General features: G+C 35.9%; 1 pseudogene across 1 annotated transcript; it reads left to right on the top strand.

Moving 5' to 3' along the window:
* The first annotated feature begins 4979 nt into the window (after positions 1 to 4979).
* On the top strand, positions 4980 to 5435 carry LOC311632817 (large ribosomal subunit protein uL24-like; annotated as a pseudogene). Its single transcript has one exon. The product of its transcript is annotated as a large ribosomal subunit protein uL24-like (transcript).
* Positions 5436 to 144179: the final 138744 nt, after the last annotated feature.

Genomic DNA, 144179 nt, shown 5'->3' with positions numbered 1-144179 from the left:
TGGTAGGCAAGGTCACTCCTCTTTTCACCCTTAGCTTTTAGGCCCAGGTATTCTACCTGCTGTAGTACAATATATGTTTTAAGTCTTTGAGAATGTGTACTGAGTCTCAGGAAATGATGTCCCATCCCTGGATAAAGTCATTTCCAAATTGTCAGCTCAGCTAAACCATAATAAAGCCATTCCATTACCATATCAAGTGAGCAGCTTCTGGGAGGTGTGGTATCTAATAATGCACCCAGCTCATTTCGATTTCTTTAAAATGGGTTCCTTATAAGATATTGAAGAAAGAAATTGAGAAAGATATAGATAAATGGAAGTATCAATGTTCATGGATTGGAAGAATTAACATCATTAAAATGTCCATGTTACCCAAAGCAATTTATAGATTCAACACAATTCCAATTGCAATATCAATGGCATAGAACAAGTATTCCAAAATTTTATTTGGAATCATAAAAGGCCCTGAATAGTCTCAGAAATCTTGAGAAAGATCAAAGTTGGAGGGATCACAATACCTAATATCAAACTATACTACAAAGCTATTATAATCCAAACAGCCTGCTACTAGATAAGAACAGGCAATAGATCAGTGGAACAGAACAAAGCCCAGAAATCACCCCACACCTTTAAGGTCAATCAATACTTGGAAAAGGAGGCAAGAACATACAATGGAGTAAAGACAGTTTCTTCAATAAGCAGTGTTGAGAAAATTGGACAGGTACATGCAAAAAAAGTGAAAATAGACCAACTTACACCATACACAATAAAAAAAGGAAATCTTATTTTTTATGACAACATGGATGGACCTGGAGATTATCAAGCTAAATGAAATAAGAGAAAGAAAGAAAATACTACATGATCTCACTTATGTGCAAAATCTAATGAACAAAATAAACTGATGAACAAGACAAAAACAGAGGCATAGATACATGGAACAGTCACAGAGGATTGGGTAGAGGGGACTGAATGAAAGGTGAAGGGATTAGCCAAAATACATTCATACAAATTACATAGACACATAAAATAGCCTGGTGATAGCCAGAGGAAAAGGTGGCTGGGGGCTGGGTGGATTTGGGCAAAGAAGGGGGAAATGGAGACAGAAAGATACTTTGCCTGGGGTGATGGGCACATGCTGCAGTGGCAGATGATGTTTTATTGAGTTGTATACACACTTGAAATTTGTATGGTTTTGTGAGCCAATGTCACACCAGTAAGTTAAATTAAAAAAAAAGGGGGGGGGGGGGTTTCCTTGCTCTGATCTAATATAGTCACATGTTAAATAAAGACACTATAAACACTGAGAGTCTGAAGACAAAAAGAAAACTCATACTCAGAATATGAGTTATTCCCAATCAAGATAAATGGCCGATCTTTCCAGGGCAGAACATTTCTGATGTAATTAACTTGCCTACATGTAACTGATTGACTGCCCAAGGGAGGCATCCTGCTGGAACTTAGTGCTTATCTCTGTCACTGTCATTTGGACATTCAACAGATGTAGGCAGATTAGCACTGGTGATGAAAATCTACATTCTTGGGTCCACATATGGCCTTGATTTTCCCAGCCCTTTCAAACATCTGTGATATTGAATCAACCAATGCATTTCCTTACACAGCTATTCCACCTCAGTTCAACACCAGAAAAATGTCACTAGTTTCACCACTACAGCAAACCAAGAATTACATCCACTATCACTGTAATAATCCTCATGGACTGTAAGGTATGTAACCTAGCTCCAAAATCCCATTTCAGAGTCAAATTCCTTGGAATACTATTGACACCCACAGTCTTACGTGGGCTTCCCAGGAAACAAGTGATCTTTTCAAGAAGAATTTTTTTAGGTAGAGGGTTCTCAGAAACAAAACTTGTGGGAAGTGGAGGAAAACAAACTGAGCCAAGGGAATGAAATGTGATACTGCAGCAATAAAATTCTCTCTCAAGGAGAAATCGAACTCAGAGTACCCTTTAGAGTTTCTGTGATCAGGATAGGGTATCAAGCTTAGTTCCCATAGCTACCAGCCATTAGATTCTTATTACTCCTGGGAAGGGGCTTTGACTTGAGTGAGGCTGCTACCTTTGCTGAGAGCAGTTGCTAGAAAGGAATCCAATCCCGAGACATAAGCAGCTGATTCTCCCTGTTGCTGGGAAGTAAGATCTTTAATCGGGAATGGGAATGTGGGCAGCAAACAACAATATACACTGAGTGGCCAGATTATTATGATCTCTGAATGCATAATAATCTGGCCACTCAGTGTATATATATTAGAGACCCTGTGCATGAATTTGTGCATGGGTGAGGTCCAGCCATACTGGCCAGGGGAAGGGGACATGGGCAGTTGGCCAGCCTGCCTGCTGGTCCAACTCCTGGTTGAGAGAACAATTTGCAGGTTAGCCTTTTATTATATAGGATATACACTGAGTGGCCATATTATTATGATCTCTGAAGGCATAATCATCTGGCCACTCAGTGTATGTTACACCTCTAAGTCAGAGAAAAGAAGAAGAATTTTGGAGGTATGGGAATTTTGAAAATGTTTTTTTTATTTTGTCTAATTATTTAACTTTCCCCAATCACTTTGGTTAGATACATCTCTAATAGGGTTTGGCAAACATTTGTAAAGGACCAGATAGTAAATATTTTAGGCTTTCTTGGCCATATACATTTCCTATTGCATAGTTTTCTTTTTTTCTTATTTGTTACAACCATTGGAAATATCAGAACCACAATTTTCTTTTTAAATCCGGTTCAAGGCATTTTATGCAGGATGGCTGAAGACTGAAATTTCCTTAAGCTATTTTGCTCATAACTCTGACTTTGAAGGCTAATCAAATGATTCATGCAGGCTGCCATACAAACTGAATAACTGCTCAGTGTGCTAGGATTAACAGGTGACACAATATCCTGTGTCAGGGCATAGATCTTGGGCAGGAGATGAAGAGAATCTGCGCTTTGATGTTGCTGCTAAGAGGCTCAGATTTATTATGAAGCCCTCCTTGGATAGAAAGACCAATCGTGAATTTATCAAGAAGCCTGCAAGCATTCTGAAAGCGATTTCTCTGCATCTCAAACAAGAGTCTCATGCAGGTGTCAAAGTTAACCGAGACAAAATGTCAAAAATCTGAACATGAGGAATTTTTGTGTGCAAGTAGGTGATGTCATTAGCCTGAAAATGTGTCCTTCTACTTAAGATGTCCTTCCAACCAGATGATTTTTCTGACCTAGATTTTTCACCTTACTAGTACCATTTGCTTTCTATCTGTCTAAGTACTGGTTTGGCTTTCATTATATGTGCCAAAAAATAAATATGAAAACAATATTTCCTACCTTTTAGACATCATCAACAGAGTTACGAGAAACTTCTGCTTCTGCTGGTGAAAGGCTTTGATTAACACTTCTTGGGAAACAATTAGGACATCACACATGACAGCTAAATGTCCAAACAACACTGAACAGGCAAGATTCTTGCCAAGTAACTAGTTCTAGAATTTGGGTTGCAGGACTGAGCTAAGACTAGTTACTCCACCTGAGGCACCTAGAAAATGGGTAGGTTCCAGGAAAGTGCTGAGGATATGGCCAAGGAAACTGAGATTAGACTGCTGGTCAACTGCACTGATATTAATATGACAAATGTAAGGGCCAGAATGCATACAAAAGGAAAACACAACATAAAGAGAATTGGGAACAAAGCAAGGAAGGTCATAGGCAATCATTTTTAATGAACATAAATGGAACTGAGATCAGGAAATGGACTGAGCTGGCTTCAAGGTATCAGAAAGGAAGGGAAGCCCCCCCAAATATTATAAATGTTTTTCTTAGGATATACACTGACATATATAAAACAATGTGTACAATTTAAGGGCTATCAAATCACTAATCTTCTTAAAAGCAACTACTTCTTTGCCAGTCATATTCCTAATACTTCTACAGGGTCTTGTTATATTATACAGAAAGAGACAGGGGTAATATAACCATAGGATATCATGCTCTAGACATGTCTGATTGGTCCCATAGTACTTGACCCCAAACTAGGCAAACATTGTGTAACCAGCAACCATAAAAATTCTTTCTTAAGAAATACATTGTATATAATATATCTCAACTATACTCAGAGATTGGAAGGTTCTAGAGCTGAAAGGCTACCATGTATCTGGTACATTTAGAAAAGTAAAAGAAGTCCATTTTCACATAAAGAAAATGCAGAAGAGACTGGAGTTCTAGAAAAAGTGTGAGAAACAGGAAGGCTATCTGATTTAGTAACCGATAGTTTAACACAGTGGTCGGCAAACTGCAGCTCGCAAGCCACATGCGGCTCTTTGGTCCCTTGAGTGTGGCTCTTCCACAAAATGCCACTGGCTGGGCGAGTCTATTTTGAAGAAGTGGCATTAGAAAAAGTTTAAGTTTTAAAAATTTAGCTCTCAAAAGAAAATTCAATCATTGTACTGCTAGCATTTGGCTCTGTTGACTAATGAGTTTGCTGACCACTGGTTTAATAAATCTCTATGAGCAAAATACATATACCTTGTGACTTGAAGTCTCCATTTTACATCAAATGCATGGCCTCAGCCAAAATTAAGCTTTAATCTTTTGCACCCACAAAGGCATTTAGAGGGCATCATCATTATTGGAATTCTTATACATTATCTCCATATTTTCAGAAGGCCCTGAAAATATGGAGATAATGGAGATAGCTAAAAAGAATGATAACTCCAAAAAAAAAAAAAAAAAAAAAAGAGCAGAAGGTAGAGAAGATACTAATGATAAGCTTTGCCAACATTCAAATTAACATGGGAATTCTGCCTATATAATCTGAAATGCCTGTGCCTGTGAATATGCACATTGAATATTTAAATGTATAACATTTTATACATTCATCATGTGATTACAATAACTGCAGCTTTGGAATTTATTATTTTTTAATTTTTTGATTGAGTTTATTGGGGTAACATTGGTTAATAAAATTATATAGGGGTGGCCATCGAAGAAGCTCCAGCGGTCAAAATGAAGTTCAATTCCTTTGTGACTTCTGATCGGAGCAAGAACCATAAAAGGCATTTCAATACACTTTCCCACATTCACAGGAAGATTATGTCTTCTCTTCCCAAAGAGCTGGGACAGAAATACAATATTCAATCCATGCCCATCCGAAAGGACGATGAAACTCAGGCTGTTTGAGGACATTTGAAAGGGCAGCAAATTGGCAAAGTAGTCCAGGTTTACAGGAAGAAATGTGTCATTTACATTGAATGAGTGCAATGGGAGAAAGCTAATGGCACAACTGTTCATGTGTGCATTCACTCTAGTAAGGTGGTTATCACTAGAGGAATGCTAGGCAAAATCCACAAAAAGATCCTTGAACATAAAGCTAAATCTTACCAAGTAGGAAAGGAAAAGGGAAAATACAAAGAAGAACCAAATAAGAAGATGCAGGAATAAAGTAATATTATCTACAACTTTCATTAAAAACTTAACATGAAAAAAAGTGTATAGTTTTCAGATATACAATTCTATAATACATTGTCTGTATATTGTATTGTGTGTTCACAACCCCAAGTCAGTCTCCTTCCAATACCATAATTTTTTATAGGCTTAGAGTTAACTTCACTCATAGTTCATAATTATTCAAAATCATTTTAATATATGTGTTCCTTTTATCTTTATTTCTTCTTCAAATTAATAATGATTATTCTCTATTGTTACTCAAGGGGAAGAAAGCTAGAATACATATTTTTATGCAATAAAATGATTTTTAGCTGAGTTATCAGAAAAGTTAAATAGGTAAAGTTAAAAAAAATGAAAATTTCATTATTTTCATGATGAGAAGGAGAAAATTGGATAATTTCTCTAGGGGAAAAAAGTCCAAAGGGAAAATATGCTGTCTAAAGAAAAATCCTATCAAAGTTTATTGGCTATAGTATGAAAAATCTCAAATGAAAAAGAATAATTCTAGTTGAAAAGTAGGCATTTCCAAGTTTGTTATAAAGGCCCAAAGACTGCCATTTACTTATCTTGATACCTATAGTTATTCCTTTTTTTCTTCTCTTTCAGGCTTTGTACTATTTATATTTTTGGATAGCTTAGTCAGTGATAAGCATATTTTGGTGGTTAATTAAAAATACTAGGTCTTATAATTATACTAGAGGTTCAGTGCATGAAAGTTGTGTGTGTGTGTGTGTGTGTGTGTGTGTGTGTGTGTGTATGGGAGGGGTCCCCTCAGCCCAGTCTGCACCCTCTCAAATCTGGGAAATCCCTCTCATAATCCTGGACCACTGGCTCCTAATTGCTTACCTGCCTGCCTGCCTGATTGCCCTTAACTACACCTCCTGCCATCCTGATCGCCCCTCACTGCCTCTGTGTGCCAGTTTGATTGACCTAACTGCCACCTGTGCTGGCCTGGTTGCCCCCCAACTGCCCCTTCCCAGCTGACCTGGTTGTGCCTAACTATCCCCCACAACACCCAGCCTGGTCACTCCTTACTGCAACCCCTGCCGGCCTGGTTACCCCAAATTGCCTCCCCCCAGCCTATTGCCCCTCACTGCCTCCTCACCAGCCTAATTGCCCCAACTGTCCCCCTCCGCCTGGTCACCCCTAAGACCTCCCCGCTGCAGGACTGATTGTCTCTTACTGCCCCCCCTGATGGCCTGGTCACCCCCAGCTGCCCCCCTCTTCCAGCCTGGTCGGCCCTAATTGCCCCCCCCTGTCCTTGACCAGAATAGATCCTGGGACCCTTCAGTCCAGAGGCCTACAATCTATCTACTGAGCCAAACTGGTTAGGTCTATATTTTTCTTGACGATCTCTATTTTCTAATTGTTCACAGAAAATACAATATACTAAATTGTTATTTTTCACAAAATATAAGTTAAATTTTGATCAACCAGAAGAAATACCTCTTCCAAGTACCTGGTTTATCTTATAGTATTCCCAGCACCATTGAAAAATTGATTTTTCTTAAAGTTATTTCCCCCCAAAAATAAGCATGTTAAGTTTCTAAGTCAAAGATACTTACTTAAAAGGAATTTTCAAGATTTTTGTTGTTGTTGTTGTTTCTTTGTTTACTTTTTAAAGCAATCTAACAGTCTACTAGACCACAAACCGCCATCTGAGCAAATGATCATTTAGTTAATCACTGTAATAATTCTCAGCTCTGGGCCCAAATTGGCTTTTATTTTCACTCATTCATTTTTCCCTACTGCCAGTCGGTGATAAAACAACTTTAACAAGCAATAAGGAAAGTGATCTACTTTTTCTTTTGTGCATACCTACCTACATTTTTTTTTTCCCCTTCACACTCATCAGGAGTGTGCCTTACATTGCTGCTCTTTACATATCTATATACTTATCTAGTCCTTTTCAATGTATTGAAAGAACTTTAGGAATCCTGTTAACCACAGCTTCATTTTGTGTATGAGAACAGGGATCAGAGAGGCAGAATGCTCGTTAAGAGTCTACTGGCTAATGTCTTCCTCACAGGTTTATTACAATCACCAGTTCCTGGCAGCAGAAAAAAAAAAAAAAAGATCGTTTTGAAATCCACAGACACTAGGAAAGGAAGTGAAATGCTCAGGACTTTTCAAGATGATGCTGGCAATGTCACCTCTGCATGGTGTCCTTGCAGTTGTGAGGGCAGAGATACTCCAATGACTCAGCAAGCAGCTGGACATCTCCTGGAGTGTGATGCGCTTTGGCATTAAGCTATAGCTCTAACTATGGTATCCCCAGACAATTAGCGCTTTGCAGTTGAATGAATGCTTCCAAATCCATTCACTCATCCATCCATGTCCATTGAGTCCCCCTCTGTGGGAGGTAAAGCATGAGGCCCCATAGAACTGTCAGAGGGTGAACCAGACAGAAAGGTTCCTGCTGGCATGGAGTTTATATTCTGATTGCAGAGAAACAGCAGCAAAAAAAAACTAGGAAACAAATGCAATAGGTAATTAGGCTATACGATTAGTACTACGAAGATAATGGGGATTGTAAGTGTTAATCAAAGGGCAAAGGAGGGCCTCTCTGAGGAAGGAAGATTTAGGCAGAGGACTTTTGCAGGAAAGGTTAAAATAAAGCTAATATATTTTTCCAAAAATAGTTTTAAAAATTGCCATCCGTAAATACATTTCAAACTGAAAGCTCAAGGAGTCAGGTTTATTGTCATGCTCATTTTGTTTTCTACTGAAGAAATGCTTGTTGAAATTTACCAACTAATTTTCAACAGTCCCTGTGACTCAAGTAGCTTTTCATCTCCAATTGATGCATACAGAGAATTATCATAAAGATGGAATTGTTTGGTAAAGAGTAAACATGTTTTCTCTTTGAAATCTTTTCCCAAGAAGTTTCACCAGAAAAACAATTATTTTAAGAGTGTTGTGAATACTAACATTCAGATGATAAAAAAGTATCTGCTACTTCTGTGGTTCTATGTTACCCACGAAAAATGAATGTCCCCATTACCCCACTCAAAATAAAAATTTAAAAAATGGAGTAGAAAGATAATTCATTTTATTAAGAGTCTCAAGAAAATGACTTTAGTTCCCTCAAGGCTACTGTTTATCTCCTGAAAAATTGAATAAGTGAAATTTTCAAATATGACATTTATAAATTTATCAGTAATTCTCAATCTGTCACCCATTTTGACCACTTAAAAAACCCTGTAGTTAGTCCACTAAAACAAATACTAAATAGCATTAATAAGTGTTATTCACAAGAAGAATGTACAATTGTATTTAAACTCTAATCCCAATAACATTTACAGAACCTCAGCCTAAAGCACAATCCTATTTACAGCTGATAAAGCAGAATTTTACAGTAAATTATATTGATGGTTTCATCTGGAGGCTCACTGACTAACTTACTAATGAATGGCATCTCTGTTTCTAATCATCTGTTTGCTAACTGAAATGCTTGCCTTACCTCCTGAACCCCAAACTCTATCAATAGGCACAACTTCATTTAGCATTTTCCTTGCTACTATTATTAATTAGAGAAGCTACCATTTCTTAGGGGAATAACTAGTAAGCAGTAGGCATTCTTCACTCAAAATGTAATGTGGTAATAAATCCTTTAGGATGAAAACAATTAGTAAGAGTGTAACTTCCCCCCAAAGTGGTAACCTAAATAAATTTTCAACAAAAAGAGTATATCTCTCTGTTTCCACTGGCAAGACATTGGAATAAAATAAAACTCTTAGTTTATTTATCTATATTTTTTAAATCTAAGGATAAATTCAGCCGGGACCGGGTTGGCTCAATGGATAGAGCGTCGGCTTGGGGACTGAGGGGTCCCGGGTTCGATTCTGGTCAAGGGCATATACCTTGGTTGTGGGCAGATCCCCAGTAGGGGGTGTGCAAGAGGCAGCTGATCAATGACTCTCTTTCATCGATGTTTCTAACTCTCTATCTCTCTCTCTTCCTCTCTGTACAAAATCAATAAAATATATTTTTTAAAAAAGGATAAATTTAGAGAAGCAAAAAGATAAAACCCCAGATGGCCTAGATGCTAAGTAGAACATTCCACTAGGATTTGGATTATGCCTTTTCATCTTGCCTTCATCAAAAATATCAGAGGATCCTCCAGTGAGGAGCAGGCCATTAAAAACTTTGATGCATGGCCTCCATTAAAATGGGATTAGTGTCTATTTGAGAAAAATTCATAGAATTGTAGGAGTGGAGCAGATGGCAAGGAAGAGAAGCAATCCAATATTTAATTTCATGCAACTATGAAGATGACATCAGAAAACATGCATAGAGATGACACGGAATAACTTTCCCAGGATATGAACCTCATGACCACAGTTACTCTATCATATAAAGGAATCTTTGATGCAGAAACTTGAGATTTCAGCTTTTGGCTGATAATGGGCCTTCAAAGTATCAGCATGAAATAAACATGGAAGGTCACACAACTGAATACTGCAGGGGATGTTGAAGAGGTTTATTTTCATATATGTGCAGCTGGAAAAAAAAAACACATTAGAAAATACTTTTAGGGACAAAGAAGGTAGCCTATGAGAGGAGCAACAAAAATGTGATGAAATAAATGATTGACAAATGCACTTTCTCAATAGATTTTCTAAGTTAGTATAAGAAATAGAAAAACAGTTCCAGAGACAGCACCTTAACCATTATTCAGTGAATATGTGTGGCCTGCTGTTAAAAAGAAACAAAGGGCCCAAAATGGGATCGCCAAGACTCTCTTCAGCAAACCAAGACCTAACACCTAACCTGATTCCATTTTCAGCTTCTCCCAGGAAGGCCATTTTAACTGCCCAATCAGGACTGTCCTGGTCAGCATCAGTGAGGTAATCTGCCTAACAGGTCTTATTAAATCCTCCCAAATGATGACCTTTCCAGAAATAACCAATTTATTTCATTTATGAATTCCTTGTCCCAGCCCCTCTATGCCTTTAAAAACATTTTCTTTTAGGAAAAAAAATAGGTTGTTTTCTGAAATATGGAAATAAAAATGCTCAGAGTTGGAAAACTTAACTATATTATGACAGTAAGGTTCCTGACTGAGCTCTCCCATGGGAAAAGAAAAAGCTCAGAATTTCCCCCAAGGGAAAGCACTGGACTTGCAACAATTTATGGACTTGAGAACTTTATTATCCAGTGTAGGAATTAGTAAGGCTCTGGCTTCTGTCTGCCTCCCTTATCTCCTCCTGTTTTGAAAAAAATTGAGATGTGCTGCTATGAATTGTTTGGATTACTGGACAACAGTCTCAGTTGATGGATTTTTTTTTATGATTAAGTTAAAGAGCTATGGGCATGGTCTCTTTTCAAATATACTTTCTTTCTAAAAGCTAATTAAATGAGAACAACTCTGCAGTTTTCTTCCTTCTGGAAATCCTCAATTCTTTTACCTCAGAGTAGTCAAGTGTGGTCTCAACTATTAGATTATTAGGTTTGAGAAATCCAGGGAAATACTAAGAATAATGTTCCAACTGGAGGAAATGAGCAAACAATGTGGAATATTTAGTATAAATTAGTTTACAGGTTATTTTATTGGAGTAAGTAATTAATAGATATAAGTAATTTCAGAGAGGAAATTGGTATTAAGAAATACTTTGAATCCTACTGGAACAGAAAATTTCAATTATGGCCATAAATTTATTCTAGGGTGATGCCAAATACAAATGTAAAGAAGTTATTACAAGAAAAAGTGGTATTCCCAAACATGGCCCCCAATTAATTCAACACTAAAGTGTCAGGGATTTAGAGGGGAAAAGAAGGAAAATGGAGGTTTTATGTAAAATAAGAATAGTAAGAGAAAGACAGAGCTCTCAGGAAAATGTAATGATTGGCAGAGCCACTATAGCAAACTTTATAATTTTTCAAAATTACAGTTTTATTTGCCACTTATGAAAAGGGGACAACTTGTATTAAACATGGATTCCTCCCCTTGAGAATATGAGAGTGATTTTTTTTTGCAACTAAACTTGTGATGAGGGATTAATACCATGTGAGTTCACAGGTCCTATGCTTTGGAAAACTGGCATAGATTGAACCAAACCTTGACAAAACTGTTCCTCGTTGTTTGTTCTACCTTATTTCCCTCTATATTTCATTTTCCTCCCAGATAAACCTCTGTTCTGAGCTATGGTTCACAGCAATAATGTTGCCCAAGATTAAATGTTTGTCATGTTATGAGATGAATGCTTTTGTTGGAGAAACACTACTCTGTTAGGAAACTGGTACTGAGATGGGTGGTTTTGGGAGCAAGAGTAATTGGTGCTACGAGTCTTATGTCCCCTATTCATCCTCTGGGGAAAAACAAGACAGAAGAGATGTTAGAATTGAGTGAATCCAATTTGAAAGGTGTTTGATGGTGCTAAAGGAACTTTAACTCATGGGATGACAGCTCAGGCTACAGCTAGTAAAGAATCAGAAATCTAACCAGCCGCTGATGTCTAGAATCATGTCAACTAAGAGTAAATGGAGAAAGGGTGCTGGTTTTGTGCTTATTTTGAGATATTAACTTCCCATTCTAACAAAAGGATAAAAGATTCTTTACATTATAACTTAAATTTCTGTGAGGAAATACTTATTGCCTTAAAAATAGTCATATTGTGCAAATGTGGGTATATTTATCATGTCATGAATTATGTATCATAAAATGTTTATTTAGAATACATAAATTATATATCATGATATGGCTATTAAGAATGGGGGCTCCGTGGTTCTCAAAACTGCTTGGTACTGGCACAAGAACAGACATAGACTAATGGAACAGAACAGAGAACTCAGAAATCGACCCAAGCCATTATGCTCAGTTAATATTTGACAAAGAAAGGAGGCAAAAACATACAATGGAGTCGAAACAGTCTCTTTAATAAATGGTGTTGGAGATTTGGACAGATACATGCAAAAAAAAAAAAAAAGAAACTAGATCATCAACTTACACCATACATATAAACAAACTCAAAATAGCTAAAGGACTTGATTGTAAGATGGGAAACCATAAAAATCCTATAAGACTCCAAAGGCAGCAAAATAGCAGACATGTCGCAGCAATATCTTTATAGACACAGCTCTTAGAGCAATGGAGACTAAGGAGAGAAAAAAAACAAATGGACTACATTAAAATTAAAAGCTTCTGCACAGCAAAGGAAACCATCAGCAAAACAATAAGAAAGCCCACCATAGGAGAACATGTGTGCGGATGATATTTCTGATAAGGGCTTAATCTCCAAAATTTACAGAAAACTCATACAACTTAACAAGAGGAAGATAACAACCCAATAAAAATGCGCAAAGGATCTAAATAGACACTTTTTGAAAGAGAACATACAGAAGGCCGAGAGACATATAAAAACATGCTCAAAGTCACTAATCATCTGAGGGATGCAAATCAAAAGAACAATGAGATACCATCTCACACCTGTCAGAATGGCTATCATCAACAAATCAACAAATGACAAGTGCTGGTGAGGATGTGCAGAAAAAGGAACCTTCATCCACTGATGATGGGAATGCAGACTGGTGCAACCACTGTGGAAGACAGTATGGAGTTCCCTCAAAAAGTTAAAAATAAAACTCCCATTTGACCCAGTGATCCCACTCCTAGGACTATATCCAAAGAAAGCAGAAACACCAATCAACAAGGATATATGCACCCCTATGTACATAGCAGCACAATTTACAATAGCTAAGATTTGGAAACAGCCTAAGTACCCATCAGCATATGAGTGGATTAGAAAACTGTGGTACATCTACACAATGGAATACTCTGCCAGTATAAAAAAGAAGGAACTTTTAACATTTACAACAACATGGATGGAACAGGAGAACATTATGCTAAGCAAAATAAGCTAGTCGGAGAAAGATAAATACCATATGATCTCACTCATATATGGGATATAATGATCAACATAATTTGATGAACAAGAATAGATTGATCTAGAGATAAATGGTAGAGGATAGGGGTTAGAGAGCAACCAAATGATTTGTATGCATCCATATTAGCATAACCAATGGACACAGACACTGGGAGGTGGAGGCTTGCTCAGGGTGTGAATGACTGGGGGAGAGAGTCAATTGGGGGAAAAAGAGACATATCTAAAACTTCAGACAAAAAAAATTTAAAACAGATGAAGAAAAATTAAAAAAAGGAAAAAGAAAAAAGAATGGGGCCTCGAAAAAAGGGACAGATCTAGGTAGAAATCATGGATTCAACATTTTTTTATCAGCTTACTGACAGCTGAAACATTCTGTCTTAATTTTCCTATTTTAATATTGGAATAATTAAACCACACCCCCCACAATGTATGATGATTAATTATTGGTCAACTTGGGTAGGCCATGGTACCCAGATATTTATTTTAGATCTTTCTATAAAGGCATTTTTAGATGAGATTATCATTTAAAACAGTAGACTTTGGACAAAACAAATTACTTCATAATGTGTGTGGGCCTTATTAAATCAACTGAAGGCCTAAATAGAAAAAGACTGACCTCCCAGGAAGATTAGGGAATTCTTCCAGAAGACCACCTTAGAACTCAGCTGCAACTCTTCCTTAGGTCTCCAGTCCACCACTTTACCTTGCAGATTTTGGACTTGCCACCCGTAAGATCCTGTGAACCAATTCCTTAAAAGAAAACTCTCAATCTCTCTCTCTCTCTCTCTCTCTCTCTCTCTCTCTCTCTCTCTCTCTCTCTCTCTCTCTCTCCCTCTTTCCCTCCCTCTCCCTCTCTCCCTTTTCCTCAATCAGTTTCTCTGGAGAATCCTGACTAATAAACAGTATTACCGTTAGTATTCACAAAATAATGCACGAAAAGTGGCTAGCATGTAGTAAGAAAACAAGAAGTGCTATCTACTGTTTTCATTCTGATAAATATTTAGACTTTACTATTTACTGCTACAAGTATCACAGTATAATTTGGCAAGATGGTTTGGAGATAGGATTAGGGAGTAAAGAAACTTAAGAATTGACTCAGTTCTTACCCTGTGCCACATTCTGTACTGAGCACTATCATTCAGATTATGAATTAGTGTCCTATCAAAACCCTAATGCAGACACTTATTTTACAGAGAAGAAAGCTGAGGTCCCAAAATTATGAAATAAAATAAATAAAATTATAAGAAACATGAACCCTAGTTTCAGATAAATTCGAAGAACATATTTTTCTTGTGATTTACTGGAGACAGAAGAGAAAGTGATCTATTCATCATTTGTCATCAATTTTTCTAGTTCCTAGTCTAAAGTGGCCTGACCCCCATAGCTCAAGAAAGATAAACAATTAATGCAATTACCTGCATAATAAGCGGGGCATTCATATAGCATTTGGGCATTCCATTGGCATTTTTATTTCAAAGTAGGAAATTAATGTATTGGTAAACCAGATAAAGACTGTTCACACTTATCAGGAAGAACCATGCAGGCAATATGCAAATACCTCAACTTTTTAAAAAATCAAATGTAGCATTCCAGTTAATCTTTGAAAGCACCTTTCAGTTATCAGAGGACTGTGAAGGTTCTTAGTAAAGCAAAACTCTTTATCCAATTAATTATTATGAAATCCCCACATTATCTTATCTACTTATGAGTAGTCACCAAAAATCAAAAACAGTAGAAATCTGATTTTTAGAAAAGTAAGGTTTGATTTTCAATTTATATATATATATATATGTTACATAATTATATATAAGTAGATTACATAGTACTTCATTACCCAATGACTGCTGGGTGCTGAGCATGTGATGATTTTATGTTTTCAGTTAAGTTTCACCAGCAAGCATAGAGCTGATCTCATTCCAATTAAAATAGGGCAGTCCTTCAATCAGCATATTTTGTGATTCCTGTGCCACCCAGTGAGCATTTAAGTGACAATCTCTTTCCAATGAGAATAGGAGGAATCCAGAATCTTATCTCTTGCGAGTATAAGAAACCAGTTTGGCTCAGTGGGTAGAGCGTCGGCCTGCGGACTGAGGGGTCCCAGGTTCGATTCTGGTCAAGGGCATGTACATTGGTTGAGGACACATCCCCCGTGGGGTGTGTACAGGAGGCAGCTGGTTGGTGTTTCTCTCTCATCGATGTTTCTAGCTCTCTGTCCCTCTCCCTTCCTCTCTGTAAAAAAAATCAATAAAATATATTTTAAAATAAATAAAGAAATAAAATCATACAATGCAAAATGTAAAATATATATGTGGGTAAATATACATGTTCCAAAACTCTATCTCTGAGCTGAACCTCAAGGGAATATTTTGGCTTCATGGAATACTTACGACATTTTGCCCTGAAGGGGAATTGCATGTTCAATAAACCTCTGTACTAAAAAGTCTAGTTTGGTAAACATAAGGGTTTTTAAATTATTTTGTTCTGATTTCTCATAACTTTCAAATGCTAGAAAATCAATCAGAGATGCAAGATCTGAGACATGTATCCTGCCCAAGTATATTATCCAAAACTTAAAGGATCTGGCTGCCCTAAACACATGTTGATCTGCCTTGGGTGAAAACATCACCCATACATCTTATTCTTATTTTTAATGTAATGCTAAAATGTAAATCATTCATTAGGAACTAGATGGAGGTCATGGTAAAGATCAGAAATTAAAAAAAAAAGGCTGATTATTCTAAGTGAACTAAGCGAGTTAGAGAAAGACAAATATCACATTATCTCATTTATATGTGGAATCTCAAAGTAAACTGAGAAACATGATAGGTCTAGGGTGGGAGAAATTGGGAGAGATTAACCAAAGAATTTATATGCATATATGTATAGCCCAAGGACATAGACAACAGTGTGGTGAAGGCCTGGGGTTGGGTGAGGGCTGAGTGAAATAGGGAAGTGAAGGGGAAATAGAGGATATCTATAATGATGTCAACAATAAAAAAAATAAACTTTAAAAAAGGCTGTTTTTCAAATGATGTGTTTTTGAGATTGATTACCCAGATGAACAACCAGAGAATACCAAATGTGGCACATAAGTGATTCTGGTTAGTGGTTTTCTGAGATTTATTACTGGAGATTTTTATAGAGAAAGGTTCTAGTGAAATTTAATGAAAAAGCAGAGGACAAGTAGCTAATTCAGAGCTAATAGAGAAAAGTTTTCCTGAAAAATGGAAAAATTTGCTCTTTCTGGGGTATTTTTCAATAGTCGAGGCCAGCAAGTTCTAGCAGGCTATGAAATGACAATGCATCTAATTATAGTTATGTTTAATTGGAGAGCTTTTGTGCTTCCCATCACCAAATGACAAGTTCAATTTAATTTTTTAATTGAACTGACTAATTGCTGAACACAATTGTCTTCAATTGACAGGTAATTCAACCTATGCCTACATAATACTAAAGTAACAGATCAACCCAGAAGAAGAAGAAAAAATAACAAGCTGATTAGGTTCACACAAAATTAGCTAATTAATAGAACTTTCCATCTTTTCACCATTTCTGTGTTAGAGATAAACAGCTTCAGCTCAGCAGCCATTCTGTCAAAACCAAAACCTGTGCACTGAGACCACCTGACCCCATACTCCATCACTAAGTTTTAGCCTTTCCAGTCTTGCTTTTGGGGAATTGATATTATTACATTTGGCTCCTCCATACTAAGCAGTGAGCTGGGCCAGCCCAAGGCAAAATAACTAAAGTCTACCTTGGGGATCATCCAAATACTCTAATCAAAGATGTTTGGCTTCTTGAAATACCTACCATCCTCTTAGTCTCTGTTGATTTTCTGGATAACTTGTGAATGTCTCTGCCACACCATACTCAGGCCAGTCTCTCCCAAGAGCGCTTAACTTCCTAATCAGCTTTGATCCTTGTACCTTCCTGATGGATTTTGATAATGCAGCAAACTACTGGATGATTATTAAGCTAAAGGCTCTTAATGAATTATATTCCATGTAACTATTGCAAAGTTGAGGAGATTTTGGCACAGAATAGTGGGTAAGGTGACTCTTAGATCTCTTCTTAATGGGAAAAGGGCAAAGGATTTGGAAACCCTGTACACTCTTAGTGCTCCTGAAATGGCAGGCTGAAAGGTGTTTGCACATGAGGTTGATCCTGAAGACCTTGCTTGCTTTATTCTTAAGAGTTACAACTGTCACCCCAGGATAGAGTTCTGCAACTTTTCAAATGTAAGAGGCTTGTGGCTATTCCTCCCACTTTCAGGAATTCTGACTCACTGTTGAAGGCTAGATCCAGGAGCTTTTGTTTCTTGGAAGTCAGACAGATAAGTAGGCCATACAGACAATGTTTAATGCATATGACTATATCTAGTCATTAGATTATTATCCAGAACCTCAAAAAATGGAAGAAGTCAGTCACTAAAGAACACATATTATAGGATTCCATTTATATGAAATGTCTAAAATAAGAAAATCTATACAGATGAACCGATTAGTGGGTTTTAGGGATGGATTGGGAGCAGAGAAGGGAAATAGGGTGGTGATAGTTAAATGGTACAGAATTTATTTTTGAGGTGATGGAAATACATCTTAAAATTGATGTTGGTGATGTTTGAACATATATGTGAATATATTAAAAACAACTGATTGGTACACATTAAATGGGTAGATTTTATGGTATGTTAGCTATATCTCAATAAAATGGTTAAATACAATTATTATGATATGCAGTAAGACACCTATTCACAAGTGTAACAGAATATTACATCACTCCATGTCACTCTTTTGGGGGCCTGAAAACATAAAAAGTTACAGTAGCAAAAATGTTGTTGGGATTTTAAATCCAGATTTTATTTTTCTTCTAACACTCACCATCAGTAACGGGGTGATGAAAACTCTACTCTGCTACTGACATAAAGTGACAGTCCTCAAAAAAACATCTGGGTCAAGCCATCAATAATGTGAAAGCAAGTTCCTTGTGGATGGTGGAGTCAATATCATTTTTATGACAATATGCTGTCTGGGTTTTATGTGTGTGGATGATTATTCAATTAAGAGAGCACATTATTTCTGTCAGAGCAAAGTTGCTCCCCGTGCCACCCACCAAATCTTAACAAGAGCACTCTGTCATCCACTGCTCTAAGCCAGCACACACAATAAATCTATCAGCCTTGAGAAGGAAGTGAGTAGTGTCGCTCAGGCAGAATTAAGTTTTTAGTATCTATAGCCATGGTCCAGCCAATAATGATTGAAGCAATTAAGAAACAATGAGAAAATGTACAATCCTCTAAATATATTTTTAAAAAGTTTTAATAAATGTTTTTGAATGAATAAATAACAAATAAATGAGGGGTTCTTTGACTAAATAATTACTAAAATTAAAGAGAAGGACACATAAAACCTTTTGTTTGGAAATTATTACTCATTCAAATTAGGTGGGGTCATTCCAGGATAATTTTGGGCGTACTACTAATAATTCCTGATTTTAATACTATTGAAATGGATAGTATACATGAATAACTGTTAAATACACAAGTGCCAAAACTTTTATGTATATATTTATTGAGATTTAAGGTTGTGCCATAAGCAGTACATCTTTAGGCACTAAACCTGAACATGTTTTAACTACTTTGTCAACACTAAGTTTCCCTTTTACTAAGCTTAGATTCTATATCCTTATTTTTCTTGGAAGGAAACTTAATCAAATCTTCCATTTTCTAGATAAGAAAATGAAGGCCAGAGACATGAACTTACTTGCTCAGTGTCTCACAGCCTGGAAGGGATAATGCTGGAACCAGATCTGGAAACTTCACTTAGAGATAGAGTCCAGTTGAGATCCTCAAGCATCACTGAGAGTTGATCTGGCTTCCAAGCACATTATATTGTTCAGCTTGGGCTGCCTAGCAAAACTCCACAGTCTGTGTGGCCTAAACAACAGATATTTATTTCTCACATTTCTGAAGGCTGGAAAATCCAAGGTCAAGATGTTAACTGATTTGGTTCCTGGTGAGAACTCTCTTCTCGAATTACAGACTGCTGCCTTTCACTATATTCTCTCATGGGAAAGTGGAGGGAGAGAGAGAGAAGAAAAAGATGGATAGAAAGGATCTTTCTCTCTGTCCTTATAAGACCACCAATTCTATTAAACTGGGACTCCATTATTATGATTTCATTTAACCTTAATTCCCTCCTAAAAGCTCTAACTTCAAATACAATCATATTACAGGTTAGGACTCTAATGTATGAATTTGAGAGAACATAATTCAGTCCATAAAATATAGCAAAGTCAAACATCATGATTCAAGGAAACGTGACAATGGTCAGACTGCCATGTTGCCTATGATTCTTTCAGGCCTGATAAGCAAACAATAGTTCTTCCTTTTCTACCCATCCTCAAGTGTCAACAATTCACTCATCTAAAAAGTCCTTCCTGTACCATTAAGTGAGCAGGTTGTGATGCTCCAGTTGGTGGGTGGAGAAGTGTCTTCTCTGCAGAGCCAGTTGCACAATCCAATCTGGCTTCATGTGCAACAAGGCACATTCTGCATCGTGATTTCTACCTGTCTGCTAGCTCTTTAGGGCTAGGTCTCTTAACTCTCACATGCTTTGCTTTCTTTGTGTATGTTTTCCTGCCTTTCCATTACATCCTTTTGTAATACCCATGTACACACATACACACACACAAACACATTCTATCCTATAGAAAAAGAAAAACATTTTCAAGCATTTTGTGGTGATTTAAGAAACAAACATTATTGTCTCATTATGTATTCTGTCCTTTTCTTTAAAAAGTACATATATTTTATTGACTTCTGAGCAGAAGGAATAGGGAGAGAGAGGTAGAAACATCAATGATGAGAGAGAATCATTGATTAGTTGCTTCCTGCATGCCCCACAATGGGGATCAGGCCCACAATCTGGATATATGCCCTGACCTCCTGGTTCATAGGTTGATGCTCAACCACTGAGCCATGCCAAGTGGGCTATTCTGTTCTTTTTAGTAGAGGATGAGAAAATGCAGACGCACCATCAAAACAGTTTCTGCAGCCACGGTGATGTGCTCTCTTCCATTCCTATTCTCACTGAAAGGCAGGGCTATTGGAAAGAGTAAATATTCTGACACAGAGAAAATCAACTGACCTGCATGCACATTATCTGGGACTGGTGAAGGTTAGTACACAGTCCTAGACAGTTTTAAAGTCTGTGTAATTTCTCTTCTTAAAATGTTCATTTACTCACAATTTAATGTGACAGTAATATTCTTAGTCTTGTGTTTTCATGTACAGGTTACCAACCATTCCTATGTAGTCATTAATATAAGTCTTATAGGAAAGTTTAAATATATGTAGGTATGAGAGAGAAATTTACAAAATCCAATTTTTCCTCAAATATTCTCTTATTCAAGGTTTCTTCTAATTTGCATCATTTTAATTAATCTTAATAAGTGACATGAGACAGTGGCTCTGAGTTTTGTATCTGTGTTATCTGTTGACCATCTATAAAATGCTTTGGAAACATGAGGTATATTAAATGTGGTTCTTCCACATTTCTTATGACTGGGGATTATTTTATGTTCTTCACTCTTACCTAATATTGTAAAATAGTTTTTATGCTAAAAGATAATACCAAAAAAAACACATATATATGTGTACTTATGATACATATGTAAATATGAATGATATCTATTTAGCATCATGAAAAATGTGATCTTGCCATGTTTCCATATACCTTCTACTTAAACTATTGATATTTTTAGCAAAGCATATTTCAAGCAAGGAATTTTTTCATGTGCATGTGGAAATATTCATTTTACATATGGGTGAGGGGCAGAAAACACAATAACTGTAAAATAAAATGCATTGTCCCCTGCAAGAATATTGATTTGACACATAGATGGGACATCACTTCTGTAGTTTACTACCAGGCATCTCTGGTTATTCCCCCTGGGCTCAACTTTCTACTATAATTTCAAACATTTGAAAGTCATATTCTTTCATCATGTTTCAAAATTATTCTTTTCTTGCATCAAAAATTGATTTTTCTGAGTGTTTTCCATTTCAACAAAAGTAATGTATTGCTAGATGCCTTTATGAGACCACAGGAAATATGCTTACCTCTTCAATATCCTTTTAATAAAAATAGACTGGAATCCACCAGGAATATTTAGTCACATCAGGAGGGAGAGAATTTGACTAATTTGTTATATTCTTATGAAAGTGTTGAGAAGGAGAATTTTCTAAATAAGTTCTGATCTTTGTCAAATCTCTCTCCCTAGGGAGAATGCAAATATTTGATTGCAGTGACAAAGAAAATGTATTTTCTATTTACATTTCCTCTGCATGATTTGTATAGAAAAGTGTATAGGGTAAAGGAAAAACTCATATTCTATGAGTCCTAGAAATTTGATTGTGACCAATGAAACAGTGTCAAGTGCAAAAGGACTCTACTTTATTATCACTAATGATCTTCCATTCTTTTTTTTTTTATATGTATTTTATTGATTTTTTTTTTACAGAGAGGAAGGGAGAGAGATAGATAGTTAGAAACATCAATGAGAGAGAGTCATTGATCAGCTGTCCCTTGCATGCCCCCTACTGGGGATGTGCCCCACAACCAATGTACATGCCCTAGACAGGAATCGAACCTGGGGCCTTTCAGTCCACAGACCGATGCTCTATCCACTGAGCCAAACCGGTTTTGGCATGATCTTCCATTCTATCCTTGATATAGAATGCATTTAAAGCAACAGTTAAAGAATTGAGAAACCTTTGCTTTCTTTAATTACAAAGTATTTTTAAAATTACTTATTTCAGATGGACCGTAGATGTGACCTTTCTGTCCATTGATTCCATCATTATACAGATGAAGAAAAAAGACCCAGGGAGGGTGTGTCAGTCAGGGTTCCACCTGAGACAGGACTAGTGAGATATGCATATTAAGGGGTTGAATTGTGTCCCCCCAAAAAGATAATGATTTCCTAACTCCTAGCACCTGTAAATGAGACTTTATTTGGAGGGCCTTTGTAGATGTAATTAATTTAAGAACCTGGAAATGATATTATCCTGGAAATGGTATTATCCCACGTGGTCACAAGGGTAAACAAGCAATATTCTATACAGGGTAGTATTAAATGAATTTTAACTTCTAATATTTCCAAATTGTGATGGGTTTATCAGGATTTAACCCCATTATAAGTCAAGGAACATCCATAAATCTTTGTCCACATATCAGTAGTAAATTATCTGGTTCTTGTTAATGTAAGAGTAATTTAATTCCATTTGAGATTTGTATCAAGCAGGGTTCTGCTTCAAGGTGAGCCCAAGAGCAAGAACACAGTATGCCCATAGAAGCTCTGTGCTACACTGGGTTTTGATCATAATGACCTTAACTAATCTTTGTCCCACTTGATAAACTTCAGACTAGTGTTCCCTGGCTATTGTCCCATGATCTGCCTTTTCTTAGGGCTTTTACTTTAGAAAAAGTGCCATTGTAAATTTGTTTTCTGCTCCTTTTCAGATATTGGTCTTCTCCCAATCTCCTTCCAGTTTTAAAACCCAGAAATGTCTTCCTCAAGGACTTAGGAGCCATCCTTTTGATATATGGGAGGGTAAAAACTTTTAGAAGCACCAATTAGCAAACATAAATGGTGCAACTACATTGAATAACCTCCTCTCTCCCCAATATTCTCCAGTACTTTTTACTTGCTCACCACATGATTAGAAACTTTCCCAACTTTTGTTTCAGTGGAGTCAAATTTAATAATTCTCTCCCACTGCGATAGTCTTGAAAAAAGTCTCCCTTGCTTGTTCAACTCTGTCCTGTGCAATTTTTCTTTGACAGTCAACATAAATCAGAGTTCCCGACCATGTGCAGAGGCATGGAGGATGCAATATATGAGTCAGAAATAGATTTGCTAAAATATTTATACCCTTGCACTCAGGACAACTAGATGGAGCCAACGTACCAAGAGCCCTACACCAGGATTCTCTGAGTACAAAGTACCTCTTTCATTTACCTATATTCAATTACATCCATATCATTCTTTATGCAAGTTCTTCCAAGAAAGAGATGGGATATCATTGACATGGATGTGAAAAAAGCATCAAATTCCTTATGTACTATATATTTATAAAATGTTTATTATGCATAAATATTGCATTCCAATTTAAAGGAATTTTTAAAAGCAGGGGAGGAGGAGTAAAACTAAAGTGCTCATAAGTAACTTGAAATATAACACCAAGTAGTAAAAATACCAAATAGGAAACTTGAAAGAACATATGAGTAAGTTACATGACAATACAAATAAAGATTTTTTTTTTCAAACCTGAATAAATGGAATTGGTGGATGTTAATAGGACGTCAGATTAAGAAGAGGCAATACTATATGGATAGAGGGAGGGTCAGATTTAGTAAAGAAGAAAAGCTGGGTGAGTAGAGGGCATTATTGTTCTTGGAAAGCTTTATAAATAAGGTGTGTTCTCCAAATATGATCTAATGTTGTGGGGTGAAAAAACAGACCAACCAACTTTTATTTGGGCCTGAGGGATAAGCAGGACAGGCTACTGAATGCTTCTGTGGTGACTCAAAAGATGGGCTGTGGGGTCTTTAAAGGACTTTCTCATCCATGAAGGGCTGGTCCTACCTGTAGAAGTGTGTGCCTGGCATGTGATCCTTTTTGATTTTCCCATCCCCGAAAGCTTTCTGTGAAATCATTTCTCCCTGCTCCGCTCTGTGGTCTGCAGGCTGAGCTCTTCTAAACATTTCCTGTGTCTCAGCTTGTGAGAAATTGGGGTTAACCTGTTATTTCCAAACTTCTGACCATTGTTATTCATCTCCTGGCTTGGATTCTGAAGACCCCAATGACAATTTCTAGATGATAAATGAAATCTGCCACTTCCCCTCACCTTTAGGCCATTCATCACAATTCCAGTTATGTGTGGGCTGAATACTTCTTCTGGACCCTTATTCCACAATCAAGCTGATTTCTTTGAATCCGGAGGCTTCACAAAAGACCCAGAAGTACAGGACCTGAGAGATAGCTTGCACATCCTGCCCTTCTGGTTTATTCATTCAGCAATTGAGCCCCTCATGTGAGCTAGTGAAACTTGGGGTTCCAGGGTACAGATCCTTCTTGTGGGTCCTTGTCTGACAAAGATGAAGAATAAATTCATGGCCTCATAGATTTCTTTAGTAAGAATGTAGAAGTTTACCGGAAGCATATGCAAACTCCATCTGAGCAGGGGTGTCCCCAAAGGGACCCCCTGGAGAGAGGCCCCCAAATGGAGGAAGATTGCTCTCTCTCTAATGGGGAAAAATCTAAATCCAAAAATCTAAAGTCTGAAATCTGTCTCATGACCCTTTATCTCCAGTTTATATATGCTGTAATTCTTTGACTGATCCTGAGCCTTTCTAATTGCTCTCTTTCCTTAATTTGGGGCCCCTGTGCTTTCCTCATTGGTCATTCTGCTATGTAGTATCAGTTTCAAAGCCCACGTGGTGCCCCTCTTCTGCTCTCCCCACTTATCTTGCAATAATCCTCTATTCTCTGTGAAAATATGTTTCCTGCTTCCTAATATCCTGTGACTTGTCTTTATCCTCTGTGAGAGTAGGTTTTCCTCCCCCGTTTATCCTGTGGCATTTCTCTATCCTCTCTAAGATAAGCATTTTGGTGTCTTAGCATCTCCAAGCCCCCATGTACAATATGTATTCTTCCCCCATGGACCCTCTTTGTTCCATAAACCTGTCTCTTTTGTCTGTAAAATTCCTTCACTAGGAACAGAGCCTGGGGTAAAGGTATGAAAATGTTTGCTTTCCTAGAGTAGAAAATCAATTGGGGATTCCAAAAACACACAAGGAGAAGCATAAGCTGCTGTGGAAAGAAGAAGGTGGCCAAACATGGTCTGAAGGACAGAAAGGCTCCTCAGAAGAAGTTACATGTCAGCAGTTGAGGTTTGAAGGATGAGCAGGAATTAGCCAGGTGACTATCTCCTTACCTCCAAGTTTCTAGTCCCTGCATTTGCCAGGTTCCAAACACGCCCACTAACATGGGAGAGGGTATAGAATAGGAAAATGCACAATGCTTAAAGGAATTAAAGTCAAGGAGTATTTAGTCTCCGCTTGGCTAAACTTGAGATCCAGAGGCTTATCATATAGCCTGTTGTTCTATATGTACTTCCTCTCTTTTAGCTGGGTTTCCTCTGTGTTGACTTCATTATCATTCCGATTTCCCCTTTCTGTGCTATTTAATGTGAAGTAGGTCTAGACACATTCTCATTGTTGAGCAATTATGAAGGAAGAGAGTCATTTTTTCCAAAAGGTTTTATAAAAGATCCAGGAATCTGAACCATTATTCTTACTTTGAGTTTGTAACCATCCATAAAGCTATCACTCTGGCCAGAGGGACAGAATGCTCTCATTGATCTAGCCAGGGTCATGTACTACTCCTAAAATGTCAAGATCAGAGTCAGTCTTACATAAAGAATTTATATTAAAAATAATATAATTAGAATAGCATTTTCTGAAGAATAGAAATTGTATGCTGAGCAATTAAAAAAAAACTATAGGATGCATTAGTTAGGATTATGTTAGAAAGTGGCAACAGAATAACTGAAAGTAACAGTGCTTTAAACAACACATGAATTTTATTTCTTACAGTCAAATCTCAGAGTTAGTCAGCCCTCAATTGATAAGCAAACTATAGTATAAGAAATCTAGGCTCATGTCTCTGTTGCTCCAAAATGGGTTTTATTTCTGAGTGTAACATGGGCCACGATAGTTGGTGGGTTACATTACATTCTAGCAGGTAGTCAGTTGTATGAATTTGTAGATGTTCACCTCTTTTAAGGATGTGTCTTGGAAGTTACACATACAACTTCCAGTTGCATCCCATTGGCCGTAACTGAGTCTCGTGGCCACATCTAACTGCAAAATAGGCTGAGGCAGTAGTCTTCATTCTGCCCAGCTAAAACTTGGGTTTGTATTTTTGGCAAAAAGTGAAGAATGGAATTTGGTGGCAATTCACCAAACACACAGAAATAAGTATAACTAAGGGCTATACAGGCACAATAAGGACATAATGAGTTTGGGTTTTGTGTTTCTGGAAAGCTATGACACTCTAAAATCAAACCAACTTCTTGATAACGCTGCCAAATTTGGGAAATGCTGATGCTTCTATACCCCGAGATTATGCTCAATAATAATAAAAGTGAAATTGTGGCAGTTAGATATTCAGGCACATCTTTAACATGTCCTTGAAGATCCATCAGAGGCAATCATCTGAGATTGTAATGATATAACTTCTTAGCCTTGAGATTTCATCATTTTAGATCTCCCAACCATGTAACAAATCGTAGCAAGCAGTTAACATGACAATTTAAGAATGAAATTAAGAAAACGATGCCCCCGTTTGATCATCAAGAAATGAAAGTTAAGAGACCAAGATGATTTCATGTAGGCGACAGGAGAAACAGAACAAAACCAAGGAAGTGGTCTTTGATGATTTAAGTCTAACACAGGGGCAGCATTTTTTTTTTTTTTCCTGTAAGAGCCAGGCTGTCCCTGAAGGCCTCCTCCGTCTCAGCTCTGTACTTCATTTCTCCCTTCAAGGTGTGGGTGCGTGGCTCAGAATCTATCTGGGCACAGAGAAAGGGACCAGAGGACCCAGGTGTAGACATAGACACACACGTCTCCAGTGGCAACACAACCTCCAGGGAAAGCACATGCTGGGAACACACTTCCTGCTGGGGGTTCTAGGTGGACTCCGCAAGTGGGTAGGTGATGGGGTCATCGGAATTATTAGGGCCATCGGGATCATTGGAGCATCGGAGAAAAGCAGCATCTTAGGGCCAAGGGATCACATCCTTATAACCCCAAGGACGAACCCCAGTGGTGCCCTTGGCAAAGTGGGCGGAGAAGGTCTCCCTTGGAAGGTGGACCCTGCATTCAACCGCACATTCCACCTGCAGGTACGGAAAGCATATACACACAGAGCCTGGGCCCTTGAGCAACTTTTCCAAAGGAGGGACAGGGGATGCTCCCAAAAGCCACAAGGCTCCTGGGAGATTTCCTAGCCTGCAACACAGGGCAGGACAAAAGTAGGTTTATAGTTGTTGCTCCTATGGAAAAAGATTGGATTAATAAACAATGATACAAGAATAATAAACTCTGTTTCGGGTACTCACAACTGTAAACCTGTTTTGTCCCATTCTGTAGTGCTCTCCCTCCTCCCCAAAGTAGCTCTAACTCCCTCTGCAGTCCCCACCATGGGCCAGGACTGTGAGCACCCTGCAGCTGTCTGGAGGGAGCACCTGCAGGGGGCTTGATCACTGTCTCCCTTCCAGGCAGAAGCCAGTGTGCAGCTGGAGCCGGCGGGGAACCAGGATTGGCCTCTGGAGGAGGCAAATACAGCTACTCCAGTGGACTGAGTGAGCTGTCCCTGGGCAAAGGGGCCATTCCCCTGGAGAGCTAGCCAGCAAAGGGGCAGGAAGGGAGGTCACGAACAGGACAAGGGCGACCCCAGTGCTGCCAGGGCATGTGGGGAACTGCAGCCTGGCCCTGGCTCACCAGGAGTGCCACCTTGGTTGAGTCTGTGGCTCACCTTAGCTCCCTCCCAGGGAGAAGCAAACCTTCTTTTCGTATCTTAAATTTATATTAATTTATAGAATTTATATTAATTTTAGGATTAATTTATCCTAAGGGAAAGTTATGAGGTCTATTATTGTTATTGCATTATAGGAGTGGAAGAAGAGGAGGTGGAAGGAGAAGGAGCAAAAAGGAGGTGAAAGTTTGTTATACAAAAAATGAAAATGTGAATGCTATAATAAAGAGGACAAAATATTTTCTTATTTATTTCATAACTAATGACTAGACTATTGTACTAACTTCAGAGTAAGTTGCAAACTGAAGGAATCTCTAAATAATGTGCTTTTACTCTTTAACATTTCTCATAATTATTTTAAATAAACTCAGATATGTAATAGCTTGATTGCAATGAATTGTCTTAGGAGATACATTTACATTTATTTTTACTTCATCACTATGACAAGTCATTTTAGTAATGTTCTATAAACTTCTTTTTATGTGACTTTAATTCCCTCAACATATCCACAAAACTGATACATTAGGATTTGACTCTTCTTAACTTATTCACTTAAGACTTAATTAGTTCAATGTTTGCCACTGTAGAAACTATCTCAGAGTTATTTTCATATTCTGCAGTTGCTCAATACGTTTTTCAAGAAAGGGAATTATTTCAAGCTGCTATTAATCTAATTTCTATAAATATAAATGCAGTTCAAGTAATGGTAGTAGAAATAATGGTGGAAACAAGAACAAAAGATTCCTTATGTCAAAGTCTAGATATCATGCCTTTCCCTCTTTTTCCTGCTCCATCCCAGTTCCCCATAGTGCATTGTATAGGTATAGGAATATGGCCTGAATTCTTTTATTTTAAAATTATTATTATTAATCCTTTCCCAATTATATATTTATTGATTTTAGAGAGAAAGAAAGAAAAGAAAGAAAGGGAGAAATATTAATATGAGAGATGTGAGAGAGAAACATTAATTAGGCGCCTGATCAGGAATCATTGAACTATAATGTGTGTGTGTGTGTGTGTGTGTGTGTGTGTGTGTATGTGTGTGTGTGTGAACACTCCAACTAATTGAGCCACCCAACCAGGGATGAATTATTTTAATTTTAAATATTTCTCTTATTCAGAGCCCAGTTGAAGTAACTTGAAGAAAAAAATTACCCAGTTATTTTAAATTATACACATCTACATCTGTGTCTTCTTAAATTCAATAATTTTAGTCTGAAGACAAGCAATTCAAGATGCAGAATAACTTCATGTATTTATTTATGCTTTCATTTACCTAACATTTGTTGAATACTAACCAATATTCATAAAATGAGGATACTTGTTTCATTAGGGATTCAGAAATGGATAATTCAATAATAGAGAGAGTTGATTCATAAATTTTTAAAGTCCAGTATGTTAATCCTGACAAAACATGAACTCAATAGCCAAATACCAACTCATAAATATCTACTATATAGCTAACAGTGTATTTAATATGAAAGATTAAAAAAATAAATTATCTATTTATGAATATCCCAACTTGGGATATTCTTGGTATGGAAACAATGAAAATTCAGAGAATAAAAATTATAAAAGGAATAATTTCAGGGTCTAAACTCTTTCTCCCTGGAGTTCAAGCCAAAACTTAGAGGCTTTTTAATTAATCCTCTGTGAAACATCAATATAGTAAGAGATCACAAAATGGAAAATTCAGTAAAAGAGTCAGCTCATGTGTTTTAAAGGTTAGATGGGTCTTTCCAGATTAGATTGTTATTTCTGATAAAATGCAAATTCAAAAAAGACTTAATGCTTTAAAACCTAGAAAGACCAGGAACTTGATCCTTAATACTGATTCAACTATAATACAATTCATAATTTAAAAAAGTTAAGGCTAGATGTCCCTGGATAAAATATATAAAGGTCATTCAGTGGTAGTCTGTATCTCTAAAACCTTTCAATATATGCCTGACAGAAGATTCAAAAGGCTTAGTTTTGAAATACATCTCTAGTGACTTTTCAATTTTGTTTTCATTCATCATAAAAAAGTTAAAAAAAACAAAATACATTTAGTAATTTTCAGAGCTATTGTATATTATTAACTATATTTTAGGTGAACAGTTATTTGTTGTTTCTTTTGATAAACATATAGATTTTCTCTTACATACACATACCATCTAAAGAGTTTTTAAAGTGGACCACTGGTTGCCTAAATGTGGGGTTTGTGTGTATTTCTACTAAAAATGAGAATTGAGGAAATAAAAATTAAAACCACAATGCAACCACTACAACCTCACCATTAAAATGTCTACAATGAAAAAGAAGAAAAAATAGCAAGTGTTGAAAGTCTCAGACATTGCTCATGAGAGTCTAAATTGTTACAACCAATTTGGAAAATTGTTTGTACTACTATAATCTAGCAATTCCATTTCTAGGTATATACAACAAAATGCATGTGTACTCACCAAAAGAAATACTCTAGAATATTTATAGCAATGCTTTTCATGATGAATCCAAACAGGAAAAAATCCAAATGTTTCAAAAGTCGAACAAATAAAGAAATTGTGGGATATTCATGACATGTATTACTATATTACAATGAGAATGAATACACATCTACATACAACATTGTGGGTGAATCTCACAAATGAAATTTTGAGCAAAATATGTGAGTTATAACAGTTTGTTTGTGATCTTATCTATAATAATAAAAGTGTAATATGCTTATTAGACCAGATGTCCTTTCAGACGAAGCCAGGGCTGCAAGGGAACCGGGTTCCAGGTGCTAGAGGGAAGCTGGTGCCAGCAGCCAGGGTAAGGAAGGTCTACTCTTGCACGAATTCCATGCCTCAGGCATCTAGTATAACATAAAGTTCAAAAACAAACAACAGTAGCTTATGGTATAGAATTTGTAGTTAGGATAGTAGTTATCCTTAGTGGGATCTGAAGGATATCTTAAAAGGCACTTGACATGTTAGTACCATCTGTATTCCTGATATGCGTGCAGGTTAAAATGCATTCATTAAATTTATGGGAATTTAGGAAGTGGTACTTATATGGCTAGTACCAAATTTTGTGTATTTTTCCTTTAGACATGTTTTGGGGAGAAAAACATAAGAATTAAACATTAGAAAGGAAATAGATCTGCATCTGTTATAATGTTTTGGTATCCTTTCAAATAACAAGAATTTTAAAATCATTTCAATTGACAAAACTTGTAAAGACATTAAATGTTAAAAGGGAATCTTTTGTCTAAACTTGTTCATTAACTACATTAATTGTTAATTTGTGGGCAGGAATCTGTTTTAATAACAATTAATGAATTTTCTAAATCAACCTATGAAAATAACCTTGACAATTTTCTGAATCTGTATAAACACATGGGATACTATGCATAACTATTCCAAAGCATGAGTCTGTAAAGGATTAGAGGCCATTTCATGGTAGAGGTCATGTAAATTAGACATAAATTATATGGTGGTATCAATCTACAACTTTATTCTCTGGCATGAAGTCACTAACTCAAGAATACCCAGATACATAACTCCAAAAACCTACCAAAAGTCATAACCAAATATCTTATTAAATTTTGCATACTGGTTTAAATAAACACTATTTTATCATCTTATTATTATTTCTGGGCTATTTTTAATCATAAACTCAATTTACCTTAAATTGATTGACGATATAGAAGTAAATATAGACCTATATTATCTTTCCCTTATCTTAATTATTTTACAATACACATTTTTAGAGAAATTAAGAGTTTAATATAAAGGTGTTTTTTTTTATTTTTTATATATTTTATTGATTTTTTACAGAGAGGTAAGGAGAGGAATAGATAGCTAGAAACATCAATGAGAGAAACATCGACCAGCTGCCTCCTACACACCCCCCACCTGGGATGTGCCCGCAACTAATGTACATGCCCTTGACCAGAATCAAACCTGGGACCTTTCAGTCCACAGACCGACGCTCTATCCACTGAGCCAAACCAGCTTCGGCAACAATAAATATTTTTTTTTAAAGCACCTTAACTTTAATGCAAAATGATGTGTCTTGGGGTAAAGAATGTGCATTTTCTTAAAAGTTGAACAGCATTATCATTGGATTATCAAAAGTACTATGAACATCCAGTGAATATAAACCCTTGGCTTACCTCCTAAGTTTATAAATGAAGGGAAATTTGTTCAAGGATACAGATTTATTAGCTTGTTTCCTAACCATTATGATTTTCTACTTAATGTCATTTCACATAGTATCAAGCTGATTCCTCTTCTGGAACACTTTTTCTATGTATGTGTCTAGTATTTTTACCTAAATAAAAAATAGAAGAAGGTGCCCATTGTAAAAGGTAATCAAATTAAAGAGATAAAATTATAGTAACTATAATGAGATTTCCTTGTGATGTGTTTCATTTAAAAGAAATACTTTTCAATTTCCCACAATAGTTAGACAGACTATAACCCAATGGCTCGAGATACATTCAGTCTCCAGATTATTGAATTTTTGCTTTAGTGCCATGGAATAGTTCTTTTATTATGAAATTTGAAAAGAATCTTCTGAGTGACATATAAAATTATTGTGACCTTACAAAAGAAGGTTTTTATTCTGTGGGTTTTATATATATACTTCTTGATGTAACAATCATCAGTAAGCAGCAGTCTGAAAGTGATCATTCAAATTGGGCTTTTCCAGGAGATTACATACAAGAAAGACAGAAATTTTATTTTTATGTAGAAAGAGACTTGAATCTTTATCACAGTATGATTATAAAGACAAGCAAAGAAAGCACAGACAGGTAAATGGCATAAAGAGATTGTGAAATAAAAGTTGTGAGGTGAGGGGATGACTGGTAAAATAAGATATATTTTACTTATTATAGTATATATATGTAAAATCTTACTTTCTCAAATTTGCTATAGCAGTTTTACATTAATTATGTGTATTTTTGTATTTTAATTATGAGTTAAATCAATTAAACAATCACACAATTAATGAAATAAACTTAAGTTTGATAGCAAAACACATTCTACCTTGGATTATATTTAATAGTTACCATATTTTCCGGCATATAAGATGACTTTGAAACGAAAAAAAGTCAACTGAAAATCGGGGGCAAAAGACCAACATTGCACAAAAATTACCTGCAGATCTTGACGGCAAAGTAAGTCTTTTCTTTGAAGTGGGGGGTAGTCTTATACAGCGAATATAGGCTTAACCCTATGTTTTAACTGTAAAGTTAGGGGGTCGTCTTATACTTCGGAAAATACGGTAAACAATTATTATCACCTGCACTTGACTTGTGTCATTTTTTATGTCTTCCTACATACCTTAAGACAGCTTTTTCTTGAATATAATAGTTGATCAACAAATAATTTTTGAATCAATTAAATTATTGACTGAAAAGCTATCAATATTTTCAATATTCACCTTTAAGATATTATTTCATTAAAATAAATATTTTTACCTCAACATTTTTATCTCACAAAGCAAAGTGAATTGTGAAATCAACAAATCTTATTGTTCTAGTCTTTTGCTTTAGGACTTTTTAAATATCGGATCTGATCATTTCATGCTCCTGCAATCAAGGTATATGCTCTCCGGCCCTTGTTTCAATGGTCAGACATACTAATAGATATACTAGACAGACTACTGGATGCTTCTTTTTGGAAATATACACATTAAGAACACTGCCTTTTTCCTGTAGACAAATATCACACCAGATGGATATTTCCTTTAGAGATAAAAGGAGAGAGAGGTCCAGAGAATTTGCCACCAAACGAATACAGGCATACTTGATGTATATTACCATACAAGTGATTACTTAAGTGATCTAATGCCTGTTCTAATGCCTACTCACTACTTTGTCATTTCACAAGTTGTTATTTGACCAACGCATATTTATGACTCTATCAAAACTGAGCAATCAACTCTGACAGCTTAATATTTTTTTTCTTCTATTAAATGCCAGAAATTCAGCAAGATATGCATTGCTTTCCTCATATAGCAATGACCTCTATGAACTCAAAATGAAGTCATCTTCCATTTTAATGACAACTGAGCTTTAGAAATCACAAACATTTGATATAAAATGTTGAACTCATGAGAGGAAACCAAAGACATGGGCTATAAAAATATCTGTGACAGAATAGTAAGTTTTAAAATGTAAATAATAGGTAGACACATTAGGATGATGATAATTCATCTCAAATATTCCACTAAAGTATCATTTGCAATCCTTCTGACAAGAAGGGTATAGCTAAGCCTTGTCATAAGTATCTTCAACAAAATACAACTCTAGGATTGTTAGTGATAGAGAAGACTTCTCAGAGAAATCATTTAGTTTGAAAATTATGTGTTAGAGATGTGGAAACATTTCATGATCATGATATCCTCTAAGAGAAGACATGTAGCAGATGACAAATGAATAGCGGGGGGAAAACTGAGTTTAAATTCCATGTGGTCACTTACATTGAGTCAATAGCAAAGTAATTTAAGTGCCATTGTTTGATTTCCTCAACAGATAAAGGATTAAAAATGCTTATCTTCTCTACTTAATAATATTGTTATAAACATCAAACTGAAAGAATATGTGTGAATGCTTTAAGGTGTTAGTAAGTGTATTGCATCATTTTTTTTCTTCTCTGACAATCAGTGACTGTATATGAACATTATTTCATGAGCTAGCAATATGTTTAATAATCTAAATAAAAACAAAAATTCTCTATAAAACAATCTACCTTATTACCCTTTGAATTGTCTAACAAACCAGTAATTTTTTTTTTTGCCAGCCACCTGTAATATAATTTGTCCACATCATTTTTTTCTAACCACTTGTAATTCATAGAAAGCTCTGCAGTGGCATTTGAAGCATTCTTCTTCATAACTGTCAATGAACTCATTGCCTATTGTAAGATCTGAATAAATTATTTGGAAAAAGTGTATAGTCTAAACTGAATGAATTTGTTGGACTAAAATATGTTCTTCCCCTTTTGTTTGAAAAGATAGGACAGCAAATGAATTATTTGGATTGAAATAAATTCAAATGCAATTAGGACAAGATCATAAACAAACACTACTTTCAATGCAGACAAAGTGAAAATCCGTGAGAAAACCTTGAGATGACACATGGCAATTTGAATCCTAGTGTTGGAGACAAATGGCTGACCATAAGAGGAGAGAGCCAGCTGCCACTGAACTTTCTAGGTGTGTTATTTTCTCGGTTTGTTATAGGAGAGAAGAGGGGCTCGTTTCGCTCGGTTGCTGTTGGGGTGGAGCTCTACTAAAGGCCCAGCTACACTACTCCTATGACTGGATAAAGTTAACGAGCACTTTGGAAAGTTGAGAATTTAATGGAAATAAAGCTTTCTATAATATCACATCCTCCTGTGCAAGTCTCAGAAAATTTCTTTTTCATGACATCACAAGAATTCTATCCCTAAGCAAACCCTCGCCCCCCAAAATTCACTAGCAACCAGGGGAGACAAGGACCTTTCTTATTCTGTCACACTTCTTTTCTGCAGTTGATTTCAAAGCATTGAGGTGGGAGAATATGCTTAGTATAATTCCAATATTCTTAAATTTATTAGAGTTAGTTTTGTATCCCAACATATGATCTATCTTTGAGAATGTTTCATGGCCACTAGAAAAGAAGGTGCAATCTGGTGTTCTGGGATGAAAGGCTCTGTAAATACCAATTATACCCTTTTGGTTTAATGTGTCCCTCTATGTTCATAGCAGCATTATTGATGGTGGCCAAGACATGGAAACAACCAAAGTGTCTTTTGATAGATGATTGGAATATTACTCGACCAATAAGAAAAGATGAGGCATTGCCATTTGTGACAACACGGATGAATCTTGAGATTATAATAGTTCTAATCACAATTAATATTTATACAAAAGTGTAATTTTGTTACGTACACAAAGATAATCATTGTACATTTGTTAAGTTAAAGAAATAGGGATCGAATAGTAATCATTGCCATTTGAAAAATATACACAATTATAAAGGTGTTAATATTACATATCCTATATAATAAAGAGGCACTATGCAAATGGGCATCACACCATAACACTTAACAACCCATCACCAGGAGGGCGGGCATCGAGCTATGAGCTATGGAGAGCTACAGTGGTGGTGGGCAGGGTGGCCAGAGACCTTAAAAAGATAATACTTTTACCCAAATAAGAATAATTTATGGGTTAAAGTTTTATATTGAGGGAACTACCTAGATCTCTTTCAGAATATGGTAAACACATTATGCAAGACCGAAAAAAAAAAATCAACAACAAAACAAAGCAGCACATTATTAACTGTAGGAAATAAACAGGGAATTCTTTGGTTAAGTCGGAACAGCTACCTTATGACATTATCTACAAGCTTATTGAAAACTTAGAAAACTTTGTTTTGACAAAATAAGATAACAATAATTAGACCGCTAAAGCTCTAAATCATTGAAATTTAAAATTGGTAGAAAATTATCAGTGTTCTGCATGATCTTACTCATATGTGGAATCTAATTAACAAAATAAATCGATGAACCCAGTAGACCCAGAGACATGGAAGCATGGACAGAGTGAGGAATCTTGGAGGCAAGGCAGGAGAGGGTGGAGGTGAGAGGAAATCAAACAAAGGCCTTGTATGCATATATGCATAATCCATGGACACAGATAATAGAGTGGCGAAGGCCTGGAGGTGGGGGGACAGGCTGGAGGGGGTTAATGGGGGGAAAAGGGGGATATATGTAATACTTTCAATAATAAAGGTTAAAAAGCAAAGGAAAAAGAAAATGATCAATGTTCTGGGTTTCACTGATATATCTTTTTCCCCCCTTAGTGCAGGGATGAGAGAGGTAGTGAGAATAAAAGTGCTATGAACAAACAGACAGACAAGTCATCTTTGCTGAAGGTTACCAATAATAGTGAGTTCTACTAAACAATTTAGGGAAAAAATACAAGAAGAGATCTTACTGTTATTAATATGCTCATATTTGGTGGGCTCGTGGAACCACACAGTTTTACTTCTCATGTGTATCAGATTTCACTTCCATGTTTATTGGCTGAATTGATTCTGACTTCCTAAGGCATAAGGTCGCTCGCTGAGGAGGAGTTGCAAAACCTAGATCTACTAACCTGCTGATATTAATTATCAACCTTAACTGGAAGACTTTTATCTATTTGGAGCAATAGAAGATTTCAGAGAGGCAAGACTACTTGTGTGGAGGTTAGGCTACACAGGATTGGGTCACCTATCTTTTTATTTTGATTCCCATCCTTGGCCCTTAGTGATTAAGTTTGTTTTCTATTTGTCTCAATGCACCTATGTTTCTCTCTCTTCTCTCTCTCTCTCGCTCGCGCTCTCTCTCTCTCTCTCTCTCTCTCTCTCTCTCTCTCTCTCTCTTTCTCTCTTCCACCACCCCCCCCCAATTAATTTCTTCTTTTATATAATATAGTGATAAGATGCTTCATCTTGGTCCTCATTTCAGCTTATTGCACATTATTTTTGTGGCCCAGATCAAATCACCCACCCTGTTTCCCCGAAAACAAGACAGTGTCTTATATTAATTTTTTCTCCCAAAGATGTGCTAGGTCTTATTTTCAGAGGATGTCTTATTTTCGGGGAAACACGGTAGCTTCTCTTGGCCTCAGCTTTCTGGTCAGTAAGATTAAATGTAGGCTTCTAAACATCTCCTTATATAATAGCTCCTCCCAGATCTAAAGTTGTATAATTCCAAGAACATTGCAGTTACAGAGTACTCAAGGATTGCATAGTTAGTCCCCCAGCCCACTGTGAATCATTATGTCTTTTTTAGGGCGTTGGGGAAAATTTAATCTTCAATAATCTTCTATCTTAGCCTCTGAAATAAGAGCAATTATAGTCAGACATTTGTAATCAATGAGCTTTCAAGCTTCGTTTGCTGCAAACTGAATCTCATTACTTTTTCTAATCAGCCAGATACTTTAATGTTACCTGCAAATCCAAAGAGAAATAATAAATAACTTGAAAAATGCTAGGTTAAAGTTAATTAATAAATCATTAAAGGAAATCCGATGAACCCGGAAACTAGAGTTATAAGATAATTTCTAGGGACTAGAGAATTCTTATTTAAAATGACTTTAAGTAATGTATGTTTGCCTAAGAGAATAAAACGTGACAAGACTTTTGCACTTTGGTTTTCTGTACCAAATTACATAATATGTGGCATTTATAAAGTGTCTGCAATTTTTATGCAATTTCTATACCTTTTTTTTTAAAAAAAAATTCCTTGCTGTCAACCCAAACAAGGTGAATAATCATAATAGCATATTTTTGAGCTCTTGAAACATGCTGTTTTCTTGTTTATTTCATCTAATCCTTGCACATCTCTTTAAAAGGACACTTGAGGAAAATGACACTTAGAAATATTGTCACTTGTTTAGGACAGTTCAGCAAGTAGGAAGTGGTGCCAAGGGGCTCACCACACATCGTCACTTGTTAGCAACAACACTGAACTGCCTGGATGTTGACATAATTGGAACTGAAGTGGATGCTGACAGAATTTGCAAATTGTCAGTGCTGTACAATGTTATACAAATACTTAAGTTATGGGCCCAAAGAGATCTCAAGTAAACACAGATCTTTCCTGTTTTGGTACTCAAGCTAAACTTCATACGTCTGATTCTAAGCACTGTGTAATTTCTGATGCAATGTGTTTTGTCTTCATCATAACTCAAAGTATGGCAGAAAATAGAGACGTCTACTGCAAGCTTTCCTAACAGACTTCTGCTTCACTGACTTGCTAACCCAATACCCATCATTATTTCTGGAAAACATTCTTTCAACAAGCTGAAAACTTGCCACTGAAAGCTTTTCTCTAGAATTCTCACAATATGGATGCTCAACCATCCAAAACATGTCTAGCCCAGTTTTTGTCACAAGCTGGGGCTTCTACTGAACTCCTAGTGAATAAATCCACACAAATTCAGACTTAGTAAAAGAATCTATTTCAATTACAAAGTCTTTCTTTCTATCCCAGCAGGACCTCTAGTAGAATTGGCTGTTACAAGGTAAAAAAGGGCTTTGGAAGCGAATCTGTAATGAATGTGAGGATAGCACTGTGCTGCTCACAACTGCCCGAGAGCTCACACTTTGCTTTCCAGACGTGGCTATTTACACCTTGCCCATTTTCAGAAGTCATATTTCAATTCTATGAGAATTGGGTTCTTGGTTATTTTTTAGTTCACTGCTTTATCTCCAGCACTCCAAACATGGTCTACCATATAGGAGGTGTGCAATAAATATTTGCTAAATGAATTAATAAATGAGCAAACAAATTCCAAAACATCTTCACTAAATTCATGCAATTTTCTGGGATATAAAAGTAGGTATAATTTCCAAAATAAGAGGCAGATTTCTTGAATTCTAAAGGGGGCTCTGTTACAGGTCCTCATAGGTAAGACTTAAGCATGATATCATATCCCCAAAACAAATAATAAATAAGATGGCAGATACTTTAAGCATATACTACATAGCTTCTCACGCCATTAACATTTTAGCTGTGAAAGTATATACACATGTGTATGTAATCTTACCTAATAATAGACAAACATGTAAATTGACCGTACCTCCACTATGCCCACAGCCAATCAGAGTGAGTATGCAAATTAACCCAACAAAGATTAACCACCACCTTTGTTGGGTTAATTTGCATATATAGACATCCAGTGGCCTGGGTCCTAGGAACATCCTCAGCACCCAGGTCACTCTGAGGTAGGCCCTGAATGGGTCCTGAGCAGCCTGAGAAGGGTCTGAGCCAGGGGTCCCCTGGGCAGGGCCAAGCCTGCAATTGGAGCCAAGGGAGCCCTTGCCCAAGCATAAAGCCTTAGCCAGAGGTTTTAGGCATGGGCAGGGGCAAAGCCAGTGATCAGAGAGAGCTGTCCAGGCCTAAAGCCTTAAGCATAGGCATTAGGCCTGAGCAGGGATGGTGCCTGCGATCGGTGTAAACTATAGAGGAAACAAACACCTTTTCTGACTGCTCATTGGCTAAGCTCCCTGTATGCCACTGTTAATATTTTTAGTAACCTGGGTATAAGAATCCAAAAAGATGATATAGAGTTTTTCTAACACATTCCTGGAGGAAAACACTAAGGTCTACTGATGGAGGGCTAAGAAATGTCATATCCTGCCCTTGCCGGTTTGGCTCAGTGGGTAATGCCTCGGCCTGCTGACCGTGGGGTCTGGGTTCAATTCTGATCAAGGGCATGTACCTAGGTTGCAGGCTCCACCCTGGATGGGGCCCAGATCAGGGCTCATACATGAGGCAACCAATCAAAGTGTTCCTCTTACTTTGATGTTTCTCTCTGTCTTTCCCTTTCTCTTCCACATTCTCTAAAAATCAATGGAAAACATATCCTCAGGTGAGGATAAAAAAAATAATAAAGAAATGTCATATTCTATGAAAATGCCTAAAGAAAGTTGTCATTTTTTTTCATGGTGAAAGGACTGGAATCCATGTTGATGAAAACACCTTGGTGGCTGCGGTGACTGGCAGTGGCAGCAGCAGTGGGATGATGGGGCTGGTGCCTTCCCCTGATCAGCCCGGTCGCCTCTCACAAAGGGAGGTCAGACATCCCCTGTAGGACATCCCCTGAGGGCTCCCAGTATGTGAGAGGAGGCAGGCTGGGCTGATGGACTCTCCCCAATGTGCACAAATTTCGTGTACCAGGCCCCTAGTATAATACATTCAGTTATAAATATCATGTAAAAACTGTTCATCTTAGTAAATCCCTACAGTTTCAAATGAACATTTTGGATGACTAGTTCATTATTAAGAAAATGGAAGGAATAATGAGTCTTGCTGATTGCTAGTTAATTTCCTATGATCTCAGGAGGAACTCAGACACTTTTCCCTTTTATAATATATGAGCAGATGCTATTTTCTGATTTGTTTTATACTAACCTATAGAAAAGAGATTTCAATTTGGCCAATAATATTGAAAGACAGTTATAGAATAAAAGTATTTATTTTTCATTATCCCTTGTCTTACTGCTTTTATGTGTACAATACTCATCTGCATTATGCAGATAAAATGGGGGAGGAATGGAGAAATTGTGACTTGGAGTTTTTAATTTTTTTTATTTTGCATGATTGTGTGTTTGTTATTTATTTACTTGGTCCAAGCTGGAAAGGGGCACATATTATTTCCACTCACATTTAGTTGCCTATAAATCAGTCACATGGGAACATGTAATATCAAAGAATGCTGAGAAATGCAGTCTTTCAAGTAATCTGAGATGGAATAGAAAATGAGGTTTGATAAATAATCTCTGTCACAGAATGAAATACAAAGGCTTACAAAAAATTAGGTGTTTTCCCACACATTTGGTTCTGTGAGCTTTATATTTTCTTGATAATATACTTCTGATTGTCATTCTTTTCTTTTCCATCAATCCTCCCTTCCTTCAAACTGGATTATAGGCCCATCTCTCAAGTGGTGATGAAGGAAGATGGGTTGTCCATAGGAAGATAGTTTCATTTACCTGAGTAAAAGGGGGAGGCATTTTGGAAAAGCACAAAGCAACCTATTTTCATTACAAGAACATCTAGTGTACTTCAACTGCCAAAGTAAAGGAGATGTCTCAGGAAATACCTGGCAATAGATAAGGAAAGTTAATGGCTGTCAAATTGTGGAAGATTTTAAGAATAAATGTTTACTTTTATCTCCTAAATAATCAATGCAATTTCTTTGAATGAGCAGTGATTTTTCTGAAGGCTGTATATTAGGAGGAATAACCTAGTAGTGGAAAGTGGAAGCAGAATAGATTGCAATAAGCAACAAGTAATAGCAAGGAGCTTAATTTTGGGACCACTACCAAAGTATAAGGGTGAAGTGACAAATTCTTAACCATATGTATTCATATGGAAAAAATACAGTTTATGATTATTACAATAGTTTTATTAACTCAAAAGACTATCACAATGCAATTTTAAAACTACTTTTGCTCATCCCTGTAGATACTTAATCAGAACTAAAGTGAACAGTGAACTTGCAGTTAAAGGGTAAACATTTTTGAAAATTCTTCCTCTCTATATTTCCTAAGAGTGAATATTCTATTTCAAAACTAAACAACTGTGTGCTTACATAAAAGCATTGTATTTTCATTTGTGGTTCACTGAATTGCTCTGGGCTGTTTCTCCTACATCCAGTTTTTCTTCATATAAGAGATTTACACTCCTACTTTTTTATATCAAGATTTTTTACTTGAATCCTTAAGCTTTATGCTAGACTTGCAATAAAGTAGACTGAAAAACCTGGCTATTTGAATGATATCAAAAAGAATTTAAGGCTTAAATGGCATATAGTCAAACCTTCATCTCTTGTGTTATGAGCCTTGTCATTTTGAGAAAAGAGAGATTTGAGATCCCTTTGACAAAAAAATAACACCAACTCCTCCCTTCTCTTAGGATTATTTAGGGTATCATATGGATATTACATGGGCACGTATTTTCAAGGCTTACATATGAGGGTTTTAAAAAATTTTATCTTTGCCGAAACCAGTGTGGCTCAGTGGATAGAACGTTAGCCTGCGGACTGAAGGGTCCCAGGTTCAATTCCAGTCAAGGGCATGTACCTTGGTTGCGGGCACATCCCAGTAGGAGGCATGCAAGAGGCAGCTGATCGATGATTCTCTCATCAATGTTTCTAACTCTCTATCCCTCTCCCTTCCTCACTGTAAAAAATCAATAAACTATATATTTTTTAAATTATCTTTATTATTGAATCTAATGAACAAAATAAACTAATATGAGGTATTTTTATTGAATTCTTCCATTTTATGCTGTGATTTACTCCATTATAACACATGTAAATGTGCTAGTGTGTTGATGGCTAAGATGGAAAGACTGGTTCTAGATTTCAGTCTTTGTGATAAGTAACTTATCCCAATAGTAACCAAACACATTGTAATCTCTCTTTTCTACCCATGACACATAGGTTAAGACATTGCATATCCTTAGCTTTCAAATAACAGGAATGGAATGGGTGCAGGAATTTGACAGGAATTCATTTGAGCTAAAAAGGGTGTGAAGAGCTATCAATCAGTTGCATATAAAATATAATCACTGAATTTATAACTGTCCATATTTTAGACAGTTATATCTGTAACGCATTTGTCAACACTCCGAGTGGACGATGGCTACACGCACTGCTTCCTTTTACTGAGCAGTAATTTGGACAGTAATAGGCAGGCTGATTTGTGGCCTCTACTTCTCTGGTAGTACAATATGCTTGAGTGCATTCTCAAGTGGAAATCACAAATTACTTGGAAAGGGCAGCACAAAACTAGCTACAGATTTCAATAACAGCAGTCCATTTGACATTTAGAGTAACTGAGGATGTTGATGGCTTATCTGTATTCTTTCTCATTATTTTAAATGTTAAAGAAGTAAACAGAATAAAATTCCAACCACTAAAATTCCCTGTTTGACTGAAGATGATTATTTATATTTTCATTTTTCCCCCAGGGATTATTTAAATACATGCTTAAATTAAATTGATATGCAAGGAAATACACAAAGTTTAACACTTAAGAAAATGGAGTAAGTAGATGTACCAATAAAGATATACATATGTTTGTGGTACATTCTCAATGAATCACACTGGCACAGAAAACCACATCTTCATTAATGGAATTTAAAAACTCTTGAAAATGTGCATTCTGTAGCAGGCCCGCTCTCCCTTGAATGCTCCTTTGCTCTCCTTACTTACCTACTCCCATCCCCCAGGTGTCCCCAGCCCCCATGTCAGGCTTTACTACTTCCTGGCCTGTGCATATTGTTCTATCTACCTGGCTACATGGCACTGATATTTATCAACATTGTGCCTTGTTTTGGTTATCCCAACCCTTTTCTCTTGCAGTAGTTGGTTGGTTGCGAGATCTACAATCTGGTAAGATCAGCTTTGATTGATGTCTTTGTCCACTTGGAAAATGTGTCCCAGTAAGCAAGTTTTGAAAAAACAATCCCATTACCTCAGGGTCACAAAACCAAGGATTGACTATTAGTAGATGCTGTCACTAATCCAGTACAAAATAGAAGATAATCAACTAACCATATAATTAAATAAGTGCTTCATGGGTTTCTGGGTGACAGTCACTTGCTAAAGGCTCTTTCTGTCTTCCTCCCTGCTCCCTAGAACAGAGAAGAGGTTTGAGCACAAGAAGACAGCCTATCACTACATATCATGTGTCACACTTGCATTGCTGTGCTTATTATATTTGCAAGCCTATGAAAATTCATGTTTACTACTGATGCAAAACTATAGGCTGCAAACTATCCACCAAAGGAAGGTTGCATCAAGGTCATACCATGCCATGCCATTGAGATAGATGAGAAATTACAAAGCATATAAATGTTATAAATAAGGTTGATCTATTGAATTATATCACAGACAGCCAATATTAATATGCCAATATCTGCAACTTAGAGGGAATAGTAGCAGTGGTAGGGACAAAAATATAAGTAAGTCAAGAACTGATTTTTAGTCCCTACTTTTATTAACCAGATAAAATTAAATTCCTTATCATTCTAGCAATATGGTATTTTATATCTATACATATATGTATGTCAGTAGGTAAGTAGATACAGATAGGTAAATATAAAAATGTAGATTATATATTAACAGAGAAAAGGAGTGAGTACTGTGCGTGCACACATGTGTACATGTGTGTGCGTGAGTGTGTGAGTGCGTGCAATAAAAAGTTGGAATAATAATTCTTACAATCTGAAAAAAATCTTTTTTTGTGGGGGAGGAAATTAAAAGTAAATATCCTCATTAGAGATGACTGGTGACAAATCCAGAATCTCTCAAAGGTCTAGATATTCTAAGATATAAAATAAAACCTTCTAATGATAACCCTACCTTTTCGATGCGCAGTGATTTCTAATGTGATTAGCATGGGGCTCAGCCCTTCTTTTCTCACGAGGGGCTTTGTTCTCTGAGGTGGGATTGAAGGATGTAAAAGTAGAGGGATGACAGAAGGGAAATAAATAGCAACTCCAACCCTGAAAACAAAGAGGTTGAGGATGGATCTTCACAGCCCCTTGTTCTTCTGGTGCGGTTTCTCCAGAATAGTCCCATGACCACCAACTAATTGGAAAGCTCTTGAAATATTAGCCATGCTTCTGGAAATTCCAGTGAATCACAGTATCCAGAATTATGCCCATTGATATTTAAGGGTCACTAGATGATCATCAGCAATTTGTGCCATTTGCAATATGTCCCACAGCAGAATTTAATCTTACAACTTCATTCCCCAAGCCTTGGGCCAATTAGCTATAAATGCAGATCATCCATCATTTCCTTAATTTTAAAAATAATGAAAACTTCTATCTTACACTATTGGGATTATGATGTCACTTATCACATTATGTCACAGTTGTATTTTAGTTATTTGAAGAAGTATAAGTGCAGGAATCACTCAATAGTTTGATATCTGGTACCTACACAGGTATATAGGATGCCTTCCCCAAAAAATGTATATACACACTTTAGATAATTATAAAGGAAGTATTTATTAAGATAAATTTCATTTTCAAAATTAAGCTATTGGCTCTTACAGTGTGTATACATTTTTGGAACATATATGTATTTACATATATTTGTAAAAATTGTATATATAAATAAAATTTATTTATATTGTAAACTTAAGATTAGTATATTACACTATGTTTTATACATAAAAAGCAAACATTTTAAAATGTTTTTTAAGGCATAACATTTTGGCAGGAGGAATGTGGTGATAAAATAATAAATAATGGTGCAGAAGAAAGAAAATTAGAAATAGGATTAGGGATGTGTGATATCTAATTTTTTAGAAGTCTTTGATCTTCATAAAGCCCCAATCATTTCTCTTCACCTTGTTTTCAATACTTGAAACAAATGAACTCTAAATTCCTTTGAGCCCTACCTCTCATACTATTCACTATAAAACCAAGTGCAAATCGAGTAATTATCAAGTCAACTCTATTAATAGTCAGTGTAGACCCAATTGCATTTCAGCCAAAAATTTAGAAGTTCTAAATTACTCTTGTTTTTAATGTGTTGCAAGATTTTATAATTGCATTAATGAATAAGATGCTTTTTTTAGACTGCAGCCTATACTTATGCATAAAATAAACTAGTTTGTGTTCTTTCAAAATCTAGAATTACATATTGAATAATTCCTTAAAATTTCAATAATTGGAGATAACATGTCCTAGGATGCTTTGATTTCTACATCAGCCTTTCTTTGATTCTTAAAAAATAAAATTACATCACTGATTAAGAGAAGGTAGCTATTCTTTTTTTATATCCAAGGCAATGAGGGAGGCGGAGAAGAAAAAAACATCAGTAAAATTTACATTTTAGCTTGGCTGGTGTGGCTTGGTGTTTGAGCATCAACCCATGAACCAGGAGGTCATGGTTTGATTCCTGGTCAGGACACATGCCTGAATTTCAGGCTCTATTCCCAGTAGGATCATGCAGGTGGATTATTTATGTTCATTTTGCTAAATTGTATGACTTACCTATAAATTTTGGAGATTAGGCCCTTATCAGATATAACATTGGCAAATATGTTCTTCCATGCAGTGGGCTTTCTTATTGTTTTGTTGATGGTTTCTTTTGTGATGCAGAAACTTTTTATTTTGATGTAGTTCCATTTATTTATTTTTTTTTCTCCTTAGTTTTCTTTGTCCTAGGAGATGTGTTGGTAAAGATATTGCTACCAGATATGTCTGATATTTTGCTGCCTATGGATGCTTCTAAGGGACATTTTTTATTATGTCTTCTAGTATTTATAATACATATAAAATATTTAATATGTAATGCATATGCATACATTGAAAGGTTTAAGGATTTTGAATATTTTAAAAGATTTTTACATATATGTTTACAAACATACTAGAGGCCCGGTGTACAAATTCATGTTCATGCGTTGGTAGGGTCCCTCTTCCTGGCCAGAGATCCGGGCCAATTGCTCCTGTGTTGAGCATCTATCCCCTGGTGGTCAGTGCATCATCATAGCAACAGACAGACTGGTCAAGCAGTTGAGCGGTCATAATGGTCACTTAGGCTTTTATATATATAGATATATGTGAAAACAAATTACTATCTAAAATATCTTTATTTAGCTATCTATAATATATATATAAATCCATCTATCATCTATTCATTCTGCTTTTGTTTAGTATGCCATCAGAAGCAAAGTAATTCCTTCAAGTTTATTAAATCATGTCATAACATATTTTAAAAATATTGTACATATATTCTTAATATGTAACTTTACATGTTTTCAATATTTGTTCATTTTTTTCAACAACTCTTTCTTAGATGATTATTGACTACATAGCATTATTCTGGCTTTTGTGGTCAATAGATAAAACTATGACATATTTTATCTCTAGGTTGGCCCCTCTAGTTTTTCCACACACCCAATAATATTCCAGGTAATAGAAAGAATAAAGTAGTACAATTGTTTTCAAGGTAAGCATGTTTATATTTTATTTGCTGTCTTCAATTTATTTCTCCTGATTTTATATCTGAATCAATCAGATGGTTTTACACTGAAATATCATGCAGCTTATTAGTTTCATATTAAATATTATTTGACCTTGGCAATATATAGATATAAAAATATAGTAATATAAAAGAAGAATATAACCATGTGTTAGTAAATCATACATATATATAAATTTTCTGTAGTAAGATAGTGGAATGTATATATACTGCATTCTGTTAAATTTAACATGTGCCTTTATAATACTGGAAATGGAATGTCATGCTATGTGGACCATTTGTAATGGGAAATGTGTTTGTTTCTCCAGGAAATTTTCATTGGCAAGTATATTGATTTTTATATTCTTGATTGATTAAGCCTTCATTTTATAAATCTATAATAAGAGATTTCTATTAAGATATCATTTTCAAGTATATTCACATATATTAGCATGCTTTACACATTCCACAAGATAGAATAAGGATAGGGATGGGGGAATCGCCATCTCCTTAGGGAAGAGATCTTATTTTATTTTTGCAACAAAACCATATTTCAAACAAAATATTATGAGGAAGTCTTACAAAGCAAATAAAAGTGATAGATGTCTTTGATTGAAATAAAGTTGAGTGTCTGGGAGAACAATTGCTTTATACTACCTGATATTCCCAATTGGCTCTGAAGTAATTTCCATAATGTCCCAAGTACTCTATGGAAGGCATTGATGTCTTACTGTATTAAATTTTAAAGATGCTTTGGAAGGCACAGAACTCGCTCACAAACATCTTCTGTGAGGTATGTCTATACTGTTTGATTTAACACAAATGGTCACGGCTGACTGGGTCAAAATGGATATCTGACTCAAAGGGAAGCAAACAATAAGTTAAATTCATAAAGTTATTTAGCTTTAGGGCTAGTAACATGATTGGACTATTATAAGCAGAAGATACAAATGGAAAAAGAGGAGATAAATCAGAAATGAGAGAAAAATATAATGTTCGAATGTATGAGAAATGGAAAAGCTCTTTTCGTTTTTCCTAGCAGATTCCCTGTTCTCAGATTCAGTTGCATTTCTTGTTCTTCAATTTCAATGCCTCTCCATCCAAACAACAGAGGATATCTTTACATAAGTTAATTTGAGAGAATTTCTATTACTTGCCACCAAAGGTCTCAGTAGAGCTGAAACAAAAGAAATGTGCTCTAGCAAGGCCATTGCTTTGTTGCCAAATTTGAAAGAAAGAAAAAAAAAACTTAAATTATCAAGGATGTCCTTCTCTTGATATTCTTACAGATTTACTGAAGACACCTGTAGCGAAATAGTCCTGTGATTATGGTGTGGGGATCAAGCTCAGTATCAGAACCACTCAGGTAAAAGATTAAACCAAAGCTTAGAGTAGAATTTGAGGATATAGGAGCTTTCTATAAAACTCCAAAGCTGTGGGCATAGATAAGACTCAGCTCATCTGAGCACAAACTATGCTTCTTTTCCCCTGGATTAGGCTGTGGCATCACTGATACTGAGCGTGGATGGAGAACTAGGAGAATCTGATGGATTTCAATATTCAATTAAATGTTGAACCATAAGTCTCATTCTGTTAAAATATTCTGGAGTAATTCAAGCACTGAGTAAAAAGGGCACTGATTTAGCAAAATCTGTTTCTCCACCCTGTGAGAACTTGCCCTGCCCTGGACATAAATAACAGCAGCAATGCCTAACTCCATTACAGACTCTAGGAGCCTAGGAGAATACACAAGAGTTCTACATCTATTTCTATACCCTGGGTACTTCATTGTGATGAAAATATTTGTACCGCTATTTTATTAGCCCAGATGTGACTAGTTAAAATATATATGCTTAATGTCCAGCCTGAAACTGGTTTAGAATTCAGAGATTTTATGTTGCCTAAAGTATGAAGGAAATGTGATTTAAACTGCTTCTTCCTATCCCTATGCTTCCTACTTCCTATTCTCATTCTATAGAAGTAATGGGGAAATAAAGTGAATGCAATGAAATGAAAACATCTTTAATAGGGAAATTTTTTATATTTTTGTACTTTTGCTTGATGTGGTTTTGTATATATGGCACCTTCCTTTTCCATGCAGAGTTTCAAAAAAGATGTTTAGTAACCAGAAACTTTAACTCTAATCCTTGATTTGTCACTTCCTGGTGTGTGTGTGTGTGTGTGTGTGTGTGTGTGTGTATGTGTGTGTGTTTCCATTTTGCATAGAAAAAAGTTTAGGTTCAATTAATTATCTGCTAATAAAATCTAACATGATTACCTGATACATTTTTTATGAGAAGAATATGAATTATATTGATATATGAAAACTTTAACTCTATGCCTGGCATCTTATAAGTAAATATTGAAGTTAGCATATATATATATATATATATATATATATATATATATATATATATATATATATACAATATATATATAACTATTATAGAAAACTGCTAAAAATCTCTCTCTTGCATTCATAGTGCAATGAGAATCTGAAGATACCACAAGGATGCCAGAAGTATGTTTGGTGTGTAGAGTATAGAATAACCTTTACCAGACATAGGTGGCTTTTATGAATTCTTCCTTCTATTCTTTGATTTTGATTACATGGAAGACATTCAATTTTGTTAACTTCAAAAATCAGTTTGAAAAAATGTTGGCAACCATATTGCTAATGAGCTGAAGGGCTGATGGAGAAAAAAGAGGAACAGTATTTCAAATGATGCAGGGCCAGCATACTCACTTGGAACACTCTCTGGTGGCAACTGTTAAAAAAACAACAACAACAACAACAAAAAAGAATAGAAAACATTTGAAATGAGTATTTTTGTATAAACGTGTAATTCCACTGTTGTATAATAAAACATTCGGATAACTTTTCTTTGGCTCCTAGGATGTAAACTCAAAAACCCTTGGAACTTTTTCCTAAGTGGTAGGAGGATATTATTAATACATTAAAATAAAAGCTCGATGTAATATTATATAAGTGATAATATTTCACCAAATTGCACTAAAATATTAACAAAGGAGCTATTTGTTAAATATAATAACTTCAAAGAATCTTATAATTTTAATGATGATTAACATTGCTAAATTTTGTCTTGTTTTAACATAAAATAGATGGTTTAATGATAACAAATTTAACAAAAAATTGAGTTTAGGATAATAGTGATGATTTCAGCAGGATTATCCTGTTTGTGAGCAAATAGTAACCAAGATAGTTCTTTTTAAAGTGAGTTAGTCCTACTATTTTGTTGGTCAATGTGTATCATAGTAATTAAAGGTCACCCAAACAAGTGAATTTTAGTTTGATTCAACTTCAGGCCTTGTGCTTAAGTATGGGAGTATTAGGACTTGGAGGAGATGTCCTAACCAGTAAAACTGTAAAATAAGGCAGAAATGTAGCAGAGCTTGATTTAATTGGAAGTCATTGTCAACAGACTTTTCATGTATTACAAAAGCCTTAAGCCACCCAGGGAGAAAAAGGGGAACTGAGGAAGTTCAAATCAGGCTGAATTTTATGAGGCTGGGGGGGGGGGAGAGAGAGAGAGAGAGAGAGAGAGAGAGAGAGAGAGAGAGAGAGAGAGAGAGAGAGAGAGAGAGAGAGAGAGAGAGAGAGAGAGAGAGAGAGAGAGAGAGAGAGAATGAGAATCCTCAGGTGAGTTAAAAATGGCTTTGGTAGAAACTGAATATTGTGCAAAGATATTGTGGAAGGGCCCAAGTGCATGTATTTGTACAAATGTATGGTAACTTATTCTTAAAAGTTGTATATCTCTTATGGAGACTGTAAATGTCAAGAAGGTCTAAGTATTCCAGATGTTGCTCTAGACAGAGATTATAAGCATATATTAGAAGCCCATTAATGTCCTCAAGTTGAAAATCACTAGTAACACACCTATAAGTAACCAAAGTGGAGGTTATTAACTTATTGTAATGATGAAGAATATCCAATACAGGAAGACCCAAGGTGTATCAGTAAGAGGATGTTAGAAAGCATTTATTTTAGAATTAGGATTTATATTAAGTAATTTCTAGGGAGAGATCAAGTAAATAGGTCTTTGGTTTCAGTTGGATGGTATCGGGATGTGGAAGTAAGTGCATGATTGGCTTTTGAATAAATCTCATCTAAATTGTTGGTAAAATGAAACTGGGCTGAAGCTGCAACAGGTAAAGGAGCCATTAAAGAGAAATGTTTTCTCGTTCTTATGCTTTGGACAATGTTCTTGATTTTATGATTAGAGAGTGCTTCTATTTTCGACTTGATCCATCCTGGTCACTGAGTGGCCTTGTGTGAGTTGGTGTTCTGTGAAATTGTTTATATTCAACTAGTGCCCTGGTGCATGGATTCGTGCACATTGAAAGGAAATTAATTAGATGGTGGATGGTGGGACTGGATGGGCGAGATGGGCCAGACACATGCTGACGTCAATCTCCTGTGGTCCCTCCCTGGTCAGCTACATCTGGGGCGGCACTGGGGCTCAAAGGGCATCTGCAAAGTGAGTGAGGTCCCTCCAGAAGGTGGGGGTCCCTTTGCCTGGACTGCAGATATTTGGCCTAAAATGGCTCTCCAACATCCCTTGAGGGGTCTCAGATTGCAAGAGGGTGGTTCTCAAGTGAAGCACCCTGGAATCAGGCTCCCTCCTCTGTGGTTTTGGGTGTATCACCCAAGAACCGCAGCTGTCAAGTCACCAAGGCTCAGCAGGTCCTATGTTGAGCATCCGCCCCCTGGTGGTCAGTACACATCATAGCTACCATTTGGAGTGTCTGCACCTCCTGGTGGTCATTGCGTGTCATAGCTACCAGTAGAAAGGTAGAACAGTCGGACAGTCGCTTAGGCTTTTATATAAATAGATGGAATACCAAACACCCAGCTGTGAGGCCAGCTCCTAGAAATAACAAGGTGTATCTGATAGTGCCAAGGCATTGCAGGGTATCAAAACTGCTGCTCTGTTTCTCCAACTAAAGAAAGATAGCAAGAGTATAAAAAGACAACATGAATTTTAGGAATTGAATGAAGCTCACCATGAATCAAAGTATAGGAATGTTTGTGCTTGCTAGGTGTAATTGAAAGTCAAGAAGAGTAAGTTAATAGAAGAATCAGATACGTTCCTGGTTTTGAGATCAGAAAATATACTCTGCCACCAAAATGTTGAGATGGCAGTTCATGGACGAAGAAACGTGGGAAAACCTCACTTACTAGTTTGTTGTTTTTTACATTGCCAGGTTTATTCATAATATCTGACAGTTAATTTTATATCTATCTCCAATGTGCATCTCAGTACAGTACAGAATAATGCTGATGTCTGATAAATGAATTTTAATGTCAGATTCCCTAGGTTCAAATGATGACTTTCCAACATATTACCTTGCATAATCTATATCAAGTTTAATTTTATGCCTGTGTTATCCTATATAATAAAGAGGTAATATGCAAGTTGACCATAAAACCAACACACTAGATGGCCTCCCCCATGTGGTCAAAGATTCCCTAGGTTCAAATGATGACTTTCCAACATATTACCTTGCATAATCTATATCAAGTTTAATTTTATGCCTGTGTTATCCTATATAATAAAGAGGTAATATGCAAGTTGACCATAAAACCAACACACTAGATGGCCTCCCCCATGTGGTCAAAGATGGCCACCACAAGATGACTGGCAGGGAAAGGCAGTTGTAGGCAATCAGGCCTGCAGGGGAAGATAGTTGAGAGGAACCAGGACTGCAAGGGAGGGCACTTGGGGGTGATCAGGCCTGCAGGGGAGGGCAGTTAGAGGTGACAGGCTGGCAGGGGAGGGCAGTTAGAGGCAATCAGGCCAGCAGGGGAGCAGTTAGACATCAATCTGGCTGGCAGGGGAGTAGTTAGGGGGTGATCAGGCTGGCAGGCAGAAATGGTTAGGTGCAATCAGGCAGGCTGGCAGGTGAGTGATTGGGAGCCAGCAGTCCTATATTGTGAGAGGGCAGTTGGCATCTCTCAAGGGGTTCCAGATTGGAGAGGGTGCAAGCTGGGCTGAGGGATACCCCTTCCCCCATGCACAAATTTCATGCACTGGGCTTCTAGTACATTTATAATATGGTAAATTCAATACTAACTACTTCACAGGGTTGATTTCAGGAATAATATAGCATTAAAGGCACTTAAAATTAATGTTGGCTTATATTATTATTTCATTAATTACGTTCACATTTACTAATAAAATGCAGCTTCAATATCCATTTTCCCTAAATCTTCATAGGTAGAAAAGATAGTATTTAACTCAAATAGCTAGAATGAAAAGCAAAATAGAAAAGCTAACATAAGCCTTCAACAACATCCATATGACCATCACACCGTCAAGTTTCCCTACTATGGAACAAGACAATGAGGGCTGTGGCCTCTGTAGAAAGACAGCTAGGATTATAATAATCTTGGCTCTGCCTATCATGTCCAAATATAACAAACTAAAACAAAGCCTCGGCATCCCCAGAAGTGTCTGGGCAAATAAGCAGACAATCTGTAACAGTCAAGAAATTTGTTTGATTATCAAAACATCAAAAATGCTCGGTGATTTGGTGAAGGAGAAAGCAGTCTATTGTTTTGGCATGAACACGAATTGTAGGTAATATTTTGCCCATTGAAACACTAAATTAATAAAATGGTTTCCTAGACAAAGTTTTAAAAGAATTTCACAAATGAAATAAATATATCATGGTACATGTAAGAAAAAAAATTAAAGGAAATAAATATTTTTTGAGGATTATGGAAAACATACCAGTTATAGCCAAAACTGGATTTCAGGCTGAGCTGTATCCTTTAACAGGTGACTCATTCTGCATCTTTATTCAGGGACATATTTGAAACAGTCTATTTTCCTGATTGAATGGTCTCAGAGCCACTAAATTTCCAAGTTTATTGGCTTCATTTTTTCCCCCCTTCTTTGTCGAGGATATTGTAGAAAATGGTCTTAAATATATTCATACAAATCTTCCCCTTGCACAAATGTTCAGCATCTTTCTGGTTTCTATTCTGATCACAATACATTGTTCAAACCAAAGTAGGCCAATATATATGAATAAAATATATCAACATGTTTAGTTTCCTGTGTCTGCACAATTGTCAGAGCCTCATCTGACGTTTACAAAAAACTGAGCTTGTGAATTTCCTGCACTTCTGGCCCCGAGACCTTGCTTTTTCTCCAGTGTCTGTTGTTCAGGAAATAATAGGTATCCTTTCATTGCTGGACCCAGAAAACACAGACATCCTTTAAAAGGACAGCTATTAATGATGACTCTGCCAAAATTTGAAGGCATGTAAAACCATTCACCATCTCAACACTGTCAAACAAGTCCTCATTTCACTCAGAATTACCCAGATTTCTTACTAGGACATACAAAGCCCTAATGAGCTGACTCTTGGCCACTTTTCTGACCTCACCTAGTCATTCTCAGAGGTACGTCTCTCCACTCTAACCATGCCCCCTGCAGGCCATTTCTCGCACATTCCTTAGAGCCTTTCCTAATTTGCTATTTTCCCTTTGCTACAAGGTTTGGTTTCTTATTTTATTTAAATAATATCCCTTTCAGCGAGGCCTTCCTTGTTTGCCCTGTCTAAAGCAACCTCTATAACTGTCTCTACTTCCTGTGAATCATTCAAATTCTAGTTCAAAGAACTTAAATGCCAGAGTGTGAAACTCCGTATTCTTATTTTGTAAGGATGCTTGTGACAATGCTTTTTAACATAGCATGTGCTGGTAAATGTTTACCAACTGTCTTTTCTGAAACAAGGAATAAAAGTCCTAGGAGCATTTGTTGATTTCTGAGGTGCAAATGACTCCTAATTTTAAGCTACCAACATTATGCCTCTGAACTTGAAGTTGGGAAGAGATGCTAGCAATTGGTTGAAGATACAATATGAGTTACCTCCAGTACAAAAGAGAACCATAACATCAATGCTGCTTAAAATATTGGAGCAACTTATGACTTACAACTTTTATAGTGTCTCCAGTGTTCATTGCTGGGGCAAAGGGTAAACTATTGTCTCATTAAATTACTGAAGTGTCCTTTCCCTTCCTTCCTTCCTTCCTTCCTTCCTTCCTTCCTTCCTTCCTTCCTTCCTTCCTTCCTTCTTTCTTTCTCTTTCTTCCTTCCTTCCTTCCTTCCTTCCTTCCTTCCTTCCTTCCTCCTTCCTTTCTTCCTTCCTTCCTTCCTTCCTTCCTTCCTTCCTCCCTTCCTTCCTTCCTTCCTTCCTTCCTTCCTCCCTCCCTCCTTCTTTCTTTCTTTCTTTCTTTCTTTCTTTCTTTCTTTCTTTCTTTCTTTCTTTCTTTCTTTCTTTCTTTCTTTCTTTCTTTCTTTCTTTCTTTTAAATCCTCACCTGAGGATATTTTTCCATTGATTTTTAGAGAGAGTGGAAGAGAGAGGGAAATACAGAGAAATATTGGTGTGAGAGAAACACATCAATTGGTTGCCTCCTGCACACGCCCATGGCCAGGGAGAAGCTTATAACCCAGAAGCATGCCCTTGACCAGAACTAAACCTGGGACCCTTAGGTCTGAAGGCTGATGCTCTATCCACTGAACCAAACCAGCTAGGGCTGAAATGATCTTTTTCTACCATAAAATAACCTGGCCTATCTTGATTTGTACAAATATATTTTGAGAGTTAGGGCCTAAACCTGACTCAGATTTCTGGCAGTTAGGCAAATGCATTATTATAAAGTTCACAGGCCTTGTGATAAAAAATACACAGATGGCTCAGTAGAACAATTTCTGTGGATAGTACTAAAACCATTGGAAATTCTTCTGAATATCTTTAAAAGGTTAATATATAATGTGATACAAATAATAATTGTTATCCGTTATTTGTTGCTTTGTTCCAGAAACTGCTCTAAGCACTTTTACCTCTAGGTATATTTCATCTTATTTACCCCATAAATCACATAGAAATGTGCTGTTATTATCTCCAATTTATAGTTATTCATCAAGAAATTCAGGGTGATTAAGGATTTTTTCCACTGCAGATAGTTAGGAGTTGTGGAATTTCTTTCTTAAAAATATCTTTCTCTTTCTATAGAAAACAAAAAAATATACAACTTTTCTCTTTGTTCAAGGAAAGGTAACATAAAATCTGAATTATGTGTCTCCTTTCAAACAGGGATTCAGTATCATTTAATGAAAAAATAAAACAAATAACTAGGACTTCAAATATATCATTGTTCAGAATATATTTTAAAAAGCACTTCTCTCTGCTGATAAATTAATGACTATTTATGACTCGAGTCTTTAAACAATAAACCTACATGCTAAGTAATCAGAATAAATAAAAAGACAAACTAATTTGATTCTTCTAGATGTGGCCAATTTCTTCAGAATGTTTTTTTTTTTTTTTTTTAAGTACAAAACATAAAGACTTTGTTTATCATTAAACACCTACAAACACATATAAAATGTACCCTTTGAACTTTATACTTAAAAGAATTCCTTCAGTCACATAAAACCTGTTTGTAAAGAAGATAGTGTTATTTCACATGTTTTACTTAAAGTTGTAAATTACCAGGATAACTTTTTGTCTCATCTTTTTCTCCAAATTGCTATTAAAGGAAACAAAACAAAACATATTTTAGCTTCTCTTCAGGTATCTGCTCTGATTTATTATCTTCTTGTATAAAAACTTGAAAGCTTGATGGTATAAATTATTTAAAGAAATATAAAGAATCAAAAGTGCTTTTGACAGTTTTAAACATAAACATTGCCAAGTTTAAATGTAACAGTAAATAAGAGGAATTTAAGTATCAATTTCTGACTTGGAGCATATGATCTAAAACTAAGAATTACCATATGCTGCCATGCCATAAAATTTTCATAATCAGTTTGCTGTCTGGTGATATGGAAGCACATAGTGGTTTTATGCTGATGAAATCAAGAATAAAATTATGAAGTAAAATCTTCCTTGGATTAACTGCAATCACACATTATGTGAAAGCACCTTGGCATGCGGTATAGAGGTTTACTCTCAATCTTATCAGTTCTTGCTGCAAATGTCATGTTTCATAGAACTAATCCCAGGATATGGAAGAGAAGGGCCAGCACCAGACAGTATCATCTTGTCAAAATTTTAACTCCAATGCCATCAGGAAGGCTCCAAAGATTCCAGTTCCAAATGAATCGTTTGGCAGAAATTCCTTTGCAATCATCTGCAGTAAGCTGCTTTTACATGTGATTTAATGTTTCAGCTTCTGCTTACTCAAGGGCAAACATCAGTCTCTTAAATAGTAGCCTCAATTGTAATTTATTCGATGAAGAATTCAAGAAGAAACAAACAGCATTTTTCTTTTTGATGGCTTTTTGCTTTCAATTAAAAAAACAAAAACAAACATGTTGGTAAACCAGAAATGGGTAATAAAAGCGTTTAAAAGAACAACAAAAAGACACGATGATATCTTAATACTTAACACTAGATACATGTCAGAAAAATAAGCAGCTAAAATCAGTTAATGTTCACCTTGCATGACAAACACAAATAACTAGTTAAACATTCTCTATCTTGAGAATGGAATAGATCTCTAGCCAGACAAAGTGGAAAAATTATTTAAAAAAACTAGTTCCATCCTACTCAATGTATCCATTCTTTAAAGAGTAGGGGTTGAATCATCCTGGCCTGCATAGCTCAGAGGTTGAGCATGCGCCTATGACCCAGGAGGACATTGTTTGATTCCAGGTCAGGGCACAAGCCTGGGTTGCAGGCTTGATCCCCAGTATGGGGGCATGCAGATGCCAGCGGATCAATGATTCTCTCTGATCATTGATATTTCTCTCTCTCGCTTCCTCTCCCTTACTTTGGGAAATCAAATAGTTTTTTTCAGAAAAGGGGGAATTGCATTCTCTTGGACTCTATTGCATCAATATGATACATTTCTATAATGGCTTCAACATAATGACATTTTATACTTTAATCAAAGACCCTGTAATGTGTTGGCATCTTGCATTCAGCTTAAGACACCGAGAAAGCATAGAGCTTCCCTGCAGATGTGTTGTCCCCTTACCTATTCCAGAGATTTAAAAAAAAAAAAAAAAGGCACTCATAGCAATGTACCCTGCCTTACCAGCAATTGTTAATAAAATGTCAGGAAATCCATCTCTCTGCCCTCTAATTCAAATTAGCCCATCAAAATCTCAACTGATAAAAATTAATACTACCATGATGCTATCAAATTAGCTCTATCATGATCTTTCTCTTACCGAGGAAAGCTTGGAAGATTAATACAGCTTTTTGCTACTAAATGGTAGAGTCAGGTAACAAATTCATTAAACTTCATGTTTTGTATGACTTTTTGTACTACCTCATTCTCAGACCCTCAGTTTCCTGGTGTGGGAAACCAACTCTCCTACATGATGGCAAGGAAGTGGTGAGGCAGCTGGCACCGCAGGGATCAGGAGACATGAAGCAGTCAGCACTTCCCCAGGCATGGGGAAACCTCAGGCTGAAACAGAGAAATGGTCTCTGCCTAATTTCAAATTTTAAACTAGGAAATAATTGTTCCTGTTTTAAAACACCGAGTCTTAGTATCTGCATACAATAACTGATACCTGAAATATGAGATCAGAGATTTTGTTATAGGGCTTCGACTTTAAACAAATAATTGTCCCTGTTTTAAAACGCCGAGTCTTAGTATCTGCATACAATAACTGATACCTGAAATATGAGATCAGAGATTTTGTTATAGGGCTTCGACTTTAAACAACTATGAACAATTCTATTCAAGTAAAGGTCTAGAAAGGGAGAGTTAGAAGATGAGGTAGACACTAACTGAAATTAGACCGTTGGTTTGGGTGGACAAAAGTTGATGTTTGCAAGAAAATCTTAGAGCCATGGACTTCTAGCTGCTGAGGTAAAATCCTGAAGGGGGAAGTCGTAGAGAAGTTTGTTGGAAGTCATTCCCTCTCTGGAGTGATTGTTTCTGCATCAGTGAGGATTCTCAGTCATACAGCTGGTGTAGGCCTAGCAAGGCAAGCCTTCAGGATGTGGAAAGAAAGCTATTGCAAACTGGAACCTGCTGGGCTCACTGGCATAAGTCTTCCACTGTCTGAAGGCAACCATAATATTAATTGCTGCTAATTTCCTCTTTAAAATAACGTACAAATTCCTCGTTTGGGTAGCTTTTACTTGGAACTACTGAGAAATGGATTCTGAAATACATATTTATCAGCATAACAAAGTTGAAGTAGATCCAGCATTTGTAAAATGTATAGCACAGTGTGAGGCATAGCAAAACAATTGCACTTTTTTTTTTTCATTTAGGTAGGCCATCATTTATTTGTCCATATTAATAATTGTACTTAGTCTAGCCAGTGTTGCTCAGTGGTTGAGTGTCAACCTAAGAACCAGGAGGTCATGGTTCAATTCCTGGTCAGAGCACATGCTAGGAGTGTGGGCTTGATCCCAGTGGAGTGCGTCCAGGAGGCAACTAGTAAATGACTCTCTCTCATCTTTGATGTTTCTATCTCTCTTTCCCATGTCCTTCATCTATGAGATCAATAAAAAATACTTTTAAAAAAATTATATTTGATTTAGCATTCTTTGCTTAAGATTTAGGATTTTCTCCTAATCCCTTTAAGATCCTTACAAATAAAATTATAGATACAAAGAACTGAAGTCAAATGAGAAATTAAATGTTTGATATATAAAGAACTATAAAGTGCCTAATAAGTTTAAATGAGATTATTTGTTTTCTAGTGAAAATTGCATTGGAGATCATGGGTCACATTGTAAAGCCCAAACTGAACTATTTACTCTTTCATCCTAAATTGGGGCAAAACTTGCAGTACAAGCTAATTTGTCCTCTTGTTTGAAAGACATAGAGAAAGAGGAAGAGAGATAGGGAGATAGAAATAGAAATTAGAGCCGAAACTGGTTTGGCTTAGTGGTAGAGCGTCGTTCTGCAGACTGAAAGTTCCCAGGTTCGATTCTGGTCAGAGGCATGTACTGTACGTTGGTTGCGGGCACATCCCCGGTAGGGGGTGTGCAAGAGGCAGCTGGTTGATGTTTCTCTCTCATCGACGTTTCTAGCTCTCTATCTCTCTCCCTTCCTCTCTGTAAAAAATCAATAAAAATATATTTTTAAAAAAAGAAATAGAAATTAGAGAGAGAGCCGAAACCGGTTTGGCTCAGTGGTAGAGCATCGGTCTGTGGACTGAAAGGTTCCAGGTTCGATTCTGGTCAGGGGCATGTACATTGGTTGCAGGCACATCCCCAGTGGGGGGTGTGCAAGAGGCAGCTGGTCGATGTTTCTCTCTCATTGACGTTTCTAGCTCTCTATCACTCTCCTTTCCTCTCTGTAAAAAAATCAATAAAATATATTTTTTAAAAAACATTTAAAAAAAAGAAATTAGAGAGAGAAATAAAGACCTTCATCCATAGTAGGTCCTTCTCTGATGACAGAAACCAAAAGAGAGTCTGAAGCACCAGAAAAACAGAGCAAAGAGGAGTCAGAAACAAAGTTTTATAGCATCAAGGCATAACCCTGCATTAATACAAGATGCCCTCATAAGTGTAAATGTCTGAAAAAATCTGATTCATTCCAATACCTTGAGGAAAAAAATGGAAACTGAGTGTTGTTGGTTCACTGAAATTCTCTATACCCTATTCAGTTGGCACAGGAGTAATTTATCTTATAATGCATATATATATATATATATATATATATATATATATATATATATATATGGCCAGGTGACTGCCAGACCGGCCATACGATGCACACTGACCACCAGTGGCAGTTTGCAGGTGACCACTTCAAAATCAGAAAGGAGGGACCTGATTCCTTGCAGGGCCACATGATTCCACCTTCAGCCGTGGGTTATGTTCTGCTGGGGCACTGTCAGCCTTGAATCTGGTTAACTGCCAAACTGCGGTAATTTCCTTTCAATGTGCACAAGTTCGTGCACCAGACCACTAGTTTTTTATAATAGGGAATGTGGGTTCATTGCATATTTTCCCATTAACACATAATACTATCTAATAATGTTTATCCAAAGCAAAGGAGAGAAACATATATAAGACAGTCTTTGGAGGGCTTTTTTTTTCCCTCAATAATTAACTAGGAAAAAAACACTGAATTAAAACAATTCTCTCTAAGAATTGCTTTCACTGAATCCCACAAATTATTATGTTTATTTTCACTTCTATCTAGTTCAAAATATATTTTACTTTCTTTTGACATTTATTGTTTGTTCCATGTGTCATTTAGAAGTGTGTTGTTTAAAGTCTATGCATTTGGGGATTTTCCAATTAGCTTTCTGCTATTGATTACTAGTTTAATTCTATTGTATTCTGAAATAAGATAATGTGTGATTTATACTCTTTCAAGTTTGTTAAGGTATATTTTATGGCCCCAAATGTTGTATATCTTGGTAAATGTTGCATATGAGATTGAGAAGAATGTGTATTCTGCTGTTGTTGGATAGCAGTCTATAGATGACTATTATATCTAGTTGATTGATGGTGTTGTTGAATACAACTATGTCCTTACTGATTTTCTGTCTGCTGGATGTATCCATATCTGAGAGATGGGTGCTGAAATGTTCATTCAAGATAATGGATTCAGCTATTTTTTCTGCATTTCTATAAGTTTTCGCTTCATATAGTTTGACTCTCTGATGTTAGATGTATACTGGTGAGAACTGTTATCTCTTCTTGCATAATTGATCCATTTATTATGTAAATGTACTTCTTTATCCCATATAATTTTGGTTTGTAGTCTACTCTGTCTAAAAATTTATATGGTTACTCCTGATTTCTTTTGAGTAGTGTTAGTATGGTATCTTTTTTTTTGAGTAGTGTTAGTATGGTATCTTTTTCTCCATATGTTTACTTTTCATTTATATGTATCTTTACATTTAAAGTAGCTTTGTTGTTGTTTTTATTGACCAAGGATTTCTCCGTATTTCCAAGTTGCTTTTATGCCAGCCAAGTGGCATTAGGAAGGACTAGAGTCTGAGGTGGAAGGCACAGGCAAAATAAAATCTGGCTGTCTCTACTCAGCACTGGTAAAACCTATGTGAAAATAAGTTCCAGGGCATTGGCTGAAATTTGACAAAAAGTAGCCAATGAAGAGGCTTTTATTTATTTATTTATTTATTTTTGTCTACTGAAATTTACATTTACACCCTTTAATTATTCTCATTTCATAAAAATTTCCTTGCTGTCCCCTATTATACTTCTTCCTTCCTTATTCAGATTATTCTATTTTTAAAATTGTTTTGTTTCACTTTACCTATTATTGTAGTTGCTCTTGTGGGTATATCCATTCTCTTATTCCATTTCAATTCATCTTTTTTCTTGAAAAAAAAATTCCAGTTGATTAAGGGTCTCTTTTTAAGAGATGCATTTGCACAATAAAAAGTTATATTAGCATATTAGGAACTGTTTATTTGGAAAATGAAATGAAAGACACTCTTCCTTAAGGAACAAGTTTAAAACAAAATTAATATAGAGTATAATGTCTTCCTGTACAGATTAAAAAATAATTTGTAGTGCTCCTGGTTTTTGTTCCCTTTCCATTCATTGGAAGAAGTGTTTCTTATTTGGTTTCTTTTTTCTTTTTTGGTTATTATTAAAAGAAAGTTACTAAATACAGCTATAGTAGTTTAACTGGTATTACTTCGTTAGTAGAGTGATATGTTACTGATATTCTGAAATATTAACTATTCACATTAAATACTTTTTCTTAGAAATATCTCCATAGTATACTATTTAAAAAAATAATTTTTGATCAAGCTGGTACATATGTAAAAAGAATAATTACGTATCCTGCTCTGTGAAAGACCACATTGCATTGAAAGCATGAATACAGAATCAAAGATGAATTTGAAAATGAAAATGTTTTAAGTAGTTTAAATATGAAAGCAGTATCAATGAATATACATTTCCACATAGACCTTCCCTTGTTGCCTAAAGTAAAACAAAAAACAAACAACTTTTTTTCTTCTGGAGGCACAGCATCTTTTTAAAAATAATTTATAAATATATTTTTATTGATTTCAGAGATGAAGGATAGGGAGAGAGAGAGATCTATGATGAGAGAGAATCATGGATTGGCTGCCTCCTGCAAGTCCCCCACTGGGGATGGAGCCCATTACCCAGGCATGTGCTCCTGACCGGAATCAAACCAGCGACCTTTCAGTTCACAGGTCAGTGCTCTATCCACTGAGCAAAACCAGCTAGGGCATGGCATCTTATCTAAACTATTATGTTTTTTTCTGAACCCACTTCCCTCAATCATCTGATTTTATCTCTCATACTTTGAAGCATCCTTTAATCTATTACTATTTGCTTTGCTTTATGTTGTGTCTTTGACCAAATTCCAGGTAAACACATTAAGTAAATGCAGATGTAGAATAGTAAATCAATAAAGTATAATCATATTTCCTTTCTCTTTAAGGTTTGATCTCAGAAGAACAGAGTTCTAATGAAAAATCAGTAATTTGTTAAAGTAAAGATCATTAATAATTCCTAAAAGAATAACCTTCTTCTCTTCAATGTCATCAGCATTTGGCATTTCCTATACAAAATAAATATAAAACTTTCAGAAACACAGAAAAAAGAAAAAGTAGTTCAAGTTGCTCTGAAGAGGACCATAAACATGTTGTCAATGGACATGACACCTCTTGGCAGATAGGACATCTACATGCTTGAAAGAATGCAGGATATGAGAGGCTAGAACTTGAGATATGATTTGAAGAGCTGTTATGTCACCTTCTCAGTAATCTCACTTTACTATTATGGAACTCTTATCACTAACACTATATATATATCAAAGTGGCTTCAGGGTTCTGTTACTCCTTCCCCAGAGATCCTTATTATTGACACACTGTAGGAAATGAACATGCATTTTAAAATTAGAGAATACTACACAGCAAGAGAAACCATCATAAAAACAAAAGGGTAACTTACTCAGTGGGAGAAGATATTTGCAAATCTTATAGCTGATGAGAGGTTTATATCAAAATAACCAACAGCCTGCTTTAAAATGAGCAGAGAATCTAAATAGACAGTTTTTGAATAAAGACATACAGATGGCCACCAGGCTCATAAAAAATGTTCAACATCATTAATTATTAGGGAAATATAAATCCAAACCACAATGAAATATTACCTCACCTCTGTAAAATGTCTATTATCAAAATGACAAGAAATAAGAAGTAGTGTTAGGGAGGATTTGGAGGAAAAGGGAACCCTTATACAGTTAGAGGGAATGCAAATTGGTGCAGCCACTATACAAAACATTATAGAGTCTTCAAAAAAATTATGACTAGAATTACCAAATGAACCAGCTATTCCATTTCTGTGTATTTATCCAACAAATATTAAAACACTAATTTGAGCTGAGTTGGTGTGGCTCAATGGTGGAGCATCAAGAGGTCACTGATTAGATTCCCACTTAGGGCACATGTCTGGGTTGTGGGCTCAATCCCCAGTGGGGGGTGTATACAGGAGGTAGCCAATCGATGATGCTTCTCTCTCATTGATGTTTCTCTCTCTCTCTCTCTCTCTCTCTCTCTCTCTCTCTCTCTCTCTCTCTCTCTTTCTGGAAATCAATAAGAGCATAAAAAATAAATAAAACTAATTTGAAAAGATATATGCACCTCTATGATCATTGACCATACACAAGATATGGAAACAGCCTCAGAGTCCATCAAAAGATGAATGAGTAAAAGATAAGATGTAGTAGTAATATATTAACCCATAAAAAAGAATGAAATCTTGCCATTTGTGACAACATGAGGGTATGAAACCTGAGGGTATTTTAGTAAGATGGAAAAAGACAAATTACCATATTATTTCACTTATAAGTGGAATCTAAAGTAAAACAAACAACCAAATGAAAACAAATACACATATATAGAATAAAATGGTGGCTACCAGATTTGAAGAGGTTGAGCAAGGAAGGAAAGGGTGAATGCATCAATTGTATAGTGACTAGAGGCCCGGTGCAAAAAATCTGTGCTTGTCTTCCAGCCTGCACCCTCTCCAATATGGGACCCCTTGAGGGATGTCTGACTGCCAGTAGGGATTGGGCCTAAACCAGCAGTCAGACATCCCTCTCATAATCCAGGACCATTGGCTCCTAACCACTTCTGCCTGCCAGCCTGATCACTCCCTAACCACTACCCTGCCAGCCTGATTGATGCCTAACTGCTCCCCTGCTGGCCTGATGGCCCCCAATTGCCCTCCCCTGCCAGCTTAGTCACTCCCAACTGTCCTCTCCTGCCAGCCTGATGGCCCCCAGCTACCTTCCCCTGCTGGCCTGATCTTGCCCCTTACTTCCTCCCCTGTAGGCCCGGACATTCCCAATTGCCTTCCTCTGCCAGCCTGATCGTCCACAACTGTCCTCCCCTCCCTGCCATGTTGTGGTGGCCATCTTGTAGTAGCCATCTTGCAATGACATCACAGCAGCCATCTTGCAATAATGTCACATGATGCCACCTAGGCTTTTATTATATAAGATAAATGGCAACTAGACTTCCATTGGTGAACATTTTGTAGTGCACACTGCTATTGAATTACAGTGTTGTATACCTGGAACTTATATAATTTGTATACCAGTTTTACCTCAATAAAGAAATATGTAGGTTACTAGCCCTGGCTTATAAGCTAAGGAAACTATCAGTTGCTTTCAAAGACAGCCAGCTATTGCAGTCATCTAAGGGATATGGTTGTCTTGGCACTGTATAATTTATTTAAGTTCCAATTAAAGTTGTTGGCTGTAAGCTAAGGTCCCCAGGGCTCATGTGCTCATTAAATCTGTTTAATGTGCTTATTAAACTATACAAATCCCTCACCAGAACAAATAATGTAATTTACTTTCTTAGTTTGAACACTCAGGCACAAATATTTATTCATGGCCACTTTGGTTGTTTTCATAAGATAAGTTTTTATATTACATGTTAACCCTACAATCAGGGAACAGAGCCAATATTTTTCTTAGAATAAATTCTGTTTATTGAGTTTTTATCATCAGCATTTATCATAAATTCGGCAGGCATAACTTACTTGCAAATTATGCAAATAGAGTTATAATGTTGCATTTTGCATAGCAGCATACATAGAAAATGTGTGCAGCCATGTAGGAATGTGCTTCTATTTATATAATGGATGCACTATTGCAGTGTGATTGAAAAATGCACTGTGTATTACAATCCCAACGTCTTTACAAGGGCCCCGCAAAGTTACTTAGTCCAGGCTTCATTTCTTAAAACTTCCCATTCATCCAGCATGCTCCAGCCCATTGGTTTCCTGTTGTTCTCCAAATGCAATACTCCTCTAACATTAGTTGAGGTGGAGATGACCTTGACTACAGATTTCTGGACCTCAATTCCAGAGTTTCTGATTTAGTAAATTTGAGGCAGAGGCCCAGAATCTCCCTAACAGGTTCCCAGGCAATGGTGGTGGTGATGCTGCTAGTTCAAGGACCCCACTTTGAAAATGCCTGCCCAAATTAAAGTACCTGCTTTTCACTTCAGGCCTATTCAATTTCTATTCTCCCCCCCTGGAAAACTCTCCAAGCGCATTTCCTGGATACCATTCAGGTTTGTACCCAATTGCAACATCCTCAGAGAGGAATTTCCTGGCAAATGGCCTGTCCAAAGTAGCACTCTGGTGGCTTTATCCCTCTTTATTTCTATAGAACTTTTCTCTCCCTGTCTGTCTCTCTTCAACACACCTTCATATCACACATTATAAAAACATATAATATGTAATGTACTTATTAATAAGTGAATATAAAACTATTTTTGTTTACTCATTTATTTGATTATAAAAAACTTCAGCACAAGTATGTACTATCCTTGATAAAAAAAAGAAAAGAAAAGAAAAAAAAGGTACTTTTTAATTTACTGCTATGTTCTCAGCAAGTGGAATATACCTATTACATAGTAGACTAACAACAAATATTTGTTCAATGAAAAAAAGCAAAGCTGAAACACTTATGAGGACTAAAAGTTGAGGCTATATAAAAAATATATAAAAAGTAAAATAAATTGGACTTTACAAAGATGTGGAATAGTATCAGGGAAAAACATTACTAGATGTTTGAATAATAATTTCAGGATGTAAGCTCTGAAAGCACTTACCTATTATGTGAATATGGAAAAATCTCACTTTCTTCACCCATGCAAAGGAAATTACAATGACTACATGGTTATTATAATTAAGGAAGATAAAATCTTTAAAAAAAAACTGTCATTCCATAGGTGTACAGTACACATTTGCTGATTCTGGAAAGACAAATCTCCTTTGGCACAATCCTTTAAGTAACAGAGCTCAACATTTCTTTACATCTCAAAATAATCAGGTGTATCTACAAGGCTCTATTGGGACCAATGAAGTCAGAGAATCCACTAGCACAGAACTGAAAGCCTCTTCCTTCTAAACACTTTGTATTCTCTAACATACATGTCAGAAGGCTTTCACCTGTTTAACAGTCCATATATTATGGCATGGAAAACCAAAGGTTCTCTTTACTGAACATTCTTCCACTTCAAACTTATTCTCATTCCTCACACATCTAGGCTTTCTTTAAGAGAGTTATCCTTTTATATGATATATTTCATTGCCACTTCTATATTTCTTACCTATGGCTGAGTATTGGGAGGGAAGAGATAATACTGAAAGGAAATTTCTAGGTGAGACATACACTCTACTTTTTGTCTTTCTTGGAATTAAACCAAGGCTTGTTTTCTATTTCTTAGCTCTTAATATGAGTGGATATTCCATCATTATACCAAGACAAAGAAAATTTAGCAGTGGAGATTTGGGAACATTAGGGTGAAGAAGATATCATTTCTTCCTGCCAGAAGTTGTTTTCATTGAAAATGTCTCATTTTTAGCTTTAAGTTGATTTTTATTTATTGGGATATGACTTATTTCTTTCAAAATCAAACAGACTTCTGAAATAACTCTTAACTGATATGAGAATGCATCTTGGAACAAATACAGATAATCACTGTGTATATATGTGTAACACTGAGCAAGTCATTCAACTCCTCTCATCTCCATTTTCTCTTTCACAAAATTAAGATTTTTAAAAAAAGCATCTGTCTTGTATGTTGGTTTTGTTTTTTTTTGGTGAGGATTAAATGAAATAGATGGAGGACACATAAAGTTCTTGTGGCATGCATTCAATAAGAGCTATTAATGCTATCTCAGATAATGTCCTCCTTTATTTTAGTCATCTATAGAAAATATATGGCTCAAGTTCAATCCAATCCTCTTCAGTAGTTACATTCCATAGCTATCAATTAGTTTTACTTTTTTGTTAACCTAAATATAAAAAGCCAAAGTGACAGACAACAAGCATTTATTTGAGATCAAAGAAATGCAAATGGGAACACAGATTTCAGGCAGTAACTCAAATTATGTCCTAATTCCAGGGTGAAAAAAAATAGAGTTTTATGAGAAAAAGAAGGGAAATAATTACATAAATAAAGACATTTCCACTGGTGCTAGAAAGCTGGTTAGCTATACTTGCTGGTTACTAAGTCTAAAGAATGTCCATAATCACCTTTCCTTGTGGTCAGGGTATCTGCTTTTCTATTGGTTTAGCCCAACCCAGAATTTGTTTTGTTCAGTTTCAATGTCCCAAAGATGGAATGACCACTTTGGCTGCATTTCAGTGCCCCACACCTTCAAGTGGCTCCTGAAGGTCAGTAAAACTCATTGATGTCAACAAAATTGACTCAGTGTGTTCTCTTGCCTTTACAAATTTCTTTAACTTTATTTTAAAGTCCCTTCTTTCCTTCTCCATCATGTGCTGTGCTCTTACTAGCCTTTTAAAATAATTTCCTTCTCAAGAAATCATTTCCCAATTCATTCCCTCTGACCAAGGTCCTCCCAGCATTTAAACTGTGTATATTTACAATTTGATTGTAAACTAAATTCTTATGTCATTGAAAGAACAGATTTATTTATTTTATAATACTCCATGTTTCTAAGCAACTCTTACAGATGATAAGTGCATAGCAACACATGATGGGAACTTCTTGATTCTCATAAAAGATACTTTAGCATTACATGTATGAAAATTGTATTCACAATGTTTTAATTTTCTTTATTGATATAAAATTGCCTTTTGAAAATTATGTCCTTTTCATTAACATTTTTGATAGATTTTTTTCTAGTAATAGGGCCAGTAAGTCATTGAACTTTGAAAAGCACACAGAAATGTATATATTTCATGTTATAGTTAGTATTAAAAGCCACAAAGAAGCCTTTTGTCCAAAAAAGCTGGTGGTTTATAGATCAGAAATCTTATAGGTCTGAGATGAACTATGTTTTTTATAATTTTCATGTCTATTTTCTCTATCACTAATCAAATTATACTCTATATATAAATAGACATCATGCTAGAGATTAAAATAAATTAAACATGGCATAATGAATTGATTTTTATTGGATTTCATATGTACATCAGATTGCTATACAACATCATTTACATTTCATGATGCTGCTCAATAAATTGGCCCCTTGGTGAAACCAGAATGGATTTCCAGTTGATATCTGATTCCCCTAATATCTCATTCTCATTATTAACACAATTGCATGCCTGTAATCACACTTATTTCTAACACAGTCAATGTTGCATCAAAAATGTGTAGGAGAGCACTGGAGGATAAAGTACCTGCTCTCCAAAATAGAAAATAGTCTATATTTTACCTATCAGTTCCTCTCTAGAAAATAAGTTAAATGTTCTGAGATAAGGTCACCAGCTTTACCTTATTGATTTAATGAATATGAAATTACAGTGATGTTGGAGAGCTTTATTTACCTATCTCCTCCAATAAAAGTAGATAGACATCATTAATACTTGAAAGTAATATGTTACCATTGTAATTAGCCAGTTGTTAATAATCGGAAAGGAGCAAAGGGGAGGCCAGACTTCATAAGCATGACCATCTGGGCAGCTTCACCAGAAATCCACAATTTCACACTCCCTAGGAAACCACTAGTCCACTCCCCACACATCACTGGGGAAAGGGGTCCAACAAAAGAGGGATGGATGGATGCACAGTAAAGCTGGGGTGATATGGGGGAGATGCCTGTCAGTTAAACCTGGGAACAGAGATCACTGGCTAGAGGGAGCAGAGCCACTGCAAGCCCACAAAAATTTGGGGATACATAATCCCAAAACAAAGGCATTCTCACTCTCTCTTGGCTCTTGTGGCTCTCTTGTTCCTCTAGCTTTGCTCCTGCCCATGTTTCCTACATGACCATGTGACCCTGTGTAGCCCACATGCAACTGACTGGCAGACTGCAGCCGGGAACACAAACTAAGCTAGTCTGATGCTGGATTGGACTGTGCAACCATGGAGCGAAACCTCTGGGCAACCGCTTTAATTCTAGCTCTGTAGAAAGCAAAACGGGACCTTTTCCCATGCAAATAAATATCACTCATTCTTCTGTGTGAGTCTCAGAAAATTCATTTACGCATGACATTACAAGAAGCCCACTTCCACTGCCAGCTGGTGGGGAAATGGAGAGCGCCCTACTGAAAACCGCTGGGCATATTATCCAAAAGTTACAAGTTATATGGTATTTTACCCAATAAATATTTATCCAACATACATTGTTGTCAGTACTCTTCTTTACCTCAGTAACTCTAAGGAACTCAAGAGAAGTAATCTAATTCAGTCAAATAAAGCATCATAGGTGTCAATTTGCCTTCTAGATCTTTTATAATAATTTTATTTTTATATCCTTGCCCATAATTATTTGTATCTCACCCTTTTAAATTATTATTTTGCTGTTAATATACAGAATTTTTTAATATAAAGGCATTAGTGAAAAATTTGCAAATAAATTATACAGGTTGGTCTGTACTCATTTTTTCTCATTCAAAAGGATGTGAGACCATGCCAGGTTAGAATATAAACACTGTTACTTCTCAAAACCCTTACATTTCTTTTGAAAGTAATATGTTAATTTCCTAAATGTCCTCCAATTCCAGTGTTTAGATTAATATTTAATGCTAATGCCCAATTTGTGTTTTAAAAGTTTTATAGTGCTTGCACCCTTCTATGAGCTCTATTGGGAAATCATTCCTCCTTTACAACAATTCTATGATGCATGTGGTATTATTAGGTGAATACTAGAGATACAACATTTGAGTTCTGACTTGCCTAATATTAACCAGTCTTTATGTTGCCCAGTTTTGAGATCCAGCTCTTAAAAAACAGGCTTCACAGCCTAGATTTTCATCAAAAATCTTAAACTGGCCATGATTTATATGAGATGTGAGTTATATTCACTCTTAGCCTGTTTCTTTTCTGTCTGTGGCTGCATTAATGAGGTATTTTGCCAATAAAAATAATTTAAATAGGAAAATGTAAATGGATTATTTTGATTCCTAGCATTCAGGAGAATGTAACTCTGTGTGAATTCCTGATAAGTATTGGGGGGAGAGGGGGAATAGAGAAATACATAAACTTAAAAGCCTTCCTTCGTTACTCAATATCTTGTTTATAAATAACGTTCTGACCACAGATTGAGACATTTTTGTTTGACATTGTGAGCATGAAAGTATCATTGTCATTGCTTTCACCTTTCTCATTATTCTCATAAATGTAAGAAAAATAAATATCTATGAATTATTATTGACAAACTTTGTTTTTTAACCAAAGGAAACATCCTGTTACTTCCTCTACAAATCCTAGGCTCCAATTCATCATTTCTCAACAATAACCAGAGCCAAGACAAATTGCTGCTAGATGGTGCTGAATTATTTCTGGATGACAGAGGACAGAGCCCAGCCCCATTTCCACACTTCTGTTGCCATGGTTTTCAAATTAGATGCTTCCACGGTCAAACAGACTCTCACTGTTCTATTCATCACCATTTAACTACAAGAGGCACTGAGCACAACTATGATCTCTCTTGCTCATGATGGCAGACAGAATGAACATAAATGATTAGAAATCACCACCTGCTCAGTGCTTAATGCAGGAGGAAGAAAGCAGCTGTGCCATTTAGAATGGAAAACACATTAGCTTAAACTCAGCATGCCGCTTATACAACCAACTACAAAAATTTTGCAAGATAGAATATAAACACTGTTACTTCTCAAAACCCTTACATTTCCTTTGGGTTGTAGGATGAAATATTGGTGGACAGACAGTACCTGTTTTTATTTGGAAATTCTGTCTGAAGACCGCCAAGCACAGAGTGACTGTTGGGGCCTATGTGGAACTTCCTCCAGGTCTCTGTACTTGCTATTTGGAATATGAAAATAGAGTTCTTGAGAAAGCAACCAGTCACCTATAAAGGCATCAGAAGGAGCAAATATGGCTTACAGAGCCTTTTGTTGTAGCTACAGCTGTCCTCTTGTAAAGAGTGAGGGAAATGATTGTTTTCAGCAGGCTTTCACTGATGCCCAATTTCATAACTCAGAACTATTTTCATTTATCTCCACAATGACATAAGAGGGCTACAGGCCATGTGGGCTGACACCTTAATTTTTGTGCAATACAACTCACTGGAGTCATTGAACTCTGAGGGGACAGAGTAGTCACTAATAAACCAAAGCTGCTTCTTGCAACTCTTAGCATGCTGACCAGAGGATGAAAGATTCTCCTTTCTTTCAGTCACGTTATAATATTTTTCCGGGTTTCACCTGCAATTAGGCAAGTGATACATAATCTAATAAAGTTGCATCTAAATGAGTAGTTACAGATTTTATTTTAAAAAATGATCTTTAGTATTGCATTTTATGTATATGACATATAAGCCTCAACTACCTGTTTTTGGGCCTCATATTCATATGAAACCACATATGTACATACATTATAAATTTGGTGATTTTCTTCTGTTAATTTATTTCAAATAAATTTGGTTATTAGATCAACCAGAAGAACTTACAAAGGTAGAAGAAAATTTATTATTTTTCTTCCCCTATAGTTCCACTGTTCTATTGGTCTGTTTTTATGTGAGTACCAATTTTGATCATTATATCTTTCTAATATAGTGTGAAATCAGGAAACGTGATGCCTCCAACTTTGTTCTTCTTCAGTGAGATTGCTTTGGCAATGTGGACTTTTGTGGTTCCATACCAAATTTAGGATTGTTTTATTCCACATCTGTGAAAAACTATTGAAATTTTTGTAGCATTGCTATAGGTGGCTCTGGGTAGTAAGTTTGGGCATTTTAACAATATTAATAATTCTGATCTCAGATCTTGGCTCCTAATGCCATATCCCATTAAAAGAATTATTGTTTTTTGCTTTGTTTTGTTTTAGATATGTTTTTATTGATTTTTAGAGCAAGAGGAAGGGAAAAGGATAGAAAGATAGAAACATTGATGAGAAACATCATCAAATGGTTGCTTCCTGCATGCCCCCTACTGGAGACCAAGCTCATAACTCAGGCATGTGCCCTGACCAGGAATCGTACTGGTGACTCCTTGGTTCATGGGTTAATGCTTAACCACTGAGCCACAGACAAAAATAATGTTTTTTATGCCATAAATTTAAGAAATTGTAAAGAAAATGTGGGGACAGGAGAGAAGAAAACAGGAGTAAGCTGGAAGGTATCTTACCATCTAAGTCTGATTAAAAAAAAATTGAGCATCAAAATCCATAATAATATAATGAACTATAACCCATTAAGTAAAATTAGAAAGAAGAGAATGCTATTGCTTATAGTAAAACACCAACTTATAAAGGTAGAGAAAATAACAGGCTTAGAAAACACTATTTTAACATCATATTAATAACCGAATTAAGCAAAGAGCAACACTATAACTCTACAGTGGAGAAAAGTAGTGATCGTTATCTTAATTAATCAAAGTGCACATTCCTAATAATGAAACAAACCAACATCATGTGCCTCTTGTTATGATGCATTTGGAATTAATACTACTACTTTTGTAGTATTCCTATTAAAAATGTATTATCTAAGTTTCAAGAGGAGAAGTTACCTGACAAACTCACATTGAGACCATTTTACAAAGTAAATTTGAAAGACAATGATAGGCCAGGGAATTTTTCTAAATGAAAGAGATTAAGGGAACAAATAAATGCAATGTGTGATATTTACTTGAAACTTGAATAGAAAATAAAAATATTATTGGAATAATTGCTGAATTTGAATATAAATTATGGATTAGAGAATAGTCATGATGATGTACTTTTTATTTTGAAAATTGTCAATTTCTTATTTTGATAATAGTCAATGCATATTTTTCTTTTGACAATTGTACTGTGCTTTTTTATAGGAAAGTATTTTTCTTAGAAAATGTACCCTGAAATATTCACAGGTATTTTATGTAATTTTGAAATTACACAAATAAAAAGTTAAAAATATATCGTTTATTAAAAAAGAAATAATTAAAGGAATAGACTTTTTCAAATGCTATTCAATTATCCAAATATTAAAAATCAACATATGTACACTTAAATGATAAAATAAATATTGGGACATCAGAGGAATGGCAGCAGGAGAGACTTCTTTGTGCTCTCTCCTTAAAGTTTCAACAATTTGAACAGGTAAAATTCAGCAAGATTGGCACATTGAAACTATCAGGTAGGCCAGTGGGAACAAATAGGGGTGGCAAGAAGAAAGAAGAGCCTCGGCAAGCCAGAGACACAGCCCTGCATCCCAGAACTCACTGTGAAGCTCAGACAGAGAGGGGGAAATCAGGTTGTGACTGGCGCTTCCTTTAGCTGGGAGAAGCAGAGAGATTTAGAGAGCATTCCTTCAGGAGTGAGCAGTACTAGCTGCATCTGAGCCCAGTGACCTAGGCCAAGATAAAGCACAAAAGCGTAGCTACTGTGCTCTGGCAATCAGCATTCCAGACAGAGAAACAAAGCCATAGAGCTTGCACATCTGTCTTGAACCTACCAGAGCTGCCCCCCATCAGCTGCTGTTTTGGGTTACAGAGCACGTTACCTGCCAACCAGAGGACTGGCACGAAAGAAACACTTTTCCCCGAGTGAAGGGCACACTCTGTGATTAATCACTGCAGAGGTCTGCTGGATGCTTTTACTGAGACAGCAAAGCAACAAAGGATTCAGCCAGGTCCCTCTAGTTCCCAACCTCACTCCAACATCAAGGGCTGCGCTATCAGGGGTGACAGGCAGAACAACATTGGACTTCACAGATCTGGAGCCCCATCACCCACTGTGTTTCTGTGCAGAGTTGGCCTTGAGACCAAGGCGATCTGATTACAGGGGAGGTGCCCGCCTTCCCTGGGAGCACAGGCCACTTTCTATCGCTCAGCAGAGATTGGACAAGCCACAAAAGTCCAAGAAAAAAAAAAAGGTGATTAATTGCTTCCTACTGGAAAAGAATAGAAAGACTTCTTATCAATCTCCTATGGAAATGCCACTCATGCCACGATGCCTAGAGAAGGAACCCATCAAATACCAAGAATAACCAAGTTAATGAGGCAGTTCAGAAGAAAAAAAAATTCAGAAAGTAAACTTAAAGACATAGAAGTGTGTGATTTAAATGACGGAGAATTTAAGATTAAAGTTCTGAAATAACTCAACAAAATGCAAGAAACACAGATAAACAGTTTAATGAACCCAGAACCAAAGCTAATGAACAATATGAGTACTTTGCCAAAGAGACTGAAAGTTAGAAAAGAACCAAATAGAAATTCTGGAGATGAAGTACTCAATAAAAGAGATAAAAGTGAACTAATGAGCCTTGGCTGGGTCCCTCAGTCCATTAGAGTGCTGTCCCAATACACCAAGATTGCGGACTTGATCCCTGGTCAGGGCAAATACCAGAAGCAACCAATGAATGTATAAATAAGTGGAACAACAAATTGATCTGTCTCTCTCTCTCTCTCTCTCTCTCTCTCTCTCTCTCTCTCTCTCTCTCTCTTTCTGTCTCTCTCCTTCTTCTCTCCCTTCCTTGCTTCCCCTTTCTCTAATCTCTAAGATAAATAAATAAATATATTTTTTAAAATAGCCCGGCTGATGTGGCTCAAGGGTTTGAGCATTGACCCAGGGACCAAAAGGTCACCAGTTCAAATCCGAATCAAGGTACATACCTAGGTTGTGGGCTCGATCCCTAGTAGGGATATGCAGGAGACAGTCCATCAATGATGTTTCTCTCCTATTGATGTTTATATCTCTCTATTCCTCACCCTTCCTCTCTAAAATCAATAAAAACATATTTTTTTTAAAAAAATGAATGAACTAATGAGCATAGAAAATAGAGTGGACTAGATGGAGGAAAAGAATTAGTGATATCAAAGCTATAAATCTAGAAACAATGCAGAAGGAAGAAGAGAGAGATTTGAGCATTAAATAAATAAATAAAAGAACCATCTTCTAGATATCTACTCAAAAACATTTATTTGCAATGATATATGCAACCCTATGTTCATTGCAGTATTATTCACAGAGGCCCAAGACATAGAAACAACTCAAGTGTCCTTTGATAGATGACTGGATAAAGAAGATGTAGCACATATATACAATGAAATACTACCCAGCCATAAGAAAAGATAAAATATTGCCATTTATAGACCTTGAGAACATTGTGTTAAGAGAACTATGTCAGTCAGAAAAAGCTAAGAAACTATATGATTTCACTCATATGTGGAATATAAAACTTAAACTCATAGAGTTTAAGAAGCTATGTGATTTCACTCATATGTGGAATATAAAACTTAAACCCATAGAGTTTAATGGTATGGTAGTTGGGGGTTAGAAATTAGTGAAGGGTAAAGAGAGGGGTCCAAATATGTGGTGAAGAAAGATGATACAACTTTGGGTGATGGGCACAAAATACTATATATAGTATTATAGGTCATGGATCATATAAATGTATACTTAAAACCTACATACTCTTATTAATAAATTTAATTTAAAAAATAAAGAAACAATAAAATGAAATATTAGATCAAAAAGGCAAAAGAGGAATCTTTCTGTATACTTGAGTATTTTAGAGCTTATATAAAACTTATTCAAATAGACAATATAATGATCTTATCACTTACATCCCTTAAGACACTGGCAAATAGATTTGAGTCAGCCTTCAACAGAAATGCTGAAAACAAATGCACACAACTGTATTTAGAGTGAAAATTCTAATTACCTTATAGTTCTAAAAAAGTTATTAAGCAGAATAAATTACTTTTACAGCTTGAACTCATTTAAAGTGTAACTATTAAAGATGCAATTGAATATGGTTCCAGCAGTGGGCATTCTTTAACAATTCTATTCTGTGCATCTGGATGCAGGAATTTTCTGTGGCAATGGCATGAATGCTTCTACATCGGATGTCCTCCTAGTCAGAAACAATTTCTCCATTAGCAGAATGTGCCAGGTCTTCTAAATGGTGGCCCGATTTATAACTGTACTCAGACCTAATTAAAAATGGACATTGTGGGAATAGATTTTATGCTCATAGAATTTAGATAATTTGTCTTTATGGCAGAAATCCTGGATGAAACATTGCAGAGTTTATTCTACAGGAGGTTAAATTATAGTTTTCTTAGCTTGATGGTTTGTAAGCAGTGTTTGCTTTGCTGGTTTGTTTCACTGTAATTGTCTTGTTACTTAGAATTGGATAAGTGCAGATCAAAATGAAAGGCACTATGAACTTGCCTATAAGCCTTTGCTGATTTTTGCTTACCTAGACCTCCTTTGCTCTCATTACCAAGAAAATGATTTCATCATTGGCATATCTGCATTAGGAGACACAGAGTATGAATGAACTCAGGTATGAATTCTGGGCTCTGCCTCTGTGAAATGTTGTTTTCCTGGTCTTCCTGTCATTTAATTTCCTCATCTCCAATCTGAGGAAATTTCTTAGATGTAAAATGTTTCAGAGATTCCAGCAATGGGATCTAGTGCCACTGAATTAGATCTCTTAAGATTTTTAAGGTGAAAGACTCAATAACTTGAATGCTAGTTAACAGTTATGCAGATGCCAGTCTGACACTAATTCTTCTATTATGTTAGCACCAGCCAGAATGCTAGTCAACTTAACTTTTACACATGGTCACTTCAGCAATACAATGTTTTCTAGGAGTGAGAGTTGTATTGCATATATCTTCTCTCTTCTCTCTCATGGGAGGATGATTTTGAGCACGTGGTGAAGAACATCAATAATATGAGTTTCGGAGTGAGCACTCTCCATTCACATGTTGAGGTTTCTCATACTATGCTTGTGTGATGCCCCTAATTTTGGTTTATAGTGCATTCCCCAGAGGTGAAAAAATCAGGTTATCCCATCATTTTGCAAAAATATACATATTTTTAAAATGCAATAATTGAAATACCATACTGATGTATACTTTGCCTTTAATACTTGTATTAAATTATTGCAGTATGATGTGAGACAAAAATTTGTTATTTCAATAATAAATATAGGTCAGACAGTAAACTAAGGCAAGAAACTACTGAAGAAGACACAGCCTTTAAAGAATATAGCTTGAAAAGAAATAATAAAGAATATAGCTTGTAATGGAGAAGATAGTTGAGAAAATAAATATTCAGTATGAAGTATAACAAGATCTACATTGAGTATAAGTTAAGCATGTACCCACATAGGAACACATAAATGGAGAACACGATGAAATCTGTGGTCATCAATAATGGAAAAATTACATGTTTGATTCTACTTTAAAAGAGCAAACAAGTTTGTATATATTCATTTTATGACTGAGGGATATGGAACACACAATGGTCCTTAATTGCCTAATATTAGAAAAATAATTTCCAATAGAGCTCAGAATAAAAGTCAAGACTCTTGAATTATTTTAGTGTGCTATCCATTAGCAATATTGCCTCTACAGACCCCTCTTTTTTGAAACAGTATTATTTGAAATTGAAAATATTAAGATGAATTATTCTCACTCATTTCCTTTATTAATTCTTTTATTTTCACAATATTACTATATATCCAAAAAATTAAAGAAACAAATAGAAAAATTAATCAAATGAATGACTAAAAAATGAAAAATTTATGTAAGATTCATAAAATTGCCTGATGATCTTACTGGTGGATATATACATTGCTAAGGGAAGCTGTTTTGGGTGTATATTTGACAATTTATTCTGCCCTTTGTAGGGGTAAGAAGAAATATGTTTCTGTAGCTACCAAAATAATTATGGTATTTAAATATATTTTGTCAGATTTTGTGGTATTATATAATTTACAACCTGAAGTAATGTAATTGTATGTTCTAAAAAAAAAAATCACTACAGTGTTAGTGGGGAAATATTTTTTCCCCCCAAATCTGTGTTGCTATAAGAAGGTGGCACATTATGTAACAAGTCTATTGATGAGAGCTATCTGCAGGTTCAGGTGGCCCGGGTTTATAATGACCTGTGAAATAAATTGTTCACTCAAAATTCAGTGTTCAGCAGGAGAGGTGTGAGAAAGACATCGGAAGTAATCAGTTAACAGGGTCAGAGCAGCACAGAGCACAGCTGCTCTGAGTCCGCATATTCTTCTGAATTCTGCTCAACTACGCCAACTGTCAGGGCAGGTTCCTTCCTGAACTCTGCTCGCTATACTAACTATTGGGTCTGAGCCCTTCAGCCAGGGACTGGGCCTTCCTACAATAGATTCCAGGTCTTAGACGGAGAAGCCATGACAAGTAGTGGGTGTATAAGGATGAGTCTTTATTACAGGAGCCAGTGGCCTTGCATCCATTGCTAACAAGGAGCTAACAGACAAAACTGTTCTTCACAACAGTCCCAACCAGGTAGCCACACACCGGCTGATAAACTAATACATCTTTCCCACAAAAGCAGCATTATCTTCTGTATCCATGGCTATTATCTGAGCAGCCACACGCTGCCCCTAGGCTCACTGCCTCACATAGCAGTGGCGCCTGAGCTCTCCACTTTTGCCTGGATGGTCTTTCCCCTCTCTCCAGCCTTTCCTGACTCCTCTGGCAGCAGCAGCAGAACACTGGCTGGTCAGTAACGTGTTCTACAACTCAGACAAAAGAGGCCAGTTGCCAACAGTGACATCAATCATTTGGGTTATACACGGGCACAGTGTATCCTGTGATGGCTGTGGCCTTACAGCTGTGTAGTCCTTGGACATTTTGATTAAGACTCCTAGGTAGAGAGTGGCCTTGGCTGTCTTGCTTATTAAGAACAAGGCCTCCATACTCTTAATTAGCCTTGGTTATCTAGCGAATCTGGCATGGTTCCCACACAGCTATATGCTGAAACTAACAAAAGTCTATTTTTTTAACTTATTAATTTGAGAGAGAGAGAGAGAGAGAGAGAGAGAGAGAGAGAGAGAGAGAGAGAGAGACATCAATTTGTTGTTCCACTTATTGATGCATTCATTGATTGCTTCATACATGCGCCCTGATCAGAGATCAAATCTGCAACCTTGTCATATGGGGAAGACACTCTAACCAAGTGACCTACACAGCCTGGGCCGCAAAAGACTATTCAACATTCCTAAATGTTTGTTGAACCTCTGAACTGAATTTCTGGCCACATCTAAAAAAAAAACAGCTGACCACCAGTCTTGCTTCTGCATGAACTTTCCAGACTGACCTGTAACCAATCAAGAAGTGAATACTTCTCCTTACTGACTGTGCACCTATGTTACAACTGACCCTGCTTTACCTGTTGCTGTCCCCCTTATCTATAGCCAATGTAAATTCTTTTATATATAATTTATATCTTTCTTCCCCAAATTCATTGTGTGAAAAAGCCCAATCAGCACCAGGAGAGCAGACCTATTCACCTTTTCCACTTAGCCCTGCTGCTGATGGTTTTGAATGTATGTCCCAAGACCTGGTCCTTTTCCTGGCCAGCATACAGCTCAATAAAACCTTTCCATTGGAAAACTTTCAGCTTCAAAGGCATTTTTATTTAACAGTGGATAGGCCTGTTGTTGAATATATTTGGACAAAATAACCTCTTAAAGTAAAAACAAAATGAATAAAAACAACTTCTTTAAAAAGTTTCCAGAATAAAGTATAGTTTAACAAGTCTTTGAATTAAATTCTCTGACAACATCGTGCTGAAAGGATCAGCATGTGTGGATGATACTCCTCTAGTTTTGACTACGACCTTGAGAATGCACTTTGAGTTCTTAAAGATAATACTGTGATCTCAGGCCTGATATGACAGGATTTAGAACATTTTGAAAAGAAACAAATTTTATTCCCTTATCTTCTAAAGTGAAACACAGAACTGTAAAGTCTACAGGGACATTTCATCATAAAATCTTGCTCACCCTATAATAGTCTCCCATCGTTACTAGGATAGGTATCAACACAAATAAGGCAGAAAACTGAAATGAAACTTCCCTGAGGAGAAGAGGGAGAACCTTGTTCACGAATTAAATTATTTTAGAAAGAAATGAATCCCATAAACAGCAGGTGTGTATGCTAATAGAATGACAGTATGTTTTAATTAAGCCAGCATTTCCTTTCAGAATAATTACATACGTTGTTTACTCAACCTTTTTTAACTTCATTAACACATCTCAAATCTTTTCCCTTCCCATCCTACAAGTTAAAAGTTTTCTTTTTATTGAATAGAAGGGGGGGTGGACTACTTTTGTTTTTGTTTTTTAACTTACTTTCGTTATGAAATTTGTTCTCATTACAAGAGAACTATATAAGAGATAACAAGCTTATGGCAAATGAGTTCCACAAAGGAGTGAATATAGAAATTCAAGTAAACTTCCTCATAGTCTTACACAAAGGGCATTATCTGAGTTAATAACATTTATTGGGACATTTTATTGCAAAAAAAAATAAGTCTTAAAATTTACATCAGTGAAAAATATTTTGAGGTGTTCTCAAATGCCAAGCATCAAAGGAAACTTTTGCCACCAGCTTTGATAGAGATTCTTCTATAAGGATTACAAGTGATAGTATTCTTGGTATGTCTGTATGAAAAGTCTACATTCAACTGACCACTGTTGAGTTTAAAATACAAGTACCCATCTGCCACCACTCCCACATGCTGACAACACTGGCCCTGCTCGAACCTGCTGACAACACGGGGCAATTGGGGCCAGCAGCATTAGCAGGTACGAGCAAAGTTGGCACCATCAGTGGTTGTTGCACTCATCACCCCTCAGGAGCAGGGGGAGGTGGAAAAACCCTCGGGGTGATCAGAGCCAGCAGCTACTGTTCACACCAGCTGGCTGATGGTGCCCAGTGATCAGTACTGGCGCCAGGCACTGGCAATGGGAGCAAGCGGTGGCTCCAGTACTGGCAGCAGGTGTGAGTGGGGTCAGCACCAGCAGCAGGTGTGAATGCCAGTCAGGACCATGAAGTGTGGGAACAAAGAATTTTCAGTAACCACCAGAGGCTCGCCCCAATGACAGCGACCTGTGCCCCACCTTTGTCTGGCATCCCTGCTCACCTGCTCCACCATCCTGCCATGGCTAACACCCGCCATATTCCACACAGACCCCCTGGTGATCAGTGCATGTCATAGCAACTGGTTGTTCAGTTGTTTGGTTGTGCCAGTTGTTCTCTGTTCAGTCTATTTGCATATTAGCCTTTTATTACATAGGATAATAATTTTCTTTACAATGCAAGTTGTTTTAATTTATTAAAACAAAATCATAAAACTAAACTTTGTAAGTCTTTTGATATATATATATCTTACTGTTTCATAACATAGGTGACAAAACAATTAAAAAAAACCCAAAAAACTAGAGTCTTATTTGCCAGTCCAAAACCTTCCTAATTTCAAGGAAGGAAGGATATAAAACTGGCCTCTTTAATGGAACCTTCAAATATGCAAAAATAAAGCCAACATTGAACTCTATGTAAAACGTTTCTTTAATGTTTGCAAGAAATTGTTTCATATATCTCTGCCTTTCAATGACCAATCTATCAAATAATACAGTTGATCTTTGGTTTCTGGTATCTCCCAGCACCACAATCTTAAGGTCCATTCATGGTCTTCAATTGTTGCAAATTCTACATTTAAGATAAAAGACTAAGTCAGGGCTGCCTGTGCATGGTTTTATCACCACTTGCTAGAATAACTTCCTTCAAGAAACAGAGGATGGAATTTGACCACCATGTAACTATAAAACTACATTACTATATTCTCTAATAATATATTAGACAGATTTAAGAACTAAACTGACATGAGGGCTATGTTTCTTCTGTACCAGATATAGTGGGTGGGCCACAAAGGTTTGTGGAATTAAAATGAACATCTCAAATAAATCCTGAGCATCAGTAATTAAGTGAAGTATTATATATAATACAAATTAAACATTTTAAATGTTCCTTTGTTATTTAATACCTGAATAATAAATAAATATGTATGTATTTGCATGTTTATAATGTATATAGATATATCTAAGTATATGTGCATGGTTTTAAATCTTATAGTGATAACATTCTAGAAGGAAGAAATAACATCAGATTGCATTCTCATCTGAAGAATTAATTGAGAATGAAAAAAAAATTATCCCGTAAATTCTGGCATTGTGTTATAATTAAAGTAGACTTTATGAATAATAATTGCCTTAAACTCATATTTCCTCTTATTATGTCTATACACACTACTATATATCCCAAAACTGTACTTTGGCTTATCAATAATAAAATGTCAAACTGCAGTGTTTCTTACTTTATAATGAACTTTTAATAAAATTGTAACAAGTAATTAAAATGGCATCATTTTATGTAATCACTTTAAGAAATACTTTCAATAATATTTTATTCCTTTGATGTTTTATGTTCTAGGTTTCATACTCACTTAATCAAGCCTAGTATATTCCCACTGTGCCATATTCACACTGAAAAAACTCAGTAAAATTTTGGGTAATGTGATAATATATTTTATCCATTTTTGCTTCATTTTCTTATATGTTTATTGTTTTAAGTGTAGGAACTAAGCTAGGTTTCCTTATGCTGATCGGTTAATTGATTTGAGACTCCATTCATTATTTTAAGTGCAAATTTTCATCTAAATATTTTAAGGATTTCAGTTTGGGATTTTTTAAAAAATAAATATTTTATTGATCTCAGAGGGGAAGGGAGAAGGAGAGAGAGATAAAAACACCAATAATGAGAGAGAATTATCAACTGACTCCCTCCTTGCATGCCCCTTCCTGGGGATAGAGCCTGCAATCCCAGCATGTGCTCTGACCTGGAAGCAAACTGTTCACAGTACCACACTCAACCACTGAACCATACTGGCTGGATGTTTGTTTGTTTGTTTGTTTGTGTGTGTGTTTTTGTTATCCTCACCAAAGGATATTTTTCCATTTATTTTTAGAGAAAGTGAAAGGGAAGGGGAGAGACACAGAGAGAGAAATATCAATGTGAGAGAGAGACATGGATTGGTTGCTCCCACATGCACCCCAGCCTGGGGTCGGGGATCCAGCCTGCAACCAAGGTATGTGCCCTTTCTTTGCTATAATTGAACCTTGGACTCTTTAGTCCACAAGCCTATGCCCTATTTACTAAGCCAAACTGGCTAGGGCCCGGGCTGTTTTGGATTTCTTTGGATAAATACCACATGATTTCACTTACATGAGGAATATAAATAAATAAATAAACAAACAAAATAGAAACAAACTCATACATATGGAGAACAAGTGGTCCTTTATATGGTTGTCCATTGGGGGACAGGGTGTAAAAGGAATTAAGAAGTACCAATTGGCAGTTACAAAATAGTCACAGGAATGTAAAGGATAGCACAGGGAATACTGCAATAATATTGTAATTACTGTGCATGGTGTCAGGGGGATACTAGATTTATCAGGTACATCAATTTATGAGTTATATAAATGTCTACTATGCTATAAAACTAGAATTATTAATGGAACATTTAATAGAAAATAAATTTATAATTGCTTTTTGAGGCTCTGGATTTTTCTCAGTAAGAGGTTTCCAACAGAGAGTTTCATGAAATATTTCTAGCATTTTTTTTAAAAGAGGGCCTAATTGGTAGACATATTTAAATTACTTTGGCTCTACCAGCTTCAATAAGGTTCTGAGTCTCTAAGAAAATAAAAAACTAGAGATGTTTGACGAACTCTGGATTTTATCTTAGGGGAAGGTATCTATGACAGAAGAATTCTGAGATGGCATCCCTAGGAGTCCCCACCCCCTACAAGGTGTAAATGCCTTGTAGAATTTCCTCCCTTGAATGTGGGCAGGTCTTTGAATATGATGGATCTCACCCTAGTGATTAAGTTAGATTATATGACAAAACTGAAATGATGTGGAGACATAATTAAAATTTCAAGTTAATCAAACTATGATTATCTGGGGTGGGTTTGACCTGAGATGATTCCTTAAAAGGGACTGGATCATTCTTGAAATGGGAGATTTCTGAAAGCCTGAGAAATTTTCCTGCTGGTCTTTCTTTTATTTTTTCTTTCAGATTTTCTTTTTTTTTTATTAATTTAAAAAATTTAAATATGGTAGTTTGCTTTCAAGAGCAGCAGTAATGTGCTAGTATTCCTGCTGGTCTTGAAAGCAAACTGCCATATTAAAGCAAGGAGTCAAAGCAACCTCAGTATCTCGGTGCAGCCCCTAAATAACAAATAGCAGAACTATGGACACCTCAGTCCTAAAGATGAAAGAAAGAATTTCATCAGTAAAAAGTTTAATTTTACCATATTTTGCTCATTATCTGAATTCACTTGACAATGACAATAATTTACAGGCAAAGGCACTTTCGACATTGACTTAATAATTGTCCCCCTAGAATTAAAACTTGCTGGCTTCTACATTATTTTTTGTTTGTTTCTAGGACCATATCTATAATATAATAGACTAATAAAATAATTAAGAGTTTGAATATAATTTTCTACATAAATTGAGAAGCATAGTACAATATTCTGCTTACTATTGGAAATTTTAAATTAGCAAAACATTCTCTGGAAACTGTGATTGGAAAATGCAGTGTATAATTTTCTACTTTATCCACAGAAAAGCAATATGACAAAGGTGAATTGAAATGCAGCACAGTTTTATTATAATTTTTCTAACTATAGACATAGACATTAGCACTTATGGATAACAATTACTTCTTAACATATTTTCAAACAACACAAAGAATCTGAGAGACTTCAATAATCATAGAAATGGGTCCAACAATCCTAAAGAAGGCTAAAAATAACACAATAGAAAAAGGTAAACTCTGGAGACCTGGTCAACTTCCATCTATAATCCATTTGGGGATTGATAAATAAGCATATAAGAAAAAAAACTATATATGTATCCTTTTACGTTTTTTCCTATCTCCTATTAAATTTCACTCAGTCATATAATATTTCTTTGGAAGTCTTGTTGTGCACACTACCTTGGGATACTTCAAGAGTCACTTTGCTAATAAGTAATGAATTACATAAGGAGCTAATGATTATTAATATGAATTAGTAGATGAAATAAAAGAATATGGTGTAGAAAAGTTGATAGCATAGCACAAATAAACATACTAAAACTAATCCTTTAAAAGCATTTATTGACTATGGTGATGTGTAGGAAAAATTCACTCCTGTGTGTTTCTCCTTTACCCTCACAAGACTACCACACCTATAGGACTGACATCAGATGTGTAGGGTGTTTCCATACTGTGTAATTCTACACCACCAGTTGAGTGTTCTATGATTTAATTCAATACTAACACTAATTGGAGTTAACACAGACCCCACAGGTTAAGAACTCAGTCCCAGGAGCTTCAGGTGCCAATTGCAAGTAGCAGGTCTTCAGGTAACTCACAACTCCATAATATGGAGATTATGGGAGGATTATCTCTAGAGCCTTTGTGATAACCAGAATTACCAAATACTATAATCATGTGTATTACTCTGAGATTATTTTTATAGTAATACACATGATTAAATCAACATTTTAGGACACAGATATTTACCTTTGGTTACTACAATAGATAACAAAGGCAACAGAGAATACAGGTGGGTTTATGTGTTTTTCTAGGAAATCCCGGAATTCTGGAAAGAAGTTTCTATACCTGTGAATTGTGTTCTATTTTAATCAAAACTGTAATGTCTGTAAAGTAGTAAAAAAGTAGGTAACATATTATGGAATGAATTAAATAGCTTTTCATTGGTATCAGGAATTTACATAGAACCTTAAATTAAATTTGATCTGCTGAAAAGAAAGCAATGCTACTAATATGATATTAATGTCCAAATGCATAATCAACATTTAATCTTGAGGAAACATCAGAAAACAAAAGTTGAGTGGCTTTTACAGGGAAAAAAAACAAAAAAACAAACAAACCTGGCTTGAAATCTTCAAGACTCTCAGTGTTATGAGAAACAAATAAGAGCTGAGGAATTATCCAAGAGACTAAAGAATCAAGAAAACTAAATGCAATGTATGACCAGGAGGAAATGCTAAAATGGATATTATTGGATAATTGACAAATTTTGACTATGGGTGATAGTTTATGTAATAAATCAGCTTTTTTAAATGTTTAAAATATGTTAAATTCAGAGGTTATTTTTAAAACATCAACCTTTACAATAATGACATACAGTCAATGGAAAGATTACAGAAAAAGCACCATGTAAACTTCTTTATTTGAAGGGAACTAAATTCAATCCTATTATAGAACTATGCGTCAGACATTGCATTCCTGATTTTTTGTAACTCAGATTAAGTTGATATGGGTCTTGCTACTATCTGGTTCAGAAGGCCAGATTTATGAGTTGTTAGTTTTCTCTTCCTTTTACAAGCTTTGTCACAGGAATTAGGCTTTAGTATCCTAGGGCTTCATATTATCCTCTGAAAGAACAGACTAAACCATATACCTCTGACCTTTTCTATGTTATGTAATTTTGCTGAATTGTCATTCTGATCTTTTCCTTTATATGCTCAGCAGGAAACCTTAAAATAAAAAGAGATCAAGTCTCTCCAGCCACAATCCATTTGATGTTATTTATCTGTCAGGGATATTACCTGGAGATTAGAGTAAAATCAAAATTACTATCTTACTTTATTCTCAGGTTTAGGACTTATGATAATGATGTATGGGTCCCAAGAATGCCCAAAAGAATTGAGAATTAATCTTATGAACAATAGACAACCACTTTTATAGTAGTTCTGGGCATTCATCTGTCTAGTATTGGGACACTGTCCAGAGGACAGCCCACCAGCCCTCTGAACTCTCTATTTGGAGTCAGTGCTGCTAGAGATTCCAAACCACCTTACAGCTATTCCACGTTTACTAGTATCATGTGGTGTAGCTGTAGGGTGAGGAGAAGATAACACAGGCCATTCATTTGCCTTGTAGGTAAATATCTGTGGACCAATATGTCCAGCATGGACTCTTTAAACTGTCTCAGGTAACAAAAGGGATCCTTCTGATATAAGAACACTAATGTATTAAAGTTATTTAAAGTTGAGAAGAAAAGTTACCTAAAAGTGAAGTACTTTGTGAATCTGTGTTTTCTGAAAATGTCTGAAATAGCTCAAAGAGTAATTAAAAATGCCCAATATACAGCTTGAGACATTTTTAATTAACCTTTGGTATTGCCAAATAAGGTAGATTAATGACAGACATCAGAAATTATGTTAATAAATTAATATATGGGTAGGCTGTGAATAAGAAATAATGTCCCCTTTTCCATTAATCAATCTTGCATCACATGTCAAATTTTTCCTCAACAGGCCATTGGTTGCTTCATTTTTGGACACAATGCATAAAATGATAGAACTTGTTCTGTGATTTTTTGGTGCTTTTTGCAATAATTAACTCTGTTTAAATTAATAAGCATTTGAGTTATTCAATAGTTTCCAATGGCTTGATACATTACTACATTATTACAAATTCCTATAAGCACTTAACCTCTAATTTGAGAAGCAAAGACAAAGAAACTAAGATGTAAATTGATCTACCCAAAGTAAGAAAAAAGAAAAAAGTAAAAAAAAAAAAAAAAAAAAAAAAAAAGCACCTATTTGAAACAGAGCTCAAAACTCTGTTGAGTAACCTTCCTAAGAGGGAAGGGTCTCAGAAACACATATTGTATGGAAAGTAAGATATGGGAAATATCTGAAAGGGGAATAGAAATTGTATGAACATATTTATTATGAGTTAGGTAATATATGGTGAAATCATTCCTTGACTGTGACTATGCTAAATTATTCATAGGACATTGCAAAAAGATGACATATATTGTCATTTTCTAAAGATAAGATGGAATGATTTACATCCAAGAAATAGCTGTTTGGGATAGTTCTTATTTTCATTATTTATTAATACTTCCTTCCAAAGTTTTACACATTTCAATCAATTGATTTACATTTGGTGGTGATCTCACCAATGTGAAGCTGTTAATAAACATTTGGAAATGTTCCTTTCTTTTAAACTCAATTTAATAAAAAAGCATTCCCCGAACCTATCATTCACATGTCAGACTCCCTAGAAATGATGTCTGAAATATATGATTTCCAATATTGTACTTTATTAAGAACTTTGTTCTATGACAAATTCTCCTTAATTTATAAAACAGTTTTAAAGGAATATACACATACTGTCTGCTCTACATTGCAACTTGATATTTTAGTTTCATTTCTTTCATTCTGTTATAAATTTACCTTGCCTTAAAGTAAGCCTATTAAGCACATTTAGTTGGTTATTAAAAGCTAAATTTACAAGTAGATAAATTAGTTGGGATTATGCTTATTGTCACACACAATGTTTGCTTTAAATTGCCATGTCTCTTATTATCCCCCCAAAAAATTATAATATACTAGAGCCTCAGTGCATAAGTTTGTGCACAGGTGGGTTCTGGCCAGTCCATCCTGTGGGGGCCATTCAGGGGTGGAGCCTGCTGGAGGGGAGGAACTGTGGGCAATTGTCCAGCCTGCCCTACCCCTGTTCAGGGTGTTGGGGGATTATTAGGGATAGGGCCAGCCAGGGGGAGGGGCCTCAGGAGGGCCTGGTGGTCAGTGTACATCATAGTGAGCGGTTGAGTAGCTTTAGCATATTTTAGCATACTAGAGGCCCGGTGCATGACATTTCATGCTTTGGAGGTTTCCCTCAGCCCAGCCTGTACTCTCTCATAGTCTGGGACCCCTCAGGAAATGTCCGACTGCTGGCTTAGGCCTGTTCTCAGCACCAGCCAGCCATGAGCTCAGCTTCCACTCAGTCAGAAGTTGGGCTCACTGCTCCTTAGTGCTGCCTCAGAGGCAGGAGAGGCTCCTGCTACCACCACTGTGCTCACCAGCCACAAGCCTGCTGGTGAGCCTGGCTTCTGGCTGAGCAATGCTCCCCCTTGTGGGAGTGCACTGACCACCAGAGGGCAGCTCCTTTGTTGAGTGTCTGCCCCCTGGAGGTCAGTGCGTGTCATAGCAACTGATCATTCCTCCGTTTGGTCAATTTGCATATTAGCCTTTTATTATATAGGATTACGTTTTGATTGGTTGAACGGACGACCAGAAACTTAGCATATTAGGCTTTTGTTATATATGATGACCTTTTACAATTTAATTTTATTTGAATAGGAGGAGTGGAGCAGCCTGACTCAGAAAGAGAAAGGAAGACAGAGAAAAAGAAAAGCATCTATCAGGAAATTAGGGCTTCCTATAATGCCAGATTTGGAAGTAACACCTCAAATCCTTATCTTCTTAATTATGAGAATGGTTTCCAAAAACATATAAACAAACGGAGTAACAAGCAGAGTACTAAACCTCAAAAGGAACTTGAGAAGAGTATGTAATACACAGTCTGTAGATTCAGAGATAAAAAAATAAGTTACAGAGTAGCCCTGGCCAGTCTGGCTCAGTGAGTAGATCATCGGCCTGAGGACTCAAGGGCATATACCTTGGTTGCAGGCACATCCCCAGTGGGAGATGTGCAGGAATAAGCTGATTGATGTTTCTCTCTCATTGATGTTTCTAACTCTCTCTCCCTCTCCCTTCCTCTCTATAAAAAAGCAATAAAATATATTTCTTAAAAATTACAGAGTATGAATGTTTTACATGACTCACAAACCATTTAAACATAAATGTTATTTAATATGCAATTGTTTTCTCAATTCTCAATAATTCTTATGTCTTCCTATATTATAAGAAGAAAATCACTAAAACAATTTAGTATAATATATAATCTCTAGTCTATGGTCCTTGCCCAATTATCTGACCAAATCCTCAGTGACCTATCCCTATTTAATTACTTTTTTTCCTCTGTAACTAAATAGAAAATATATCTGTGTCCTACCACCTTCTATTGGAGAATGAAACTTTTTTTTCAAACTGTTGGAAAACTACTGACTGCAGCTATCAGCTCTATACTGTGATGTCAACTCTAAGCAGAATATAGTCAGTGGATGTGCAGTCAGGAAACTCTGCTTGAATGCATGCCTAGATCTGCTATTCATTCAAGGAATGACTTTTCTAGATTGCTTAATAATAAGAATGTGTTTGTGAATAATTAGAAACCCAATAAACACTGGCTTAATCAAGTAACTGGCTTATTTTTTTCACTAAGAGAAAGTCAAGAGGGGGTAGCTCACAGATAGTAGATTGACTACATAATGCCCTCAGGGATCTAGGCTACTTCATTTTTATACCTTTACGCTACCAGCCTCTTTTTCTCAAGTTATGAGAGAGTTCCACTAGTCATCAGAACTGTACTTGGGATAGAAGGAGCTAAAAGGCAAAGGGGTAGAGAATTAAAAAAAAAAAAAAAAAAAAAAAAAAAAAAAGTTAGCAGTGTCAGCCTCCTTAAAAAAATTTATGAGACCCTCAACCAATTGTTTGTTTGTTGTTATCTCTCTCAGAGCAGAATTATGTCATGTGGCTTCTTTTAGATGAAAGCCAATTAGGGACAGTGACTTTTTCTATTGGAAACATCACCAAACCAGGAATCTCTGCTAATTGAACTTCCCAAGCTGTTTTGGGCCATCCTAAGAAGTATTCATCAAATGTCTTTTTTGTGGCTAATTTCTGTGCTCCTTACATAGATTTTGTTTAGACAAAGTGGTCAGTCCTGATCTTTGTTTTAAACTAATGGTAGTTATATACTGTTGTGTTGATCTTAAAAGAATGCCACTGTCTTGAGAAAAATCCAGACACTGGGTTCTAATGACATCTTTAATCTGATCTTTGCTAGCACACTATACTTGCTGTCAGATCATTCCTCTTATTTTATTTATTTAATATATTTTATTTAATATATTTAATTTTTAAAATATATTTAGAGAGGAAGAGGGAGAGAGAAAAACATCAATGATGAGAAAGAATAATTGATTGGCCGCCTCCTGCATGCCCCACACGTAGATCGAGCCGGAAATCTGGGCATGTTCCCTGATGGGGAATCGAGCCTAGTTCATAGGTTGATGCTCAACCACTGAACCACACCAGCCAGGCCAGATAATTCTTGATGGGCTATTTCATGGGAAAGCTTTACAGCCACAATCTCACCATCTGTTAAGGGTGCTGCTTATTTGCAACTCTTAAAGATATTATTGTTTGACGTTTAGAAACATTATTTTTGTCCATGAAACTATAAATTATATAAATGTATATGCATGATCATTTTGTTCATTCACTAGCCCATTAGACCTCCTTTCCCTTAGCACATAAAATGTCCTCCTCTCTCTGCTAGTGCAGTGAATAGCTCTAATCTGACATCACTCTTATTTTCAAAATCAGCACAAAGTGACGAAAACAGATCAACATTCTGAATTTTTCTGTATCCCTAACACTTGGTCACCATGTAGTCTATGTCATAAACAAACTGAAAATAGAATTTGCCCAAAGTTTTCCAGCATAAAACAAGGGTCACCAGGATTTTTGAAGCCAATATCTATTGCCATCCTCTTCAACGGTGGCAATTCTACATTTTAAGTTCTGTTACTTGCAGAACCCTACTTCTAGGCCATCATTCTGGATCAGGCAGAACTATGTTAACATTTGAGCAATAGCAAATCCACCAGACAAAAATTTAAGTAACTAAGGAATTTTTATTTTATTTTACTTAAGATGTCAATATATAGGCAGGTATATTGATTTCACAATCATATTATGAACCCATGTTCCTTCTCCTTTTTTTCTGCTGCATTGCTATTACCATTTGACTTTTCTACATCATTGTCATATTTCTGTTATATCTTCAGGTATGATGTTTGACTTCCAAGAAAAAAGGAATAAAACAGGGCAGTGAAAAGACAAAAGCAGCATATGACTAGAGACCACGTCCAAAACCTTTTCTAGACTTTCACCCAGCAATTATTGTTTATAATTTAATGGTTAGAATTATAATATGGCTCCTAATCAGGGATGGCACTTTGTAAAAGTGAGAATTCTTTTAAAAAAAATATATTTTATTGATTTTTTACAGAGAGGAAGGGATCGAGATAGAGATCTAGAAACGTCAATGAGAGAGAAACATCAACCAGCTGCCTCTTGCACACCCCCTATTGGGGATGTGCCGGCAACCAAAGTACATGCCCCTGACCAGAATCGAACCTGGGACCCTTCAGTCCGCAGGCCGACTCTCTACCACTGAGTCAAACCAGTTTTGGCTAAAATTGAGAATTCTTAAGTAGATACATAGCTACCCTATGGAGAAGGAAGATTGAATAAATTCTGTCTTCCATATTTAATTTATGCTAACACGTTATTTGTGGCCCTCTACTTTACCATCTCTAATGCGGCTTCTCTCTCTATTTGAACATTTACACAAACCTGCCCCTTATTATCTTAAATTAAAATTAAGAATATTGAAATAATCTATATTCATAATTTGAAAAAGTAAACTTAGTATAAAAAATAAGAGAACATTAGTTGATAATAAAATAACATGTATTTAATTTTGATCATTTATAAATACAACTGTAGAAGCCATAATAAAGTAGCCAGATGTTTTTCTCTATCTATGGAATCACATCATGTATAAAATACTCTAATATAGATGTATGCAAGTCAGTTGTACTACTATATTGGTGACAAACAAAATATGCGTTTCCATTAGCGATTTTCTGAATTTGGAATGTCTCTGACTATAGTTTACAAGAAATTAAAGTGTAATCTCTATTGATTTATACAAAGTCTTTTAATATAAAAATTTAATGGATAGTAAACCTGAGGGGGAAAATATTTTATATATATATATATATATATATATATATATATATATATATATATATATATATATAATGGAGTTAAACTTTATATTAAGATAATTTTAAACAAGTACTTCCCTGAAATGAGTACCCTGGGGAAATGTTGAAACTTCTCCTGACTCAGGACAACTATTATTTTTGTGTGCGGGACTTGCTTACACATTGTCAGTTGTCTAATAACCCCAGTCCTTACATAGTTCATGCCAGTAATACCCTTCAATCTTTGAAATTCTGAAAATACTTCAAAAATATCCCCTATGGAGCTGAACAATTCCTCTAAAGAACTACTGGCTTACATGTGGTTTTTCTTTATAGGAAACAGAGGTTTTCTTCAGTACTTGTTTTTTTTCTATTGTTGTAGCTCAGTTGAATGGTCTTGAGAATGTTATGATCCAGGCCCTATCATTTTCCCAGAAGGGATTGAAAGTCACACCAAACCACTTGCAGTTCTTCAAATGCATTATGTCTTTACACTCCCTCATGACACTATACACACTTCTTTCTTTCTGAGAAAAACTTCGTTCTGCATTGTCTTATTCTGCACAAACCTACTCCTTTATACTAAATCAAATCAAAGAATCCCCCACTCAACTTCACTGAACTGATTATCCGAAGCATAATCACTTATCAGGCAAATTGCTTGACTTCTTTGAAGTTGAGTTTCTTAATTCAAGAAAAATGAATTATAGTTGTAGCTATAAAATATTGTTGATTGTTGTGAGTTTTAAATAGATCATAACTTTGAAGTGTTAGCAGTGTACTTAAACCCGAGGATGTCTCAATAAATGCCTACTCTAATTATTACATTACCATTACAACCAAACACATGGTACGATTAACTCTTAAGTTTTTGGCAAAGCTTTCTTCCTCTTCTAGCTATAAAAACCTTGGAGATCTTCATTTCTCCATCAAGCACATATTTAGCAAAGTGTATAGCTGAAAGTAGGTATTCAATACATGTATTTTGAAAAATATTATATTAATTCTTTATTAATTCATACCTTTAATTCACTTTTCCACAATATATGTAAAAGTCCAATTTAAAAGCTAAACAGTCTGATTTAATATTTCATCACAGTATTATACCAGTATACCACATGTTTACTTAAAAAAAAAAAACACAAATGATCCATGTTCAACTTTTCCTAAAGTGTTATACTGCAAAAAGGTACATTACTCCACAAGTTCAAAATAAGTATAAGTAAAAGAAAGGGAACTACTTGGTGCATAGATGAGTTTTGAAATAACTGAGTTAAATAATATTAAATGTATTGAACACACCTCATTATTGCAGGTGAGCTTTTGGAGAGCTTTTATTTGATAAGCTTCATTGTGAGTTTTCATTTCACATGTTTTTCTTATAATGAGACCTTAATAATTCTCCCACTGAGAGTTCGGTTAATGCATCATAACCTTGTAGCTGGGTGGACTCTGTGGCTACCTCAGCCAACAAAGTGTGACATAAGTGATGCCATGTGATTTCTGAGCTGGTACTCCCTGATCCTCTTGATACACTGGCCCTGAGAAGTCAGTATCATGAGAAAAGTACAGCTGCCTGGAGGTTGCCATGCTATGAAGAAGCACAACTAGTGAATGTGGAGAGATCATATAAAAGGACCTCAGGATTACATGAAAAGAGAGATGTGCCTGAGCAGTAGCTGGCTGCCTAATGTTTCCTATCCAGTCACTATCTGACTATAGCCACATGAAAGACCTTGAACTAGCACTGCTCATCTGAGCTCCCTCCTAATTTCCGACTTACAAAGGATATAAATGGTAATAAAACAATTATTACTTTTTAATTATAAATTAAAATGGCAAAATGAAAATAATTTAATATAAACAAGCACCACAAATCAATGGTCCTAGAAGTGGCTATTGATAAGGATGCAAAAGACAGTGAAAAAATAAATGGTAGTGGAGGATAAATAATACCAAGTAATTATTTATAAATAATAACAAAGTATTCTTGTTATATAATAGTGGGAAGTTGGCAATGATGAGACAAATAGGAAATGTGCCTAATTAATTTATTGATTTAGCTAGAAATTTCCAACTGAATATGGAAGATGCCAGCTAGCAATGGATTGACAGTAAATTTGAAACTATCTCAAATGAATTAAAGTTCTTACAGTGTCAGGTTGTGAATAAAAAATGAAAACAAAGATGAGGTAAATGAATGTGAGATAAAAAATATATATATAGTTTGATGAAGTCTTGGGGCTTATCAGTACCATAAGAGAACTTGAAAATACAAAAGAAACATTAGTATAAAATGTGTTGTTTAATCTGGAAAAGGAGAAAAATATACATGTATTATAAAATCAGAAAGCTATGAAAGTACTACAAAATTTATGAAGATTTTTATCAAATATTCAAAGAAAAACATGTCCTACCGTGTCCTATATGGCTCAGTTGGCTGAGCGCCAGGTATGCACTGAAGGTCACTGGTTTGATTCCAGGTCAGGGCACATGCCCAGGTTTCAGGCTTGATCCCAGGTAGGAAACATCTATATTTCTCTCTCTTTCTCCTTCTCCCTTACTCTCTCTAAAAATCAACAAAAACATATTTTTAATGTCCTATCTGAAACTAATTTAAGAATATTGTATTTCTACTTTGAAATGTACACACATTTTCAGGCTAAAGTAGAGAAACGTAGTGAACATAGGCAGTAGAAACTAATGACTCTTCTGCAATGGATGGTGACAGCAAGGATGTTTTTGGAAAAGACAGAGTTGAAATTGTCAGAGATAGTTAAAATGTACACATAGAAAATTCATAAAATGGTTTAAAATTTATGTAAAATAAGAGCTCCTGTAAAACTCAGAGTTAAATGACAGCCCACATCTATTCCATCCTGCTTATGCTAAAGATAGATCTTTTTCTGGAGAAAAGTTGTAAGCTGTCAACCCAGGACACATATTAAGAAAACTAAATAATTTTTTTTAATTATTAACAGGTAGAGACTGCAAAATCAACTCTTCAAAGCTATATTAATAAAATGCTTAAGCTATATTAATCAAACCCTTCCAATAAAAAAAATCTCAAAGACAAAATTACCTCTATTTTATCCCTCATACTATATGATATAGAATCCTATGCAATCAATAAAAAATATGCCAATATGCATTTTTTTTCTTCTTATAATAAAAGTCATGGGTCAAGATCTGAAGATGGGCATCATCCTGGTCCTAAAGGACCAGCCAAGATGTCCAGTAGAAAATCTATTATGATTTTATGCCATGAGGCAGTTACATCTATGAATGCAAGATGATTTTGCTCTTTAATAGTAAAGGATGAATTGAGTTACAGTAAAGCCTTCAGGTCCTTGCCACATTTTCTCTCATAACTCACCACTGGATGGATGCCCAGAAATGATCATTTCTGGTCATTTGATCATTATTGTACCATCTCCTCAAATATAGCAACTATGGGCTCCAACCACCAGTTTCTTCTATTGGTGCAGGCATTACCTTTAAAAATTATGAACTCATTTTCACATTAAGTAAAGGATCTGCTTTCTAATCATTAAGAAAACATTAATAAAACCTTCGTTTGATACTTAACTCCCACATTTTGTGATATAAAAATGTAACTACAAGTGATGCAACTTTAAGCAGAATCTTTCTGTAGAGTTGTATGTTTAGTTTCCTGTAGCTCTTATAAACTATAAATAATTTAAAATTATTCTATCTAATAAAAGAGAAATATGCAAATTAACCACTACTCTACTACACCACAAGCCATGCCCACAAGCCACATGCACCAGCCAATCAGAGTAAGTATGCAAATTAACAGATGGCTGCAGCCACAGAGAGCAGGAGGGAGGCTTTGGTTTCCCTGGCAATGGAGGAAGCCAAGCTTTCCACACACCCTGGCGGGCCTAGGTCTCCACTCAAGGGTACAAAGTTTCAATTATAGAGGGTAATAAAATCCCAACAGAAATGGTGGCAGCCACTGAGCTGCAAGAGCAGGAGACTAGGATTTCCCCGGGGCGATGGAGGAAGCCAAGCTTCTGCAGCCCTGGACAGCTCAAGCCTTCGCTCCAGGCTACAAACTTTCAATTATAGAAGATACATAAATTCCAACAGAAATGGCTGCTGCCATGGAACAAGTAGGAGGTGTGACTCTGCTCCAGGCTACAAAGTTTTAATTATAGAAGATAAATAAATTCCAGATACCAGGGTCTCTGCTTGGGTCACAGGGGGGCGTGGCTGGCCCCCTTACACCCCAAGGGAACCTCCACCCTGATCTGGGACACCTTTCAGGGCAAACCAGCTAGCCCCCACCCATACACCAGGCCTCTATCCTTTCTAATAAAAGAGTAATATGCAGATTGACCATCACTCCAACACACTAGATGGCTGCCCCCATGTGGTAAAAGATCCTGCCTCCATGTGGACACAAGATGGCAGCCACAAGATGGCCAACAGGGGAGGGCAGTTGGGAGGGACCAGACCTGCAAGGGAGGGCAGTTGTGGGTGATCAGGCAAGCAAGGGAGGGCAGTTTGGGGTGACCAAGCTTGCAAGGGAGGGCAGTTGGGGGCAATCAACCCTGCAGGGGAGGGCAGTTAGGGGTGACCAGGCCAGCATAGGAGGGTAGTTTGGGGCAAACAGGCTGGCAGGGGAGTGGTTAGGAGGTAATCAAGCTGGCAGGCAGAAGCGCTTAGGGGCAATCAGGCAGGCAAGTAAGTGAGCAATTGGGAGCCAGCAGTCCTGGATTATGAGAGGGATCCCAGATTGGAGAGGGTACAGGCTGGTCTGAGGGCCCCACTCCCCCCATGCACAAATTTCATGCACCGGGCCTCTAGTATAAATATTACTTTAAATAAATACTTTTATGTTATAAATTTTAAATGCCCTATTGCTCTAAAAATAATTAGAATGATTAGAAATTATTGGTGTTAATGATACATTTGATTCAGATACTCAATTTTTTTTCTTTGAGCATTAAACACAACTAAAAGTATAGTTTATAATATTCTGGAGGGGAAAAAAACCTTATAATTACATACATTCTATTATATAATACCCCATTATATTACATATCTATAATAATAAAAGCATAATATGCTAATTAGACCAGACATCCTTATGGATGAAGCTGGGCTATGAGGGAAGCCTGGGTCCTGGGTGCCAGAGGAAAGCTGATACTGGCAACTGGGAAAAGGAAAGCCTACTCTGGCTTGAATTTCAGGCGTCTAGTATAATATATATATATATATATATATATATATATATATATATATATATATGTGTGTGTGTGTGTGTGTGTGTGTGTTCCTTGTGGAAAAAAACTCATCATAAAGTATATCCTCAATGGATTTTTAGTGTATAATATAGTATTATTATCTATAGGCACAATATTGTACATAGATCTCAACAAATTATGTATCCTGCATAACTAAAATTTTATACATTTTAATTAGCAAAGCCATATTTCCCCCTTCTCCCAGCTCCTGGCAATGCTATTCTATTTTAGGTATGTCACATAAGTGAAACATACACTATTCATCTTTTTGTTACTGGTTATGCCCTTCACATTTTTAACAGTTAACTATACTTCCATTTACATGTCTGAAGTCTGTTTTCCTAGCTAACATACTAATCATCTTCTTTATATCATTTACATTTGATTACATTACTTTTTCTCCCTTCCTTAAAAAGAGAGCATCTGTTTTTTAACAACTCAGTCGCTTGTAAAAGTCAGTGTTCAAAATCTCAAATAGTGAAATGACAGACATAAAAAGCAATGAACCCTTAATAACGTCATTTAAATGTTTAGGAGAAAGAACCTTGCAGGCCTGTGTGTGAATTTCTTATTCCCTTTACGGAGATTTTCAACCAAATAATCATTAAATGCTCTGTTAAACTGCTCCAGTTCACAACATATGTTCCTTGTTTGTTGGAGCTTCATATCCCAAGATATGTGTTAAGCGCAGCCTACCCACATTGTCATTGTGTGGCCAAGTTGTTAAATAAATTAGTCCCTAACCATTAAGACACCTCGGGGAATGTAAGTCTTAAAGCTTTACTCAGTCATGTGCAGAATAGAGATCATAAAAAGGCTCCAAAGTTTTAAGATGTAGCTTTGACAATAATCTTCTTAGGTGGGTTAACATTTGCCTTAAGTGATTTAGCCTTTTTCTGTTTCACAGTTTCATGCTAAAATAAATAAACAAAGGCATGCTCATCCAAAGAATTCTGTTGGCATTACTTTTATTCTTGATCAAATTATTCTTAAGCCCAGCCAGCGTGGCTCAGTGGTTGAGTGCCAGCATACCTATGAACCAGGAGGTCACAGTTAGATTGCTAGTTAGGATATGTTCCCGGTTTTCAGACTCCATCCCCAGTAGGGGGCATGCAAGAGGCAGCCAGTCAATGTTTCTCTACCATCATTGATGTTTCTATCTATCTCTCCCTCTTCCTTCCTCTTTGAAATCAATATACATTTAAATGTAGTTCTACATTTCCTACATTTCATTTAAGGAAATAAACATACACAGCACTATGATTCTCTTTTTTATTTCAATCAGATATATTTAAATGGATAACAGTAAAATCATTATTTGGCAAAATATAAAAAAACTAAAAAAAAAATAGGGATATAATGTATGAAAGGAAGCATAATACTCTTTGCTATAGAAATAAATTATCTTCTTTTATACATTAAATGTAAAATATGTTTCTCCTACTATATTTGGTGATATTTTCTTTTTTCTTCTTTCTTTTTTAGTTTGTCTACTCACATAAAATAAGCTACAATTTAGTGTTTCCTAAAATTAAAGACCAACATGGTAACTCTTCTTCATATTCATCTAGTGGAATGTAGGATAAGTCACATAATATCAGTAATTCCTTTTTTCCCATAAAGATGCCAGTTGTAGCCACCATTGTTTCCTGGATATAAGACTGATCCTGGGATTGTTAATTCTCTAGAATAAAATAATATTTGTTTGTTTAGGCCTATATAGAACATGCAGACTTCCTAGGTAGAAAATAAGCCATTGGTTATATAGTACCAATATCAGTGTTAATACTGGAAAAGAGAAATTTCTTAGAAGTTTCAGCATGAGAGTACAATAAAATAGGTACTTGCAAATTGTCAGAAGATATAAAACAGCAAAGTGTAGAAAAGGTCACCTCTAACTCTTGGATGTCTCACCTACAGCCTTCCAGACCACAGCAAATCACTGCTAACGTTCAGAGCAGCTCTGAAGAGCTCGGCACAGAAACACTGAAGTTTCCTTCAGGACTTTGCACCTGCCTGTGTCCTCTTTCTATGCATTGCTGTGGAGGGAGAAAAATGGCTTCTGTCTTCAGCTATCCATATCTCATGTGAAGATCCTCCTTTGGGAGAATCTAACCCAAAATATGTTTGGCCAAAGAGTCTGGGAAATATGATTTTACCTCTTCCTCCCGCAATGCAGTGGAGAGTGTCTTGGTCTCAGTTAGTGTTGCCAATAGACAACCAGGGACAACACAGAAAATACATATTAAGTAGTTATCATATGCCTGGCACATAGCCAAACATGAAGCACAATAATGCAGTTGTTAAGATATAGGTACTAAGTATGAATCTCCCACCTTCTACCTTTATGACTTTGGTTAAGTTATGATATTTTTCTAAGCTTCGTTTCCTCTTCCATAAGAAGTGAACATTATTATCTGTACATTAAATTTTAAGGACATTTAGGTGCATTTAGTAGAGTATATGAACACATGGAAAGATACCTAAAAATGGAGGAACATTACTATTGCTTTTGTTTATCTTCATCGTTATTCACCATTAAGCTTTTTCTTATCCAAGGAGAAAAACTTGTGTTCCTCCTCCTTTAAATCCACATCTTTCTATTATGATTTAGGTTACATCTCCTTCAAAATTTAAAGCAATTTCGTGTGTGTGTGTGTGTGTGTGTGTGTGTGTGTGTGTGTGTGTGCGCGCGCGCGCGCGCGTGCTTGTCTTTTTCCTTTGCCTGTTTTGCAAGTCAGCTCTGCTACATTTTCTAACTACGACCTAAATGTTCTTTTTCCTATCACTGCTGAAACCTATGACTGGTGGTCCAACAATCATGTTTTCTTTCTCATTATCCATTTAAATGAACCCTCCAGTCTAGTCTCAAGAAATGTTTTTCTCCTAAAACTCTAAGTTTCCTTGCTCAATTCAGTGACATTAAAAAAAAAAAATTTAAACGTGAGCTTTTTCTAATTGTTTATACCACATATTGTTCATGTGTGTGACCTTATTTTTTTTATTGTGCAAGTACTGATAGAACACTAACAATTTTCAGAATACAAGGTGCTGGGAGATGCAATGAGACAACACTATTTTCACATTTAAGGAGTTTAGAGTCAAGTGAAGAGATAGCCATGCAATTTTAATATAAAAATACAAGCAAGCTCAGGAAAGACATAAAAGTAAAAACTAATTCTAGATGTATCATTAGGTATGTTACACTTACATTATGTTACTAGAGGATAAGTGAAGTATTGACAGGTCTCAAATAAAAGGATCCGTGTAGTGCTCCATGTTCTGCTTGGGCATTATAACTCCTATCCCATTTTTTCCTTCTCCTGAATTTAAGTTTCCCTAAAATCAATCCCTGTGACACTGTTATTTTTTTCTCTCTTCTGAAGAAAACTCAAGAATTTATAAGTCATAAGAGGAAAAATTTATTTACATATACTTAAAAAAATTGTAGCCTCAGAAGAAACATTTTAAATATAGCATTATTAAAGCAATTAACTTGGAAAATGCTTTGATGTGAAATCTAAGTTGAGGGCTGCTTACAGTTAAATAAGTAATTAAAATTAGTCATATACCATAACATAATGTAGAGCACAAATATCCAACATATTTCCCCAGAGCCTCCAGAAAGGAAAGGAATGCAGCCCTTTCATTTTAGGTCAATTAGACGTGTGTCAGACATCTTACTCAGAGAACTACAACATCATAAACCTGTATTGGTTTAAGACACCAGGTTTGTAGGAATTTTTAACAATAGAAAACTCAGAAAAAAATATATATATATTCATAACAATTCATAAGCAAGTTTACATTAAAGCTTTTTGGTTTTCTTGGTGAAATCTCTGCTTTTTACACATACTATTTTTAAAGGGTGATCATAGGTTTGAAAAGTATAGTCATCTATAGGTGATTCAAGTAAGTGGCCAAATAAGAGCTTTTCAATAATGATGCTGTCCTAAAATATTCCTTCATACTATATTTAATTTGGATATTTTTAAATATTTAATTAATAAAACTACCCAAATGCTTGCGTTTTGCTAAAACTATTGTCCCTTTGGGGGGAATTTCAATGTTTTACTTTTAGATAGTCTATTTTAGCCTTTTTACAGTTCTCATTCTTAAAATTTAGTAAAAGTGACAACATTTAGTAAATTGACCAAAAACATGGACCCAATAGACATAGTGGTAAAACAAAGGAGAAAGTGACCAATTCTGAGTAAGATTCAGTGATATCTTACATATAGAATACTAGAGGCCTGGTGCACTAAATCATGCACAGGTGGGGTCTGGCCAGGCCCCTCTCTCCCAATGGGGGCCAATTGAGCTGGCCGGAGGAAAAAGGGACTCAGGAGGTAGGCCGCCCTGATCGGGGAGGACTTGATTGGGCCAGCCAGGGGAGGGAGGCTGCGGGTGGGTTCACACCATAGCAACTGGTCATTCCCATTCCAGCATTCCTGCATTCCAGTCACTTGGCTATATATATATATATATATATATATATATATATATATATATATATATATATATATTGAAGGTCTGATAAGAATTCTCAAAGTAGAACAAGAAAGTGCTTACATTTTATTACTCATTAATTTAGCAAATACTTATTGAGTAACTCTCATGTAATAGTGTTATGCTAGGTGTTAGGACAACAATATTAACAAAACAGACAAAATTTCCTATCTCAAAGAGTTTACAGAGTTTAGCATTGAGAGCTGGGGGAATAAGAATGTTCCAAAATCATTTTTTAAAATGGAGGAATATGATGGTAAATATTGAAAGCAGTTAACTCCATTGGGTCTAAGAATTCTGAACAAGGTAACAAAATTAAATGCACTTGAGAAAAGGAAATAAGTAGAGAAGCTTTATATAATAAATTAATGTAATAAATACTTAAAAACCCAATAATTATTAATGCAAATGGTGAGGAAAGAGTTTTTTGTTTAGTAATTTTTTTTTATTTTACAATTCATTTGGATTATACTTTTAAACAATAGCATCTCTCTTTTATTCACCCAAATAAAAATTTTTACTGAGTATAAAATTATTTGATTATTTTGGGGAAAATAAATATATAGAGAGAGGGGAATACAATGTTAGTAATGATAAACTTTGAGGTAAATATATAGGCAATATTGTACTATTTTTATAACACTTTGGTCAATGTGAATTTTTTTCAAAAATAAATGTGTCAAAATATTAAGACAAATATAAATATTAGGGCAGTAGTGGATTTTGGAAGGAAATGTTCCAGATGACTGAAATGTGAACATACCCTACTTAGGTTGATAAGCAAATTGTACTCATCCAAGATCCAGGGATGGCATTAGCTAGACTGATTCAGTATAAACACAAAAAAGCAAAGGAACAAAAAGGACAAGATTACTGATATTGTTAAAAATGTGCTAAATCAAAAAAAGAGAGAAGTGAATAAAGAAAGAGAATGCTTTGGGAGATTGCTAGAGACTGGATTCTGATGATAGTTAAAGATCAATGAAATGAAAATAGGTGTAGCCTGGCTGGTGTAGTTTACTGATTGAGTATGAACCTATAAATCAGGAGCCCACAAACACGCTTTGATGTCCCAAGGTTGTGAGCTCAATCCCCATTAGATGGCATGCAGGAGGCAGCCGATCAGTAATTGTCATTGATGTTTCTATTTCTCTCTCCCTCTCCTTTCCTCTCTTTCTTAAAAAAAGAAAATATGTGTAATAGCAACTAAAAAGGAGAGGAGATTATATCACAGAGACTCCACAAAGCACGTTTGTTTAGTATCATTATGAATAACCTCCAAAAAGTCATTTAAAAACACCATTCATTGCATTCCACAGAATAAATTATATTAAAACTTTAATCATTTGACCCATTAGACAGAATCTTAGATCTGGTCCTTGACCCAATCAATATTTATTTTTCTTGGTAAGCTACCGTGTTAAAAATAATTATTTTCTATTCAACATTTTAGATAGTTTTGGAACAATTCTTTTTTTGAAATACTGTGCTCCTCAAAGATATCTTATATCTTTAATATTTCAGTATTGAATGTCCCTGATATGTATCTCCTCCAATAAGAAAAGGAAATAAAAATTCTGTCTCTTCTGAAATAATCATCTTTTATCGAACATGGCATAAAAGTCCTGCTGCAAAGATTAATTATATAAGATATTTGGTCAGCTATCCATATTAATATTAATAACAAGACTCATGAACACTTAATAAAAAATGAATCAAATATATTTATAGTTCAGCATTCTGATTTGGGCTTTATACGAGTAGCATATGAAATAACAGAATTAATAGAAATTGAATATATTAAAAATTAAGTCATATAAAAGATATAATATTTGATTATCCAAGTAAGTGAGGTTTTTCAATGTCTAATTCCCATTATTCAGGTACTCTATGTACCTGATGTTATGGAGAACATCCTATCTAAAACAGAGTAATATGCAAATTGACCGTGCCTCTGCTACACCCACAAGCTACGTCCACCAGCCAATAAGGAACAGGTATGCAAGTTTAACCAACCAAGATGGCTGTGGTCAGAGAGAGAGCAGGAGGCTTGGTTTTTCCCAGCAATGGAAGCAGCCAAGCTTCCTGCACCTCTGGCAGGCTCAGGCTTCCACACAAGCTACAAAGTTTCAATTATAGAAGATAAATAAATCCCAACAAAAATGGCAGTAGCCATGGAGCTGGAGAGAGCAGAAGGCTAGGGTTGCCCCAAGTGATCAAGGAAGCCAAACTTCCATAGCCCTGGCCTTCCTTGGCCTCCACTCAAGGCTACAACATTTCAATTATAGAAGATAAATAAATCCCAGATACGAGGGCCTCCACTTGTGTCACTGGCAGGCATGTCCAGCCTGCAAACCACCATAGGCCTTTCACCCAGGCTGCCCCACACCCCAAGGGAACCCCCACCCTGATCTGGGACACCCAACAGGGCAAGCCAGCTGGCTCTCACGTGTGTACCAGGCCTCTATCCTATCTAATAAAAAAGTAATATGCAAATTGACCATCACTCCAATACACAATATGGCTGTCCCCATGTGGACAAAGATCCTGCCCCCATGTGGACACAAGATGGCCACCACAAGATGGCCAGCAGGAGACAGCCATTGAGAAGGACCAGGTCTGCAAGGGAGGATAGTTATGGGCGATCTGGTCAGCAGGGAAGGGCAGTTGGAGCTGATCAAGCCTGCAATGGAGGGCAGTTGGAGGTGACCAGGCTGGCAGAGGAGGAAAGTTGAGAGTGACCCAGGCCTGCAGGAAAGGGCAGTTAGGAGTAACCATACCTGCAGGGGAGGACATTAGGGGTGACCATGCCTGCAGGGGAGGGCATTTAGGAGTGACCAGGCCTGGAGTGGAGTGCAATTAGGGGCAAACAGGCTGGCAGGAGAGCAGGTAGGCATCAATCAGGCTGTCAGGGGAGTGGTTAGGAGGTGATCAGGATGGCAGAAGTGGTTAGGGGTAATCAGGAAGGTAGGCAGGTGAGCAGTTGGGAGCCAGCAGTCCTGGATTGTGAGAGGGATCCTAGATTGGAGAGGGTACAGGCTGGGCTGAGGGACACACCCATATGCACAAATTTAATGCACCAGGCCTCTAGTTAATTTAATATAACCTTTTCATTAGAGTGCTATTTGGTCACATCAAAAGTCACAAGATAGCTGAAACCAGGTTGGCTCAGTGGATAGAGCGTTGGACTGCAGACTGAAAGGTCCTAGGTTCAATTCCAGTCAAGGGCATGTACCTTGGTTTTGGGTACATCCCCAGTAGGGAGTGTGCAAGAGGCAGCTGATCGATGATTCTTTCTTATCGATGTTTCTAACTCTCTATCCCTCTCTCTTCCTCTCTGTAAAAAATCAAATTTTTTTTTTTAAAGTTACAAGATAGATCAGTTGTCTCAAGACTATAGAATAAATGAAAAAGCAAGATAATCCTTATTAAGTAAATAAATGAAATATATCAAATCTGAAAGTAAGGGATAGAAAAATAAATATGATTTATTTATTTTTGAAAAAAAAATTTGAAAAAATTTTGAAAAAAAATTTTCAAAATTGAAAATTTTGAAAAAAAACACGATGATTGTTTTTGAAAAAAAAAAACAATGATGATTGATTTCAAGTCTAGATAGGTAAGAGAGAAAAATACTGGGCACAAATATTTTGAAATTGAAATCATGTAGCACTGTGTTTGTTTTTTTCTGGTCACAATCTTTACAGAACCTATCCCATTCTTAATATTAGAGTCATTCAAGGAAACACCTAAGAAATTTCAGTTATCAAACATCACACCAAGTGTTCTATGTGATTATGTTAAAGCCATTGCTGAAAGAAATTGAATTTAATGTCTATAAAAGCTGAAAAGCTAAGCAGATAGTAAAGTTTCAGTGTTGATGTTCATACATTATTAATCATCTCTCTCTCTCTCTCTCTCTCTCTCTCTCTCTCTCTCTCTCTCTCTCCTAAATATTGTTTACATTCTCCTTTAAATTATAGCTCTTGGTTACTTCACAATTGACAATCCTCCTCATGTTGATAAACCAAAATTTTATGCTATACTTTTCATGGGTATCACGGATATTTACAAAGCCAAGTAGATGAATGAGGAAAAATACTGGACAAAATGAGCCATAAATTACACTTGGTGGATCTTTAATATTTAAGAAAAGAAGAGAAACTTGGAAAGGTGCTGTTTGTAAAACTGAAAAAATCAGATCACAATGATTCACTGCTAGAGCAGGTTAATTTCTTCAAATAGAATGAAGTAGAACTCTTAAGAATACTCTTTGTAAGTTTTTAAAGGGGCTCATGAGGAAAGACTTTTGAAATTGAATCATAAATTTATATATTTAAATTTAAGTGCATTATATTTATGGCAAGTCCATGTTCATAAGAAAAATGGTGTTTTGTTAAAAAAATTGTAGAAGCTACAAATTAAGTATGAGTGTTATTTAAATGTATTAATTATGCTTTATTCCTTTGTTTTTATTTTATTTACTTTGCTTCCTTTAAGTTCACTCTGGCTAGTAAAGCATATTTTGTAACTCAACAGTGTTCTCAGAGGAGAGAGAAATCACATTTTAATTCTTCTGTGTAAGAGAAATGGAACTGTTTATTTTATAATCTGCATGTTGCCTCCAGACAGAATTCACTATTGGGATTTTTCTACCTTATTTTTCCTAGTATCAATTGTTCTTTTACCAAGATATAATTCTTATAGCATAAAATGTATTCTCTTAAAGTGTGCAATTCAGTGATTTTTAGTATATTTACAAAGTTGTGTAACCACTCTCCAATTCTAAAATAATTTCACTCTCCACCAGCCCTTGGCAACCACTAATCAATTTGCTATCTCTATGGATTAGCCTATTCTGGACATTTCATATAAATGGAATCATGTAGCCCCTGTATCTAGCTTCTTTTACTTGTCATAATGTTTTCACAGTTCATCCATACTACTTCAGTCCCATTAATGGGTGAAGGATATCCCATTGTACAGATATACCATATTTTGTTTATCCATTCATCAACTGGTGGCTATTTCCTTTTTTTGGCTATTATGAATAACTTTGCTATGAACATTTATGTACAAGTTTGTGGTTTCACATCTATTCAGTTCTCTTGGACATATATCTAGTTGTGAAACTGCTCAGTCATATAATATCTCCGTATTTAATTTACTGAGGAACTGTGAAATTATTTCCAGAGTGCCTACACCTTTTAATTTCTGATCAGCAATGCATGAGAGGTGTGAATTACAGCAGGTCTAGAGCCTCCAACTGCTGAAGTGAGTTCCTGTGGAGCTTCAGCGCAGGAGGATTTAATTCAACTATGAATGGAGGTGTTTCTTAGCATTGATGCAGATTAGCTATTAGCCCAGGAGGTGGAATGGGAACAGATTCTAGTCCATGTGAAAAAATATTCTTTACAAATTCCATGTATCATAGGTTAATGAGCTGTGCTGGTCATTTAAAGTAGTACTGTCTCAAAAGTATGTTTTCACATTATAGATATTAAAGTATTTGAAAACAAATTATCTTTTTGAGATGATAATAATTGTATTTATATTTATGAGAACTTACTATACATTAGATAACATGTTCATTATTTTGCATACATTATTTCCTCTTCTGAGGTAAGTTTATTATAATGTATGACATATGTAAAACTGTGAACAGGTCATGTCATGTGCCAGAATGTATGTGGCCACTGCAAGGGCATGAAATTTGGGCTTTTTAATCCCCTAAACCAGTGGTGAGCCAACTCATTAGTCAACAGAGCCAAATATCAACAGTACAACAATTGAAATTTCTTTTGAGAGCTAAATTTTTAAAACTTAAACTTCTTCTAATGCCACTTCTTCAAAATAGACTCGCCCAGGCCGTGGTATTTTGTGAAAGAGCCACACTCAAGGGGCCAAAGAACCTCATGTGGCCCATGAGCTGCAGTTGGCCGACCACGTCCTTAAACAAAGCAGTTTGTTCTCTGGGTTCCTCTTATGCTCCTGGGATTCTTATTGCTTAGGATGTGCTCTCCTGTATTCATCCACATGGCCCATGACCATGTAGACCCCACACAAGCAATGAGTAAATGGACTGCTGCTAGCCTGATGCTGACCTGGACCCGGTTCCAACACGGAAAGAAAACCCTGGACACTGGCTTTGCTTCTAGCTCTACTGAAACCCCAGCTACACTTCTATGACTGGACTAAGGGACATGGGACTTGGGAAACCCAGGACTGTAATTTCATGAAAACAAAAGCTTTCTGCCCTATCTCAACCTCCTGTGGGGGACTCCAGAAATGCTTATTCCAGCGGTACCTCAAGAGCCCACTCCTACTGACAACAGAGAAAGAACCGCCCATGCTTTTTCTCCAATAACAATGAGATGATTTTACGGATACCTTCAAAGGAATATAACCTTAGTTTACTTGGTTATCTGTTGTTAAGGTTACACTGAAGTCTTCCATAGTATAATAACCCAATTTTCACCTGAGAATTAGGCTTCTTTTGTTTTTATAATCTGCTAAACAGGTCAGAAATTGTGTAAAATTCAGACTGAGGTTTTATATGGGCAATTTTCCTCTATAAAACTCTACTTCCTTTAAAGTAACTACTATTTCCCATTAGAAAATAGTCATTTTAAATGTTTAAGATGGGAAGGAAATGTTAGTTTAAGTTATGAACTCTTGAGAGAATAATGGGGCTAAAATCAATAACATTTATGTGTACAATTTAACCAAAATATTAATACATCGTTAAAAGCTATCACATTGTTCAGCTGAAAGTTTTGCATAACTATGAATAAAAAATACATAATTAAATTTAGCACTGTAATTATATGAGGTGCAATAGGCCACATCTTTATCTTTTTTTTACAATTCAATTAGAATTATCTTGGAGGCTAAACAGAATAGAAATAGTAAACTTTTAAAGTATGAATGCTTCCAGATGTTATTTTGTGAAGCATAATAACTATGCTGCAAGGGTCATCTTAGCCATTATTTATTAAGAATATAAAACAGCACAATACAATCTTTATTATTCTTTTTAGGCAATGCTGATGTAATTTTAATTGTGTCTCCAATAAAAATCAAAAGGTGAGTGGAAGAATTAAAAACAAAATTCATCCTTGAAAATTAATAAATCTGAAAATAACTCCATCTGACATTCATCTGGATTCATTGTTTTGATATTTTTAAATACAAGTAGAAGAGAATTAGAAAAATATTTGAGTAATACACAAGTTTATTTCTAAGTTGAATGGTTTGGCAAACTTAGAAAGAAGATCATCTGTAAGCAATTATTTTATACAGTAGCCATGAAAAATGGACTTGATGTTTTGGAAAGCTAGTCTTTAATGTAAATCACTGAACTTATTTAACCTCTAAATGGTTATTATTTTTTAGATACCTAACAGGGATTTTCTGCATGAAATCTCATAACCAGCAACTCTCTAAAACGTGGAGACAAACACACATTTGCCAACTAGATGTTTGCCACCTGAAGATGCTAATACCGTGACATATTTTTAAAAGAAAGTAGGACGACATATAACTTTTCATATAATAAGAATATTCCACCACAATTTTAATTGACAATCAGACTCAGATACTTGTGCTCAGTTCCTGAACAGTAGAAGCTTTATCATAACCTGCCTTCTCTGTGCAGACTGGCATCTAGGGTTCATCTTTTGTCTTGTAAAAACAAGAGATATTCTTACATTGCTGAATTACTCCACACTGGCTTATTATAGAGGGTGGAGGGTTTCAACCCAAAATCTAGAAAGTTCAATTAGAAAAGATGAAAATATAGTCATTGTAAATTATTAAACAATGAAAAATGGCAACTTAGGACAAATATCAAAGTCATGGGCATGTCTCAGTCTTCTGCTTTCCTTTTTGAATATGCTCTCATCTCCTTATAGCCTTTAAGGAATTTCTCACAATTTTGTTATGTAAGTGAGACAAAATAGTCACTATTAGCTTTTCTTCTACTATCATCAGTGTGGTAGAAGAATATACCATCTGCTTAATAAACCATCTGCCATATTTATAATGCTTTTTAATGTTAAGAGATTTTTAAAAATAATATTTGATAAATAAGAATTATATTGATTAAAATAAAAAACTTACTGTTGCTTTGGCTGCATCAGGACCCCCAAGAAGTGAATACCAAGACAGAATTCTTCATCAAGAGTTTTATTGGGGAACAATGTCTGTGAAACATTAAAGGGGAGAGAGAAAGGATAAATTAGAGGAAGCATCTACAGTGCAGGTCTGACACTTGAAAAGGGCCAGAAGAAAGAAAGAAGCATTGACTGGTTAAAGCCTGAAACTATGATGCAGTTGCAGCTCAGAGAGTGTTTGCCTGATTCATAGGAAGTAGTGATTCAATGTTGGGAAGTGAGAATCCATACTAGCGAATCAATTCATAGCCAAAGAACCTATAGTTGTTTGATTTGTCTCCAAAAAATATGTAATAGAATCGTACAGGTCTAGAGCAACTAAACAACAAAAACAATTTACTAGTATTTTAAAGAAACATAAATAAGAATAATAGTTTAGACACTTTACCAAGAATAGAAATAGGAAACACTTCACACTTCACTTGTGGTTCCAGCATGAACTATAAACCAAAGCCTAACTAGGATATTTAAAGAAAGAAAAATCTCAGGCAAAATTCTTACATAAATAAATACAAAACCCTGAAATAAAAGGTTGGTTCAACATAAGGAAAGGCATTAATATTTTTACCACATAATCAGATAAAAAGTAAAAAACAAAATATGCTTTTATTAAAAGATACAGAAAATATCAATATGAACTCATGTTTACCTTAATATAGATACAGATTGCTGCATATACCCATATGAATTTACATATGAGTTGATAAACAGACATATATCTATAAGCTAAGAGAGCCTAGAAGTAATGACATTCTAGTAGCAGCAAGCACTTCTATCATCCAGATCTTGTTTTCCAATATAGCTATCTATTATAATAGAAAGAATAGTGGCTCTCTGGAGCTACAGCTGATGGCAACAATGGGTGAGAAAATATAAAAATTAAAGCATTTGTAGTGTTTAAAAGTAAGAAAATATTTACAAAACACATCACTGAGAATATATCAAAGAGATACTGATGCCAACCAAAAGGTCTCCGAATGGTCAAACTGGATTAATCTGAACAACAAAATAAATAATAAAATATTAGAGTACTAGCATAGTCCAATTTTAGAAAAAAATATCTAGGATTCTACAGCAATGTAAATAAATAAATGAATAGATAAATGAATAAATGGGAGAGAATAGACAATTTTCCCATACAGAAGAAACCAAAATGTGTATACTGCCTTTAATAGGTAGAGCATAACTCCCCACCCCATTCTAAGTGTGGACTGAATACAGTGACTTTCTTGCAAGAACACATTCTGAAAATGAAGAACAAAAGAAAAACTTTACAATTAAGAAACCTGACAAAGACTGCCTCTGTCAAGTGGCCAAAGTCAACATCAGTGGAGATAAGCCATGTTGATAGTATGTACCCTTAATATGATGGAATGACAATGGTATTTTATCTCTGTGGCCTTCCTTCCCAAAACCCACAACCCTAGTTTAGTAACAAAAAAATCATCAGACAAATACCAATTGAGTTACATTCTATAAAGTACGTGACCAGTAATCCTCAAAACTATCAAGGTAGCCCAAAACAAGGAACATCTGAGAAATTGTCATAGCCAAAAGGAGACAAAGGGAACATGATGACTAAGTGTAATGTATTATCCTGGATCGGATCCAGGAACAGAAAAGGGGCATTTGGTAAAAGTAAGAATATGTGAACCAAGTGTGAACTTCAGTTTTGTTTTTTTTATTACTGTCACTTTATATATATTCTATCTATAAAAGACAATTCTATTACTTCATTAAATAGAAAATTTTCTTTAAAATGGATGTTATATTCAGTGTCATATAATAGCAAGGAATATATATAATGAAAGATATGCAAGACCTGTACAATTAATACTACATAACATGGTTGAAAAAATAAATACTTGGAAAATGTGAGGATATACAGTATAGATTATTTATCCCACTGAATATTGCAGATGTGTTTTTCAATCAAACACTTTGTGATTATCACGTTATCTATATGCAGATCATAGCAATAATATTTATAATGAGAAAATTTTAATTAGGTTTTACCCAGCAATCCATACCCAGACAATAGTAGTTGGTTTGTACTGTCAAAAGTTTGTAATTATAGATACTGAATTAGTATTAAAAAGACAACTTGGTCCAGAGGCAAATTGTAGTGTTTCCCAGAAAATTATGTATTTGAAACTGACAAAAATAATTACAGTCTGTGAATGAAAAATCCCTGCCTAACTAAAAATGGTACGTGCAGGCATGGTAATTATAGCCATACATTTGACCTCTCTCTTTAATATTCTTGACAAGCTTAAGAAGAAATTTAATTAGTAGAACTTCTAAAGTTATTTTCTAATAAATATAGGAAAGATAACACTTTAACTTTTAATTACTGATAGAAAAATAGAATTGGCAGTTAATTTTGTCAACAATGAATCAGTTCATAGCTAACTGTAGTTAATGCATCTTCTATGTATACATTTTTGCAAAGATTGCTGATATGCAAAGGATATAATAAAAATCTCCGAAGTTCTTTCTAGTATTATTATACTTAATTTGCCGAAATAGCCCTTAGAGGACATTTGCAAATCTAAGTAATACAGAGGAAATGAGTTGGCCTTGAATTAATTTTAAATGCCTAAGGACTTCCTTTTGGAATACAGTATAGAATTGAACAAAGGAACAACAAAGACTCCATGAGGATATAACATTAATTATGTTCATGACATAATTGTGTGAAACATTAAACAATTTTCCCCCTTACCTTCCCAGTTATTTCTATACACTTCTAAAGAGCTTTTAAACTGTGTGCATTAGAGTACCTGATGTGAGTACTTCACATGCAGATTTCCAGGTTATAAACACTAGAGGGTTACTTAGTGATTCTGCAAATCTCCCTTTTAATAAGTAAATTAAAACATAAAACATATTTGCACAACACTAGTCTAGAAAATGTAAATGAATTCCAACTACTGGTTTTGTTTTTAACATCACCCATTGTTAAACACTCAAGAGTGGTCTAAGAAAACTTGAAAGAGTGGCCCTAAGAAGAGCTTTGGAGAGGTGGAGAGGAGAGAAGGAAATTCATTTCTTGAAAATGGTGGAAAAAGTAAACACATTATAGTTGACATGGACAGAGAGAACAATTTCAGGATTGAATCTTCACAGTAAAAAATAGATTCTGGTTTAAGCTTCGAACTTTGGGAAGAAAGAGAACTACCTGTGTGTTTCCTTCTAAACTGTCTGGTCCCACTTCAATAGGGTTAAAATTGAGAGAGGATCAAGACTGGTTTCCTCTCCAGTAATTAGAAGTGTGTAGACAGCCCTCAAAAACATGATTTATTTAGCATGATAGTCTGTATGGGGGCTATAGACAAACATATTAAATATAAAAATACATTAGTAAGTAAGTTAAAATGGTGCTTTATTACTAATAAGAGGCCCAGTGCACAAATTCATGCACCAGTAGGGTCCCTCAACCTGGCCTGTGGATTAGGCCGAAACTGGCTCTTTAACATCCCCCAAAAGGTCTCAGATTGCAAGAGGGTGCAGGCCAGGCTAAGGGACCCCACTGGTACATGATCAGGGCCAGGGAGGGACATGGGAGGGCTCCAGGGTGTGTCCAGCCCATCTCACTCAGTCCCTATTAGCCAGACGCCAGCAGCAAGCTAACCTACTGGTCAGAGCATCTTCCCCCTGGTGGTCAGTGCACTTCATAGCAAGTGGTTGAGCAGCCTTACCATATCATTAGCATATTACTCTTTGATTGGTTGAACAGATAAATGGACAAATGGACACTTAGCATATTAGGCCTTTATTATATAGGATCTTTTGGTTTGAAATGAAACTAAATATGTATTTTTTTTCTTGATTTTTCAATGAATTTATGTTTTTGGAGCAGCTTTTAGAATAAAAAGCAGAAAAATTCCCTACATGCTCCACTTACTTATAAGTATTATTAATATGGGGTGGTAGCAGATGGTAGTAAAATGTTCTTGAAGGGAGAAAACTGTGACTCCTTAATAAATCACTTCCCAGTAGCAGTAAAGCTCCAGAATTGCAATAGTTCAGGTTTTTAGAAGAAAAATTCGCCTAGTCACCTTATATAAAAATTTTACAAAGAAAGAAGGCTAGGAGGCTGAGTTCTGCCAATAAGAACAACCTTGTGAAAAAATACAACTGTTGGATAAGACCCAAAAGCAGAAGCTATAAACTTCGCTGATGGAGATCTTCCAAGTGAAATTCTGGGTGTTACATGTTTAGTTCCCTCCTGATTATTTTATAAATCTTCAACATTACACTTGACAAAATATGCTTTGAGTGATGAAGAGCATAAACAGTGGGTCACAAAATGAACCCACAGTTTCTTCCATCCTTAGCGAGCACAACATGCTCCTTCTAAACCGTGGCTTTCTAAAGGCAGCCAGACCATCCATCCTAAATTAAAACTCCAAACAAAACATCTTCCAAGTCTGGATTACTGGGTATCATGCTACCTTTTGAAAAGGCTACTGCTTCTACTCATTGGCCAATTGGGGTAAGCCCTGTGGCCATACGTCCTTGCTAGTGAGCACAGAAGACTGTCATTGGTTTCAATCTATAACAGTATCATGAGATTCTGCTACAGACTTCCTTTTTTATCTTACTAAACAGCAGGAAGGACACGGGTCCATATTGGTGGGGGAGCGGTGGCTATAAAGTAGATGTATGAGTCCTTTTAGAGTATAACTCATAAGAAACAAGGAGAAAATATCCCCAGAAGGAGAGAGAGACAGTTATGAATCAAGAAAACTGAAGGGGGTTTCTTGCAATAGATAAATGAGTCTGTATCTAGAAGAGTCAGTCTTGCATTAGTGACTCACTACATATCAAAGGGTTTCCCTGCATGTAGGTTGCCTTCTGACCCAACCTCAAAAGGTTGGCCAGGCGTGCCTGAGTGAAGTGTCCTTGGAATGTGTGCATCTGCCATGATGGATTACACATCATGTATATATTTATTCTGAAACAATGAGAATATTAACTTTAGGGTAATAACAATAATGGAGTTATCAAAATACTTTATCAAATAGTTTGCAATAATGTTGTCATTTTCTTTTCTTTTTCCTCTTTGTTTGCAACCTACGGAATTTGCAGTTTTCTTTTGAAGTGTGGACATAAGAAACATTCAAACCTGTGAAGAATTTCTGTGAGTTTGAGCCCAGAGCGTCAACAATTGCCAGGAAGCAAAATCTCAACAGGTTGAGATAACGTCCAAGAGACTGGCAGACTTTGGACCTTGTTTTATACACTGCAATCAAAAGAGGAGTCAGGAGTGGGCCACATGAAATCCACTGGTGATTGGTTAGGGAGGCGGGAGAATGCAAAGTAGTGGAGGGGAACCTCTGAGATTGGATACAAAGCAAAATGATAAGCACATACTTTCTTTTACTTTAGTTAACAGTGAGCAATTAACTCAGTGACAATGAGGGGGTTTGTGGTTTCCTCAGAGCAGTACCTATGCTTTGAGGAGCCCAGAAAAAGGAAAATTACTTTTATATTCCAATGATATGTTATCATGCAAAAAGACAATAGACAGGTTCAGTTCAGGTAAAGACTGACCTTTGTCAGAGACAACACTGGCCTAGGATATGACAATACACCATAAACAGCTTTAAGTTAAAAAAAGTTTTCACTTCAGACCATCCTTTGTGGTTAGTTAGGTCTCTGAGTTTGCAAGGCTGCCATTTAGGTCTTCCCTGAGCTAGTCAGGGTAGCATGTGGCCCCTTTTTGTCCAGAGAAGAGATAAACTGATTTACTGTGTATTTTAAAGCAGTGGTCGCCAACCAGTGGTCCTTGGACCACTGGTGGTCTGTGAGGTCTGACCGCTGTTCTAAAGTTAGCCTGAAATTCCTGCATAGAGGGGGGTGTCCCTCAGCCCAACATGCACCCTCTCCAATCTGAAACCCCTCAATGGATGTCCGATTGCCTTTTAGGCCCGATCGCCTGCCTACCTGATCGCCCCTAACCATTTTCTGCCTGCCTGCCTGCCTGATAGCCCCTAAATGCTTGCCTGCCTGTCTGATCATCCCTAATCACCTCTGCCTCAGCCCCACCACAGTGGCTTCATCTGATTTGATGCCTAGAATTATGTCTGGAAGGTCGTTCAGCTGTCTGGTCTAATTAGCATATTACACTTTTATTAATTATAGATATAAATGAAAACTGAGAATTTACTGCACCTTTCAAGCAGATTTCCTTTCAGAGTACTAACAGTTAGTCTAATGCTTTTCAAAGTCATGTTTTGAATGAAAAGGATGAATCTTAAATTTCAGTCATTTATCTAACTTACAATGCTTTCTGATTTTTACATTTGGAATACTTTGCAGAGGATGGAATACAAGCTATTAGAAATCAGAAAACCAGAGCTACGCTGTGGCTTCATCATTCATCTGCTCTATCACACAGAACAGCACCAACATTGTGAACAGAGTCCTTCACGTTTGAAAGGAAGATATTAGCACCTGGCCTGAATGCATTGCCATTTTGTTGTGAATATCAATTATGATAATTTAGGCAAGTCATACATACTGTAAAACATTAAGTCCCATACAAATATTAGCCAAGAAGATAGTTACAGCAGTAGGGAACGAAAGCCAGGGACCTCTTTGAGTTTTAATTTCAAGCCAACATGTTCTGATTCTACCTTTCATGGCATTATTTATGTTACAAATAGATGAATTGCTTTAGGAGCTTTCAGATAGCCAGATTTCTTGAGTATTTCAAAGGTTAACATGAACTCTAGCAATTTTTATTTCAGTAATGTTAATTGGTAAAATATTCTCGAGATTAAAAAATATTTGTTTTTTAATTCCATCATTACCAAGATTTGGACATAAGCCACACAAATGAAAGTTTATTTCTTAAACCAATATTCTTGTTTCAAAATAGGCGATTTGAAGATAATAATATCACACTGATTTGTAGAAGAAAAGTGCTAACAATGTAGTTTGTGAGAATAATATGAAGTGCAATTATCAATCAAAATCTTTTATGTACATAATTGCATTTGGTTGTAACTATGTAATGAAATAAAATTTATCTTCCTCAGGGTTTTTCAGCTTATTTCAATTATGCCATGGTTACTTCCAATTCATAATTTGTAACTTTAAAGAAATTTTCTATACATTTTTATGCCTCAATAAAATATTCTGCACATCTTTAATTAATACATAACTATACTTTCCAAAACTCAATTTTATTAATACAAATTAAACAATTAATATAAATTAAATATGTATTATTCCAGAGAATCACAGTGAGCATCTTCTGTTAATATTTTATTTATAAATGTATTACTTATTTTTTGTATTACTATATTTTATTGTTTAATATATATTATCTATGGAAAGCCAGATAAATTGAAACCATGTATTGTCAAAATTTATTAAATTTATTTATTTAAGATATTCAGTGTCCTGATGTTCCTTTGAAATACATTTATTTAACATTTTCTTAGAACTAAATAGTTCTTTTTTATATATTAACAATAAGTAGTAAGTGATCTCAAGTGTAAAGTACATTCTATATTTTCTGATTTAAAAGGTGGTATCAAACTGAATAATGAAGTAAGCCAATGACTGCTCGCCAACTCAACATCATACACTTGAGAAAACAACTTTATTGTCAAATGGCTACTTTGAAAAGGAATAGAAATTTGGAATTTACTATTGAAATGATAAATAAGAAACAAAAAGCAGGACTTTTTAATACTGTTAGTCATGATCTACATTTTATAGTTCTCTTAAAATTCTATAAACAACTTTGCTATATTGCAAAAAATCCACTTTGGTGTATATTTGAGAATCCTATATAATAAAAGAGTAATATGTAAATTAGCCATCACTCCACGACAAAAATGGTGGCGCCCACAGCAGACGCTGGTGGCATCACCCAGGCAATGGGAGCCCAGTATCTGCTCCTGGGTAGTGGAGGGTGGGGAGGGGTCTCTAGCCAGAGGCCTGGGAGCCGGACACAGAGCTCGCATTGCCAGCAGCACGAGCTCAGTGTCTGAACCATGGCTGTGCGGTGGGAGGGAAGGGACCTCTGGGGCCACGAGCCTAGAGTTCATGAGCCCAGAGTTCGCATGCCCAGAGCCTGCGCCCCGGCCTGCCATGCTGCGGGAGGGAAGAGGCCTGTGGGGCTGTGAAAACATCTAACATAGTTATCTAGAACATTGTTGGTGCCCAATAAAGATTGTTTTTCTCCCTCCATCTTCCGGAAATGAAAATGCAAAACGACAGCATTTTTGGAGCTTATGTTTCACAAGTGCTATTTTTCCGATGGTCTCCCTACCTTAAATTCTCTCTTTCAGAATAATCTTGATTTATGTCGCTCAATTGTTGTCTTTTTTACTAAAACCATTTCAGCATTCAAGATCGTCTCAGTCTGGTCCTTTCCTAAAATCTTAACAAGAGTTAGGTAGATATTTATATATGTGCTGCATTAGTTTCTTAGGGCTGTCAGAACAAATTCCACAAACTGGACAGCTTCAAGGAGCGATAATGTATTATCTCACAGTTCTGGATGTTAGAGACCTGAAGTCAAGGTTTAGCAGAGCCATGTTCCCAGTGAAACCAATAGGAGAGAATTATTTCCTGCCTTTGACTGCTTCTTGAATCCTTCTCTGGCCTGTATACACTACAGCTACAGATTCCAATTAATCTTTCTTATTTATTATTACCTCCCATTTACCCATTAAAAGGACCTAAAATGAATACATGGGTTAGATTACATAATTTTCCTGTTCAAAGCATACATGTAAATAAAAATACACATAAAATAGAAAATAAACTGGGATATAATAAAACAGTAATAATGTTGGCTGTTTCTCAGTGATAAATAACAAATGATTTTAATTTTTCTATATGACTGTTATCTATTATAAATGCCCAGTATCCATTTGTTACTTTTAAATTCATAAATTAATGAAATAATGAAAACCAATATAAATATTTCATTACTAAGGCTGAAGATGCAATATGATCAGTAGTCTAATGTAATGAAACATTTTTTCCCTTTAATTAAAGAACCCCTAAGAGAAATACCACCAATTCTGCCCTTTCCTATTCCACAATACAAGAAGAGCCGTTTTACGTATTTTCTCTCTGGCACATATGTACACTGACAACAGGATCAAACACCTAATAACTGGCACTAGAAAGATAACTTGACTTTTCAATTTGCTTCCCCTTTCTGCTTTTATAGCACGTTTTACAATACAAAAGAATATTAGAAAGCAGGCTACCACTAATCTGAGGGGGCATTCTTAGTGTCATTTAAAGTGATGACTAAGCATCACTCTAGATGTCTGGAAATGACCCAACACAATTATGGACTGGAATTTCTTGAGCAAGGACAACTAAATATATTTGCTTCTACAATTAGAAGGGGACTAATTTCATGACTAGAATAATGGACTATTTTCATTGAATACTATAATGAAATTCCTCTTAGAAAATTCTTTTTAAGCTTTAAATAGATAGTCAATTTATTTGAAAATTATAAATGGAAATCATCGGCATCATTATTATTACTCTGGATTAATTGCTTGCCAGGAAATAAAAAAATGTTTTTAAGTAAATAAACATATTGTAGGGCAGTTTTAGGTTCACAGCAAAATTCAATAGAAAATATATAGAAATTTCATATATACCCTCTGTCCTGAAATTTGGATGGCTTTCTATTGTCAACATGCATTATCAGAGTGGTGTGTTAGTTAAAATTGATGAAACTACACTGACAAATTATTACTGAGTGCCCTTTATGAATTGTTTCCTCTTATTTTTCTATTTGATGTAATATTGATTATATATTTTACTTATATGTTTTGTAAATCAATAGTTTAGTATATCCTCTTTTGGGGTCTAGAAATGATGTTTCGTTCTTGTGTCTTAGGTTACTCTCTAATCCTTCTCTGCATGCCAGTTCCACCTTCTCCTTTGGAATTAGACACCTTTCCTTCAAATAAGCAGCAACTCATCCATTTTTACTCATTTTATCTTGTCAAAATTAATCTCCAAAACCAACTCTTAACACAATCACCTGAAGACAGCTCGCAAATACTATCTTAGTTCTATTCCATCAAAGTTAAGACATATGTTATTTGAGAGTAAACATAAATTCTCAGATGCAGTTGAAAAATCTTCAGCCATATCACACTAGTCAGGGAAATAAGGAATGAGAGAGATGTTCTTCAGAAGAGGCATTAATTTGTCACTATGACCATGTCAGAAAATGCAAATCATTAGTGCATCAGCTATAAAATATTCTTTTCTTTCACTGGATTAGGAACTAAGTGCTTCATGACTATTTGACTGTATAAAATAATACATTGTGTTTCATAACAGATCTAGCAGGAGCCTTTATAGTGTTAGATCTGAGAGGAACTATTGCTGACATGAATATATATGCTCTATAAGCACACCAGGGAAAAACTATGGATGTTAACATATAGTAGTGAACTTTATTTCATCCATGAAGGACCAAATTAAAAAGCCATACACTAAAAGAAAAGTTGTTGGGAGCATTTGTCAACTGGAAAATGTTATCTTTGAAATAAGTACTCTTTGCAGTTAATCAGCTGTAATAATTTTCTTGTGAGTTTATAAGCTAGAGTTATCATCTAGAATTTCTGAAATCTGATGGAAGACACTTTTACTTAGCAAGGAAAACCACATTACTATCAATGACAAATTAGGGGAAGATTTCTTGGCTGACAGGTGACATCTTTTGTCAAGAGCTTGGAGTAGTTTAATAGTTAAATTGGTATAATTGATTAAATCAATAAAAATATATTAAAAATAATAAAAGAAATAACCAGCCTAAAGGGGAAGACACTTTCATTACCCTTGGTTATTTTTGTAAATGTTTCCACTGGATAAACTATTAAGTTTATAAAACAGACCTCTGCATGAGGGTTGAGATTCCACATTTTCCACAGGAATGTTTGCTGTGTATTCTGTCTTTAGCTTTTTAAAGTAAGTTTAAATATATTTTGCCACCAATAACACCTTTATACATGGGAAGCAGATGTTAGTAGTATCTTGCCACATTAATCCATTTGTTTCAGGGATACAGAAGGAATCAAATACATATATACATTGGCTGCTTTCCACACGCCCCCTACTGGGGATCAAGCCTAAAACCTGGGTATATGCTCTGACCTGGGATTGAATCATGAACTCCTGGTTCAGAGGTCAATGATCAATGACTGACTAACACTGGCCAGGCCAGAAGGAATTTTAAAGATAGAAAGGAAAAAAACTCACAAGCTAATTCTAAGAAACAAATAAATACATATAAAGTTCTAGAATGTATTTAAAATAATGTTTTTCAACATAACTGATATATACAAATGTGTATGATTATATGTATACATATAATATATATTATATATGCAATATATAGAATTCCTAGACTCCATGAATGATGACATATTTATAGACAAATGTAGAATAATTAAAAACTTTTCAAATTAATATCTTCATGATGCTCCTTATATCAGTATTAATAACAACTTTTTCTATCTTATATTTCACTATACAAAAGTCAAATAATATAAATGATCCCCCACTTTATGGAGTTTTAGTTGATTATATAGTAATTCCTAGGATAATAGTTTAGTATATCCTCTTTTTGGGTCTAGAAATTATGTTTTCTTCTTGCATCTTAGGTTACTCTTTCATCCTACTCTGGATGACAGTTCCACCCTCTCCTTTGGAATTAGACACCTTTCCTTTAAATAAGCAGCAACCCATCCATTTTTTCTTCATTTTATCTTGTCAAAATTAATCCCCAAAACCAATTTTAACACAATCAGAATTTACAAAACTATAAATTCCCCCAAATGTACAAATTAACAAAAACAAAAATGTCAGAGCAGTATAACTCTAATTAACTGCATTGTTTTTTCATGAAAGGTGGCTTTTTCATGTTAGAAATAGAGCATTGACTTAAGTTCAGAGCAGAGTGCTGTTGTGCCAGGTCCTGCAGTATAATCCATCTATTTTTCTATTTTGACTTTAATTATTCTATTATAGATAACATATACCTGCATTGTAGGTTATGAAATTAATGCTGTTAAGGCTTCATATTTAATGAAATCCTCTTAAGAGACAACTATTGCTTCTTTTAGGATGTGCCATTTAATAACTTTAAGGCATCCAGTTTACTAAAGCTAAAATTTCATTTAAATTGGTATCTACTTCAATTATTTTTACAATACTGTTCAGTGAATATTTATTAAGGCTTCATAGTAGGTATTTGAAATTTGGTACACGGGATATGTGAGCAGAGCCAAGAAATAGTATTATAAAAGTGTCAACACGATACACCTCATTGTTTTTATTTGACTTCCTGCACTAAAGTAGATTCTGTGGCAAAATAATTTCTCCAACTCTCTCTGCTTTTTAAAGCAAGAAAAGGTTTTGTTTGCATACTGTCAAAGATAAAGTGGATACTACAGTAGTTTAAGGTGGTAAGAAAATGGGGATTCATAATACACCATTACAATAGGGAAAAGAGACCAGTATGAACAGAACTAAACTAGGATTTGTACAGCGGTGACTGGTATTTTAAGGGAAGAATGAAAGAATAGAGAGGGTGGTGACAAGGAGCTCAATAGAGTCAGGGAAGTGAAAAATTACACAAAACAGGTGGGAGGCAGGTTGGTCTGTGTGAAACCCGCCTGAGTTTGCTAACTAGTGGTTATAGAAATTAGGCTCCCCCTCATCCCCGCCCCAGGAGACAGGCCTATCTTCAGGTGCTGGCTGAAACAGACAGAAGATTCTTCCCTCAGCCTTGAGTTTGCTCAGGCAGGCATCGCAAGGAAGGCCAGAATCATCCTAGGAAAGTGGCCTTTTACTCTCAGAAACTGTTACTGTTTGCTTGTGCCTTTGTGTGTCCAAAGTTGAGGCCTAGTTGAGAAAAAGATCCAAAGGACACTGGCTAGAATTTGGTCAATGAGATAATCTTTGTTTATCTATAATAATAAAATCATAATATGCTAATTAGACTGGACAGCTGAATGACCATCTGGACATCATTCCGGACATCCTTCTGGACAAAGCCACAGCTGTGGGGTCCAAGGCAGAGGCAGTTATGGGTGATCAGGCAGGTAGGCAAGTGGTTAGGGGCGATCAGGCAGGCAGGCAGAGCAGTTAGGAGCAATCTGGCAGGCAGGCAAAGTTAGGGGTGATCAGGCAGGCATGCAGAGTGGTTAGGGGCAATCAGGCAAGCAGAAAGAGTGGTTAGGGATAATCAGGCAGGCAGACAGAGTAGTTAGGGATGATTAGGCAGGCATACAAGTGGTTAGGGGCAATCAGACATGCAGACAGGCAAGCGGTTAAAAGTTAGTGGCCCTGGATTGTGAAAGGATGTCTAACTGCCAGTTTAGGCCTTAAGGGATCGGGCCTAAACTGGCAGTTGGGCATCCGCTGTAGAGTCCCAGATTGTGAGAGTGTGCAGGCCTGGCTGAGGGACCTCCCAACCCCTGGGCACAAATTTTGTACACCAGGCCTCTAGTAGAATATAATATTATATGATTGACAACATATGAATTCAGGCACATTAAGCAGAATAGGCTAGTATTATTCTTAAGAATATCACAGGAAAAAAAAAATTTTATTCTTGCAAATTATTTGTGAAATTCAAAGAATACCCCATGTCAATCCATAATGGTCAGTGTTACTAAGGATTGGTTTAGTAGCCAGAAAGACTTGCTTATAATCTGTTTTATTTAGACAGACATTTGCAAAGAATTAATTAAAATGTTTCTATATTCTAAGTACTGCTAGTTAAGCTATGTTTTGATATTAAAGTGATTTTTTAAAATCTTTCTGTATTGACTCCCTTCAGGTAATAAATACACATAAAAATGCAAAAAATAAAAAATTAGTTTAAAAAAATATTCTTATCAACAACAGTTTATGGTTTATTTAGGAGCATAGAAAAATTTCTCTGAATTCTTATGAAATATTCTTTCAGTAAATATTTGATAAACACTTAGGAATTCCTGTGCAATGCTTCTTTGGTAGTATGAACAGAGAGCCTGAGTAGTAAAATGCCTGGCACACAATAGACGCCTAACTCTTTATTGAAAGATTAAGTGAGTGAATCAACAAATGGTAACAGTGCATTAGAAAATCCCAGGGCCTGCTTTTCTTGAAGCAAAAATTAGTTAGGTCTCCTCCATCTCCAAGTGATTGTAATTCAGTTTTGTTCGTTGGTTTTTGACTTACAAATAATCATGACATGCCACTGGGACTTTTATATGCAGCAGTCCACATAAGAAGCAGTCGTTGAGAATGAAAGTTAACAAGATAAAAAAGGGCATACACATGTATTTGTTTTCCCTAGAAAACCTTAACATTGATGACTCCTCGCCTCTGAATTAACTTAGCATATGTATAAATACCAATGGAACAGGTGTGTCTGAGTTAGACAGGAATGGTATGTGACATGCCAGAGAACACAAGGATCAATTTTCAAGAACTGCACACGTTTGAATTGCTGTTATTTTATTCATTCTGAATTTACATTATAGATGCAACAAATGAGTGTTGCCCAAACTGTTTTTAGTCAATCTGAGTGACTTTATTAAAAGTTCATGCTTTGATAGTCTGATTACCTCCTCATTAAAACAACAGTTAGAAAATGACTTGAGCCCCACTGGTATGGCTTAGTGGTTGAGTATCGACCTACAAACCAGGAGGTCACGGTTTGATTCCTGATCAAGGCGCTTGCCTAGGTTTGGGGGCTCCATCCTCAGTGTGTGGTGTACAGAAGGCAGTCGATAATGAGGCTCTCACATCACTGATGTTTCTATTTCTCTCCCCCTCTCTCTTCTTCTCTAAAATCAATAACTTTTTTTTTAAAGAAAAGAAAATGACTTGAGACAGCTGGACAATTAGCTTCAAATTGTTTGAATGTTGATCTTTTGCTAGACTATTGCTTTGTTCTATCACTTAAGGTGCTATCACTTAATTTTCATTTTCAGGTTTAGGACTGAAGTTAAGGAGAGAAAAAGGAGGCTTTTTAAATTGGTACCTAATTTAAATTTTAAAAAATTACTATTGTAACAATAAAAAAAAACACTATTGTTTAACTGAAAAATTTAACACTCATTACACAAACACACACACATACACACACATTTTTCCTCCTCTATTTGCCTATATTTTAATAAATATGTTCCTTATTTAATAAAATATATTTGCAGTTAATAGTCACAAATGGGCTTCTTTTGAAAATACAAAACAAGCCTGGCCAGCGTGGCTTAGTAGCTGAGTCAACCTATGAACCAGGAGGTGTATTGGTTCAATTCCTGCTCAGAGCACATGCTCAGGTTTTGTGCTTAATTCCCAGTGGGGTGTGTGCAGGGGGCAGTAGATCAATGATTCTCTCTCATTAATGATATTTCTATTTCTCTCTCTCTCTCCTCTCCTCCCTGAAATCAATAGAAATATATCTATATATATTTTAAAAGAAAATACAAAACAAGTAAGTGTGCAAAAAATGGTCTTAGAGACTCCAACATAAATTCCTATATTTCTTTGGAGGTGTTGATATGCAGTTGAATTCCTGATGTATACTTAACAAATGTGAACTGACTTAAAACATGTAATAACAAAATAACATATATTTAAATAAATCGTTAGCTTTTTTAATCCTTAAACCTATATCAATTTGAGCCAAATATTATTTGGAATAATTTTGATATTTAAGATAGGTTTTAATTTTTTCCTCATGTAGCTAGCTATAAACAATGAGAGGAGGAATTTTATAAATCCTCTATTTTATGAGAATATTTAGCCTTTGTCACAACATTGAAAAGTGAGGAACTGAAAAAGATGTATATTGAAATGATTAATTTAGTCTACTCCTTGGCCAGTCTCCTGGAGAGTTCTAGAACCATTCCTTACAGTGTGCAGGCAAATATTATGTATTTCCCTCTTTGGATATCAGACAGGTCTCTGAGACTCATTTGTCTTCATTTTTCCTGTGCTGTTCACAGTCAGGCATTTAAACATATGGGATTAAAACCACTGGCTTTATCATTTCTACTTCCTTGATGATGCTATCATCTAATGGACCTTTTTTTAAAAAAAAAATTTTTTTAAACTTCACATGAACTTTTTTCCAGAAATCTTCCAACCCATAATCACACTTCATTTTGTAAACCATCCTTCAGAGTGTCTGCCTTTTGCCATATGTTTCTTTTCTCCAGAGGAAAGCTCCCCTTTTCATACTTATACGGAGCAACCAGAAAGCATTATTTATGAGCTTGGATTGCCTGGCTTCCAGCCATAATACACCCATTGCAACCTTTGAAATATTAAGATTCTTTAAGTTGATTTTACTCTTTCAATAGGCACATAGACTGGCTTTGAATGTGCATACTTAAGACGTTGACAACCCTTGAAGGAGAAATCTATCACTCCAGAAGGACTCTCTAGTGACATTCCGTCCCAGTGCATCATCAGTACAATGAATGGGGCTTTAATAATATATTGCTAAGTGCAACATATCAGTGAGCACTGGGGCGAGGAGAGAAGTCACTTTAATCAACTATTAGTGCTATGTATCATCACAGTGTCACTAGCACTCAAAAACACAAACCCATATGGGAGAGGTTATATCAATTCTATTTCCATCAGCCATACCTTTAAATCCAAGGTGAATAAAAGGAAGGCTATTGAAGGGCTCCTCAAAAAAAGTGTGGTGATTTCAGTGTTTATGGGAACACTGCCAATATTTTCAAGCAACAAATAGAAATGTTCATTTAAATTGCTCTTTATAACTTTAAGCTCTTTGGAAGTTCTACTCACAAAGTGTAACTCATTTTACTTTCTTCAGAACACACTTCATTGTGGATCATGACTATTTTTAAGATTATTTTGAAGAAACTACATACACATTTGCACACACATATATAAATGCATTAAATTGTCAGCTCCTCTTATCTTTTATGTCTTTATCTAAATATTAAAAATAACTATAAAGTATAAACTCATGAAAGTTATATTTTTGGTTCCTTCCTCCTCTCACTGTTTAGATTTAATTTAATTATTTTAAAAATCATATTGGGTGCTTTAATTCTTTTGCCAAGCACACCCCTGAAGTTTTTTGTAGAACACATCCCTATTCTAGTCACAATACATTTCTTAAGTTCAAAGAGAAATACCCTCTCAAATATATGCTCTATACTAGCAGTTATCTAAACAAAAACCATTGCTTACAATTAGAAGAGAAAGTTGGAACTACAGAGACAGAGAAAGAGTGGTTATTATGTCTCTCTTCTAGTGTCTCTGCTCACGGAAGAATTTTTGGCTATGAACAGTGGCAAAGCCCAACCAATCACAGCACTCCATTCATAGTCCTACAAGTATGGCACTCCTTGTTGTCTCAGAATTCTACAGAAGATCCAAAAATGAGAATAGTAGATAATATTTTCTTGTACATTCTAAAGAATGGTGTTAATTAGGCTTTGGGGATAGATCTTGCAAAATATCTGAAACGTACTTTTTCCTCATACCCCCCCCCTCCAATTTCTCATGTTTTTAGCATTCTCAGCCTGACCTTCAAAGCTGCTTAAAATTTAAATCAAATGTTTATTAAACCCAAGTGTGCCTTATCGTCATGTCTATGCCACTTTGTAACAACCTCTGTTTCATTAAATCACTAAATTCTTTATAATAAATTATCTTTTTATGAACTGCAATATTTTGAATCCACTTAGCTCTGTGTCCCCATAATCTAACCTAAAATCTAAGGCCAAATAGACCTTGCCCATTTAATTGATGGAGAATACCACTTCTATTCTGAGCCATCTATCACTTTCCCCAGATATTGTTAAAAAATTTAACCTAACCATTGAGAACCTGGCATTCTGGGGTTCCTTTTTGGCTGTGAAATTGTCAGATGTCTATCTGAAAAAAAGAAAACATAGGTCTAATTGATATTGAGAGAAGGTATTTTAAAGGTATTCCACATGTATTTTTGAACAATAACAAAATGATGATAGAGGTATTGCTTCTATTTCAGTTCAGGTACATTAAGGGATAACTAGAGGAATGGAAAAAAAAGAATCAGATTTCATTTCAGACTTACAAATACCACATGCTCTACTGTTGTTCAGACTAAAATGAACTGAATTTGCAGACCTTCCTTTGTTTGAAAGTATGTGTAGGAACCATGCCAGGTCCCCCATAGTCAAGGCTGATGGAAGCACAAAGTCCTCATTTTCAATACACTAAAATGACCAAAGGCCACTCTGGGCATGTGCCTGAATGGGATGTTCAAGCACGCTGAGCCTGCGAATCCTAATCAGACTAAGATACCATGAGCAGATGCAAGGACACACAGTACACTGTGCCCTTCAGAAGCTGATATGATTGATGTAACTATTGGCAAGAAGCCTTCTTTTCCTAAATAGTGTAAACGCAGGTTACTGACCAGCTAGTCTGCTGAGGCTGGAGTGAGAAGAAGTCTGCTGGAGTGTGGAGAAAGAGAGCAGCGAGGCAGGAGGGCTCAGGGTCCTCTGTGATGTGAGGCTGTGAGTAGAGGGGGCAGCATGCAGCTGCTCAGATAATAGCTGTGGGCACAGAGACTGATGCTGCTTTATGGGAAAGATCTACATTCACCATCCAGTATCCGGCTGCCTGCCTGTATGGACTTGTCTGATGGCTACATGGCCACTGGCTTTAGCAATAAAGACTCATTCTTATATACCCACAACCTCTCATGGCTTCTCCATCTAAGACCCAGTGTCCTAGGAGGTCCAGCCCCAGGCAGAGGGGCTTAGACCCAACACCTATTACTAGTGAGCAGATGATAAAAAAGGAACTTAGACTAAGTTCCCAACAGTTAGTACAGTGGGCAGGGTTCAAGAAAGAACCAGTCTTGGCGTAGTCTAATGGGCGGACTTAGAATATATGGATTTATAGCCAGTCAGAGCACCAGAGCTCATGTGAGACTCCTGCTGTGTGCTCTGACACTATGTTAAACTATTTTACAGGAAGCCAAACTGATAGAAATTCAACATATATTATTCTTAACTATTACTTGTTTCAAATACAAAGTATTTGCCTATTTAAAAAATCTATATATATAAAAGGCTGATATGCAAAGTGTCCCCTCAGGAGTTCGACCAGGAGAACAGGAGTTTGATCGCTCATTATGATGTGCATTGACCACCAGGGAGCAGTGTGGAACATGGCAGGCAACCAGCGATGGTGGTGGGGAGCAAGGGAAGGAGGAGGCAGGGAGTCAGGGGTTGGGGGGACCACACCATGATGGCACATGGGTGGTAAGGGAAGAAGCTACCAGTCAGGCTTAGGGAGCCTATCCATGCATGAATTTCATACACCAGGCCTCTAATAATAATAACAACAACAATAACAACAATAATAATAATTAGGCTATGTGTTAGATCCCTGTATTTTGGGTGGGAAATGAAAGAAATGTGGCATTATTTATTTTAATATATATATATATATATATATATATATATATATATATATATATATTAAAAACAGATTTGCAATTAGTAAAGAGTCTCAATAGGATACTTCCAACACAAAGGAATATAAGCTGATAAGGATATGTATGGATTCAACTTTACAAAGAACTTGGTAGAAGATTATTTTTTAGCTGCTATACAGATGCTGTGAAACTGACAGACCTAGTTGGTGGGGCCTCAGACTAAGCCTTGATTAGAATTACAGTCCTAATCACTGAGATTTGCATTATATTTGAATAAACCTAAGGCTCTTCCTTGAAGGTTATATCTGCCTTTACCCTTGTAAACTAATCCTAATATATAAAAACTCAGGGTTTGTAATGACCGACTGAAGGCTTGACCAAACACTGGAAGTCAGTCCTGCAGTCAGTGCTGGGTTGCCGTGACAACCTAGCACTGACTGCTGCCAGTGGGGGCACAGTGAAACAAGCTCTGACTACTGAGGGGGCTGTGAATCAGGCCAAGAAAGAGGCTTGGAGAGAGAGTCGGGGTCTGATCCACAGCCTCCATGGCAGTTGTTGATCAGCCATTGCCTCTCTCTTTCTTTCTGGGCTTCACCAGCAGCTGTGCCTCTGTTTCTCTTGGCCTTTGCTGGTGCTGCTGATTAGCACCACCTCTCTGATCAGGCCCAGACTTAGGCCCAGAGACGCTGACTGGCATAGAAACTGACCAATCAGAACCAAATCTGGGTGAAGTGCAAGGAGCCAATGGCTGCCTAGGAGGCAGAGCTTTTGATGCTGAATGGCATAGAAACCAACCAATCAAAATCAAATCTGGGTGAACTGTGAAGAGCCAATAGCTGCCTAGGAAGTGAAGCTTTTACACTGACTGGCATAGAAAATAACCAATCAGAACCAAATTGGCCAGCCAGGGGAGGCAGTTGGGGGCAAGATCAGGATGGCAGGGGAAGGCTGTTATAGGTGATCAGGCAGGCAGAGGCAGTTAGAAGTGATCAGGAGTGTAGGGGAGAGCAGTTGAGGGGTGAGATCAGGCCAGCAGGGGAGTGCAGTGGGGGCAAGATCAGGCTGGCAAAGGAGGGCCTTTGAGGGGCAAGATTAGGCCACCAGGGGAGAGCAGTTAGAGGTGGTCAGGCAGACAGAGGCAGTTAGGGGCAATCAGGCAGGCAGGCAAGGTTAATGGTTAGGAGCCAGTGGTCCCAGATTGTGAAAGGGATGTCCAATTGATGAGGGTGCAGGCTGGGCTGAGGGAACAGCCCCTCTGTGCACAAATTTTGTGCACTGTGCCACTAATCTTGAATAACTCTCTATTGACCTCTATTTCTATATGGGCATTATCTAGGGTGTCAAAGTATCAGATATTATTTTTTAAAAAGACTGAGAAGACTAGGAATATAGAGAAGTGGTTTTTAGGTCTACTTGTTGCTATTAGTGTCATTTCAACTAGTGTTTATTCACTGGAAGGATTTAGAGGCATCCAAAAATAAAATTGTTTACTGGTATCAGAAGGTTATTTTTTATCTATTGTTGTTTAGGCCTTAGTTTTTTTCTTTTTCCTCTTGAAAGCCCAAATAACTCATCTAAATTGTGTCAGTTTTCTCTGTGAAATTGACACTGTGAAGTCTAGCTTTATTTATTTAGCAAAGGTGTTTTACTTCCAAGGTGTCCTATTCTAGAAACCATACAGAAATGAACAAGTGACTGTAAAAAGTTGCTCTAATCTTTACTGCTCAACTCGACTAAGTAAAAAATATTTTATTAATATCTATATAACTTTTCCGTATCATTCACAAACTCTTTCCAAAATTATAATTACAATTAGATTTTACATATAATATGTAATATTTTTAAGGAAAATAGGATATCTGTTTTCTGTACATTATGTATTATGAAACATATAACATGTTATATATTAAATATATAATATAGTAGAAAAATTAGGCATTATAAATGAGCAAAAATAGTGAAAAATAAATTATCTATAATAATATAAACAAGAAGGGGCAAAAGTAGGTTTACATTTGTGAGTATGCAAAACAGTTTATACTTATTACTTATTAATTATTCTATTATTTATAATGTGAACAACTGTAAACCTACTTTTGCCCCCCTGTATAAAATATATGCTTTTATATTTTTATTTATTATATTATATACAAATTGTATATTTAATGATGCCTTATAGTTTTCACTATATGTGTCCTTCATATCTTTGTTAAGTTTATTCCAGGTATTTTATATTTTTAGTTGCAATTGCCCATTTTTCTAAATAAAGAAAACGTCAAGAGAATCTTCCTATGCCAGTAAAAACTTAAAACAGCAGATTTGTCTAGGAATAAAGAAAATCCCATTTAGTTCTTGGAAAATCTGAAGCACTATTTAATTATTTTTATATTTACATGAAGAGATGTCGTGATTATAATGAAGGGAAGGGACACTGGTTGAATGGAGTTTGATATTCAGGATCCCAATGTTGGAATTTAATCTTATTTACTAAGGATGATTTTAGTTATTGAAGGTAGACAAAAAGGAACGGGCTCCCATACTGTCATAACAAGGATCTGTGCTCTCCTCTCCAGCTTCTTCGTTCTGGCAGACGTCGTGAAACTGCACTATCTCCCTGAGTTAGCCGGTTTTCTGTCCTCGGTTCAGCAGTCACCGAGTGTGGAAGGCGCAGCTTTGATCTGCTGAAAAGCTCTGGCTCTCCCAAACGATTAGGCTGTCAGTCAGAAGATGTGAGGTATACCACTTGTCAGAAAACTTTGCTCTGGTAACACACACAAAAAAGATGAAACATAGTAAAACTCACTACATCTTCCCACTGAACCTATCTCTCTACATTTTTAGTCACTTCTTGTCACTTACTCTTTGCAACAACTCTCATTTCTAGGAAGTCAAAGCAATGTATGTGAGCAATAGTTTATTGCATTTTTCTGCTTTAAGTAATCTGGTCAATATAATTAAAGAATTACTGGCTGAGTTTTACCCTTTATCTCTACTAGTATAGTAAGAGAGGTTAAAGGACTTGGCTTAAATTATATGCTTAGAAAATTTTAAAAACAAACATAAAATTGAAATTTGATGCTAAAACTTAATTTTTTAATTTGTTCTTAGTTATAAGTCACTCCACCATCTCCTCATTCCACTAGGCTCAAATGATTGCAAATAGTCCATTTTGGGAGACAAAAAAAATACGAGCAAGCAAATAAACTTATTTTGTTTGGGTTATTCTTGCATGACTCTGAGTATCTAATTTTCTTCATGGGACCCTTGAATATTTTCTTGATTTCCATTATAATCATGATAATATCATAAAATAATGTTTTTCAATTATTGATTCATTATTTATTGTGCCTCTGGTTACTGGAATATAAACTCTTGAGGTAAGGAACCTCATCTCATTTTTATTCATTGCTATTCTTTTGTCAGCTTCTAGAATAGTGCCCAATATAAAGCAAGTACCAAATAAATACTTTCATGGAAAGGACTGAAATTATAAAGAACAATTAGTATATTACCATATAATGTCTAAATAGAAGAATTGGAGTTAAAATGAAAGGCATTTTATCTTCCTTTGAGCATTTTGGTAGAAAGATATTCCAGTGATTCTACATTTAAACATTTACATAGATGGGGATAATCCTATATAATAAAAGCCCAGTGACAGACAGGTGGAATGGCCAGAATGACCAATCAATTGGCCAGTGGCTATAATATGCACTGTTGACCAGGATGTAGAAGTTCAATGCAGGAGCTGCTCCCTGGTGGTCAGTGAGCTACCACAGTGAGAGAACTGCTTGGCTGAGTGGCTGCTCCTACGGTGAACCCCCGGCCAATAGGCAGGAGCCCAGGCTGTGATAGTTGCCTCCTTGCCCCGGACTCCTCCTACACGCTCCCTGTAGCCTCCTGTGGACACCCACAGGCTGCACAGTGCCACTGCCACCAGGCTCATAGAGCTGACCCCAGAGGCTGAGAGGTGGGCTCATGGCCTCTGCAGGACTGAGGCCTACTCTGCTGCCTCTCAGTGCTATTGCCCCTGGGCCCAGCCCTGACCAGGTCCCCTGGAGACATGAGTGCTCTGGCTCCACAGAAGGTGTGAGACCAAGGAGCAGCCACTCAGAGGGTGGATCCACAGCTGCTTGGCTGACCAGGATGAGTGGCATTCCTACGGTGGGCCGATCCCCACAGGCCACGCCCCTCACAGTGCACAAACTTAGTGTATCAGGCCTCTAGTTTTAATAATATAGAACTAAAATGAGGTGTTTAAATTTTTATGATGCCAAATAGCTAAGTGGCTTAAAAGAAATGAAATTTTAGCAACAAAATTTCAATTTTATGAATGTTTTTGGACTTTTATAAGCATGTATTTTAAGCACTGTGATTTTTAGCCCAATCCTTTTAATCTCTTATCATTCTCGTGGCCTAAAGAAATGAGAAGTGGTAGGCGGGTTACTGGAAACCACAAAGAGAAACAGGCTGTATGAAGTACCCAGCTCTTAGAAACCAATGATCTTGCTTAAGGATACAGTCAGCCCAAGGAAACCAGTGGAGGGAAGAAGCATTCCTCTAGTCTTTCACTCTGACCTCCTGCCTAAGAGACGCTAACAATATGGATTACATTGCAGAGTATTTTCCCTGCTACGTGCTTCTTGTCCTGAACTCATGTTTACTCAAATTTCCTTGCACTCCATGGATATGTGTTCTTCAGTGTGATAATATGTAAGTGAATAATGAGCAAAACTTTTCTGTAATAACTGAGGTTATTGCTTCTTTCAAAAAAGAATCAATTTGGCCCAGCCACAGTGGCTCAGTGGTTGAGTGTCAACCTATGAACCAGATGGTTTGATTCCTGGTCAGGACAACTGCCAGGGTTTCAGGCTTGATCCCCAGTGGGGGGCATGCAGGGGGCAACTGATCAGTGATTTTCTCTTCTTGTCATTGATGTTTCTCTATCTCTCTTCTTTTCCCTCTCTTCCTGATATATGTATATGTGTATGTATATATATATATATATATATATATATATATATATATATATGTATATATATATATATTTTTTAAGAAGTAATCTGATTTGCAAAGCTCTGTGCAAATAAAAAAATAATGCCATGTCAACTAACATCTTCATAGAAATAATTTGTAGTAAGATGTAGCTTTTTCAAAAACAAAAACATGAACAAAAACCACATTTTAGGTGAAATAAAGTTATAAAAATCATTATAACATCTCTTCATAATTGAAATAAAACTACAAAGGAACAATACAGTAGGTGCTTGGGTTACATCAGAGATCCATTCCTATGATGATATAACGTGATTTCATAAGTTGGAACCCACCTACATAAGCACCTACGTCGCTCACATGAGCACATACACAGCAGTAATGAAGTGAAACAGTAAAAAACATTAAAAGAAAGATAACAATTCCTGATCTACACTTGTGGTAAATAAATAATAATAATATAAAGCACATATGTATGTACATACGTCAAAATGACGGAACTTTTTTTTTATTAAATAAATGGGAAATGGAGACATAACCACCATGTACATCAAGTCCGAGGTAACAAGAGGACTGTCTGTAAATCCTAATCAATGCACAGTATCTGACCTGAAAATACCTGTGATTCTAAGACTATACTTAATTAGTTCTATCATTTGAAATATCGCTAGAAAAAAATATCTTTCCTGCAGAGAAAAGAATTGAGATTATTCCTCCTCAGCCCCTCACATAGCCTCTAAACTCAGAGACTAACAAGAAAAACAAAGACCAGCAAACATTCAGGAGCAATGGCAGTCGTTAGACTATATAGCATTAATTCAATTAATATTTACTAACATATTAAGCATCTCATGTGTGTCAGTTCCTGGGCTTCACAACAATATCAAGACAGACATGAACCCGGCTCTCATAAGATATAACATTTTTGCAAGAATAGAAAACAAAGTGCAAATAACTACACAATTTACAAATTATCCACAATATAATAAAGGAGTGTCACGTCCTATAAAAATTCCAGATTTTTGGTTTACAAAAATTCAATAAATCACAATACCTTACAAAACATCAATAAGGCTCATTATTATTAAATATGGCCAAAAGAAACTGTGTCATAAGATCAACATCTTCAAATGTCCCATGTTCTACTCTAGCCTTATTCCTGTATTAGAGGAGGCCTCTGTCAACATTCTGTAAAAAAAAAGTTCACACATCTTCCCTGTCCTCAAGTGAGTGAGAATGTGAAGCTGTATCCCAACTCTTTTCCCTCTACTCTCATAGTCATGTTTTCTAAAATAGTCATGTGGTTCTAAATTTAAGAAGTATTTTAAGTATAAGTAGCTGTGACTAAATGGCTATTGCTTACTTAATCACAGACTTAAGGAAAAGCAATGATTCCATAAAATTACTTTGAACTTAATCCATTATTGTAGCTTTTTTTGAGTTTTAAGAAACTGAGTGCCCACAGAAATGTTAATACTTCTTACAACAAGAAATATCTAATGAAAAAAGTTTGAATTTACCAAGGTTAACACAAACTCATGTTTTTTTACAACTAGAAAGCATGAAAGAAAAGGAAATCCTTAGCTTTACCAGACAAGGGAATAAGTTAGAAACTGGAAGGTTAGCATAAAATCATTGAAGTGGACTTTCATAAACTCAAAAGGAATACCAAGAGGACAGACTTGTTTGCATATAATATTAGACATGGAAGGACCACCAGGGAGCATTGAATTCAATTGCCTTGCTTTGGATAAAAGAAGAGGTTATTTAACATCTTTTGGGTTACTGCATTGTTAAAGAGCTGCCTGGGATTAAGAAGATTTCTGATGATCCCTGTAGTGTTCTCAGCAGCACAAAATGACTATCTTCCACTGGGACTTCCATTTCCCCTCTCACATAGACTTTTTTATTATTATTAAAATGATATTTCAGTTTCCACTAAGAATTCAAAAATATGTTAAAAGCAGTAATTTGCATTTAATTTCCTTTGGTAAGATAATGCAGTAGTCAGATAACTGCATGAGGGCTTATAATAAAGAATTTCCATAGTTTATTGTAGGTAAGTCAATATATTGTAGATATGCAAAGTCTTAGACCAGAGAAAGAATTGAATGCATGTAATTAACAAATTCAAAGGATAAGCAAGACAATCACAAAAGGTTTTGGTTTTCTGTGGGAAGATGAAAAGTTAGGACAATATGCGAATTTTCATACATACACATATACATAGTAATTGAGCATTAGATTTGTGCCTGTGACTATACAACATGTAAAAGACACAATGATGGATGATAGGAAGTTTCTGCTGTCAAGAACTTAGAAAGATGAAGATAACAAAGGAAGTTCATTATAATGTTCTAAAATGTATATATAGCCAGGACCGGTTTGGCTCAGTGGATAGAGCGTCAGTCTGTGGACTGAAGGGTCCCAGGTTCGATTCCGGTCAGGGGCATGTACCTTGGTTGTGGGCACATCCCCAGTGGGGGGTATGCAAGAGGCAGCTGGTCGATGTTTCTCTCTCATCGACGTTTCTAACTCTCTATCCCTCTCCCTTCCTCTCTGTGTAAAATCAATAAAATATATATAAAAAAATAATTAAAAAATAAAATGTATATATGCTCTGACATATGTGTACATAAGTTATTATGGTAGATCTTTCTTAGGAAATAATACATATGCTGGGTTTTAAATAGAGTTTGGGGTAGTGTGTTAGGAAAGGAATTCCCATGGGGCAGCAATAGCAAAGCAATAAAAGAAGGCACAGTCTTCTCATATAGTAAAACTTTTTTTATCAGTTGCAAATTTCTTAAAGTTGCACGGAAAGTTGGGTAGAAGTCATAGTGTCGCTGGGTTCTAAAAGAAACTATGTCCCTAATCCCAGCGATAATTCATGACTATTGGCAGTGCAATTACAACCCACAGGAGATCAAATTACAGTTGACAAACAGAAATTCATAATTTACTCAAAAGCAAGTAATTGTGATGATGCTGTGGAAAGCCAAACTAAAGTTAACCTTAGTATTAGAATAAAAGGGTAGGGCAAAATAAAACAAACGTATGTTAGGAACATGTTGAAAATTATATTAGAAATACACTTTGTGAATATGTTCACACGAATTTGCCATAAAATAAAATTAAAAATCATTCGTGTTTACTTTTCCATCACTGTATTTTCCATTGTGAAATAATGTTTAGATATTGCTGAGCACAAAATACAGAATATGGTTTCCTATAAATGCATTATGAAGGACATGCTAGTGGTGAGGGCTGTAATGAGAGTGTCTACTCTATATTTAAAAATTTATCCTTGATAGAAGAGATATTGAACTCTGGGGAAATCTGGAACAAATGTTCCAATTTTTAAATTGATCAAACATTCTTAAGAGAAGTCAACCTTGTTTTTTATGAATCTTGCCAAATTCCTCCCAGCATAGTTACAAAAAGATACGCTATCCTCTGAAATGACAGCCCCATAATACTGGTACCTAGGAAGGAGGCAGTGCTAATGGAGATGTTTAGAGGAGTTTCAGCACAAGAAAAGAGTTGACAGAAGTTTAAAGTAAAATGCACCTAGTCATAATTATATTTCTATTCTGATCTCAGCTACCTTGACATAGAAGACAATGTAAGTAATATCTCTCATATTTCAGAATCATGAATATCTTCTGATATTATGCTGGCTTGGCTCAGTGGATAGAGTATTGGCCCTTGGATTCAAGTGGATAGAGTGTTGGCCCTTGGATTCAAGTGTCCCATGTTTGATTCTGGTCGAGAGCACATGAGGGTGATATTTAATAGTGTCAATAATAAAAAATTAAATTAAATTAAAAGAAATGATTATAGCTATAGGATGAAATAGAACTTTTCATTTATTTTTTTAATATATATTTTATTGATTTTTACAGAGAGGAAGAGAGAGGGATAGAGAGTTAGAAACATCGATGAGAGAGAATCATCGATCAGCTGCCTCTTGCACACCCCCTACTGGGGATGTGCCCGCAACCAAGGTATATGCCCTTGACCGGAATCGAACCCGGGACCTTTCAGTCCGCAGTCTGATGCTCTATCCATTGAACGAAACCGGTTTCGGCAGAACTATTCATTTAGAATCTAACTGAACAAAAGCTCTTAACAGGGTGCTATCTAAAAATACTTTTACAGGGTATATTCCCAATTAATCATTTTTTATATTACATTGCAAATTATAGACATTTGGAGATTATTTTTTAAAAGCCTCATTTTTCAGTTTAAAATAAATTTTATTGAATTTATTGGGATGACATTGGTTAATAATTATATAGGTTTCAGGTGTACAATTCTATAATACATTATCTGTATATTATAATGTGTGTACACCACCCCAAGTCATGTCTCTTTCCATTCCCATTTATCCCCCCTTTACATTCTTCTACCTCCCCCAACTCCCCTTTCCCTTTGGTAATCACCATACTGCTGTCTGTGCCCGTTGTTGTTATTGTTGTTTTTCTGAATCCCCTTACCTTTTTCATTCAGCTCCATCTCCCTTCCCCTCTGATGCTGTCAGTCTGTTTTCTGTCTGTATGATCTGTTTCTAATTTGTTTGTCAGTTTATTTTGTTCACTAGATTCCACATGTAAGTGAAATCATGTGGTATTTGACTTTCTCTGACTGGCTTATTTCACTTAGCATAATACTCTCCCGGTCCATCCATGTTGTTGCAAAAGGTAAGATTTCCTATACCCTTTAATTACCGCATAAATCTGATTCTAGTTCTTATTTTATCTGTGACATGTGAAATTAAGAAATTTCAGAAAATCACCACCTATCATCACCAATCTTCTCTTAAGATCAGTGCTGTGGGACACGGTGAAATGTGAACATCTCACAATTACTTTCAGGTAAATCCAACATCTGCATATAAAGGTCTTTTTCTAAGAACAGACAGAGATTCAGTAATAATTAAGACAAAACCTCTGCCCTAAAGAAGATGAGTCTAGCAGTAAAGACTGAAATATGCACAATTAATCTGTAATGGAAGACAGGGTGTGTGAACGTGCAAGGAAAGGAGCAATTACCAGAGTCTCAGAGGGTCAAAGAACAATTACAGAAGTGACACAAGTTGGGTTTCAATGGCTGTTAGCATTTCAGCAGGTAGAAAAAGAGAAACTTCCAAAATTAGAGCCATAGGTGGTAAAACAGGTGGGTGTGTGCAATATGTTGTTGGGCATTAGAAGAAATAATCTGGTTAAAATTAATTGAAATGTATGTGGAATTCAAGTTCATGTAAGCACAGGTCTGGACAGCTTTGTGTGTGAGACTAAGAGCTTTGCATATTTACTGAGCTCATCACTAAGTAGGACTTTATACTAGTACATGCACATTTTTATTTAATTTTACTCTGTGTTTTCTGAGAGAAAAAATTTCAGGGAAAAAATTGTCACACATGTCCTTTTTACCATTCAAAATACAAAAGGCGAATTTAACCTCATAAAAGAAAAATGTCCACTCTTACAGCCTTGTTAATATCAATGAGAAAAGGCTATTTCACAGTCCTCAAACTTAAAAAAATCTATATATTTTTTCCTAAAACAAGATCTTCCTTTTTAAAATTTACAAAAGTAATATATGAACATCACACTGTAAATAATTTAAGCATATGCCATATGTATTAAAAATTAAGACAATATCTCTACAACTAACTCATTCTCATTCTGTGCTGAGAAGTGATTTGGTATGTATCATGATAGTGCACACATATTGTATATTATGCACAAATATTTTCCTCAATTAAATGGATTATAATATATACAATTTCTGCATCTTAGAATTATTTTTCATTTAATGATATTCCATTACTCACTTTTGTAGCAATATAAAACATGTCACAATGAACCTTATATATTTTGCCTGTCTTTTGTTCATAAATACAAAGTTTTGCTTGGATATTAAAACATTTAATACAAACAAACTCTATATATTTTAATTAAATATATTTGGTATTTAATAATAAAATATTTTTTAAATTTTTTAAATGAATTATATTAGCTTTTATAATAATATTACTTTTCTATAATGTATATTTCTTTTCTTCTTCTCTACTTGACTCCTTTTTCTTCTCAAAATTCTACAATTAAATATTTTAAACCTAGTATTTCTCTTTTTAGGCTTTTCTCCAGGCATACATAATATTTAAACATATATTTTCATGTACTAGTATATAATTCATTCACACTATTACATACATAGTCAGTAGAATGTGTGGGGTGACCAGGCTGGCAGGAGGGTTAGTGAGGGATGACCAAATGACTGAACAGCAGGCTGAGTGGGGTGACTAGGCCAGCAGGGGGGAAGGCAGTTAGGGGCGACCAATCCAGTGGGGAGGGTGCAGTTGAGGGTGACCAGGCCAGCAGGGAGGGGATAGTTGGGGGTTACAGGCTGGAAGAGGGGGAAATGTGGGGTGATTAGGCTGGTGGGGGAGTAGTTGGGGGCAACCAGGCCAGCAGGGGGGGACAGTTAGAAGCAACCAGTCTAGCGGGGGGGGAGGGGGCAATTGGGGTGACCAGGTTGGCAGGGGGGACAGTTCGAGGTAACTAGGCTGGTGGGAGGAGCAGTTAGGGGTAATTAGGCAGGCAGGCAGGTGAGCACTTAGAAACCAGTGGTCCTGAATTGTGAGAGGGATGTCCGACTGCTGGTTTAGGCCCAAGGGGTCCCAGATTGGAGAGGGTGCAAGCTGGGCTGAGGGGACCCTCCTCCCCCATGCACGAATTTCATGCACCAGGCATCTAATAGGAAATAAGTGAAAAGGTAACATATAGAACAGAAGAAAATATTCATAAACCATATATCTGCTGAGGAGTTAATTTCCAAAATATTGGGTCGGCAACTAGGTAATTGCGGGTTTCACACATATATGGCTTCAGTTGAATTTTTAGGTTTGCAGACATAGTACAAATGTAAAACACATTTTGTTATTTGATAGTTGGCTATTCAGCTGTTAATCAGTAAAAAAAGTTTTTTGATCTGTTTTGTAGTTTTCGTTTGGCGTTCGTTGAAAAATGGAAAATCAAAAGGAACATTTTCGTCATATTTTGCTTTTTTATTTCCGCAAAGGGAAAAACGCATAGCAAGCTCATAAAAAGTTATGTGCTGTTTATGGTGACGAAGCCTTAAAAGAACAGCAGTGTCAAAATTGGTTTGCCAAATTTTGTTCTGGTGATTTTTCACTCAAAGATGAAAAACGCTCTGGTCGTCCAGTTGAAGTTGATGACGCCCTAATCAAAGCAATAATCAATTCGGACTGTCAC

Source organism: Pipistrellus hanaki (assembly GCF_964339955.1).
Source record: "Pipistrellus hanaki genome assembly, chromosome: 14".
In the NCBI taxonomy this organism is placed as follows: domain Eukaryota; kingdom Metazoa; phylum Chordata; class Mammalia; order Chiroptera; family Vespertilionidae; genus Pipistrellus; species Pipistrellus hanaki.
The sequence above is the reverse complement of the archived record's forward strand: the minus strand, read 5'-3'. Positions and strand labels throughout refer to the sequence as shown.